The sequence below is a fragment of the Accipiter gentilis genome, chromosome 19, assembly GCF_929443795.1.
Source record: "Accipiter gentilis chromosome 19, bAccGen1.1, whole genome shotgun sequence".
NCBI classification, from domain to species: domain Eukaryota; kingdom Metazoa; phylum Chordata; class Aves; order Accipitriformes; family Accipitridae; genus Astur; species Astur gentilis.
In genome coordinates, this window is record NC_064898.1 from 21,868,162 (window position 1) to 21,997,827 (window position 129,666).

The 129,666-nt window shown below is 39.0% G+C and overlaps 2 protein-coding genes and 1 long non-coding RNA gene across 16 annotated transcripts in view; 2 read left to right on the plus strand and 1 right to left on the minus strand.

The window, feature by feature from the left end:
- Positions 1-618, plus strand: part of LOC126048331 (uncharacterized) — a 3,123-nt gene extending 2,505 nt beyond the window's left edge. The window contains exon 3 of the long non-coding RNA XR_007508845.1: positions 1-618. This exon is cut by the window's left edge and continues 191 nt beyond it. This is a non-coding gene — a long non-coding RNA (uncharacterized LOC126048331).
- A 56-nt stretch (positions 619-674) lies between these two features.
- CCDC83 (coiled-coil domain containing 83) lies at positions 675-22,924 on the plus strand. 6 transcript variants are annotated; one of them, XM_049822867.1, is made up of 13 exons: positions 675-998; positions 1,606-1,689; positions 3,734-3,856; positions 5,067-5,181; positions 8,056-8,140; positions 10,052-10,220; positions 10,939-11,106; positions 13,881-13,972; positions 15,026-15,094; positions 17,656-17,777; positions 18,822-18,907; positions 20,393-20,577; positions 22,418-22,924. In XM_049822867.1, exons 4-13 carry the CDS (start codon positions 5,099-5,101, stop codon positions 22,601-22,603), a joined length of 1,245 nt encoding a protein of 414 aa, XP_049678824.1. In that variant the 5' UTR covers positions 675-998; positions 1,606-1,689; positions 3,734-3,856; positions 5,067-5,098; the 3' UTR covers positions 22,604-22,924. The 6 variants fall into 6 exon arrangements, with proteins under 6 accessions (XP_049678824.1, XP_049678826.1, XP_049678825.1 ...); XM_049822869.1 differs by lacking the exons at positions 675-998; positions 1,606-1,689; positions 3,734-3,856 and adding an exon at positions 2,254-2,290; XM_049822868.1 differs by lacking the exons at positions 675-998; positions 1,606-1,689; positions 3,734-3,856 and adding an exon at positions 2,295-2,387.
- A 5,775-nt stretch (positions 22,925-28,699) lies between these two features.
- Positions 28,700-98,083, minus strand: PICALM (phosphatidylinositol binding clathrin assembly protein). Of its 9 annotated transcripts, XM_049822857.1 has the most exons (24): positions 97,737-98,083; positions 69,445-69,587; positions 67,129-67,204; positions 65,747-65,849; positions 63,690-63,783; positions 63,052-63,163; positions 61,574-61,680; positions 60,327-60,368; positions 59,516-59,601; positions 58,163-58,286; positions 57,694-57,830; positions 55,217-55,317; positions 50,105-50,254; positions 48,513-48,617; positions 48,085-48,165; positions 45,347-45,454; positions 44,279-44,410; positions 44,159-44,189; positions 43,222-43,321; positions 41,696-41,719; positions 39,595-39,654; positions 37,277-37,381; positions 30,950-31,052; positions 28,700-30,036 (listed from the first exon to the last, which is right to left on the minus strand). In XM_049822857.1, exons 1-23 carry the CDS (start codon positions 97,864-97,866, stop codon positions 30,960-30,962), a joined length of 2,244 nt encoding a protein of 747 aa, XP_049678814.1. In that variant the 5' UTR covers positions 97,867-98,083; the 3' UTR covers positions 28,700-30,036; positions 30,950-30,959. The 9 variants fall into 9 exon arrangements, 8 of the variants coding, with proteins under 8 accessions (XP_049678814.1, XP_049678817.1, XP_049678815.1 ...); XM_049822860.1 differs by lacking the exon at positions 48,513-48,617; XM_049822858.1 differs by lacking the exon at positions 41,696-41,719.
- Positions 98,084-129,666: the final 31,583 nt, after the last annotated feature.

Below are 129,666 nucleotides of genomic sequence, written 5' to 3' on the forward strand. Positions count from 1 at the left end.
CTGGCTGGTGACTTTGACCACATCATCCCTTGCTTTGCATCCTTCAGTTGGCTCCTGGGCCCCAAGGGTTTTTTCTTCCTTTAAAACAATCTGCACTTTTAGGTTATGCAATAAAAGGCTTTTCTCCACGTACCCAAGGGAAGGCAGAGGAACAATGGCGGGTGGAGGAGCCTGAGAAATACCCTGCCTGGCTGCTCCCAAGCCCACCACAGGAGCTATCAGCCCACCAAAGGTCCATCTTCACACACATGAAGGAGCACAGAGGCACAAGGGCAGGTGGGGGAGCCCCAATAACCCCTTCTGAGACACAGCCCCTTCCAGGGCTGTCCTGGGGGAGCCTCAGTACCTTACACACTGGGGGGATCACTCCCTGTGGGGGTGAGACACATTATGGGATGCAAGGGAAGAGGATTTTCAGATTACACAAGACCTCCTGTGGGATATTCAGGGGATGAGCCAAAGATGGGGAAAAAGGAGCGATAAAGGTGGTTTGGAAAGGGACAAGCGTGAGAAAATGAGCGGATAAGGGGATAAAAGGGGCCAGTCGTGTATAAATGGGGCTGGTTGGTGTGCTTGTCTGCCCATGCCCTGTGCCTGCTGAGCATCGTCTGTCCTGTCTTCTATTAAACTCAACTTCTAACTTTTTTTTTTTTTTTTTTTTTCAGGGCTGGGGTGTGGGGTGGAGGTGAGTGGCTCTCTATTCTGCAAGCATGTGTGTGTATGGGGGTACTGCTGACCTCCTAGCTGGGTCGTGTCACATGGGAGAGGCAAATCCTCTGCCATCTTACCAACATAAGGCGTTTCTTTACATCTTTAAAAAGTAAGTCTTAAAAAGCATATATTGTATGTATTGGTTCCTGATGACCATTAAAAGGCAAATGTCGCACCCATTATCAAGGGCAAGAAGAAGGATCCAGGGAACTGCAGAGCAGTCAGCCTAATCTCAGGCTCCAGGAAGATTATGGAGCAGATCTTCCTGGCACCTGTGTTCAAGCTTGGTAAGAGAGGGTCAAAGAAGAGTTGAAAGCACTGCCTTATCCTGGCAACACTGTTAACCTGCAAAATAGGGACTCAAACTTATCATATTTTCTCTTTCTGGATCTAAGACAAGAGTTTCTAAAAGATGTAAGTATTGTCTACCCACGCAAATAGAAAAAGGCAAAGGTTGCCCACCGTCAGGTTTAAGCACTGTTACTTTTTGACATAGTGGTATTTAAATACATCCAAGTTAAAGATCTTGCGCTACAGAGTACAAAGTTGAAGGCTGTGTTTATCTTTGCCAGCTGACTTAAGATGCTGTTCTTTCTTTTTCCTTGCCTTCTATTCAGTGCCTGGCTTATGCGTCAGCTGGCTACTGTGTCCTAATAGTATCACTCAATCCACAATATAGGAGAAGGAAATTAGAAGTCACTAGTTTTTAATGATTTGGGGTCTTTTGTTTGGTTTTTTTTCTCTTTCTTATCTGAACAGATATGTGGGGCCACTGAATGAGCATAAATAGCATCATCCTACTGTCTTCAGTATCCATGCATTGCAAATTATGATCTCTGCCTATGTGGCTAAAATTGTTTTGTCCTTGCTTTAATGAATATGCCTTAATTACAGAGACTGCTGTAGTATGTCAAACGGGACTTGTGATAGGATAACATAAGCTCCCACAGGACTGGCCAAAAACTCTGAAATAAGAAGGTAAATGTGAATTTCACCCAAGAATGAGGACAAAAGCATTTAATATAGTGATTCACAATTTATTTATGTGGTAGAGTATGGCTCCCAGGGTTACGTGGCTCATGTGGAACAACAGCTACCACTGCCAGGCTTGGAAATGCTTTTTCTTGAAGACAGCTGCAACTTTACTTCACAGTTTTAAGGCTGCCGCCGTAGGTATCCATTTGGGCGAAACTCTGGCCAGCCCCTGGCCTTCGCCACACGGAAATCCCTCTCAGGACTTAAATTCCCCCTTCGCTTCCCCCATTTCGAGGTGGGCTGCCAGTACAGGAACCACGAAGCAAACACACCGACACCGCACCTGACTCTTCCCACAGCAGAGGCTCGGGAGCGTGTCGCCTCATCCTTCCCCCCCCCAGCGATGGCGTCCTCACCCCCGGCCTGCGGGGCGCTCCCCCCCGCTGAGGCACGGCGCGGCGCTTTTGGCGGGCTTTTCCCCGGCGGCAGGCGCCGCCAGAGGGCGCCGCTGCCCCTCGGAACGCGCCGAGGAGCGGGGCGGGGCGGGGCGGGGGCTCCCCTCGCCTTGGCGACCGGCGGCGTCGCGATGGCGCCGGGGTGGGCGGTAGGTCCTGACTGACCGTGTGTGGGTGCAGCGGGAATACGGCTGGGGGGGGGCGTCGTGGTGGCCGTTTCGGCCTTGGGGAGGCAGGTGTGCTGAGGTAATTATCGAGGGGGACGGAGGGAGCGGAGGATACTGATAATGCAGCCGCTTGAGGCACAGGGGTGACGGTGTGAGTGCAAGCGCTGGTGAGGGGGGTGGAGGTCGTGTGAGGGGTGAGCCGCCATAACAGGGCGGCCGCCTGGAAAGTCACAGCAGCGGGGATCTGCTTCCTTCTGCCGAGGATGTAACGGCAGAGCAATAATGGGGCTCTGTCAAGAGTTAAGCCTCGCAATGTATTTGTTTGGGAGAAGAAACAGTTCTTGCCCTCTGCAAATGTTTTCCTGCTGGTTTAAAGTCTGCAGTCAATTCTTAGTCCACCTAAATATGTTCCCTTCTCTCTCATGTGCGTGTATTTTCTATAGTTTGCAAAATCCAGCAAATCTGTTATTATAGTATGGGGGGGTGGGTGGGGTGGGTTACCTTGTTGTACAACTTGGAGTCTTTATAACACTGGAGCTCACCTGGGGCTGGAGTTCCAAAAAAAACCAACCCAAAACCCTTTCAAAGTACTGTTGCTCAAAACGTTTCAGTCTGTATCCAGTTTTAAGCAGGGGATTTCATTATCCATTTAGTGGAAGGGACAGAAATAATTTAAAAAAAAAAAAAAAAAAAAGTTAGGGATTGCTGCAGTGATCTTCCACTTCTGAAGAAAACCAGTAAAATAAATGCTCAAATGAAAGTGGAATCAATACCAGTCCAGTTAATTCTGCACTGAAGAAGGATGACAGATTCTTTTTTATACTTATAAAATGTATCCTGCACTTGTGCATTCAGGCTGGAAATTTCAAAAGGGGTCTAGGGGAGCTGAGTACCTAACTTCCTGTCTCGGTGAGATTTTTTTTTCTTAATTCACTTGGACTTTTTAAAAAAGCTTAATTTTACAACAGTCATGTGTTTAGGATTTTTAAAAGTTTCATGAAAAATATTATATCAATAAACAGAAGCTTAACTTGAATTGGTATCTGCAAAGGTTTTGTGTGAATATTAAGGACAATATGGCTTCAGACTCAAGTGGATGCTCAGATACAAAAGTTGTGGGTTTTTTTTTCTTGGGTAATAAATGTCAGTAAGGTTTACTGCAGTCATGTGGTGATACTGTGACACAGGCATGATTGTACGGAAGTTCCACAATAGAAATATTTTACTAATGTGTGAAAAACATTAAAGCTTTGATATGGGACATTTCGGAGGGAAGTTCAAGATATTTCTGGTGAAATTCAGAATTTTCCAGGTTTCTGTGAATGGAATTAGCTGTATCTGCAACATAAATAATCAAGTGTTGCAAAGACTGTAACTTACAGCTCTAGACAATTGTCCCTATGAGTGTGAATTTGTCTCCAGCAGCAGAACAGACAAAATCTTCATGAGCAGATTTCCAACAGAGTGGGAGTAAAATTCTTCTACATAAAACATTATGAAAAAGATATTCCAAGGTCTAAGGAGCTGTGCGGGGACATAAACTCCAAGGTGTGTTTACACTTTCTTTCACTTACCTTGCAGAGCTGCCACACAGTGAGCATTTCTTTTACACGCCTTTCTGCAATATACAGCACACTGCTTGCCCTCAGCACCCTCATATTTCATCAGCAGGCATCAGCTCCTCCTCTAGGGCAGAAGGTTATTTTGTATACAGAAAGCTGACATTGCCTTGCTTCAGGGTATGGTGAATGGAGCGAGAAAGCATGCGCCGTATGGATTAGAGTGCATCTGTCAATAGTTGGTTTAACTTCATTCCCTTGGTTTTACATTGATTTGCCAGGCTTGTATGCGGCTTTCTGCTGATTTTTTTTTTTTTTTTTCTGTTTCCTTGTGCTCATTTTAATAGGAAAAGTATCCAGCCTGTCATATTTAGTCACAGAACAAATTGTTATCAGTTTTAGGTACTAGAATGATAATTGTTAGAATTCAGAAAAGCAGTATAATATGAAAGCAGGTTACATAAAATGTTTCTACTCATTTGGTAATAAAACCTTCTATGTTACATGAACTGATGTGGTTTTGGCATTTGATTATGTGACTGCTAAAAATGAGGAATCTTCTTAAGTGCCCTTTTCTTGTGACTTTTTTATTTTATATAATATATGCTACCAGTTCTGTTACAGAACTATTCATTGTCAGTTGAATTCTGAGGTTGGCAGTTGTGACAACGTGCCCAGGGAATACTGCTGACATGCATATCTGCTCAGAGAGTGGTTTTGTTCCAGCTCCGACAATGAAAACTGATATCAGAGTTGCAGTGAAAGGGAAATATTCATAGTGCTAGGAGAACAGAAGGAGAGGGAAAGAGATGCATATTAACAAGTGGACTGGATAAAACAAGCCTGATAAAGAAACAGAGGCAAAGGACTGGAAAAGGAACAACTGCTTGTTTGATTTGCAAGAATGTAAAACAGCCCGCAGCAAGGGATGCAGTAACTAGTGATAGAGGCCACTGTTCACAAATGTATCTTTAATCAGGACAACACTTCAGGATGTCCCAAAAACACTGGCCTAAGTGGGCAGGATTATTGTTGTCAAAAAACCAACTTTTTTTTTTTTTTTTTTTTTTTTTTTTTTTTCTTTCAGAACTGTTAGGAACTTGTCACAAGTGACAAAGGTGAGTGAACATATGACATCTTGTAAATAATTTATTTCTCTTTTTTTTTCTTCTTTTCTGCTTGCCCTTTCCTCCCTTTAGATCTAAGATCTAGCACAAGTACAACAAAAAGCATGGAAGAGAAGAAAGAGGAGAAACCAGAAGAGCAACTTACAGAACCTGAATCAGCTTTCCCAGAAGCCTTACTAGAATTTCAGTAGGTTTAATATATTTAACTTCTCACTCATACAGAATATGTGAATGGATAAAGCAGATAACAAAGACAACTTATCCAATTCAGAGCCTGAGCTGATTGACTGTGGCAGTTGTGTACTGTTCTGTTGTGTTCTTTTGGGTTTTCAAGGCTATTTCGGAAATATACACTTTTAAAGCTATACCTGTAAGAAAGCATTTAAGTGTGTCAGAAATAATTTTAAGCTGTTGGGTTATAACTTGGGAAAAAGAGTTTTATTAAAAACAAGAACCCCTCCTTTTTTGTCTGCTAGTAGCAAGCTTTTGATCAGCATACTCTCAAGTTGCAGGATCACATTTGACTGTATTTTTTAGGATTCCTTGGTGTTCACAGAGGTATATGGTCAACTAGCCAGAACCCCAAGATCTACTGTTTGCTCCCTCGGCGCAGCTAAGAGCAGAGCACAAAAGAAAGCGTTTTATTTTGAAAATAACAGAAGGATAACTTAAAGGTCTCTTAAAATCAAGCAGAGAAAAATAAGAGCCAAGAGGGGAATATCTGAAGTAGTTACAAAATAGTAAATTTTATTTGATCTCCAGTCTCTTGAGTAGATGATTAAAAGGAAAAAAATAAAGCTCTGTAACTTATCAAAGAGGCAGAAATTGAAGGGGAGAAACCACAACAGCATCCAATATTCAACAATTATCAGCATTTAGGGAGCAAGGAGTAGTGCCTTGGTGTAGAAATGAAAAGCAGGTAAGCAAACTGAAGAGCAACCACATGTATTTCTAGTGACATCTATAGGAATTTACAGGGTTTATGTGGGATTTTCTATTTCATTTTACAAAGAACAGAGTACAAGTTTCCATAGTGAAACAGACCAGATTTAGCTGAATCATATCACAAATAAATACCATCCAAAAAGTCAACAGATCAACCCATCTATTTTGCTAAGAAATAAGCAAACTCTATTACTAGGCTGAGAAAAATACCGCACCACTTTCAGATAAAATTATTGTAATACATATTCAAATATCCAAGCAAATGACTCATTTGTCTGAAGAATCTTCCACTGAAATGGATGCTGTACTGGATATTTAGTTTCTACAGCAACAGTAGGGGAAAAAGGGAAGAAAAGTCTTTATCTTTCTCCTTCTCTCCACTCTTTCCCTCTTGCTCTCTCTTTCCCTCTCTGTCTTCATCTCTGTAATCTATAACTTCTCTGTACCACTTGATTGAACAAAGCAGCATAATCATACAAGTGACTATCTGTCACATTCCACTTTAGGATTTATCAAGTGTGTAGTATTTATTTAACATCCATTCCTGCTTTTTCTTCTGTATGTTGAAGAATGATTACTGTTCATAGCAAGTGTGTTATTTTGCATTTTTCTGTACAGTTTTCTGTTTCAGGGTTGGTTACGAACAACCGTCCTGTGAATTACTTGCCCTAGTAACATCCTATAGATGACTGACAAAACTGTCATCATATTGAGTGTTGTTTCTAGATGATTAAATCATTCTAGATGAAACCTATACAGAGTTGAGAAACATAGTATCAAAGGAACCATCAGTCTCCCTGTTTTGTACTTTTAATCTGGCAAATACCATGGAAAAACAAAGAGGAAAGTTCAAATATGTAGCAGACAAAAGAGTAAATTCTACTCATATACATTTTTGACATTAACAAAGTGATGGATATAGACTGCCACTTCATGGAAAATCTTAAAGTAGCAGAAATTAAGATCAGCAGCAGTATTCAAAATACAGAAATGGTTTAAAATGGCAGGTAATTTAGGAGGTCACAATGTGTGGCCAAGCTACCATACCCCCATATCTCTGTTCTAGTCTCTCTAACTAATATCCTTGTACTTAATGGAAAACCTGAAGAATACTTTGGAGTACACTGACACCAGAGAATGCAAATCTAGTAACCTGCAATTTCTATGATTGAGTGATCCAAACTTAGCCAGGAAAAAATTATCTTCTTTTAAAACAACTTAATGCAATAGGGAGGGGCAAAAAAACCCCCAAACAAAACCCCACAACTCCAAAACAAAACCTCAAGGAACAATAGCTGTTCAAACAGTAAAAGATATTGTAATAATTGTAATACTTGCCTCTACTGTGCTATATGATGAATGAATTCCAGGAGCAGAGGGAAAGATTACAGAGAATTTTGCAAATAGGCAGCATTTGCAAACCAATGTTTCTCATTCCTGAAGAGAGAACACCAGAAAAAAAAATACTGATTTTACAGCTATGGCAAAGAGGATGACAAGTAGTCTATGAAAATTGTGAAAGCAGTGAGCTAGTTCTTTGACAAAAATGTGTAAATGTACTCAGAGGATACTACTCGGGCTGCAGTCCCCATTCCCTTAGCACTTCTTAAAGGCTAACGAGTTCTTGGTGTACAAATGCAGTTAATGGAACTCAACAAACCACATTTTCAGAAGAATTGAATCCCATTTAATTTTCCAGTTTGGGATTTATCTGACCTATGTCTGAGTGTGTTGCCTAAGCTTCCTCTATAGTGAGTGGTGAGTAATATTTCTGGAGCACAAATAATCTTGTCCTAAAAGAGACCTCTGCAACAGGTCAGCTAAACCACATCCAGAAAGAATAAACCAGCTTAATCCTCTCTAGTGGTTACAAAGGAACAGTTTAATCAGGGAGTCTGTTTTCTCAGTAGGAGTATGAGATCCAAACTAAAACAAAGGTCCAGATGTATAAGGGAAATAATTTTTTTATGTGTAGTAAGCGGACAGTGGTATCTACCAAAATCAGCCAGGCATATGATATGAAAACAAACATTTCAGTAGTATTTACATCTAATCTAGGTTAAATAGCATTCCTCTCCTGTTTTTGTAAGAATGTCTCTTTACTCTTTCTCAACAGAATTGAGACAAAAGAAGCAGCAATTGATCGGGTTTTGTTGGATCTGAAAAAAGTGGAAAAAAAGAACAAAGAATATAATGAAAGAGTGAGTGACCATGCATCCTTCTCCCAACACATTTTATGTGTGATATTTTAACTCTCAGATTCAATTTTATTCTTTTAATCCTTAAGCTACTTTCACTAAAACTAGTCATTGAAGTGAATTCCTTACGGTCAATGAAACTAGAGTTAGTGAGTCGCTTTATGTGCTAAAAGTTTAAGTGTTATCTGAATTAAATGTGACATAAAGCATAAATGTCCTAAATAAAACTGTGCAAAAAAAGGAGCTGCAGGAGTAGAACATTGCAGAATAGGACACAGCAGTAAGGTGAAGTGAGTTCAGTGAAGGTGTTTTTCAGTGCACAGGAGATCCTTAGTAACTGCCTAAGTATTTAATCTCACTCTGCAGCAAACATAGGACAGCAAGCCCCCTTTCAGTAGGTAACTTTACCACAGTACATTCAGATACACCTTTCTAAACAATCTTGCAAATATTCCTCAATATTTCAGTGCACAAAGAATAAACGGTATTAACTTCATTTTTGTTAGTAGTAGTGAGTAGATTAGCAGATCTAACCAAGTATTGAGACTTGCCGACCACCTTCGATTCGCTTCTGAGGTAATGGAATTGCACAGGTTTCTGTGAGAGTTTAGTTATTCTTGCAAACTTAGTTACAGTGAAAACTGACCAAAGAAAAAAGAGCATCACACAATTGTCTAGGTGCAGTTTTTAGCACTGCTTGGTGAAGACTCACCTTCTTGTGGATTAAGAGTTGTGTTGGGTTATTTTTAGAACAAGGTTATGTAACTACTGATCACACCTAAGTGACACTTTAAAGAACCGTATATATGAACTGTATATAAAGAACCGTAAAATGGCATCTCATGACTGAGAGCAGTGAACTTTGAAAGTGGATATATATAGTCGACTAATGAAATGAATTCAAATTGCTCAAAACCCTATTGAACTGGATCATGTTTAGCTTTCCTTGGTGTTCCTTTCAGTCTTGAAGCCTGGATGGTGTTTCATTTGTGGCCTTAACTATCAATGGAAGTGGCATTTGGCTCTTCTCTTTGCAGACATCTGAAGTCTTATGGTTATTCCCCCAATTTGCTGCTAGTTCATGGTCACTCAAGGACTCCTTCATATTTTGGACTGTGCAAGGTACTTCAGGGCATACTTGAAGTGCTATTTGTTTAATTTACCCATGTTTTGACAGTTCTTTGAACTCCATTCTTTGTTTCCCACTTAATGTTTCTGAGTGGTTTAGAGTTAATCCTTCTAGAAGCAGGGAATGTTTGAGACTTTCTCTACTGCATAGTTTCTGTTACAGTTTGGCTGGTATGGTTATTTGCTACTTTATGGTATCCTTTGGGAGCAAATTACATGAAATTTCACACAAAAAAGATACACAATTAGTAATTTCAGATATTTTGAGTGTCACTTGAAAGGGTCATGGCAAGGGGATATAATCACAGTTGTGGAGTCAGTAGGTATAACTAATTCCAGCTCTGACAAAACTCTCTACTGTGGTTATATGCAAGTGAATTGATTGTCTGACAACATTTCTACATAAAGGTGGTACATTGTCAGGAAAAATGTTGATGTCAAGAACTCCTACAAATAAATATTGTTATTAAATTGACCTGCAAGGGAGTTTCTTTCCAGGCAATGGAGGACTATTCATTCATTCACTGCTGTCATTCAAATGACAGCAGTCATTTGTCTCCCATTTTCTTGTAATGGTCTTGAAGTTACTGAGAAACTTCTGAGACTTGCGAACTCTCCCTTCCACTCCATCCTTTTCAAATATGAAGAATAGCTGTTTAACTAGTGTTTTTGTGGTGCATCCTGGCACTAGGTCATATTTTACTTTTCTTCACTACTTAAGTTTGTAACTTCGAAAACTAGTTTGAAAATGTTTTAATACATGCCTTATCTTCTGTTCTTTCATAGAATGACCTTCTGAAGGAAGAACAGCAGGCACATATCAGGCGCATACTAAGACAAATAGAAGAAGAGGAGAAAGAACAAGATGAGAAGGAGGTTGTAACTAGGGATGATGTGGAAGAATCACTGAAAGCAATATGGCAGTATGCTAAGGACAAAGAACAACTGCTGAAAGGTATGTTGTGATTCATGGAAGTGTGGTTTGCAGTTTACACAGTTGGGATTGAGTACTTTTTTTTCATTTTAAATAGAGATTAAACTTCTTTGTTCCATCAAAAGCGTAATACTTTTATTCCCCAAAATTAAGCTAAGCCTAGTATGAGGTTGTGGAAGGCTTATAAGTAAACCTGTTAATTGAGTTAAAATTCATTAGATGTGGGTCTTTAATATACAGGGTCTCTTTCTATAAGACTCTGTTTTGTTCCTTCCAAGTGATATGTATTACTGTGCAAGTACAAAGGCTTCATATTTTCTGTTAAGTTGAACTTCATGAAAGCCCTATGCACTGGCTCCACTGGAAGATTAAAAAAAAAATTACTGATGGCAGCAAAAATGCCCAGTTTTATTGTTGAAAGTTCTGGCTGCCATCCCTGAGGTTCTCCATGGGAGACACATGTCTTTGGTTAGAACATTTCAACTTCCTGACAACATTTCAACTGTTGTCTCTCCTTGGCAGAATAAGGTCAAGCTGTTTTCAGCAATGATGGTGGTGGCCCTTGACACTATGTGGGGCACCATGTTGTAACGTATTGTAGTGTAGAAGAATCACCCTTCTTTCTCCAATCCTAGTTAAAATGCCTTTATTAAAGTATTCAATGAAGCTGTAAGAATTATGAACTATCAGTTCAAGAAATTGGTAATGAATTTGTTTTCTGATGTTCTTACTTTAATAGATCTGCACTCCCAGATTGAAGAAACTGACAAAAGACTTTCAGTAAAGCGGGATGAGAGGGATTATTGGTTGGAGTACAAAAATGTAGGAAGTAAAGTACAGGCCAACAAGATTATGAATCTGGAAAAAAACATCAAGGAAGTCAAAGATGACCTTCACAGGGCTACAGGTCAGCTTACAGCTAGTGTAATGCAAGTCTTACAAGCTCATTCTGTATTACTTCTGGAAACTAATAAAATTATAAATTTTGTTTGATATCAAGTAACTTATATCAACTTTTCCAAGATGGTGCACCTAAACTAGGCTGCATGATCCCATAAAATTGAAGAACTTGCTCTCTCTGTGAAAGTCCCTTTATTAAAGGAATTGATAAAGTTACAGAAATTATGAACACTTAAAGAAACTGATAAGCTTGTGTTCTGATTGCTTTCTTGTAAAATACAGGCAACCCATTTAAAAAAAAATGTTACTGTGAAGGACAGTGGTTTTCTAAAAATAAATCTTCATATATTTAGGTCACCTACACACAAGACTCCATTAGCAGTCACACTTGAAAATGTTGACTCTGCTGTTGTTGCTTCTCATCATATTACAAACACTTCACATGTTGAAAATTCCTTTGACAGGAAAGTAGTATGAGCTCATTATTGGAACAGTCTTTTGAACTGAGCATACTGGTTCAAATGCAGAACTAGAGGGAGCTGTTTAGCCAGTGGTCTGAACTTTGCTTCCTAGTTGCATAGTCTCGTGTATGAGGTACTGCAAAATTGCCAGTACAGACATAGATAAATACTGGGAACTGGAACTGACACAACAGGGGAATTAATTTGAGAGCTTATGTATTCTGGCACTGAGTGCTTTACAAAGATTTCTTTACTACTGCATTATTTTAAAATCATTTGAATACTTTGCTGTTACATAACCCATGCTCCTAATGGGAGAAGGGTGTCCTGGTTTTCTTCCTTTATGTCCCTCTCAGTATGCATGACCACAGCCAAGCAGCTGGTAGTAACAGGCAGTGACATTGCTCTAAGGGTCTCTGTATATTCTGTGCCAACCATTACCAGGCATCAACTACCGTGGATAAGAGCCAGCTAGCTATCTTTTTCTCTCTTGAAACATATTTTATCACAATTAAGATCTGAACTGTGTTTTTTTACGTTGCCAGTTGGCTTGTCAGATATCCATCTCTGTATTCAGGAGAGGTTGATATTTTTCATTATGCATTTTCCATGTTCTTAATCAATTCAAAATTTTGTTATACAGCTACTGAAATATGAAATGAAAAAGAGAATGGGCTTTTATATAGAATGCCAGAATGAGCCAGTAGGAACATTCAGTTTGACCTCCTGCATGTCACAGGGTACAGAGCTAAAAATTTGCAGTCAAACGGAAGTGTATTTATAGAAAGACTGTTACAGAGGTACATATAGCAGTTGCCTAATTAACATACTGCAAAATGATGCTGCCAGTACTGGATGCTAGCATATCTTTTACTCAACTTTCTAAAATCAAACTTACAAAGTGTCTGGGGAGTACAGTCTTCTAGCCTACCAAAAAAAAATTAAAAAAAAAATCTAACAAGCTTCCAGAGTGATGCGGCAGCAAATTGAGCTTGTTCACTCCTCAAGTGTGTAAAAGGTTAGGGAATAAGCATAGGTAAAGAGGTTTTTGTCTCTGTAGGTAACACTGAAGGGCTTGACGCTGGCATAGTTCATGTGGTGTGGAGATGACATTTTAAACAAAATTGCTGGAGTGGAGAGGAAGCAAGAGAGTGCCATACACGAGGTGTAGGGGAAAGTGTTGCAGTGAGAGAGTTAGGGAAAATAACCTCCTTAGAAACAGTAAATATGTCTGAACAGTTCTTCCTTTTCTTCATTCTCCCAGTACAACTCAGGTTGTTTAGGTGTCTGAAAGAATGAAAAGATGAATTAATTACAGTCTGTAAGTACTTCCATTTCATTCTACCAAGTCTAGATGGTGGATTGATTAAGGCAGGCCAGCTTCCACAGTGTTAAATTAAGAACTCATGCACAACTAATGCACCTTTCATATTTGACTGCCTTTGACTCCCCAGTGGGTCCATGACCAGATACTCATTTACAGCCAGATCAGCAATAGGCTGTCTGCAACTTGAGTGCAGAGCTAAGCTGAATTTCACGCCTCTGGAACAAGTATGAAGCGCCTTCATTCAAAGAAAATTACTACAATCTAATTCATTCCTTCAAAAGGAGAAAATACCAGGTGGCAGTGGACTACTTAGAATGGCACAAAAACAACTGAGGGGAAGGATGAAATAATTAAGTAGCAAGTGACTAGAACTTGAAGCCAAACAAATTATTTTCGACATAAGACAAACTTCTTAAATAATGACCACAAGTAATGATGAAAGCAAATCATTGAGGCAATCGTCACATTCTCCATTTTGTCCTGTTGTCAAATTAGAACCCCCTGGAAAGCTTAGGTAAGTCAGAAAACTTATTAGGCTCTGTATAATAACTGTCTGAAAAAAATACTATGGGCATAAGATGATCCAATATGCTTCTATATCTAAAAAAATAAGTTTTCTAAGCAAATCTCTTGCATGACTCCAGGAGCTCTGCTATTGATAGAGGCAAATTTAATGTTAAGATACCAACATTTTAGCAGAGAATTGCTCAGCTCACTGCTCAGTTAGCAGTGAGTTGCTCAGCTGTTGTTGTTGCCAACAGAAATGTGTAAGCCACTACAGATTTCTAGTTTTGTAGTTAACACTACTGTCCTTTGGATTTATGAGGACAATTTCTATGGAGAAGGATGTTTGAATCCTTTTCTGTGGAACATCTATGCATGTGACGCTGGCTGATAAGTTCCAGTTTAGGAACAACATGCCAATTATCTATTTGTTGTCGGAAGAAATTGATGTCAAATAATGATTTCTGATTTTCTTCTTTTGTTTTGAAGAATATTATACAAATGCTTTGAAAGCAGTGAAAGAAGAAAATGACAGACTGGTTGAGAAGCACGTGAAGTTAAGTAAGGAACAGGCCCCTGAGGTATTCCTTCTGTTTTTTTAAAAGTCCTAACTGCATTGTAGTTAGAATTCATGTACTCTGCTTTAATAATTATTTTAACTTGAATTAAGACTTGGATCTTTTCTAATAAATTGAAAGTAAAATAAACTGTAAATCTTACTGTACATTGCATTGGTTATTGTTATACACACACATACTTTTGGTTTTTTACATCAGACTAACAATGAGTAGATGTGAGGGTATTTTACAAATTATGTATGGGAAACTGGGGTACCATGCACTGATATGACTTGTTCAAGAACATGTCACTTTTGCTGTGACCTTGATTTTGACATTTGCATAGACTTCAAAAAACAATAACACACTAAGAGATTGTCTTCATGGAAATATACATCATTTGGGGGGAGGGGGAAAGTCGTTTTGTACTTGTAAAGTACATTTTTAAAATGCCAAAATAGTGCAGTCTACAGTAAGTTTTAGGCTTATTGATACATAGATTTTTTGTTGTTTTTTTTTTTGTTTTTTTTTTTTTTGTTATCTCTGCCAGCTTTTGCAAACGATTTACAAAGTATTTATGGTGACAGCTTCTTACCCTCCCACTTGTTCCTTTCTACTTACTGACATCAATAATTAAATTGTAGCCTTGGCTCATTAGCACAGACCTCTACATGTTTAAGTCACTTGTCATAGATCAGTAAGTACTGCCTCATTTGTAATTTTGCTTGGATTTTTTAATAGCTAAAGGTTTGATTTTTCTGAAAACAGGAAGATTTGAGCAGTAGTGAGAACATAGCAGAACTTGATAGGCAAAAAGGAAATGTCTTATTTTAATATGTGAAATTATAAAATATTGCTAAATTGTTTGACATGTAAACTGCACTAGGCAGGATGATGGAGAAGAAACAGCTGGCCTTGTGGACTAAATCCCCTTGTAATCCCTTGGGATGCTACAGTCTGTTGTGTGGATATTTCTTAATTATTTCCTGCTAAACAGCAGAAGGTTGTTCTTTATAGTATGCAGCACTGTCAAAGTCCTGCTTTAAGATGAGATGATCTTAAATTATGTTTTCTCAGAATGCTGTAAAATACTTAGACAAAAACTGTCGCAGAGAAATTGAAGAGAATGAATGGCTAAAAGAAGAGGTAAGAGGATCACTTGCTTACAGTTTATCATGGTAGTTCAGGTTTGAAATACCATGGCCTGCAGTCATAACTGTTTCCAGTGAAGGGCCTCTGAAGATTTTCATAGGAAAAGGAGAGCAATTTTCCTGTAATTAATCTGTAATCCTGAGTAGCAAACAGTGTATGTGATGAATAAAGGTAAAAGGTCAACGTCTGCTTTCACAAATGAAGGACCTTTTTTCCTGGCCAAGCAGTTATATGGAGGACTACAACATTCCATACAATTAAGTATTTACATCTATGGAGATTGGGATACTATACAGTGTAAAGGCTCAACCATGTAAGTATCTGAAAAGTGTAGTTTTGAATTGCATTAAAGTTCTAGTGCTGCCATATTGAAAGAAAATGGGTGTGGGTGTTTGAAACATTTTTGGAGAAAGGGCTTGAGACAGCTTTGAATGGGAGATAATAAAGAAACCCTGGAGATTAGTACACTGAAGAGAGGAAAATTAAAATCATATTTAGTTGTAATTGATTACTTGATAGCTTTTATACTGTCCTATAATGGCAATTTAGAGCTTTATATTAGATAGTTGTAACTTTTCTTGTCAAGTAAAGACTTTTTTGTGAGCCAAATTTGGAAACTGATTTTTCCAGGGTGAAAGTTTGATTGTGTTTGTTCCAATCAATACAGGTTCTTTGTTGCGATCAAATCTAAGGAAGAGATTGGAGGGAGGAAATACCCTTCCCCACCTTTACAACCTCACAGTTTAGAACTGAGCAAAACTTTTGGGGAAATTAATACATGAACTTACTATTTTTCAGTGCCACATCAACAAACCTGGCAGAGGTTTCTCCGTTTTACCTACTATTCTAAGATACTTGCCAGTATGCATGGACATGGTTTAGTGGGCATGGTTAATGGTTGGACCTGATGATCCTGAAGGTCTTTTCCAACCTAAATGATTCTATGATATGGCTTTCCTTCTTCCCCTTAATGAGCTCTGAGCCTACATCTTTAACTTTCCAGGGAGGGTGTCCAAACCACAGCTTCTGAGGCAATGAGGTAGGGGTCAATATAAAACAATTAATGTTTTAATCTGTATAAACAAACAGGAGCTCAAATCTATACATCCTATCACTGAATGAGTATGAATTCCTTTCCCATCTCCCTGTCTCATTGAACACTTAGTAATTTTACACACACGAGGCTGTGTCAACAAGGGAGATCCGCTTTGGAGTACACTTATGTCCTGACAGGCCCTCACCTTGGAGTTGAGGGATTTGGGTTTCTTTCCTCTCAACTAGACATTTCCTATGTTATGAATTAGTTTCCTATGTTATGAATTAGTGCTTTGAATTACTGTGGAAAACAAAATTATCACTAACTTCTCCAGTCCTGTGAATTCACCCATTCATTCTCTCTGCTTTTCTTCTACAGATGAAATATTTTCTTTCAGGCTAATGTTTATATGTAGCTGACAGACTCTTCCAGTATTTTTTTGGGGGTGGGGGAGATAAACCAAAAATTTCAGGTTTGTCCAAGTTCAAAATTTATCACTTTTTCAGTTTGACCACTGAACTTAAAAATTACTTACCAAAACAGCCCTAAACTAGTTACCTCCAAATCTGAACAGGTTTGGAGACTTCATTCACATTTTTCCACAGTTACTGTGTCACACCAAGATGGTGCAAAGCTGCATCACCTCACTGTGCCAAGCCACATCCTGTTACTGGTTAATGTCCTGTCATTTTCACCTTTTTTTAATCCCTGGGAGAAATGGGAACTAGTTTTTAAGTGCAAATTTGGATGATTACAGCTGGGTTAATTTGGCTCTGGTGAGAACAGATGCATTTAGACCACTAGATACTGCTTTTAAACATGTGCCTATGGCTAAGATTTCTGGGAAGGTATCCATCCCATAGTATATTCCACTTCCCAGTGAAGGGGTAAGAACTTGTTTGTACTTCAGGAAAAGTGAGAGGCATTGTGTGAGCTGAATAACCGGTATCATTTGGTTAATATAACTTCATGGTTATATGGGGCAATTACCAGTCCAAAAGAAAGTAAAATCACAACATTTAACCAATGTCGTGGCTAATTTGGATTAAAAACTTCACTAATTCTGGGTAAGAATGTTTTGTGTATAGGCAGGAATTAGAAAAGCAATGCTTGCTGAACAAGAGACTTCTACAAAGAAGGTTTTTCTCTCTCAAAGCTCTGATGTGATAGCAAAAAAGAAAAATCCAGAGCTTCTGTCTACAGGACCCGTTTGGCTACATGAGAAGGTTTTGCCATCAGGGCTGCATAGTCCAAATGTGTGTCTGTGATTGACAGAGTTGTGCCAGTAAAGGGTTCTAAAAAAGGTGCGAAAGAACTAGAGAGGCCTTCCCTTTGTCTGAAATAAAAAAAGTGTCAGTGTTTCTCCACCTAGTGCATAGTCTTGCTGATAACAGCTGCATTCTTTCTAGGTATGTGCTATTAAGATAGTTACTATGAAAGGTTTCCAAAATGGATGGGTATAGTCTTTCTAAGATGATGGGGATTTTTTGTTTGTTTGTTTGTTTTTAATTGTCAAAAGGTTAAGATGTACCAAAAGGAAATAAGTGATTTGAAAGCCTCTATTCAGCTCCTGGAAGAAGAAAATATTGGTTTAGTGACAAAACTGATTGATGGCAAACTTCAGAATCTGAGAGTACCCAGGTAAAATGATGCCTTTACAGACTCAGAAATAATGTAATTTTTTTTTTACAAAGATATTGCCTTCTCCTGCCTCTAGACCTATTTGGTCTCTCCCACAATAAAGCCAAGGTAGTTTCCTCGTTGAGGAGAGGCAGGATTTCACTGAGTATATGTGGGACTTCTATCTCTGAAGGATGACAGTGATATTGTAACCTCCTAAATACCAAAATTCAGGGAAGAAACTGGGTTCTTTAATAATCTTGTAAGACCTAGTGACACTTTCTTTTAGTGGGGATACCACTGGGGCTTGGAAATAGTTTCTTTCTGTTGTAATTGTCTCAGGCCCAGCTTCTCAGACCAAGTGCTGAGTAATAGATTTTTCCTTTACTGTTGGCAAAATGTTTAAGGATGTGAAGATTAATATGCAAATATATGGGGTTTTGCAATCTCAAGTGAAACAGATGACCTGGTACTGAGTAAGGAAGAGGCCTTGGGATAGGTCTGTCTGTAGAGGTGTCTGTAGTATTAGTTTCTTTTATATATGGAAATTATTTAACTTGTTCCCTAGAGAAAGATTAATTTAGCTGCAAAATGTCAACACTAATGGTATCAAAAGCACAATGTAACAATGGGAATGATCCATCTTCATTTTCCAGTCCCAGCTCAGTGATTTCAGCCATATTGCATAAAAAAAGTTCCAAGTCTCAAGTACTGACCATTTTTCTCTCCTCTCCAAACTTTTGGACTGCTTTTAAGTGAGGGCTGCCAGCTGTGGTTTGAATCTTGGACTGACTGGAGACTGTAACATTTGTTTTCTTTTAGTCTCATGGACATAGTTGAACTTAGGCACTAAGAATAAAAAAAGAGCAGCTTATTAGCCACTAAGCTACCTGGCTGCCTCCATTGCATTCTTAAACCATTGCGCTATTCTGCATTTGTGTTTAAGCAGCAAATGGCTTTCAGAAAGGGTGCCCTCCCCCTCACCCCAAAACATTGCACAGGACAATTTAGAGAGAAAATTCAGACCTCTAATATGAGTTTCACTTTATCTTTTTAATTTCATAGGCATTTGTTTCTAACCCAGGCAGCTGGCTTGCAAGATGAATTTCCTAAGGATGAAATGAAAGAAGTAGAGCATAGAGAGTATGCAGGTAATGCACGTGCCAGGAGCTTATAAGAACTGATAAGTTATTGAACATTTACATACTTTCTATTTCTTAAGTTTTTCGTCAAACTGCCTGTTTGACATGGTGAACCCTTAATTTCCCACTTAATTGCAGCCACCACAGCAATGATAGCCTGTAGTTTGTCTTACAAAGACAAACCCACACTCTACCTGTAATACAGTTTTAAAATTGAAATTGGTGTTTAGATTGTTGAATGTAATTACTCATATAGAGCTAGTCTGGAATGTGGTTAACAGGATCGGCCATCTTTTATGAAGATATGATTCATATCTTAATCAGATCCTTACAGATTCATATCATCATAACTTCATTATATCTTGTCCCTGAGAGGACACTCTTGAACTCTAAAGCGGCTTTCACTTGAAGTGTACGTGCACTTTACAGTCATTCAGCTCACAAAGATACACCAGAATTAAATTCTAAATAAATCCCTAGCAAGAGCAGATGAAACTACATGGAGCTTAGCCAGAACTGAAAATCTTGGTAAGCAGTACTGAATTTGGGGCTGAATCTCCATCAATTCTGGTAGGTGTGCCCAGGAAAAGGATATACCATTAGGACTGTATGAGGGTGCTTATCCATTCGGGGTGGTTTGTATGGATTCCTTAGTATCAGTTTTATGTACTCACTTTGTGTGAGTAGAAGAAAGAGGGGAAAAAAAGGACAAAACTAAATTGAAGAGGTTAGTTCCAAAAATTGAAGCCATACAGTTATGAATACGTGAACAAGTCTGTTGAAAGTTCTGATCAGTTCCAGCCATAGGTAGGCCTTTCTGGAACCATCAGGCTTCAGCAAATATGTTGACTAAGGCTTCTGAATTAGAAATATGTTTACTTTGAACAGTTCAGCTCTATTACCTTTGCTAGACCTTTACAATAGTTACTGGGAGGAGTAGGTTTTGTTCCAATAAGCTCGGGTCAAGTCACTGTCCCAGGCAAAAATGTAACTTGGCAGTCCATGTCCAGAATTGTCTATCATCCTGGGAGTCAACTGCAAATGTGAGCTCTTCAGGGGACTTATAAGTGGACTAGCTGTGTTTCAGCAACTTGTGTACATGTACATATACACACATTGATATAGAAAAGGTTTTTACCTGGTTTTGCTATCTTTCCTGATTTTTTAACTATTCATGCCATATAGGATTTAAGTTGAACTGATAAAAGTTAGGGTTTTTCCCTGCCCAGTTCCACAGACTCATTACTTCTAACTTCCAGTCAATTTCAGTCCCTGACCTTGATCAGAAATTGTAAACAGAAATAAACAGAAAAATCAGTGAGCAAAATCAACATTTGGCTCAGATTGCCAATTAAAAATCTTACCAAGCTGTTCATTACGTCACACTAGCCAAGCCACATTAAAGATTGCAGGCAATACTCATACCGAATACTAATTCTGATCTTAATAAAGCTTAACATTTACATACACATCATTGTTCATCTCTTTAAAAAGCGAAAGCAGATGGAGATGAAAGCCTCAGGAGTGCCACAGTCCCCTGTCAGAAAAACAAGACCTTTGCAAAGATTCAGTCTAAAACAGAGAATAAGAAGCCTCAAGACAGTGATGAGGAGCTGCAGGAAAAGTCTTTCACTCCAGCTCTTGATAGCTTGTTGTATGAAGATGAAAAAGATTTCCAGGTATGAGTTAAAGTAATTGAGTCTTTCACTGACACAAACATATTTCAGTGTGGAGCATGAACTACTGCCAGGAGCGTGCTATTCCCAGTGGTGTTATGGCAGAAAAAACTCCAGTGTCTTTTACCTAGTGTACAATTCAGATGCTTAATCGTATGCATCTGGAGATGGTGAGGACACTCCCTGTCCTTCAGATGCTGGACCAAAAGACCATAGGTTCGGTCATACAGGTCAGCCCACGTAGATGTTTTGGATGTCTTAGTGCATCTCTGATAGCACGAGATACATTGTTTTAGCAATTGAAAGGTGTCTGAGGAATCAGCATAAATGAGTGTCAAATTGTTCCTAGAAAGAATTCTGAATGTCACCAGGTGACAGTTTTCTGTGGTATTGCACAGATTCTTGTTTGCTTGCATGCTGGTCCTTTTAGAACTTATGTTGCATAGTAGCATTAAAGGATCAACAAGTCATTTAATCCTTCAAAGGAAAGCCAGGATGAGTGTCTTCCTGGGTGCAAAATACAGGGGATGAGAAAATGAAAAGGTGCAGGTTATGTGTAAACAGGCAGAGTTTGTGTGGTTCTTGAAAGAGGTGGTGGCACCTGCTTCAGGAGATCTTCGGTCCTAGGTTGCAAAAAGATATTTCCTGGGTGTCTTTGATACTACACTTTAGAGTTAGGAAAACTTAAATACATTTCTAAATAATTACTCTCAGAAAATATATTACTCTACATCATCGATTCCTACTGGAAGTTAAAGATGATGTACATGTGGTGCAGACTGCAGGGCTTGCTGTGTAAAGATAGTTCGCCATAACATTTCTTTACTCTTGAATATTGTATTCAAACTTGCTCAATAATGAGTTTTTAAAAAAAACTTAAAATCCCCCCAAAACCCCAACAACAAGTCTTTTTCTAGAAATTTGGCATTAGTTTGATTAATACCCTGCAACTTGTGTTCAGAGAAATCATCCTGTTGCCTTGATCAGACTAAGTTAAGGAGTGGCTCTGTCCTGAAGAGTCATTACAGAGAAAAGCTGAACATTTAACACAAAAAAAAAAATCTGTCAGGGTGTTTGTTTCCTTGCAGTTGTTGCCCTGGGAGAGGAATACTAGCTTCTGTTCTTTCTTCCTGCTGTTAGCACTGCAGAGCCCACCCTACTGAGGGCCATAGGTGCTGCTGATGTTCTTATACTTTGTAACAACAAAGGTATAATTGCGAACAGTGGACCTGCATTGGCAACTGTTATGAAAGCATTTATTAAATAGAGGTGATTCAAGAGCTTGCACTGTAGGATTTCTTCTTCCCTCTCCCTGGCTTTGGCTGTATGGTCCGGTTTCTGCCCTTAGGGAACCTGTAGTGCACATAGGCCTTTTCTGTAGCTGATTCACTCGCTAACCCAGCAGAAAAGCTTGCCTTTTTTTCTCTTCCTGAATTAGTTTTCTGTTGGGTTAGTCAACCAAATTGACTCAGAGGCTTGGAGAAGGCCAGAGCCAGCACAGGCATGGTAGAAGCACATGGCTGGACTTGGAGGTCTCTCTTTTGGCAGTAGTAAGCTGTTGGATTAGCTTAATTCTCACAGAACTGAACTTGGTAGCAGAATTTGGTTTGCAGAGAAAGTGTTATTGGTAAAAACACACAGGAAAAGAAGAGGGCAGCAGGGCTGCAGCCTCCTAAGATGAGCTAGCTTGTAAACCAAGCCCATTAACACTGACATTACCAAACATAGCAACCCCAGGGCAGCATCTTTACAGTTGCTTTTAAAAGGAAAGTTGCTGGGTTTTTTTTTAAGAATGGCTGCTTCTTGATGTAATTGCAGAATAAAAATATACTTTCTTCTCAAGGAATACTTAAAACTGGGTCCTCTGGAGACAAAGCTGATGTGTGTGGTTGGAAGAACGATGCCTATTCATGAAGAACCAGAAGGAATGCCAAGCAGGAGCCACAAAGAAGATGGTATTATTGGTAAATCAGAGGGGCACATCACGGCTCAGATGATCAAGGCCTTATGTAAAGAAAAGGTTGGTTAAAAATAGACAAACTGTGCTGTTAACATAGAAATGTAACATTCTTATCTCATTAAATATCTGCTTTGTTCTTCAAGGAGTGTGTGGCACTGGGCTTTGTGGAAACTATTTTTGAGTGCCCTAATCATGATTTACACATGTAAGTTTAGGGAGAGGTATGTCTGTGTGCAGATGGCTAATTGAAAGGTTGCTTTACTTACCACTGTAAGAACTCTTATGCACTTTTTAGACTCCCCAATCCAATTAGCTGCACATATATCTAATAAAGGGTATGAGTTAATATTTAGTTTTTGTGGTACCCACTTGCAGTCTGTCAAATGTGGAATTCCCTCTTGATCAGACACTGAATGGGTAAATGCAGGCTGCAATAAAATGTAGACTTGTTAAAAAATACTTAATATTCTACTAAAGCAGAATCTAATTTATCCAAGCATAATCCAAGTATTGCTAGAAATTGAATGTTTGAATGCATTTTATTTGTCTCCATAAAACACTTAATTAAATATATTGAAATAACCAAAAATTGATTGAAAAGAAAAACCAAAACCAGAGCATAAAAATCATCAAAGTCTTAATTATTTTTTTTAATTTTTTTTTTTAATTGGCCAAATATGTTGTGTAACCCTGTACCTTTGGTTTGTGGCTACTCTCTATGAACGTGTGCATTGATTCAGTGGGGGTTTTTTTCCACTCTCATTGCACATCCTGGACACCTTATCAGAAGTACACAATGCAGTTACTTCCCACGGGCGCAAGTAGGCTTCTGACCTATGCATTTCCTATTTAGAAACTTGTAAAAGCATTGAATAATCTGATTTAAACCCTTGATGCGTTAATCAGCTGTTTGGAATAAAGCTTTTTAAAAAGATTAAACATTTTAAACAACCCGTATCTATACAGTGTCTAATCCTATCCCATACTTCAGTGCAAATATTTTTCATTTTTCAAGTGAACTTAGATATTCCTGCCCAGCAGCTGTCTCCTTGAGTTGCAGGCGAGTCAAACTGTTTGTTCTCTGGGCTCCACTGACTACAGCGCCTCAGAAACTGGGCTCGCAAGCAGACATGTAAAGATAGGAGCCTTAATCTCAGACTGAGTCTCACTTACATTGCCATGTAGTAAACAATTAAATGAGTTTGGATGTGTCCCTGCTGTAACCCAACTGAGTTACCACAAAGAATGAGGTGACTCCTCGTCCTCAAATGTCGAGGGAATGGGGATCCGTACTTGTGAGGTGGTAACGTTTTCAGCACAACAAAAGCCTCCTTTCGGCTACACTGGCTTTCTTTGAGTGAAGTGCAAGCCCCATGAAATGGTTTACTTGAAAGAGAGATTAGTTCTGCACAGTGATTAGTTTAGCTTTTTATTTAGTTGCAGAATTAGAATGTGGCTTATGCTGAACAGCTTTTCAGTCAAAGAAAGGCCTCTCCTTTCCACCGCTCCCCAAAGGGCATTTACATTTCCTGGTGATGTAAATGTAAAGCCCAGCTCTAGGCTTCTCTCTGCTTATGCCCATAATGCATACCACCATGTGTAGGACATATGGCAAGACAACATAAACTTGTACCTTGGAAAAAAAAAAACTTCGCCTCTTCAAGTCACTCTTTAGCCTTTTACCATAAATGCCTGTGTGGGTGAGAGGGAGTTAAAAAGAAATCTGAAACATGCTAATTAGGGTACAAGCCACGGGCAGCCTGCACAAGCCAGAAGCAACAGCCTGTAGCAAAACATATTTAGGGAAGTGTCCCAAATCCCCTTGATTTCTATAGGATTAGCATTAAGGCCAGTGTGAGGCTTTTACATGGAGAAAGCTAGGTCTTCAGCAAATGAGGCATCTGGATTTGATAATTTTGTTACTGGCAAAACCTCTCAGAAATGAGCAACATGTTGTAAAACAGAGGGCTGATCAGTCCACTTTCTGGCACTACAGCCAATGCTTCCAACTCCTACTTAAATAATGGGAGTCAGGGTTCACTACTCCAGTTGGGACAAAACTTATAGGAGCCACCTTTAAATTCCCAGCATTATGAAATACCTCTTCTTTACCGTGTTTCTGTTCTGCAAGACAAATATAGGGCACTAGTTAGGCTACAAGATACAGGAATGTGTCCATGCATCCCCACAACTATAATCCAAGTGTAGCCTTGGTTGAGCTGGAGTTATGTATTGAACTGGCACACAACTCCAAGAAACTTGCAGTTTCAACAGGAAAAAAAACCAAACACCTTACACGTGTTCACTGGAAATTCAAAGTTAAAGAAATATGAGCATCATCCAAGTTGCATGTAAGTGTGTGGTAATAAAAGCCATTTTAATAGAACTGAAGTCCATGAGCTGGAACTGAGAAACATCAATCCATCAAATGCCTGAAAAACACAGTGCAGCGGGGTGTACTGCTAGCCCCTATCCACTCAAGTGATTAAAGGAGCTGCCTACCTCAGCACACTGCTGGTTTGAACCCTCTCTGAGCAATTTCCCTATAGAGTCAAGCAACTGGATTATATTGCTTTATAGTCTGGCGGTGCAAGTATGATCACTCCCCAGCCTGAGCTGTGGGGAATGTAGGTTACTTTACTTTTGGTCTGGTTTTTGAGAGGTGTGCAGCCTCTGATGCAGCTAGGTTATATAACAAGGCAATCTTTCCACAGGCTCAGACCTGCATGTTTTGGGGAAACGAGGGTAGGAGACTTGTTCTGCAGCATTTGTTCTTGTTTGGCTGCTTTCTGACAGAGGAGTTATTAAACGCTCTGCTTCTGTGGGCGAAAAGGAGTTTGCCAGAATAAGGTCAAGGCAGAAGCTAATGGACTGAAAAGTTACACTATAGTGACAAGCAAGGAACAGAGAATCTAATAGTATTAGTGTCTTAAGCCACTGATGTTTTGCAGCTGGATATTCCTCTGAAAAAGACTTTCCCTTGGATTTTGAGCCCACTCTAAAAAGTAAGGATGTTTCTTTGTAATACTACACTTCAGAGCTCATGTTCTGCAGACTACCACAAACACTACGTTGTTTTAGGATATGACATGGTAAAAACATGCCAACAACTGTTTCTGTATGTGGCCCATAGAACATCTCCACTGCGCCATGGAAAACTGAGATTTGACACAGTGCTGGATCTTTTCCTCACTTTCAGTGATTCAAGTACAGCAAGAGGCTAAAACTGTATCAAATAATGCTTTTCTAGAAAAACAATACTTGTGCAGTTGCTGTAGCTGGCATGGGGAAGTTCAGCAGTTAGTTACCACCACGAATGAAGCAGAGATCCATGCTATGAAAACAAACCCCAGCCCCCAGCTCTCCTCGTATACCACAGCTGCTGGATAGCCAGAGCAACACGCTTGCATCCAACACATTTCCAGTACCATTACCAGCTCACACAACAGAACTTTTTAAGGACATTGGCTGGTTGTTCTGAGGCTTTTTGATCTTTGCCTCAGGAAATTTCATCAGCAGAGAAGGAACAAAAGAAATGTGTTTTACTCGACTCGTAGACCGATATGTTATCTTGGGCAAGTCATCTCCCACTAGTGAAATGGATATAGTATTTACTCAAGCCTTCAGATACCGAAGGGTGCCAGGTGCGTGGCAGCAATGTTACACCTTCAGAGGAACCCGCTCAGGGTTCTTTCCTCCCCACTCATTCTCCTGATCTAGTCAGGACTAGTAGGTACTGATTGGCCAAGTCCCTTCATTCTCCAGTTTGAACGTGAAGAACTTCAGTAACTCACAGATTGTTCTTATTGGGCAAATTCAGCAAAATATGTCAAGACTATTTCTGCTCTCTCCGCTGCAGTGTGAGCGAGCTGCAAAGGTCGAGTCAAAACATCGCCAGTAGGCTAAGGAGAAAGCTCTAATTTAGTTTACATATATGCTCCAATTAACATTGCTTTTTCTTCTGTATTCAGCACATTTCTTCAGTACCCCTCACATTATCTTGTCAATCTTCTGCTCCCATCAGCATCTCCTACCTTTCCCAGTGGTTTTGGCACCTAATTCTCATTCTTCTGCCACAATCTTTATCTCAATTATGTCATGGCTTTCAAGTTGCAATTCATTTATATCGCTACAAAATTTATACCAGGCTCTGAAAACAGACACTTTTTGTCTAATAAAAGATGCAGGGTTTCACCCTGTCCCTTCTTGCTGAAGGGCTGTTTGGCAGCTGGGAGAGTCTGTGACTTATTCCAGTAACTGGTTGAATGGACCATCTGATGTCACGTAAAGTCATGCAAAGACAGTTTTTAAACATCTCCTGTGGTACCGTCAGTGTCAATTTACTGCACAGAACAATTCAGTTTGTGACTTTGAAACAAAGAACAGAAGCCACAAAAGAATTTAGATTTGTCTTCAGATGAAGATTCTACATTTGGGCTTTTAGAAAACACCTGAAGTTACTAGCTGTTCAGGTTCTTGTACTGGCAATAGAAATTGTCTCCAGAGGTAAATCCAGTTGTTTTAATTACATAATTTAGTGAATTAAAAAAAAAAAATCAAAAATATTGTGATGATTCTAACACACTGGTTTCCTTCACAAAGCTCTAAAAGGAACTACGTCCCTCTAACAAAGCACTACAGCCTCCACTGCTTGCTAAGAGCAGGCAGCTTTCTTAGACAGTTTGCTTTTCTAGATTAAATAAATAGCCTTTGAACTTTATTATGAAGAGAACCAGGTTTTCATAACCCCACCCATTATTGAAAATGGCCAGTAATTGAAAGGAAACATGTCTATCAGCTATGCTTTTAAAATTAAGCTACAACTGAGTGTTATTCCAGCAAACATGCTTATTAGGAAAAAAGTAAATGGGAAAATAATCCTCAGGAAAATTCTCAAGCCAGTTTGTCTCTGAAGAGTAAAGCAAAAGCAAGGTTTATTAGCAAGGCCTCCAACAAGAAAGTTTAGCCTGCACAGCAGCTGTGTTAAAGAACACAGAGCAACTACGAGTGAGCAGTGAAGGGTTGAAGGGTAACAGATGAATTCATCATCCCTGCAAAAGAGGTGGTTGTGTTTGTTTAGGGATTTTTGACACCTGCATGATTTGCAACCTCCAGTCCACAGCCCCACAAAGGGGGTCCAAGGGATCAAAAAGATGCAAAAACTAAGCAAACAGATCTATCCTCAGTCAATAGTCTCAAAACAGAGATTGAAACCACTGTTCAGAGAGCATCACAGGCCTAAAAAGACAATGAGGTTGGTGTCTGTTTTTATCATAATCAGGACACTGGGCAATGGAGGAGGAGGAAGGTCTACCTTTACCTTTCACACAAGCTCTGGACTGTGTTTCAGAACAATCTGTAACCTGGCTAGTTACCAATTCAGCTAACAGGACACAAACATGCACCTTTTTTCCAGCTGACCCCCAAATCAGGCAATTTGTGGTTTTGATACTCTGAGTGCCAAGGAAAAACTAAAAGGAAGTTGTTCGCTGGTGGTACAGTCCCACGCTGAAGGCCTCAGTCATAGGAAGGTAAAGATTTAAGCAAACTGTATATGAAACTCCCCAGATCTGGGCATGAGCATTATATACAAGTAACAGGTTCAGGGTTTTTTTTTATTCATGCTTTTAGAAAGAAATTTTAAATCTATTGATTTTATGATGTACAACCTTTGGGACAAGCCTCAGATAGTTGAGAAGAGGAAAGCTCCACTTGTGTCCAATCTCCCTGTGATGAAAACTAGTGCCTAATTGCAGACGACGGTCTCAGCAAACTGTTCAAAGCTTCTCCGGCATTATGTTCTGCTGGAAGGTTAGGGAAGATACCTAAATAACTTGGGGGGGGGGCATATTTATGCTTCTTGCTCAGTTATAAACAGTATAAGTTTATTGCCATGAATATTTTGAAAAACTAGAAGATCATGAAATATCACATTAAGTAAGGAATCCATCATTATAGCAGAACTAAGGCCGTCTACTACAGCACCAGCAGGAAGATGTTGTATAGATCACGTCATTCACAGATTCAGTGCTGCACTTCCTGTAATACAATATGCACGTATGAAATACATTTGGTATTTTATTAAGTAAACAAAGCAATTATCAGTGCACATTTTAAGCAGCAAAAAGAAAAGAAGCACCTCAGACTTTCATACCGTAACAAAAGTTCTGTGGAAGCTGCATTTTATTTGAAAATCCACCCATTTTTGCTAACATACATTTTAATATTTTAAACAAAAATAGAATCTGCAGAGACAATGCAGCAAGTATGCTTAATTCATGTACAGAATTGCTTTCATATCATTGACTATCCTTCTGAAGGCCCCACTCCACCCAAAAGTTATGATGTATTTACACAGAGCACCGATCAACAGTGCTACTTTAATTCTTCGTTAACTAAATACCCACTAGACATATGTAAGGAAGCTACTTCCCCTTTTTTACTTTGAAAGGTACAGGATCATAAACATGGCACTAGCCAAATGAAAAGGCTTTCCCCACCCAACACACACCACCTCAGTTTTTTTTACAGGAAAGAAGGAAAGTCTTAAAGTGAAAGCAATTCCTCACATTCATTTTGGAAAGGCCTTATAATGTCAAATGTAAAAATAATGACATGCCAAGCACAAAGCAATAAAGTTCCTTCCCAATGCACTAATGCTGAATTAAAAATGTAGTGCTTCTTCTAGTCAGTTAACTGTTCCCTTGCAAAATCCTAGGCACAGAATTGACTATAAGGATTAATGCATTTTACAGCTCTTCCCTAATTCCCATATATACTGAGAATTCATTAGATTCAGACCTTTAAAATATTTAGTGCTCTGTATGTCAGCTGAAAAGCATTCTGAATCAGATTCATTCTTTGTGGATAAAAATCAGACATACTGTATACATCCATACTCATTTTTATAAGGAGGTTTTTTGATACAATATTAATGTTAAATTGATAATCATAAATAAATACAAACAATAATACATAAGGAATGTCTACTGCAAACTGAATATATAATTTTTAAAAAAAGTTAATTTCCATTACTGCTGTGCCTACATTTGTGAGGACTGAAGAAAAGGTAACTGCAGAATTAAGAGTTAGGATTTGACCCTCCCCTGCCCAAAGTCGTGTTTCGAGTTACGGTAAAGGACACACCTCCATTCCAGACAGCATTTCCAAACACCAATCTCAATTTCCAGAATAAAGGCTTCTCTTCATATGTTACCAATTATGGATATTATTAGAAGCTGAAAGTATTGACGTGTTAGTCACCAGGACAAAAAGTAGATCTTAGTCTTGATTCATGGCAATTCTTGGCTTTGTATTGTATATTGATGTTTTCTTACGGAGTTGTCCCAGGTTCCTTCATTGGTCTTCATCATTTCACTGCATCACTTAATGGAAGAGGAGAGTTTGAGAGACTGAAGTTCATTTTTTCCTGGAAGTGGGGGTTTACATCTTTTTGGAAACGTTCCGTTCTCTTCCATCTAACACAGTTACATAAACTGAATCTGGAAAGATTAAAAACCCTTATGTTAACATCCAACAGAAAAAGGACTTCACTAAAAACCTGTGAGCAAACTACCCCAAGATCTGAAGTTTTGAACAGAAATAAAAATTTTACCAGGGCCAGAAAACAACCAAAACCCATCAGGATGTTTTTCCAACTACACCAGCCTTTGGAACATCTCTTTCCAGTAAGCTGGCTTATCCAACAATAAAAAGACCCTACTTATCCATGCAATATTGTCACCAGTGGCAGCGTAACACAGATCAACATCATTATGAAGAAAACTCACGGCCATTTTTCATGCTGAACCAGAGGAGGCGCACAAAGAAAAGCAGATGCTGTGTGCAATAAAGCCTACTCTTTCTTTACGCTAGGCATTCTTGAATTTTTTCATGTTTTCACTCATTTTAGTATTCAATTCCCACCTGCCCCCGATTGATGAAAAAGAACAGAATTCCAGTGCACATCTGTACCAAAATTTAACCCTCGCACACATGAAACGAGTACCTCCTTCTGCATAAAGTGAACTCTTTGGTCAAGCAATCTGGTGAAGTGCACCAGCAGTCAGGTGTTTGCTGCTAACCAGGAACCCTGAACATTTTCCTGATGAAACGGTAAATACCAGGTAGTACCAGTTCCTTCTCCCTAACTGCAGCAAGTACCACGTGTGCTGGCTCTTGCAGTTCAGAGGGGAACTATCAAACTTTATTTCAAAAGGGCTTGATCCGGCCTTTAAACCGCTGCAGTTAAGTATACCGAGTTTCCAGGTCACTTCCACAATGCTTCCAACTCAACATGACTTGTTTTTATTTTCTTCAGAAACAGTTCTAGTCATGTTAATAAAACTTGCATTAGAACTTTAACTTTGTTCTATATCACAAAAACCAGCATCTCCCCAGAATAATGGACAATACCTAAGTTGTTCTACAAGAAATCCTGGAGAGAGAGCTCTGCAAAGGGATCCTTTCCTGAGGCTCTGTGAGGACTCTGACTGGAAGGGCTGGATGCTGCAGACAGCTAGTAGGAAAGACGACAGAGAAAGGGAAAGAAAAAGAAAAAAAGGTCTCAGAATGACAGAATATGAAAGCTGAACGTGTAATGAAAGGACAAGGGGAGGTTAAGAGGCAAACTTGGCAGAAATCAACTATTAAAACAAGGTGTTTGGTCATATGGAAAACGGAAAGCCTCTTCAATGGTTGGAGTAATGCAGAAACAAGCCGGACATGACCCTCCAGAAAGGAAACTTCAACTGGCATTTGCCAAGTGAGCAGATAACCTCACGCTTTCACAGCGGCTTTCTTCAAAAGATGATACAAAACATGAAGCCTGACACTCCCGTGAAGCAGGTTAGCGCTCTCCCCGCTTTACTGGCAAAACTACGTACTGGCAGGGAGAGACGGGACTGGGGGTCTGGCCAGAGCATGGCAGCTTGCCAGGTGCCTTCTCCAGAAGAAACAGCTCTCAGCATCTTTTCCTCTCAAAACAGCATGTGTATAAAACGAAGCTGGAGAGCAGACAACAGGTAATTGTCACGCTGGGGCCTAAAAGGAGAACATGGGATACATTCTGGGGCTAGAAAAAAAATACAGTATATGAGAGTTTGTTAACTACTGCCATTTTAGGTGAGAACTGAAGACTGAGACCAGTAGTCTATACTATCTATACTAACAAAAATCACGTCCTATTGCCATGTATTTAAAGCACCACACGACAAATCCAGCCATATAATGCACATAATTTACAAGTAGCTAATATTGGCATTCCAGCTGCTGCTGCTGGAAGGCACCAATAATCTGCAGGCTGTAATTGCAGGATTATCTGCTGTTGGTTGATTTTATTATTTTTTTTTTAGCTGTTTTCCTTCTTTGTTAGTGCTTTCCCAGTTATAAATGGTGCTTTATTAAATTCTATTTGCCTTCCCTCCTCATAGAACTTGCATATTTTTGCAGTTACAAGTAAAAGTGAGCTTTCTCCATTTCAGGTTCCATCACTTTTAACAATTTACTCGTAATTGAGGCACTAATCGCCACTGCATATTTGCACTTCATATCCATTGCAAAAAAAATGTATGAAGACGTATTTCCTTTGGAAATACCGAATGCCTGCCAACCTATGCATGACAGGGAACATGCTTATGGGAACTGCTTGCAGAAGTGCCCAGAGTGTAAATATTGCCATTGCAAATTTAAGTTTTTCACATTAATGTCTATCTCGGAAACCACATGAGGAGAAGGAGTTCTTTCAGGATAAGTCCCCTCTGTCTGGCTTGGAATCTTTATCTCCCTCCCCAAACCCCACCCCCAATGGGGCACTCGAATCCAGTCCCCATAAACAGATTATGGGAGAGTCATGAGACAGAATGGGAAGTGCTTGAGAAGCAGTTTCAGGATGTCAGAAGTTCCCCTTTTAAACTCGGTTCTTCCCTTTGGAAAGCCGTAGCTCAACACACCCCAGCACTCTCCAGGATTTGAGCCAGACTAATGATCAAGTCCAACAGTCATAACTTCAGCAAGGCACGCCTGCTGCGACTTGATTTCATGAGACATTCTTCCTCTTCATGGTCAAATGGCTTGAAGTCGCATATTAAAAGTCCTGTGAAATTGAGTTGGCAAATCTCCAACTGATATCAAGTCCAAAGTAATGTCCCAGTTTGAAAGCAGTGTGGAAGACTGGTAGGTTTAGAGCTCTGTCATTTGTGCAACATCAGCGTATAACCAGAAACAGAGGCGAAATTTCAGAAGGCCTGTTCAGGTTAAATACTGGGAAAAAAACTTGATGCTGCTGCTTCCTAGATGCCCCAGCCAAATTCAGACAAGACACAGTACCTTACAGTAAATACATATTTTAATGAGATTCCTCTAATTATTAAAAAGGAGGCCTAAAAAAAAAAAAATGTGGAAAGTACAGTTTGGCAGTTTCCTACATTGCATCTACCCAGAATACTGCTTATAAATATACCTGAAAACCAGAACCTACCGTAGCAGTTTCTAAGGAGAAGCATTTAAAACAACAGCGCTGGCCATCAGTTTCTCTAGTGCTAATGATGTCTAGAACTGTGCATTTAGCCTCCTTACTGCCCAGTGCTTGCGTGATCTGAAATGCAGTGTACTGTGCTGGATCAGACCCAAGGCTCAGTCTCACCTCCAACAGCAGCTGTCACTTCTTACTGCTTCCAACAAAGGCAAAAACTCCCCAGAGTCACAGTAACACAGAAGAACCCATCTGTAAGCGAGTGCTGTGCCGATTCCCATCCTTAGCTTAATACTGATTTCTCATTAAACAAGTCTGTCAGGCTGGTTTAGCATATATTTTAGGATTAATATGCCAAAAGGAACACCTGTAAAGTCTACTTTCTGGCATAAGTCTGTCCTGAACTTCATACCCTGTTCTTCCATTTTCAAAAAAAGAAAACCAAGCCAAAAATCAAAACTAAACCACAATCAAAAAAACCCCCCAAAAACCAACTTACTCATTTGCACATTTACCTATTCTTTACCATCACCAGGCGATCCCTCCTACTACTTCTTCTGTACAATTCAGTGAAGTTAACAACTGCACTGTTACAATTCACACAGATGCTAGCAGTAGGCTGAGTAATTTCTTTATTCTATTTTAAATCATAAAATTTTCACTACCCAGCTGCTTCCCCTCCTAAGGCTATGTCATTTTTGGGGTAATCAGACTAGAATACGTAACACTTAAAAGGCACACCACTGATTTGTCAGTATTGTACCATTTTGTATTAGCCAACACGATAACATTTTTGGTGGTGGTGAACATTCAAGCACTGCTGTTGTGCATTACAACACTCAGGTCTTACAATGGGTAGTTATATTCCAGTTAACTGTGCATCATTTGGATCTGGCTTGTCTGAAATTTTCTGCATTTGCTGTACTGCATCACGTCTGCCATCACCCTGGCTGCTCTTTAACCTTGTCTGGACCATCGATTCAGCCTGTCCCTTCCTCATACACACACACATCCTCCTACCCACCGGGTAAAATTTAATCACACAACTCCAACCACTCTCACTGTTCTGGGTAGCACGATATAATATTTTGCAGTGAGGAAAGCCTGCTATTTTTATCATGATGAAAACTATTACTCTCTTTCTCAAGGAAGAAATACTGACCATAATGCAAGGTAAGCATTTTCCAACAAAAGCACACACTAGTTTCTTTTAAAACTACATGTACCTTCTACACCTAGAAAAGAAGCAAGTGTTCTAGTCTCATTCTCAATTGTTTCAAATTATTTTGCCCTTAAAAAACCCAACAAACTACCCTTGCTTTTGATAGCAATTAGAAATAAAGTTGCATGCATGTAAACAGAACACTTGAAACAGAAGCAAAACAGGTATGTCTGGAGGTAGGAAAAGTATATTTAAGACAAATCCTTACGAGTATCAAGTTAGGAACACCAGTTTAAACTATAAAGAAACTGGACAACATTGGGATGCCTGTTTTACCAGTCAGTGTGCAAAGTAGGAGGAGTTCCCACCACACTACAACTTGGCAATATAATTTTTCAGCAACAACTTCATATCTCTCATTATGCTTTTAAGTACCTTCAAATTTCTTTAACTGCAGACAGCAACCAAGATCTATCAGCAGACTAGAGGTAAGTGATAGAATTTAGTGCTTTAAACATAAATATGAAAAACAACTTAGTTTTTGGCAGTGATGACATCATGGACAAAACCTGTATCAGAGTAATGGTGTTTAGAGTGATCCACGTGGGCTGTAGGCAGTTTGAATTGTGTGCCTTTCAGGTAACCCTTATTCATTCTTTAAGATTTGTTAACTTACCACAAGAACACACATTTTTATTCCTTTTCCTCTTTCTATTTCTGGCACAACAGGAGTATTAACTAAACCTAAACAGAGAGCTCTCAGAAGCACCTCAAGACTAAGCATACAGTAAATTTAGTGTAATAATACCGTAATTCCCCTCTGTGGCTACACGGTAGTAAATGCCATCTCTGCCGTACACAGGGAAGCAGCTCTCACATGCAGCTTTTGTGTCATTTAAGTCGCTTTATTGATGCCAGACTTCTGAAAATTCAACGCCTGCAAGCAATGCAGACTGTGTGTCTTGGGGAAAATCCTTCCTGGTCACACAGCAAATGCCAGTTCAAAGGGTGTGTTTTCTTTCAAATTAATTCTCACAGGAGCCAAACATGTCAGATAAGCACAATAAATACAGCTCTACACACCTCACTTGTGACTAATTCTGCTTTCTCCTGTTATGACAGCCAGCTGGGATTCAACCTAGACCAAGCCCTGCAATGTCAAACAAAGCAGAAAGGCTCGCCTAGCCATTCAGACCTACCTACCTGTTTATAACTGAATTAGGCAGGTAGGCAGATTTATTTATTTTTTTTTAAAGGGACATTTCAAAATCGATGTTTTGGTAATTGCAGAAAAAACTTTTTATCCTTGGGAATCCTTTAACTTGTTCTCTATTTAAGAAGCGTCATAAACACATTTTTTCCCCCCCTTGAAATAGCATAAAACCCATGTGCAAGATACCGTATCACTTGTCTTAAGTGACAGTGAATGCGCAAAGCAGCTCTCAGAAGTCCAGGAGAAAGTCAACTGAAAACTGCATTTCTAGCTAAAGAAATCTAACAGCACCTCTTTCAGATAAAGCCTTTAAAACAATAATTTAAAAGATCTATCCACAAGGCTCTATTTTAAGGAAGACAATGGACATACTGCCCACTGGCAGCACACAGCATAGCCTCTCCTGTTAAAGGATCAGATTCAAGCACTGGAAAAGGTTGGAGGGTCTTTTCCCTCTCAACCTACTGCTGAATTCTTTTCTCTCCACACTCTAGTCCCAAACCCAAACACATACACCAACGTATACCTAAGTGAAGTTATACATGCATGTTTTTAAACAAGTCACCTGCAAAGACAAAGCTCTTTATAGTAAGATCAAGACACAGTCCCGATATTTGACATGTTTCTAATAGAGCCATGATGTACAATGTCAACTCTGACAAAGACACATTTGACTAGTAAGTAAAAATACGATGTTAATGCTGGGGTTCCAATCTGCCAACTAAACTTGGCTCTGCCTCTGACTACAGTTTACAAACGCAGTCTTAACGATCTCAATATTTTCTGAAAGTAGTATGAAGGCGTTCAACGTTGTCCATCCCCCCTCCTTCCCATTGTTTTTTAATGTTTTTCCTACTGCAAAAAACCACCCTTATCTTCAGATGGCTATTGGGTTAAAAAAGTGAGTTCACATAGGAACGTCTCAGTGACAGAAGTCTGCAAAACAAACAATAAAAGGTTCATATTTAACTCCAGTATTGATAAGGTCAGGTCTTAATGTTCATCAGAGTAACCCTTCAGCACACTTATTCCAGTACGTTAGGTAATGAACACAATATATCACAAGAAGCAGAAAAGCAGGCAATTTAAGGAACACTCCATTTAACGTAACACTTTACTTAACAGTGAAAGGCCAGATAGACTTGTATAGCTCTTATGTTCACTATGCTGTAAATACTGCCTTCTGCAAAAACACGGAGGAATACAAAGACCTTTGGAGAATACAATGGCTAAAACTAGATGAAGGTGCCATGTGCCTCCCACTGAGTGGTCAGTGCTAACAACCAGGTGTTGGGTTGAAGTTTCACCAGGTTTGACACCATATTCTTTTCAAACCCATCTATAACATTCAGAGACTTAAAAGGTTACATATACCCTGTTTGTCCCCTGCAAAATGCTATATAAGCATGCAGCTTACACTTAAAAAAAAGAAAAGTTTACAGCTACTGCCAGCCTTGGTGACTTTATAATCTAATACTGTTAAGTGTAACAGGGCAAAGAACAGTGCCACATCCACTTAGGAAAAAGCTGTAATAGGGCAATCTCACAAAGCCACACTCGGAGATAAAGCAGCAGACAACGTGAACTTTGGGAAAGAAGCCCCTCTTCAGCAAACAGCACAGACATTAGCTGTTCTTATCCTTTCACTGAAGTGTTGAGAATCATCTCAGACACATTCCCAGAAAAAACCAATGCCTTAAAACACTATCCTCTTTGCTTCTGTAAAACAAACTTGATGCTGCCAACCTGGATATAAGAAGCTATGAAGCAATCCTTACATGAACTACTGCACTTGTGCAACACATTTGTCCAACACAAGAAAATATTAAAATACTTTTAAAGAAACTGACCCAGCTGTGATTTGTTCCCAACACCAATGATTTTTAATATACACACCTGTGCTCCCGGTACAGGGCCAAAAGGGTTTGGTGGTCTCATGACTGGCTGACTGTATATTAAAGTTGGCTGTGTCATTACTGGTATGCCTCCCATCTGTGATGGCTAAAAAAATCCAGACAACATCAAATCACATATAGCATTAATACATTGCAAGTATTTAAGGAGAGAAAAGAAAATGGCAAATGGGTGAAAAGTCTTGGTCTTATTTGATAAATGCAGTCATACAAGGTCTTTCTGCAATACTGTGCAAATAAAGGTTACTACAAAGGAATATTAGAGTCTTTTCAAGGAATACTCTCAATAACAACTGAGCCCATTTAATCTCTTGCTGCAAAGATGTGAAACACTAAAATACTTGTTTAAGCACAAGCATTTGTGCTGGTCCTCTTGCTTCCAAAACTGAGGTCTGACAACACTTCCCTGTCTGCCTTTGAAAGCACAAGCACAAAGTTTTACAGATATCAACGCAGAGCTGACAGAGTTCAATAAAAATTGAAAACAGAGGACTGTACGTACAGCTAATGTTAAGTCATTATGCAATCAAAGTCTAAAGTGTTACTGACACTCTGGCCGAGCCAAATTAAGAGTTTAACATATATTAATGGTCTTAGAAGCCAGGTTTTATTTGCTTTACATAGATGCCCACTCTGGCGCTAATTTTGGCACTCCTCTCAGGCTTGCGTTGATACCCAGCAGCAGCCCCACTAAAGCAATCCCCACTCCCAGCAGCTTTTCCTTGACTAATCCTGGTACTCCTCCTATCGTGCCAACCAGCTGTTTGGACAATCCCACGGTGAAGCCATTCAAGAAACTGACCCTGATAAAAACACCCTACAAAAAAGTTAGTTAAAAACAACTGCTGGCACAACGAAGGCACAGGGACCAGCAGCCAGGGAGTGCAAAGGAACTAACGAAACTGCCCGTCCCAGTACGCCCTCACCAAGGGAAAAGCCTGCTACTAGACTGCCGCTTAGAAATGGCCACGCTCAGAGCTATCGTACCTACTACTGCTTTTAGGAAAAATGAAACGCAAGGGTTGTAAAATGGGTCAACATTTCAGAGATTCCTAGCAGGCAATGTTCTGAGTAAAGTCTGAATGAGCCAGGAGAGTTTTCAGGATGTTATAAAGCCTGCTGGTCCTCCTGTAATGGCCCATCTCACCCACCCGCTCAGACGTTGCACGTTTTTGAACAAGTAACAGCAACTCAGGATAACAGAGCTGTGGCTCCTATTAATTCCAGTTTCCGTTTCACATTGGCATTTAAACCCCATAACGAAAGTTGCTTTACGAAACATGCAAGATTACTTTCTTTACACTAAATATGTTACCTTCTCCAGCTGCTGAGTCAAAATAACTAAGAAAACGCTTCCAGTACCATCAGTGCAAAGTTGTGTGGATCGAGTTTGAATCAACACTAACGGTAGTTTAACTGTGACTTTGCACAAGAACATACTACAGGAGTTCGTGGATGGGTAATGGGGAACATGATGCTCTCCCAAAACACCCTCAAGAACACAGCTGGCCCCTTTTGCAGTTCACTTACGGAGCATATAGCAGTTACAAATCATTAATCTAATTTGATTATATGATGAAACATTTAGCCTTTTTACTCTACTAATCTGTGAGCCATTTAGCAGAATAACTGTTCTAAGGAAGGTCTCTCCCCTTTTATTCACCCAGCAAAGCTGCGCTACATCAAAACCATACTAATAAAGAGTTGAGGTGTATCATTACAGAAATATTTTAAATTTGAGATAAGAAGAAAAATTTGAACAACTTCTCAGAGCAACAAGCGGCAAGGTCAGGTTTATGTTGAAATTCTTCGGGGACTGGTGTGTCCCCAAGAGATTTGATTCGCAAGCAACACCTCAACACACAGCAGTGTCACAAACTTGCAGTTTTGTGACATTGATCATTACAGATACCTTTTGCTGAGGTTGGGAGCAAGTATTTAAGGAAGGTTTCACTTCACCGATAAAACATGCCTGTTGTCAATGTAACTATCTATACTCACATGATACACTTATTTTGATGGTACACTTATTTCTATGCCAATAAAGCCCACCGAGAATAGTGTCTTGATTTTAAAAAGTTTATGAAAAACTAAGTTATGTAGGAAAGGGCGGACAATTTCAGACAAAAACCACTGAAATTGTTCAGAAAACAGGACTTAATGATTCGGTGAAGAATAAACCAATAGGAGCTGAAATTCAGTCTTCAGTAAAATAGTTCAGAAAGATGACTACTACCAAACTATAAGCAATCAAATGATACACAGCATCTGAATTCTTAGTGTTGCAGGAGTTCCACTCACCATCCCGTAGCCCATCATTCCTGTTGGCGTTGTGGCAGGATATGCCATTACAGGTGGTGCCTGGTGTGAAAAACAGTGGTGAACTGAGAGGAGAAGAGATCAGCTGCGTACTGGTAAGGCATTGCTTTCTAAGGGTCAACTGCAGCACTTAGCTTACTATGAATATAGCACAGAATAAATAGGGTTTGCAGTCTCGTGTTAAGAGTGTATCCAATTATTTCAGATGGAAAACAATACCTAAGCTAAAGTTTCTAGGCGATCTTCTAGGAAAATCTACAGTTACATAGTTGCTTTTCACCTATTAGGATTCTGGCTGACTAAACTAAACTGCAAGCTACCGTTCTCTCAGCATCCTCTTTAAAGAACACAGTATGAGACAGACAAGTTTGAGAGAGAAAATTCAGGAAGCAGAAGCATTTTTTTAATCCCATGAAGTATATACCTATATTTCAATATCAGAAGTAATGGTGCAGAAGGAGTCTTAAGAAAGAATTTTAAAGACTGAAAGACCAAATTACCATTGCTTCTGCCGACATTACAGGAATTCTCTTCTCTTTAGCCAGGATGTACACGTTATGGGGATTCTCCTATCATGCTTCAGTATAAATTCGACTCTAACATGAATATCCAACTTGCATTCCCTCTCACTCACCCACTTAGTACAGTGAATTTGAACAGGTTAAAAGTCCTCTTAGTATTTTGCACATATGTTTATATTACCCTTAACCTAAGTTAACTTTTATGAAGTTACAGTCAGATTGCCGTCAACAAAACCTAGGGTGAAGCTACATTTTGTAAACAACTTGGCAACGTATAGGCAGAAAAACAGCTGATAACTCTTAGAAAGAAAAATATATTAAAGACAGTTCTTCATATCCCAACCATATTCTTTGCTCTACAGTTTCATTATCCAGTTTCTAAATCAGTATTAACTCTTACAAGGACAAAAAAAGGTTTTTTTCCAGACTACAAATTGGTGTTTACAAATAATGAGACAACTTGCTGTCTGTCCACTCCACCTCCTGTTAGTCTCTCCTTTAACAAAAACCAGTCTAATTTTCATGCTGTCGCTGAGGGGATTACTGACAAGACAAAGACCATATGCATTTCTTGGTACACAGAGATTATTCATACAGAAAAGAGGAAAGTGACAAAATATTAATAATACTGGATTAATTAAAGCAGATAAATTGTAATATCATGAATAGGACATCAGCAAAGCTGCTTCTGAATTCAGTTCTAAGGTATCAGCTGCCTTTTCATAGTAGCCAGTATCGCTGGCATTTCAATCGCCATCAGAGCAGATTTCCCCGATCGAGAATTACCTGGACTGTGTACTATCCATATACTTCACACAGCTGGCAAAGCTATCCTGAAAATCACTACTTTTTTGTTTTGCTTGCGTATCCACACATATAAACATGCTGACTAAATTTATTTTTGAGTGCTCAAGTATGGACCTACCATCCTTTAGTTACAGAGTTACCCTGCAATAAAAACAGAATACAGGGAAAGACCAATATCACTGTTGACATAAAGAAAAAAATACTTTGAAATGAAAGACGGCATTCCTCAGACAGCAAGCACAGGTTATTGCTTGCCCTTTGTAAACTGTCAGCATGGATTTTCTTTTTTTATATGAGCATTAACGACATATTGGTCTCTCCCCACTAAAAAAAAAACATTAAAAAAAAATAAAAAAAAATCAAGATCTACCATAAACGTGGATAAAGTGCCAAGTATAACAGAAGCCCGTGAGGTTTCATGCAGTTATTCAAACACAAACATTTTTATCTTCATTCAAAATTCACCAAGTGCATTGAAGGCAGCACAGACACACACCCCAGCTCTCTGGCAGCGAATGGTACAGTTTAAAGCAAGGAAAAATAATCTTGGTATTTCCCATGCCATCATTCGAGTCAAGAGCCTGCAGACCACCTATGAAGTTCGTGTATGCTAGGAAAAGCTCAATTTTTGGCACACCAAAGATTTTAAAATGAGAAATGTGTAAATAGCAAGAAGGTTATGAGATTCTGCAACAGCAGTGGTTAATATCAGCATGCCAGTCGATTGCAAAAAGGCTGTGGGTTGTTTCACTTACGTATTGTGGAAAATGCATGCCATTCTGTATTTCCCAGGGAGAACAATTACATAATGCAATAACACTGGATTAGAAGCAAATACTTACACAACAGAATATACACAGATAGCATTTTAGTTCACAAATACATTAAATGTTTACCCCAACACATTCTTGTAATTCAAGTCATTTACTGAGACAACATACACCTGTGATACTGTCATTGTTATTAGGTTTGTAATTGTTTTGCATAGTCCATTTATTTGGTATATGCCTTTTTTCCAAAGACAAGAAAGCCTTATTTTCAAAGGCATATTGATTTAGCAAGCAGCAGCAACTCCACAATAAATAGACCAGCAGAGGAAAACAAACTTTTTTCCCCCCAGATTATTTCAATTTCAAGATTTTTTATGTTAATAGAACAGTTTCACAGGAAAAGAAGTGTCTCAACAGTATCTCTAAATAATAATAGCTGTTAAATGTAATGACTTATCACAAGAAGATGTATAAACAAGACATGAGTTATTGAACAGATTCAAGCACACAAGTAAACTGAAACCACCAGTCCCTAAAGCAGGTGAGTCGTTACGGTTTCTTCAACATCTACGCACCCTCCAGTAAGGTCCACAAACGTTTCTCCCTCCACAATTGCAGTGAGTTGATAAGGGACACCCAGTAGGGAAGAGGTGGTAGATCCAGAGAGACAAGCTCTCTCTTTCCAAATCCACAACGCTGCATTATTACACTGTGGATTCAACCTCCCCCAGTCAATTACAGTCAGATGCAATAAATCTGGGGCGATTTGTTACCTGTTCTGTCCACATACAGTTCTCCAGATCATTGGTGAAAGGGTGAGTAGGATTCACATGCAAAGATGTTCTGTTAGCATTGTGAAAACTACTCTTGTAAACTCTTAGCCCTCGCTCTACATGCTACCCCCAAATCCTTGCTAATACTACCTGCCACAATAGACACTACGAAGCTGATCACCAAAATTGACATGCGTTAAAAACAATTGCACACATTGGGGCAGGAAAGCAGTAGTTACGTACATTAAGAAAGCTATAGCCCACGTCACTGGACAGACACCTCTACAAGTATCAAGAGGATTAATCTCTCAGCCCGTTCTCACCCCCCGAGCAGGCTGAGCTGTAATGTTATACGTACTGGACATATCAGTGCACCTGAAGAACATACTTTTCACACTTTTACTTTTCTAGACTGCAAAGTCCCCACCCCCACCCCCCCGAATTCAGTTTTATGTCAGTTGAATGAAACACAAAGGCTGCTATCTTGCCATAAGAGAGGCTGGTCAAACACTACTGAAGTTTATGCTAAACCTGCACATGTCACATCACCAACTATTCACTAGAACCGCACAGCTAAGAAAAAGAAATCCAATCAGTACACATCTCAAACTGACCACTTCTTCAATTTTCTACTACCCTTTTACCACAACTATAGATTACTTTCAAATTTCTCTGTTATACATCAGCCTGCATCTCAGTTGCAGGGAACTCACTATTTTAAAATGAGTATTTGCTTACCAACGTTGGAGCATTCCACGCAGTTGTAGGTGCAATCTTGGGTTGCCAGTTGGAACCACCTGTTAGTTTCTTTTCACCTGGCTGAGTCCAGTTTACATCACTTCAAACAAATTTTTTTAAGAATTGTTAGAAAACATTGGATTTTTCTCACAAAACTCCCTCAGGTAAACACTGTTTCTCTTGGAAGTGCAGCTTCTTTTGTTAGTGAAGCAGCTCATTTAGCAAAGGAGTTGATAAAAGGTGTCATGAGAGCTTGTTTTGGCTAGGAAGAGTAAGGTAATATGTTCAACATGAGGCACCTCAGCTTTATCTAATCTCAGTCAAGTTCCCCAGTACCACTAAGGTAGTCTAGCTGACTTTCCTTGGGTCAAGATAATTTAGTTAGGAGCAACTGCATACTAGATTTCTGAATGATTTCAGAGTTGGCACAGATGGTCCCGATAAGCCTGAAATTTGCTAAACACACTCTTAACTTTGCTGCTAGAGCAGATGTTCACTATTCCAGAATACGCCCTGCTTCAAAATTCACTTGTCTGAAGGTCAACCACAGGTCAGAGGTTGTAGTTTCACAATCTTTAATATAGCTCTGCACACACTCAGATCGCACAAAGTATTTCATTTGTAAGGTGTGCCAAGTTTACCTACAACTACAAAGAAGCATTTTGATGAACTATTTTCCTAAACATATACAAGCCTGAAAGGAATCAGCGACAGGACACCTTGCCTGCTGTTTTCACTGTCACTACCACTCAGTCTACAGTCACCTTCCAACAGCTCTCAACAATTCACTGTACCTTGTATGAGAAACAAAGTACAATCCCAAACGTGCTCTGAAGGTTAACATTATGTTGTTATGCACAGGTTTGAACCTGCACTTGCATAAAATTTTACTATCAAGAAAAAACAAAATGTTCCACTTTTGACTAAGCATACTCACTTTTTAGTAGTTCCATTTCCAATGCCCAAATCTGTTACAAAGTAGAAAAAGATACTATTGAAATTCTATTCATTTAAAAGAATGAAATAAGTATATGTATGTTAGTGGTTCAATACTTACTGCCTACAAGATTGGCTAAAGATGAATCCAGATCATCTGACACTAATTTGTTAGGTGGTACTTTGGCAACTGGAAGACTCTGGTTTTGAGAGGCCACTGTTGGTTTTAGGAGACCACCTAGTTCATCAAACCCTTGGAATAACAAACATAAAAGAAGTGATTTGAATCACAGGCCTCCCGTGAATGTCATGACATTCAATTAAAGACAGCAAGTTCAACACAATGGCTAAAATAAAAAGTTTAAACTAGTGATGCTACACTATACAAGACGGATAAAACTTCTTACGCTTCTAAATAAAGGAGGTATTTACTACAGAAGGGAGATTTCACTTTACTAGTTTAACCTACGTGACATCAATTTGACATGGAACGGATTCACAATGACTGCAAAGCAACCAAAACGTAAAACAAAATACAGATTAAATATGTAAAGTATTTCAATCTTATAAAAACACATATGTATTTGCTTTTAGCGGACCACTGGTTTGCCCAAAAAGAATCCAATGTCAAGAGTCCAATGTCAAAAGCCCAGAAAGTATTTACTTTCCAGATGCTCAAAAGAGCAGAATGAGTACTAACTACAACTACAATCCAAATTAGCTGTGTATATTTTGATAATTTATCAGTTTCTGAAATAATCTTAATATCAAAGGAGTAACATGTAGGCAAAGAAGTGCCAAGAATGTGTCACACAGACATATAAAATTAAGATGCAACTTTACCTCTTCCAGCCACACTCTACAAATACAGACTTAATTTCACTTGACATCATGTAAAAATGAATGCTGTTCACTGTATGAAATTTTAATGCACAAAATATTTAAGCAGAGGAAATCAATGTAAACTCTTCAGCAGGGTCCACATAGAAATAGTATGTAAGGAAAAATTATTTGATTAATAAAGAAAAACTGGATGAAGAATGCTGCTATTGACCTTTTAAAGTCAGCTTTGCTTTCTTCAGCTGGAACACTGTCACAGACGTGTAAGTAAATACAGATTAAGAGATTTATATCTCAAGAATAAAAAAAGTTAAAGAACATATGTCATCTATTTTAGTAAGTGTCTTACCACCAGAATCTAGGACAACACTAGAAGATTTGTTTCCAAACACAGACTCAAAGTCAACATTAAGGCCAGCTGATGGCTGTGGTTGAGCAACAGGAGATGGAGTGAACCCTGTGGGGAAAAAGAAAGAAGTGGAATGTTTTTATACAGCATTTCCCTTGAATCCACCTTTTTTATGCAAGACAAATCAAATAAATATGTAGATTATTTAAGTACCACAGAAAGACTAGGAATACCTCAAAGGTCCAGATTACACCCCGACACCAAGAAGCACGTACAGAGAGAGCTGGCAGCCGTTTACTGAAGAGTAACTAAAGTTACTCCCCCCCAAAAATGGTTTTGTCCCAAAAACTGGACAGACAGGCCATAAAAGACACTCCTCCTCCCCCAGTTGCTGAATCTCTGGACTAACTTTTCACATCTTCCTTATTCTTTTACCAAATACTTGCAAAAAAAAATTATTCAGCAACTAATCACCATGCTTCTCCAGGAAAAGAAGCTGTCTGGGTACAGCATCTGTTTCAAGATTACCTGCCTGAAGATTATTCCCTCTGTATTTTGTGTTAGCTGAGCAGTTCTCTTAGATACAAGTGGAGTAAGATCCAAACCATCTCAAGGTGTCTGATTAGTAATGCCTTTGATTAGACACTCTCAATACCAGTAATTTCTATACCACTTTATTATTTCTGGACACACATTTTGCAGGTGACCATGTTTTGCTGGTAAGTTTCCAGTAATTATGGCAAGATACAGGGAGTTAAAGCCAAGTTTCAACTCCTATTCCTGTCTGAACTTACTCCATTTGCCCCCTATGTATCTGTAAAGCAGTGTTCTCCAAATACACAAGTTTTTTCAATACTGTGATAATTTATTGCAGTACAAAGCATTGCGTATAATGTTCAGCAGTATTAAGTTGATAGTTCAGTAATATGGAAATGAATACTAATTTGTTTCCAAAATTGTGGGTTTTAATGTTATATATGATCACACACACAAGCGTGCATGTATATCATCTTGATATTCAGGCAATTACTTAAGTAATTATTACTTTATATGAGAAGCACCATAAAAATGCAATGCCATCTTGAAAACTAGCTCTTCGGAATTCTAACAGAAATGTTGATGATATGGAGAAATAAAAGAAAAGGATCACAAATAGTTCAGTGGTAAAACTTCGCAGTGAGCAGAAATAACTGACCAAGAATACTTCTTGGACTTCCTTTAGCTTGCTATGACAGCACCTCATGTCAATCTTACTGTTTTCCTGAAATAAGTCACATTTCACTTAAATTAACAACTACAGGATGCTATCCTTGAACATAAACTTCACAGAAATTTGGATTACTTGTTCTTCCTATTTGTCTTAAAGTTGTGTTACACAACTCATAACTCAAATGCATCCATCTCTAAGGATTCAAACAATGTACTTTTCATTAAAAACAAATCAAAGAAAACAGCATACAGCAAAACATGGGAAGCAGTAATGTGGGAAAAGATAGGGAGTAAACAAACAACAAACCAAAATGAGTATCTTTATGACAAGTATACCGTCAAGTTGTAACAAGCCATTTCAGAGACTCTGAACTGCAGATAGGAATTCCTTTGATGGGATGTCCTGCAACTCTTAAAACCGTGCCTGTACCAATAGAAAACTTACAATAGCTCATAGTTTTCTTTAGAAAATGGCCTTAACTGAAACAAGCCGAGTTTCCTGCTCTCACATTTTAGGAAGTTTCAAGCTATATGAAGCTAATGAGATGAGACTAGCTAGAAGACACAACAATACATAGGACTTCTTTGAATCAGCCTCTGAAAAAGATCAAATCCTACTCCTGGTATCAGCCACCAGCCCAAGGCATTTTGTCTAACATGGATGTTTTGAAAGGTGCAAAGGTCAGTATTTTTAATGGAGTTCCTTTGAGGGAATAAACCAACAAGACTTGACAGAAACTAATCATCCTGCTTTTTGGATATAGAACAAAGGGAACAGAGTCTTCCATAGTATTTAACCTTTCTTTAAATGACTCTAGCTAATTTCTATTCAAAGACACTAAACCAAAACGTGACTTTGTGGTGCTTTTAAGAATTAACTCTTCGACAAACCACTTATCGAAGGTATTCCTAAACCTTGCATAGCAACGGTGTCTAACACTCCCTTTCCAATCTGGTTTAGATGGATTATCATGTCACAACCCACAGCCCGTCTAGCAACTGTCAGGATGGTATTCCAGAACCAGCATCAGTCCTGGGTTACTATACAGACATTACCCAGCTGCACAAATGATTAGACAGTCATTTAATGCAGTGGATACCTCTTTCTCACGTTCTCTTGCAAAGCTTTGTACTAGTTTAGTGCACTGTTTAAGAGTAATATATCAACAAAAATGCCATAAGCAGCAAGAACATCCCAATCCCGTTATCTTAAAAGGTATCAGGGAGGGCAAGATGAGAAGACACTTGTAACATGCAAGTCTTTTGTGTGGTATGTAGCAACATATAAACTACAAGAGATCCTGAAATGGGGAGATACTCATTTCACGTTTAGGATAAATAAGCCTTAGTTTAGCACAAACTGGAAAAAATACATACCATTTGTGACAACACACCTAGCACAAGCACATGAATAAAAGTTGGAGCCACTCTAATAATGCACTTCTGTAGCCAATAGCATACCTACTAGTCTAGGCACACAACACATTCATATTTCTGTGTTTGTGACAAGGCTGTATCCCATTACCTACCTCCAAATAGACCAGCTACAGAAGAAGGCTCATTGCGGAAATGAGAAGCATTAGGGTAAGCTTGAGGACCACAAAAAGAATCTGATAAGGCATATCACACAAGAGAGAAAGCCAGGAAGGGAGAAGAGGAAGAGTTACAGAAAGAGAACCAAGATATACTGTTTATCTGCTATTCAAAAATTTAATTTCAGGTCAGTCTATAAATTCACATATACTCTAATAACATAGAACCAATGGAATGGAATCAATACACATCAGACATACACTAAGAAACAAGTTCACATTATCTATAACACAAAAGGGGAAAGCACGGTTTCAAAGTTACAGCTATATTAGGATATATACTTTTCTTCTTTTTTCAAGCAAATGCCATGTTTTACACCCTTGGAAGAAATGAGTGTAAGAGCATCAAGGCATTTTTCTTATACCTGAAGTATAAGGATACACCCCAATAGTGGATTCATATTTGGTTGCCACAAAGGGATATTTGGTTGCCACAAAGGGATTTAGTTCAGTAAACGGATTGTAATGATCTAAAGAACCAGAAAGAGTTATTTTAAAATCCACATTCACATTATTGTAGCACCTAGTTTGTGCTACAGCTAAAACTGCATTTATATTTCACATATCAATCTGTCAGGAGGTCACACTTTGGTTCTAGATATATCTTTAGAGAATGAGACATTGGAAGGGAATGCAATTTATCAATGCCATCCATCTAGAGCGACTTCAGGGCTCTCGAGTGATGAATACTACACAAACCAGCACCTGCCACAAAACCCCACCAGGCTCCTTGTTCACAGCCCTGCACTGCCACAACTTTTTGTATGAGTGCAGAACAAATTATACAGAGCAAACAGATCTGATTGAATAATAACCCTACTAAAAAAAAAAAGCTATATTTCAAATGATCATTCTACATTCACGTGAACCATACAAATTTTATTGGAGACGAGGGAAAGACCGATCAAAAGCACAGGCCAGATTATTACGCAGTAGTACCAGCTTATTGTATTCGTATACTACTGCCTCAGCCAACTAATCCTCCCTGGGAACCAGTTCACAGCAAGAGTTCTTGTGCTTGAAGATCTTGCTTTCTCTTTCCACTAACCAAAGACAAGCTAGGAAACTAGTTAGCTAAGGTGACAAAGCATAGGTGGTATGAGTATCTCTAAAGAGACACCTTTGGTTTATCTCTGTTAACAAGCATCAGAGATATCAAAGTTCCCCCTGTTATGAGAGTCTGGATTCTTCCGTGATTAACTCTAGTGGGGTTCAACCTGCAAAAAGAAAGCCCTGTTGGTGCAGCACGATTGTCTTTAAACCTGGCTTTGCTTATGAACAGAACTGGCATGTAATGAATTGATCTTTACTCTATGAAAGCTAACTTAATTCTTCATATTGAAAAGTAATCGAATTACTATGTAGCTGTACCAACAGAAATGTTAGGATTTCTAATATGACAGCCATACTAAATCACCTCCAAAGTAAGATTTCAACAGGTTTAAAAAGATGAGTCATTAGTTTATTGCCTCGTAGGTAAACAGTTTGAGTAGATCATGCACCAGAATGTGCATGGCTTTAACCAGTTTTGTTAATGCCAACATGACTGGGGGAAAAACACCCACTACCAAAAAAATTAGATTAAGTTCCTATGTTTAAAAAGAATGTTCCAGCCTGAGGAACAGAGTAGCAACATTTTCTCTTCATTCTCAGGCATATGTAGTATTTTACCTTAAAAATCCTAAGCATAAAAGACTTTGTATAAAACCACACTCAAACAACTGCTTTAACTATAACTAAGTTCCTTTACATCAGGTAGAATTGCATCTAGGTAGCCAAGCAAGGATTTTAACATCATTTTCATGGCACAATTACCAAATCAAGTTCTAACATAGCACAAATTCAGCCCCAAATGACCATCTTTTAGTTTCTGAAAGGCCCCACAAATATACTTTAGAAACTGAAATAATGTTAAAGTTTTTAGGAAATAGGAAATTAGTTTAAAATGGTACTTTACCAACAAACATTTCATGTGTGGGTGTCCTACTGGTGAAAGTAGATACATCAGAAGACACAGACAGATGAGCAGCATCGTTAGTTTTTGTAAGGAAAGGGTTTAGGTTTGGAATGGCATCATCAACACTATCAACAGTAGCAGAAAAAGGATCTGTTCAATTCCAGAGAGCAAGAGAAAGAAGAAAAGGGAGATGAATTTAGTTACATGCTGCTTCCTAGGTACAGGAGAGTAAGAGTTAAGAAGAGTCCAGGAAGTATTAGTTTTCTCCTGACATCTCTAAACTTGGGATGACCTAGCTAACTGTTTAGTTTTCAAATTGTCCAGAATTATCTGCTGTCTACTCAAGAAAAATACTACAGATACTAGCTATGCATTTACTTTTCTTTTTTTTTTTTTTTAATATTAATACCATCTTGGTCTTATAAAGTGTGCTTCTTCCACAGTATGTTTTATATTGAAAATTAGTATGTTATTCCTTTTAAAGACAATCACTTTTTGCTTCTCAGTCATGTCCTGACACTTGCAACAAATTCTCTGGAGTGGAGACTGCCTCTTAGCAGAACAGAACCCCAGGTGCTAAATGAGGATTTAATGTAACACCATCCTGAGGATAGCTTTAAAAACCCAGACAAACAAAAACAATGGAGCTGTACTTTTCCTTCTTCAAACTGTGTTTATGGATTTTTTTTGTTACTGGGTATCATGAAATTTGAGAGCTATGAATAGTCCAACGTAGTATACAGGACAAAAGCACTTTCCTTACTATGTGGGGCATCAGGAGCAACAAGCTTGTTGCAGATATCCCATCAGCTGCAAGCAAGCAAAAACCTGCTCTGCTTTGAGGGACAACAGCCAGTGAGCAGCCGCGAGGAAAAATGTTCATTATTAAAAAAACTGTTGGACCGTACTGGGGAATGAAGGAAACATGGATCTACGGAAGTCACCTCCTGAGGCATATAGGAGAGTTTCGAGGTTTCCTGAGGATGGATACAATTGCCAAGCTAAAATACTCCTGTACTCCAAGATCCAACAGATAAACAGGATAGGAAAGGCAGGTACAATACTTGCTGAGAGAAGGACCTGTGGGTTAGCTGTCTGGCTTCAAAGCACACAAATCCTTGATGGAAAACTCAAGAACTCACTAGTGAGATCAGCAAGAGTTGCACCTAGCCCTATTTATTTTATCACAGTGCCTAGAACTGCAACTTACTGTTCTAGGCAAAACCACTACAGAGAAATGTCTGAATAGTAATTATAGGAGAGGTTTCTTGAGTACTTCAGTTTCTGGCTGCCTTTTTTTTTTTTTTTTTTTTTTTTTATTTAAAAAAAACCTGGTTAGATTACAGATTTATCCACAACTCTTGTAAATAGTACCATGATGTGTGCAGCAGCTTCAAAATGTAAGCTATTTTCTCTTCCTGAATCTGACCTCCTGATTCTTAGCTATAAATGCCACACAGCTTGATAACATGTGGATTTCAGTCACATGCAAGTCCTAAAGAAAATGAAATTTTAAAGCCATAACCACATTATTCTTTGCGGGCTTAATACACGCTTTGATTTCCTGCAAGCTCAAGATACCTTATTCGGTAAGACCCGACTTCTCTCCCAAGTTGACCGGCTACGTTGCAAGAATGAGTGAAGTACTTGAAAAAGCCTTTTTTCTAAATAATTGAGTCAGCAAAAAGACAGTGTCAAACACTGAATGAAGGATAAGCAGAGCTAGCTAATAAAATATTTGCCATATGTAACAGCAATACAAAACTTTGTATTATATATGGTTTTGATAGTAATACTAACACCTAATGTACTTGTGGACATGCCAATCAATCAGTCACCTGAAAGCAAGTCCTTGCTTTCAGGTACTGCTTAAAACTGTTGCCTGCTTTGAATGATATTCTAGAAGCTGTAGAACACATCTGACAATATAACAGGTCAGATTATCATTTAATCAGCCCCTGCTTGCTTTTTCTGTTGCTGCTTCACATTCTTCTGATTCTATTGGTTCTCCTTGTATTCGGAAAAAACCCAAACATGGAGGTCAAACTCATTATTTCCACACTGATACATCTGTATTGCTTCTGAAGTTTAGGTACAAATAGATAGCTGGCAAATATACCAGACACAGCTGGAATGATCTCTGAACAATCCCAATAAACAGCTCAGATAAAACAATATGAGAGAAGCTGAAAAAAAGGACAAAACGTTTTTAATCGTATTTGTTTGAAACTACTGTCCACTGGAATTATTTTACACATGCACTCAGTAGGAAAATTACTACATACTATTTTCTGTTCCCGAATCCCAAGGTTGTATATGGAGTTTAACGTGTTTGGACTAGTAAAACAATGCAATACAACTTCAGATTATCAAGACTTTCTCAGAAATGTAATCTGTTCTCACACTCCTCGCTCGTCTGCCTCATTCTAATTCTAGCCAGCATGTTCAATTTTGTCCGAGTTTCAAAACTTGCCAATGCAGGTGACAAAGGTAACTGAAAATTAATTGCATTTGTGTATATCTTCGCACATTCAGATTTTAAAAATTGCTGTCTCACCTGATAGCAACACCTCAATGCTTCTAAAGCCCAAAACAGCTTTTAAAGCTGAACACACATGGCATCTCTTTGTGTCAATGGAATCACTCTGCACCTTCAGGCTATCATTAGGCATTAATGGTTCAGGTGCATTTAAAAGAGTAATCTGAATTTTGCAAACTTTTATTTTACCTGAGAGAATAATGACAAAGGTTTTTCAGTAGCATCTCTTACAGCTTGAAAACATGCAATTACAGAACCCATTCTCCGGGAGACTTTAACCTCGTTAGGTTTAACATCTTTGGAAGTAGTAGCCCAAATACAATACCTTTGTAATAATTAATCTTTTTATTACACACCTAAGAGCTGCTGCATAAAATTTTTAACTGTAACAGATTTTAGTCCATTGCAACTTGTAGCTGGATCGATATTCTTCTCAAAGTCACCACATACACCAAATACAAACATCATCATGTCAGAAAATTACCTAAGGGAGGGATGCCGTGCAGTGGTTAGAGCACAGGACTGGAAATAGTTCAGGTTCCATTCTTGGCTCTTGCCACTGGCTTGCCGTATGACTTCAGACAAGTCAGTTAATTGCTCAGATTTCCCCATCTGTAAAATGTGGAAAGCACTTCTTATCTACCTCACCTATGTGAAGTGAGTGTTCATGTCTGTAAAGCTGAAGAGATTTTTTTTTTTTTTTTTGATGAAAGGTAACAAAAAAAATGGTGATCCTAGAATTTTAGCCTAAAATTTTAGCAGACAACCCAAAAATCTTTGCAGTTAATTAAAACTTAAAAGTATTTAGAAATGTGTCAATAGTAAGCGGATATATCAGTGACTATTACTGAAGACTCTTACCAGGACTAACACAACATTGAACAAACACAGACTTTCAGGCTCAATTTTCAGGTTAATAAAGAAATACTAGACTGTGATGTGACCTTTGAGAGGAAGATAATTCCCCTTTTATCTCTCACCCATGAAACAAATAGGACAAGCTGAAACAGAACATATTTTCCAGAAAGCAAACAAGATGAGCCAAAACATTTTTTTCCATTTCTAAACTCTAAGCCTATTAAACATTGAAATTCATATGCATAACTCAAAACACTCCTCACTGCATCTTTCTCAACAGATGCTCTGCTCAGCAAAACTGAAGGACTAGTAAACTACTTTTATTTATTTTTGAAGCTACCACACATATTAGTATTGCTTCCATCACTCAAAATTGTGTGTTATTTCCCTACAGAAAAAATGTGAGAAGTCACACAAAACGCGAAGTACACAGCAAAAAGTACATAGGAAAGTAGAACACGTACACCGCTTATTATGAAGGTATATTAGATAACTGGAAAGGTGTTCAGGAAAAGCTATAGCTTGTAAAAAGAAAGTGAAGTAAAATTTCAGAAGAGGGTTATTCTGATGCCTACAAAATTTTCTGAAGCAGCAATTCCCAATTTTTCACATTCTAAAAGAAAGCATTTTTGCAAGCATCTGATTTATAAAAAACAAAAAAATAATCTGGAAATAGCCACATAGTTCAGGAGTTTACTATTTTATTAAATATTTAGAAAAGTATATCTTTAAAAAGCCTTGTTATATACGTAGAAAAGTAAAAAGAAACATCTTTATAAGAGATTTGTATTCCTCCACCAATATAACTAAGGGGGTAGCAGACAATGTGTTACCTATATCGGAAGTATCCTGGAACACTGCAAAGCAGCAAAGAGAAAAATGGCTTTGAGTAAATGACTAAATGCTCTAACACTCAAACTAATCTTGAAGTAACATTCATGACTTTCTAAAACGCTCTTGATTGCCTCCTTGGTTTAAGGACTTGCCTATATAAATAAGATAATTTAACATCTCATTCACTCCATCCTAGCAAGCAGGCAGAATGATAACATGGGTGTTCTGAATGAAATTTAAGGATGGAAGAGTTCCTTACAAATTTTGTCTCTTTAAGTGAAGAGATCCAATCACAGCTTTTTGGTAATTTGCCTTTGTAGTTAAATGAAATACAGCAGAGAATTTGTCAAGCGGTGCCTCATTTTGCTTTCAGTAACTAACTCTGGCTTTTCTTGCCTTCTATGCATAGTTGTCACAACTGCCTCCTTTCAGGCCTCATCTAAGTTCTGCTGTATTATCATCTGCAAATTTAACAGTAGACAAGATTTAAAATGTGTATTAAAAACATTCCATATTCAAGTTCCTAGTCTGCAACATGGACTGTGGCAGACATCTTCACAGAACTGACTTCTCACAGCTGCGTTTCTGTAGCTTGCTAGGCGACTCTTGAAGACAGCAGGTAAGGGGCTGACAGAGCCAGTCAACAATTAAAGTACCCTTGCTACGAAGAACTCTTGTATCAAAATTCTTTGTAATCACCACATGCTGCTACGTTATTTCAATCCATACCCAGGTTTGACTTTTTCTGCTCCCTTCATCCACTTGTAGCTTGTCTTTGCAAGATCTCTGTCTTTGAAGAAGAAACAGCCACAGACTAGGGGAAACGTTTACAGGAACATGGCCATAGCAATTAGAACCTCGATCCCATTCAGAATTCTTACCTCCCCAGGTACTTCCTACTTGTGGAGCAGCAGATATAGGATGTACAGACGGATGAAAAGTTGGCTGCAAATCAAGCAGATCATTTGGCAGCTTTGAAGTGCTACAAAGATAAATTAATACAACTGTTTGAACTACATCAGGGTTTTCAGTACAAGGCAAATGCTAGCGACTGTCAACGGTAAGGAAAACTTTGTTACAGAATGGTTGTTACAAAACGGATAATTTAAGCCAAAATCAGAAAGTCTAGTGAACTTCACATTTTCAGTTCTGTAGAAGTGTTAATTTAGCAAGCTAAGTTCTATGTTATGCCAAGTGACTTTTGTCAAAGCTAAGACAGAAAGACAACCAGACTTCTCGTCTTCCTCACAGTCCAACACCAGGGCTAGAGCATGTTATGTTCTGCAGCCTTCAGCAGCATTTGAAATAACCTCACGAAAGCCCTAGATTATGACAAAAGCAGATTGACAGAATGAACTCTAATGGGCTGCAGCACCAAAACATTACATCTAAATTGCACAACTCTTATCTTTCCACTATCAACCACTGCTGAGAAACTGGCTTACATCTATGGGCTATTACAGAACTTTGGGGAAAGCAAAGTATAAGCTGCCTTGAAACACCTGATCACACATCAATCATGTGAATGAAAACTCATTTAAATGCACATTTTAGACTATTCAAAACCAAACTGACACCCAAGAACATCACATGGAAATGAAGAGTGAAGTCTTAAATACAACTGCTGCAATAATTTCAAGAGTCAAACAGGAACAGTAAAATTAATCCTCTTGCAGAGAGTTAGTTTTATACTTTAAATTAGTCGGGGGGTGGGGGGGGGTGGGGAATGTAAGGAACACGGGTGTTCACCCAGAACTTTTTACAACACAAAATGAACCAAAATTCGCACATATGGCTGCTACGGATGGAAGCCAAGTCACGGTGGCATCCAAGCATCTTTTGAAATTAGACTGGCACAAGAGTTTAAAGGCTAGTAGCGGCATCCTAGATCTCTGTATATTCTCTTGCTGATCCAATCACTTGTATCATTCAGTTCTTACTATTTCATTCAACAGTGACTGAAATCACATTTTGCCACTACTGCTCCTATTAAAAAGCTGCACGGTCTGGCACAGCCCTGTAATATGAGCAGCAGAACCAAGATAATTTTCAAGATAAAGCTTGTTCAACTTAATTATTGGGATTAATCAGACACATTGCATGTAATAGCAAGCAACTGAACTTATGACCCAACATATCCCCTTCATGGCAGCTCCTGCTGTAAAATCTGTTCTTTGCTCATAGCAGTTGTACTGCCAGCAACTGAATTTAAACGTGAAGACAAACCAGCATTTGGCTTTTTAGAAGAAAACGCTCTTGTCTCCACTATGTAGCATTTCTGGCTGTCTGAAAAAGCTTTATCAGATGTTTCTATGTTTCAGACCTCTTAAGAAGCAAGATCAGATATTCAAGTTACTAGTTCAAAGCATACAGCCATTTCAAATATTTTGGCCTCTAAAAAGCAATTTAAAAGAAAATCTTTTGTCAAGGAAGTCTTTCAGTTACTAACACTGACAGATTTTCTAGCTCCTTACATGCGATTCAGCTATTTTCCACCATATTTGGTGTCAAATAATTTCCTAGAATACCTTTCTAATGGGGAAAGAAGGCTGTCAAAGTGATGACTACTTTAAAAGAACAGTAGATTCTTACGTGAGCTCTAACAGAACAACTAAGTAATCCTTTATGTTTAGGATCACACTCAAAGCAAAAATATGCCTTCAGAGAACTATTTCCTTCTGTAATGATAAAAGCATGTACCTTCTGCTACTTCTTGATTTGACTGCTATTTACAGAATGAAGATCACACACTTACTCATACCAACAGTTCCTGCTACTCAAAGATCAGGATTAGCGTGCAGTGAGTACTCTTGCGCTATCTGTACAAGTCCTTGCAGACAGAGATGCTCCAGATACAACTCAAGGCTGCAAAACCTGCCTCTCTTCTTTCAAACCCTGTTTCAGGCTTTCCTTCTTCTGAAAATCTAGCAAGAACATTTGTTACCACTCTACTTTTAAAGATCTAGAAATGCAACATTAAATTCAATATTATCTTTATGACCTCCCAAACTAAATTTTTATTTGACTTTTCCCAACTTGTAAGGTTCTTCGGGGACAAAGCATGTCTGTTTTACAGTTCCAACTGTCTGGCTCACCAGCTAAGAACAGCTACAAGGGCTGTCAGCAGTTGGTTCGTATCAGAAAATATTCTGCAAACGGACGATGAAAACAAACATTTTATGTTATTTATGGCAATAGGTTATTTTCCCATTAACTTTACCCAAAATATAATTTCTTATTACATCACTAATGTAGTCTACACCCAACCAACCTTCTGCTATGTACACTCTGCAGTAGAAATTTAGAGGAAACCCTACCTGCAGTGCATCTCACAATGAAGCAATACCATTAAGCATACCTGTTTGAAGAGCTAGGGGTAGAAAAAATATCAATGGCTGGTGTAGTCATTATGCTTCCTGCTGCTGTTGACACAGGAGAAGCTGCAGTTGTTAAAGAGGTATGAGGTTTCTTTGCAAGTTCTTTTAGACGTTGCTCCTGTTGGGAAAGTGAGGTGGCATAAGAAATCCTGAAACAACATATATGACTTTGGAGGTAAGTAAAGCAGAACTAAAGAATTCTTTTTATTTAGTCCACACACTAGTGTCAGCTACTTACAAGAGTAAGTGGTGCCACAAATCCTTCAGAAATTATTTTAACAAGTTGTACAGTGTATATATATTTATATAAGATTCTATGTCCAGTGCTTTGCCAACCGTACATGTTCAGTATTAATAGCTCTTTCTTCCCTTTGCTTCTTTAAGAATCCTAATAAGCTATCAACAAGAACATAGAAAAAGTATTTGCTATTAAAAATTCTGTATGCTTACCTTTAAAGCTTTTAAGCGAGCCTGTTCTTCCTCTAATGCAGCTTGTTTTTCCCTTTCATCAACTTTTGTGAGGGACAGGCCAGTGCTTGCAAGGGAAGAGACTGCATTGGAAAGGGTGGTAGCCCTAAAGTAATTGGACAGGAGAAAGCTGGCTCTTAATAGGTGACGTGGTATGATCATCTAAAGAACACTTTGCTTGTATCCACCCAGCCTCCTTCTGAACTCTTTATAACATCGGTTATATCTTACACTGTACAATAGGAAGTGATAAGTTTAAATAAGATGCACCATATGAACTGCAAAATGAAGATGCCTAGAAATCGTGCTATCTGCTCTTACACACTGGATTTTGGATTTTCCCCCTTAAATGTTTCCCCTCCAAACTGCATCACAGAATTCATGTTTGAAGCCTTTGCTCTTCTTCTGTTTGCCTAAGATGGCATTATTTGTAGATACACGGGAATATCTGACAATCTGGGCTCCAGTTCAAATTGTTGCTAATTTAACAGGTTTAGTTAAGAAAATATCAATGCAACTAGTACATCCCAGAGGAAAAGTTTGCAATTTATCATCATGTTTAAGTGTGCAAAAACATTTAAAATAAATACTTAATTTTTAAAACAAACTAATCGTACAAAAGAAAGAAAATATTCTAAAAAGCAGCTAACAAAATAGTGCTAAGCCCTAATATTGTCACTACGATAAAAAAAGAACATATAAAATGTTACTGCCTTATTTTTTGAACATGCAATAAAGAAATACTATTTAATTTTGCAAGCCCTCCCCCCAGAGGACTTGAGCCTAGAGGACTTCTCTAGATTGCACTTTGTGTTTTAGAAAGCACTCAAAATCAGTGAATGCCTTTTACCATATACATTATGGCTTTAATCCCCAACTTTAAAAAGTCATTCTTAATGTAAGGACTTCTGGAAGCATTTCCTTGTTTTTGACAAAAAAGGGATTAAAGTTGAGATTTAAGAGTCTAAGGACATTAAATAAATGTTGCATACCTTACAGAAGTCTAATTATTAACATAAAATGAATATTTGCAGGCAGTAAATGAAAAAAATTAGCTTCTTTTCAGAAGTTCAAGATTAGATGTTAAAAGTATAACTACTGCATGAGGGATTCTACAGCAAGTGCTTGCAGCTCCTTGCTCCTTAAAGTCTAGTTCTGTTGACCTGGATAAACTGTCTTAAGTACTCAGCAAAAGGTATGATAACTTGCTATTCTATCATTGCTAATACAGTGTCTTCAACATAGCCTACACAAACCTTAGTTTATAACAAAATTGAAAATAATGTACTTCACATTCAATTTAACAATTGCTTAAAAGGACAAGGGCATAAGCACCTGCTTGCAGCTGTGGAATCTTTGATTTTCTTCCCTTCTAGAGAAGCTAAATGTTGCTCCAAAGCATCAAGAAGGCTACTCGGTGCCTGCAAAAAAAAACAAAACAAAAAAAACCAAACCAAACCATTCAGGAACAGATTTGAAGAATCTAAGGTGAAGCAAATCAGTAGTTAGAAGACTTTCAGAGAATGCAACTGTTGGGCAACTAGTACAATGGCTCAGAATACTTATACCACATCTTGGCATCTTGTACATATTTAATTACTTAAAATATCAGGTGATGTACTCTCCTCCACTACATCACTTTGTCATAATGACTCACCAGTAAGTACTGAAATACATCAAGGAAGCTAGCAAGGCAGACAATTGGAAGCAGTCAGTATTTCAAGAGACACTGAGAAGGAAATTGTACCTAAAGTCATTTCTATGTGCACGCTCTGCAAGCCTTCACAATTATTTAAATGGGCATACGGCCAAAAGCAAGCTTGCTAAGAACCACAGCTTCATAATGTCATGTAAAAGTTTCATTATGTGAACTCACAGATATAAATTGCATCTTCAAGCATGATAGAAATAAGGTCATCTTAAAACTCAATTAGAGTATGACAGAAATGTTCTCTAATATTTTAGAGTAGGATCACTGCATATAAAAGCCAGGCTCTGACAGAGGTTGGACTTAATCACAAACTTGGAAATAACTTGGTGACAATGTACGCAAGAAAGCATAAGTGAATGCCATAATGCCAAGTTTTTCTCATTATGCAACCCCAAAACAGGCATGTAGTGGCAAACACATAATAGGTTTATCTACCTGTGAGAGATCTGGTATGTCTCCTCTGTCAATTCCAACTTGCTGTAATAAAACAAACGAGCTTTAGAACCTGTTTGTTTTTGTTAAAGGCAGAGATGCTCAAAAAGTAAACAACATTAAGATGAAGTCATGTAAAAAGCACAGACCTGTCCATATACATTTTAAATCTCCACAATCTGAACTCCAAAATGATTGGTTATAATAAATTCTTCTGCTAAACATATACACATTTGAAGTAGGCATGTTAGAGAGATTTTAACAGATACAACCTTAGAAATAAAACAGAGTAAGAATCAAGTGTTTCAGAATTTTAAGGCTAGAGAAGTTTGCCTATCCCACAATTTATGCAGTAATTTCTCAGACCTACTGATATAGAGCATATATTTTCTAAAACAAAGCACCTTCAAAGTTTGTAAAGAAGCCGTTTTCTAAAATGCAGATCAAACTGAAGATGTTCTGCAGCAGTATATATATTGTTACAATAGAAAGATTAATACTCTCAACTTCAGTTGATAGTGTTATGAACTGAAGACAGCTGAAGGCAGTATCTCTGACAGAGATATTCTGTCAGGACAGACAGTGAGCCAAGCTTTACGGCTTAATTTTTTGTTAAGAAAGATATGAATAATGAAGGAAAGCAAAACAAGAACAGAAGCACACATCTCAACTGAGGAATTCCATAATACTAGGACATCAATTCAGCAATGCTTCAGAAACAAGAAGGCAACAGACTGCATTTTAAAAAAATACAAACAAAACGTTTTGCAAAGTAACTGCTTTTTCCTCTACAAACACACCTAAAGCCAAGACATATTTAAAAAAATAATCACATGTTCATCTACTTGTCTCAATTTCTTATTTGTGAAGCCATTATTTCATCTAAAACTTATGGCAGAATTGTGGGTTTCATACTAGAATACAGCTAGAACCATAGAAAGCTGCAGATGACCATGAAGCTACTTTATTAGTTTAAAGCAAGGTTCTTCTTCAAAGAAAGCTCACAATTATTATGTAACCAAGGAAATTTTAAAATGCGTGTTTATACACCCTCCTTAAGTAAAAGATAAACCAATAAGTATTCTGTAGTCAGGTTTTTCAATACAGTCCTCAAATGAACGAATTGGGGTAGAGACTGACAAGATGATCCTGCAGTTAAGCTGCAAGGAAAAAGTATCTGCTTTGTGAGAAAATAAGCACTTTATAAGCTGTTTCAAATAAAGGGCAAAGTTTGGCTGACTCAAGTTTACCTCTGCAACTTTAAGGAACTCCGAGATCCGTGTCATTCTAGTGAGGAACTTCTTATATATATCAAGGCCTTCTTTGCACTGGTTCTTTTTCATATCAAAGTATTTTTCTATGAACAGTAAGAATACTTGCATTAAATAAGAAATGAAGCATTCTGCAAAGGATACACAAAGCAAAAGCATATAAAACAAGACAAACAGAAACTGCCTGCAGAGTTGTTTTGTTAACTAAAGAAGTCACTATGCCTAACTTACACTAAATGACAAAAGCTCTGTGGAACATGACCTAATGATCACACGCATGCAATTACACCTTACCTTGCAGGTACTAGAGCTCACAAAAGCATAACCACCCTGAAGAGGATGATCAAGTTTAAAAAAAGGTCACCCAAAGAAATGTAAATTAATCCTCTGGGCAGGGGAAGGGGGGAGCAATTTTACAATCTGGCAGTTAAACATCCGCTCTATTCCAGTGGCCAAATATCAGGCAAGATTTTGATGTTCTCTGCCAGACTGATGCCTCTTGTTACGGTGTGGTCTGCAGTGAGGTACAACTGATTACAAAACATTGGTGCTGAAAGCGAGAGGGTCCCACCCTCCTTGAAATAGCACTTTCAAGGCCTGTTTCTATATTAAGTTTCACTCAAACCATGAGTGAAAGCAACTGCATGCTAGTTCATCTTACTGAGGGAAAGAAGTAGACAGGGGTTTCAGACTGGAAGCATGACTGTCCTTTACTGACTAATTCTGGATTTTGCTTTCCATTTTGCAAGCATTGGGTAGTAACAGCAATCAGGTAGCTTGAGCCAATCACAGAATACAACCAAATCAAGCAAATCAACAGATTACTTTCAATTTAATTATTTTCCAAATTTAGGCTCCCCTGCATCTCCAGTGTGTGCAAGCAAAAGGGCCTGAACCTGGAATTTGTAATTCCCCTTAAAATACAAGATATGCTTTAGAAACATAAGCCAACCAATCATTAAAATCAAGCAATATTAAAGTTTCAATAGCTGAGCAATCCCAGATACTGTGACTGCAAATTTGTAACTGACCATAACTTTCACCACTTAAAAAGAAACAAAACCTGATCTTGCTTCTTAAATAAAAAATAATAATAATAATAAAGAAAAACAGTATCATGATTCAGGTTTGCCACACCGTTCAATGAGACAACACCACCACCACCCCCCCAAACACCATAAAAAACCCACAAAGCAGTCCAAGAAAAAAAAAATTAAGTGAAGAAAATCTTGAATGGGCTTTACTTTCAGAAATTTACCTATCCCTGTATACAATGCAATGGAAAATGCAATTGGACAGAAAAACCTTGGAAATAAATCTGAGTTGGAAATAAAAGTAATATTTTGGTGTTTTTTACAGTAGGACTATTTCAACTTCTCAAAAAAGAGCAGCTCTTCATGATTGTTTACTGAGCTCCCTCCCCAAAGTTTAACATTGCAGAAGGCAGTTATATTTACCCAAGAGGTTAATAATCCCTTCGTTATATGCCGCAAAGAGTCTAATGGCATCTTTGAAGAGGAGCATGAAGGCAGCATTAATTACACCATTTGTAAGTTCATTGCTATTGACCTAGGAAAATCAGAAAACAAAGTTAATTTAACTGAATTGATCCCTTATTGGAAAACTCCTAATTGAACTCCAGTACTCTGTCCGAAGGCATGCCTTCCAATCATCTCACTGGCTATTAGTGGCAAGTAGCAGCATAGCAAATCAACGCAGGATCTCTCAGCACAGAATTAAATCAAATCGTTTTGGCAGACATTTTTGTTAACTCACGTTAATGCTAAATAATATAGCTAGAAGACAGAGGGCAGAAACAATCAACTTTTAAATGAACAATTCTTGTTTGCACACAGTCTACACAATAAACAACACTAATTTAGCACAAAGCATTCTCTCCAGTAAGCACCATATTTCTTTTTTTCTGATTTTTTGGGGGTATACCAATCAACGAAACAATTTGTGCTCTTTAAGCTGTGCAGATAACATGGAACCAAGTTCAAGACCTTTAATCTTGACCTATTTTACAGGCTTGTGCATGTTTGTACAACAAAGTCAATAGTATGTTAAGACACGCACATGCTGCTAAACTTACATTGAAGTCAAGAAGTGCATCCATTTGATTTTGTATAATTGGTACAGTTTTTAGGAGTTTTTCTGTGCTCATTGTTCTCATCACTCCATCAGCCCTGTTATGCAAAACAAAAGAAAATTCTTCACCTGAATTTTGAAAGCAATTGTTAATGAGAAACATAACACAGAAAATAAAACAGGCCATGAGAGAAAACATTTAAATCATTGCCATTCAAAGCAGGCATTTTCGTGTTTAGGAATGCTGTCTAGCCAATACAACTGTAATAACTGCAGTGTACAAAAGCAACAACTTTTTTCTAGCCAAAATATGAATCCAAGATGAATTTTTATTTAGAGGAAATGAAGCTGATAGTGCTCAGGAACATAGCAGAGCTATGATGCATCAGGTAACCAAAAAAATGCTCTGAAGGTTATTTCTGAAGCAAATTTTTACCTATGCTTTTTCCAATTACCTGATCATTATTTTGTGTCAGTTCAGATGATTTTCTTTTCAACTAAAAGCAGTAAGAAAGAATAAACAAATGTAGCAATATGTGTTCAAGCTTTTTCAGAAAGATTAGAGAGATTACATGACACCTCCTTTTAATAGCTGACTACCAATATTTTGTTGTTTATTAGTTGTCCAGATTGAATAGAGTAAGACCAAAAATATCCAAGAAAAACCAAGAAAACAACAGATGAAGAGATTAAATCATCTCAGTGACAAGAAACAACTGCTTTCTGTAAGACAAATCAGACAGCCTTGCAGTTCATCAGCATGCACACAGCAAACCAAATGTTTCCAGCAAGTGCAAATCTCACAGTGCATCTGCACAGAAAAGGCTGTGGCTGTTCTCCAGGCTGGAAGGCAACGGGGAACACACTGCTTCCAGCTTTCTGCTCTTTCCACTCATGCTGTATGCTCCCTGCTAACAGCAAACAGCAACTGCAATAAACTTAATGTGGCAGGGCATGGGTGCAGAGTCCCTGAGAAAAATTGAGGTGTGAAAAAGGTAGATTGCTGCCACCAGAGCAGTTATTCCTGCTGGCTCACAGAAGGACCTCCAGGCATGTGCTGTGGCCTAAATAATTCACCTCACTGGGCCTAAAACACCTGATTATAGAACAACTGCCTCTCTCTCTAGTGTACCTGCAGCCACCTGACCACACACACATCTTATACATGGAAAAGGCTAAGTATTCCGTGTTGTTGGGACTCCAATCATCTCTAAAGGCAGAAAGAGCAAAAGGAGCCCAAGCATTCCCCTTTTACTTTACCATCACATTTCAAAACAAAATGGACTGTACAGTATTAGCAAGGAGGTATAAGGGATCTGGACAGTGTCCTCAGGCCAATTTCAAATGCCTTTGTAATACTAATGCAAGGTATCATTAGACAGCCCACTACTGCAGGTAACTCATTAACTGTTTTAAGTTGAGATTTTTGTGGGTTAAGAATTAAGTTTTTAGCATAAATATAAATTATCCTGTGTATGGATGATAAAAGATGCCCAAACATAAAACTAAAATTACATTTTTAAACTTTAAAAAGCACTGCATACACAGTTGATGGACAAAGATGGAAAGATTTCAACCATGACCAGTACATGCTCTCCAGCCTTCCCGATGGAAGAGATCTCCAGCTTAATTCCATCGTCCACTATAACGTGCAATTTACCCAACTACTGGTGCTCTGCACTGTGTTATTTTATATGTAAACAGGCACCTACTCTCAAACAACTGATTTCTCTTAAAGAAGCTTTCCCACTTTGCAGGGGAAATTTTAATTCCTGTAGACAAACTCAGAATAGCATCTACTACTTTGATGCATACCATTTTTCAGTTCTTTGTATTGAACTGTTAATGTTTAAAGAAGTAAAATCACAACAACTGAAGCAAAATATTTTTGCAATATACATAACTGGGCACTTGAGCCTTTCTGTGTCATGGGAGATACTCAACTGAGAAAAGCAGACATTACTGTCTGTACTAAGCTGGAACCAACATTGGTATTTTCCACTTGAATTGCAGGACATAAGACAAAACCTCAAGATAAGAGAAGCAAAATACAGTCCTTACCCTCTTTTTACTTTTGTGAAGTCAAAAGCCACTTGTCTATAGGAAACTGCCTTTTCATTCAGATATCTACTATACCGTCTGATAAATGTTGACATGTCATAACCTAAAAAACAAGTTTCAGATGCTTATTACTTACCTAGTCAATTAAAGATCAAGAACCTTACTCTAAATAAAGCGCAAGATACTAACACAAGACAGCTTCATTACATTTTGGCCTGATTTTGTATAGTTAATCTGTTACAAAACAAACCATGTATGTCATCGTATTCACCATGTAAATCAAACAGACAATACTGCAAATATCTAGAAGACCTGAACTACATAGAAGTTTACACTTAACTTCCTAAGGAAATTACTTCCAAAAGCAAACAAAGTATTTTTATGCACATTCTCTCATACGATGTAAGTTACTATCAAAAAAATTACATGATGCATTCGCAAAGATGCAAACGTCAATTCCAGAACACATTCTCCCATTTAAAACTGACTAGAGAAAAAAAGGCATTGAAGGAAACATTAAGACATGACAGAAATTTTCCTATGTTAAAGACAGTGGCAATAGGAAATATTTTTATAACTGTCAGTCTAAGGACACAGAATAAGAAAAAGATCTGTTCAGAATCTATCCTGAGACCATGGAAGTTAAGACTCAATAAAATGAAGTAATTTGGTAGACCCTTCATTATCACTGAGAAGGTTTCTGTCCCCAGGCAACCACTCTGTGTGCCTGGTGTAGTACACTTGTGGCGAAAATTAGAAGTAGCTATATAAAAAGTAATGCAGAAAGGAAGAAACCACCTCAGGAGGAAAAATAAATAAATAAATAAATAAATAAAGATAACAGCTACATGTATGATCAGAACTGCAGTGAACAGCAGCATAACAGTTTGGAAGGGTGTTTCAGCTGAAAAATCTGAACCAGAGAAAAACGTATTTGCCCATAGAATTAGTTTCAAAGATGGACAGAATGGTCTTAGAACAATTTCCCAAAAAGTTATTTATTTTTTTAGGCACAGTTCTTGTCTCACTGATATGCTGTATCTGATGTACATATGATGTATTTTTTGAAATTTAACTTACTAGTCAAAATATACCTCTCCAAATGGAGAAACCTCTTCAGAATTAGAAGGAATACCAAGTCAGATCTGTTTAGCTAAGAAAGCTAGATGCATGTATAAATAAGGCTTTCCTAAAAGATGCAACAAATTCCTCCAGCAGACAGCTTCTGCCATGCCACAATAGCATTTTAAATTAAATTAAGAAATGCAGTCTGGGGTAAAACAGAAAAATTACTTCTTAACTTACATAGTCCATTAGCGTTACCAAGTTGTATTTACAATCCCCCAGCACAGTACTAACTTTTAATGAAAAAGACACCTTACCTTGCAATCCACTTTTGTCTAGGAAATTGCTCAAATTAAACAATGTGTTTCTGGACGCCAGATACTGGATAAAACGCTAGAAAGGAAAAATTTAAATGCTTTTACTATATTACCAATGAGCTGGAACTGAGGTAACAGTACTAGAAACTCCTTTAATTCAGCTTATGAAATTCAGTTTTTATGCTTTAGGACTGATTTCAAATCTGGAAACTATTACAAAAACTCAGCTAAATTTTCAAATGAAGCTAGTTACTATTATTTATGTAAAAATCTGTGAACAAAGTCAAAGTCACGTAGATATTGCATAAAAGCCTCTGACTGAAAGACTCTTGTTTATTTTAAGCCAAAATATGGAACTGTAAACTCCTGAAAAAAAATCACTGCCAATACATTTTCATTTTACATGCTCACAATCGTTTCACTAACTTCAATTTTATAACAGTTGATTTCATTTTACCAATTAGGCAAGGCATCTTTGCTCATCATACAATTTTAATAGTACTTAGCATAAATATGAAAATAAGGTGATATAAAGATTAGTTTGCTTATAAATCAAATGTTAAATAAACATAAGAATCCCTATAAAACGTTAACACAGTATCACACTTAGTACATGTCATTAGTTACACATAATTCTGAATTATGTTTCAGAAAAATGAATGATGCTATTTTCATTTTGTAAAGACATTTCAGATCACTGGCACCACATCTTATTTAGTAAGAAAAATAATTTTGTCTTATGAAGCCCTGTATAGAGAGCTGCTACAAAAATATACCAATCTTTCATTTGTAATAACATTTTGACAGAGGAAAAAATAGTTCTGATTAGTGTAACATGTACTACCAAATATTTTTCATTAGCATAAATACATAGGTTACATAGAAAAAACACTGGAGAAGGGTAAAAGCACTCAGTACCTAGCTATAAATGAATTAAACAAAAGCTGGAGGACCAAATGCTTTTCAGTCTTACAAAGGGATTTACAGATTCTCTATAAACTTCTAGACATTTTCATAAGCACTCACTTTCCATGTTCATTGTTGAAGTAGTACTTCTAGCTGTGAAAAGTTTCATCTTGAGCAGTAATCTTACCCTCATTACTTCTGTAACACATTTGGCAAGCAAAACGTTTGGCAGTTTTATTCTTAAATGGAGAGTATTTCAGAAAGTGGTCCCATGAAATACCTTTAATTACTGTGAAGCGTATTGGTATCAGTTTAAAATTTATATGACTTAAAGTGCAAGCACAGCAAAAGTGTATAGACCCTGTTTTGGAAAGTGTCAATTATCCCAGTGATAATGCTTAAAGTCAACATGAGAAGTTTGCCCTCTTGTGGCTTACTTAGCTTCAAAGTATAGATTTTCACCAAGACCAGAAATACTCCATAGGTGAACCGCAAGAGAAAAACCAGTATCTATGTATTTTTTTAAAACTCAAAACCCTTCACAACACAGCCAGTCAGCCAGAGGAAGCAGTTACATGACCTATAAGAACTCTGAATGCAACCTGAAATGAAAAGTTTTGGTCCTCTCCACAAAATCCTACTTGTAATTTTCTAAAGCTTAATTCCAAATTTCATATTTCTAAAGCTTAATTCCAAAGTTCATATAGCTTACATTACACTGACTGTTTGCAGTAAAAAGGAATGTTTACAAACACTTTCTAAGAGAGCCTTAAAGTATAGTTTGTTTTTTTAAAAAATGCAGAAAATTCAAGCTGCTGCTATGCTTGGCATCTTGAAAATATAAGGCCCCGAAGGAATTCAAGTTGTGGAACAAAAGCTGCTTATTCCTTTTTGTTTAAATTGGGGTTTTGTTTAATTGTTCTACAGTATTTGGTGTTACTTAGATGCTCATACTCAAAGCCAGCTCACAGGCACACATTTGCCTTCACTGCAAAAGTTTAAGGGGTGATGGTGGAAATCTGCTCAGAATCGAGTTGTCTGGGGGAAAAGACCATCTGAATTAGCTAGAGCATGAACCAAAAAATGCTTCTATCTTCAGCTTTCAGAATTCCATTCAAGATAATTTCTGTTGGTTTTGTTTGGTTTGTTTCTTATTATTAGAATAACACCACAGAAAGAGGTACCTCCAGCATTCAGGACACTGACTTCTGATTCTAGAATTACCAACTTTAAAGTAGAAACAAACTAAGTAGACAAACATATAATGAGACCTGTGTTCATGCAGAGTCAAGACAGAAAAAGGTAAAAATACAGATATTCTTACAAAGATAATTAGTAGAAGCATTTAGCTGACATTTATAGGAATGAAGTGCTGTAACTGTTCTCAGATGTATCATTTTTTTGTATTACCTCATTTCCATACACCATTAGATGATGGGTTGTGATGAGAGATTTGAAGACCACTACCCAGCTACTGTTGGTAGTTCTTTCAAACAAACTGTCTGCCAGTTGTGGGATGTTCACATTCATCTCATTTGTGCACTGGATTAAATCTGCAATACAGAAATTTTTATTATTATGAGTTCTGTGAAGGAAAATTAATAACATACCCAAAAAAATCAGTACACTCATTTTATATAGTAATATTTTCTATGAAAATTGAGGGGCTTTCCAGTAAAATAAATTATTTCTTGAAAAGCACCATGGCACTAGTCTAGCACTTGAAAAGCACTAGTCTACCAGAACCTCGTAATACAAAATCCACTCTGCTCGCTGCCAAGATTCCTGGTCCTCAATTGCTTTTGCAGTTGCCTTAGAAGGTCCTGGAACACAAATATTATAATGATTTACACCATCTCTGACTAACAACTCCCAGCTTTCAAACATCTAAAGCATTAATAGCAAAGTAATTCTTACATGCTACCATTTAATCAAGTTTTACTGGAAAATCATGCCTAGAATTAATTGTAAATCTCAGATTTCTGGCCTCTTTATGGACCAGTAAACCCTTCTAGACATCGGTTCGATGTGAGTAATAAAAGATTAAAATACTGCTTAGTCTTGATACAATGCAATCAACACCTTCAAAAGGGCACAGGAAACGTGAAGTGAAAAAATGAGCCCCTAGCTACAGAAGCTGACAGACGAATTTAGTTACAACAAAGCAGGTTGTTAACGGAAAAGATGGTTAGCAGGTTGGCTAGCTAAAACAAAGCTATCCAATTTTTGCTTAACCTGGACTTCCAGTAGACAAGATCTAGTGACTCTTCAAATAGTTGTTAGAAAAAGTTACCCTATCTTTCTTCTAGATTTGCTACTGTCACAACCGTATAACCACAAGGAGCCATGCTTATAATACAACCAATATAATAAAATGTAATAATCCAGTAACTTATTTCCAAGTGGCAACGAAGGAAGAGATGACTTAAGATCGTGATGCTACAGTGATAAATACAATAGAAGCAACTATATTAACATCCAAATGCGATGTAACACAGCTTGCTAGCATTCAATCTGAAGCTTAAACTTAATGCAACACAGTACTGATGACATTTTACTACTATTACCACCCCAAAAATAAAACAGCAGTTTTCACTCAAACTGCCAGCCCTGCCAAAGGCCATAGCTCAATAAGGATGAAGGCTTGAGTAAGCCCTATGCCTGCCTGTCTGTGGGCTACTAGAGTTTTAACTGGAAACATCCGTTTAATCTGAAGGGAAATGTTTAACCTTTGAAGACAGTTTTATACCTTGCTATGAACAATCATTCACCAAGGACTCCTAAAAGACAGGACCCTCCTTCAGCCCCAGCAGCAGGTAAGCATGGCTACCACAAACTCAGAACTAGTATGGTCAGAACTGAAAAAGCTGCTATTTACAAGTTTAATTATTAAAGGAAGCAAGCAGGAAATGATTTGCACATTCAAAACGTAATGAGATGGAGAGATTAGCCATTCCTTTATCTACAAGTAAAACTGTGATGACTTGATGACTACAGGCATTCATGACCTCATTTTTAAGTCACGGTTATCTATTATTGGATGATGATTTGGGGCTGTTAAGACAATGCTAGGATATTACTCAGCAAGAGACATGCTCTGAACTGGATCATTAAAACCAAGCCCTGCAGCTTCTTGATCTTCAGGTCTTCCCACCTAAGTAATAACACAAGCAGTTTTGTGCAAGGCTATCTGGCAGGTACGCACATTAAACACAAAGGTATATGCATAACAGGATGTCAAGTCATACATTTTGGTATAAGAGGTGCAAATGCATATTAGAAAGCGAGAACTTCTGTTCTTAGATGCAACATTTACCAACTAGTCAACAGTAACAAAGAAAGAGGTGCCACTTGAAAATCCACCATCTAAAATTACTAAAAAAACCTATTGCTATTCTAGATGATATTTTGTGCTGGAAGAAATGTTTTCTGAAACGCCATTGGACTTCCAAATCATGTTTTGGTATCTCTTGCAGTGTGCAAAAGAAAACAGGCTCTGTAACCCAGCAGAAAATCATCCCTCACAGAACTGATGAGTGTTTATGCGAAAAGCATACGAATGAACTTGGGGGAAGGCGGGGGGAGAGGGCAGGCACGTTAGGAAGGAGAACTAGTAGTAGCCAACTGGGAGAGAACACAGGCAAGACAGAAGTAACACTGGCAAGTCTAGCCTTGAATGAAAGGAATTAAATTTGTAAATGCAAACAAGGGAAAGAGTCACTGCGATACCACAGTTACTACAAACTAAGTTTAGCAAAACATGAAGTTTCTTTCTCCGCAAAATGCAGGTTGAACAACAGAGATGCTTAATAATCTGGTATGTCCTGATACCCCAAAGTGCCTACATCATATACATTTCAGAAAAGTTACATCTGTCTAAAAGCTTCTTTGAAAGTATTTGCATGGACAATGCTAATTAGATAAAGAAATATTCGCACAGTTAAATCCAAATTAGATCAGCAATTTTTGTGCTAACCATAGCATAAGAAGCATAGTACAGACGCAGCAGAAGAGAAGACAGTACCCTGCATCCCACACTGCTGCACTGCCTGTTCAGAAAGACTGTCATATATAGTGTTCTTGCTTTTTTATCCTATTCCCACAGACACCCTTCATTAAGTGAGAGGAACAAACAAATATATAATTATTTTCACATCCTACACTTTACACAACTCGTCTCACACCCACCTATGAAAATACTAGCTACGTATTTTGAAACATAAATGCCCAAAGCAACATATCTCAAGACTGCTCATTACTGGGTATGGTATGAGCAATACCACAGGCAGGTATATAACCAAAGGGCATGGCACTAAGGGTAATAGCTTTAACCTTAGAAAAAAACAAAACCCAACCAAGCAAAAACCGAAATCAAGCAAAAAAGGATAACCCTTGGTAAAAGTGTGATGACTGTTTCATCTTCCATCTTGTCATAGGAGAGAAGGAGGAGGATTGAATGCTTACTACCCCCATCAAAACTACAGAAAGTAAAGTCACTCTCTTTATTGACCTGTTGCATTAATGCCCACAACACCTCATAGCTGAAAAGGAACTCCTAGGAAGTACAAACCACCTAAAAGCTGCTAAAACTTCCACAGCATAAGACACATGGCATACAGATATTAAATAATAAACATTGATCATTGTTTCAAAGGTGGCAGCAGTTAACAAGAATTTTAAGTTAAGCTTGCAGCTGGCTGGGACAGTTGTATGAGGGAAGCTTAGACAGCAATGAACGCAGAGTCATATCCACAGGGATAGCTGGAGACAGCCCAGAAAAAGGCCATCAGAATGGCCAGGGCTTAGAGTACATGATGCACAAGAAGCAGTTGAAGGAGGTGGGTTTATTCCATCTGTAAAATGGAAGGCTAAAGGCAAGGAGGGGGAATTCACACGCTACCTTCACAGTCAGATGTTTCTTGGAGGCTCACAGCAGAAGGATGAGAGGCAGCAGTCATGCTGCAACAAGGGAAATTCTTATCAGATCAAGAAATTAAAAATCTTCACAGTGAAAGTGATCAGGCACTAGAGCCCATAAGCAATCAGACCTTTTAAATTTTGACATGGTTTAAGCAGGGAGTTTATTAGAGGACCTTCTGAGGTCCCTTCCAACCTAAAGTAATCTACAATTTTAAGTACAGTCTATGGAAAGAGAATGAGAAAATGGAGACAGGCAAAAACAAACAAGTGACTTACGAAGTAAAGTTAAAGTCCAAAAGAATAGTCCAACAGGAGTATAATTGTGAAGATTTCAAAACCTTAGACGTATTTAAGTGATTGATAAGACTTTTGTTTTGACAATCTCCATTTACCTACCTACACTAAAATCATACACCAAATTTCAGCAGGGATGTCAAAACTAGACTTTCCTAAAAACCAGTACTAGTTTGTTTTTAAATAGGGTTTAGTTTCTTCTACTTTTGTTATAACAGTTTAAATTTTTACCACTAAATGACTTTCACATAACCCAGTTCTGTTTGAGTTTATGGCATTTTTCCAACAAAGCAAAGATTTTGCAAACAAAGGTCTGGGCTACAGACGTTTCAGTAACATTGAAGATTTGCAACTGCACCTCTACAAAAGCAACTGTATTGCCTAACCCTGTTGAAGTTCACTAGTACAAAACATGCAATAAAATACTGCATGATACTCTGGGTAAGAAAAAGAATGTTACTTGCACTCCCAACGAAGATAACTACAATCTTTACAACTGTTCAGCCTTCATTACAGGAAAGAATCAAACAATTCATTGCTTTACACACTTGATAGTTACAGGTAGAGAGAATTACAAAGGCAGAAAGAACAGTAAAAGTACAGCAAGACTGAAGATTCATATCCAAGAAATGAGCAGCGATCATCTACACAAAGCAGCTACTACAAGGCTATGATGTTCATTTGAAGTACAGCATCTAATCCACACTAGGCATGTAGATGTGGATTAGCCAACCCATGGTAAGTGATTATATGATTCTTAACCCAGAGCAAACATGAGGCAGTCAGGCTAGATGGCAATACATCAAAGGCATCTGCCACAAATTATCCTGGAGAACACGTGTGCTTTCAACATGTGCCTGTGACCCGACTCCTCGTGCAGAAGAACCTCATTCTACACTAAGCAGCCTCCTAAGACAAAGCTATGAAAAACTAGTTTATTTCCCCACAAAAAGATCCATCAGGCAAGATGAACATGTTTTTATGAATTTCTTTCCAGAATCTTACCCATATTAATTCGCAGTAAGACTATAAAAGTTTGGTGTGAAAATAGGCTTCACTAACTCAGACTGTATCATTTGCAGTAACCTGAATGTAAGCCAGAATTATGTACTTCGTGTACTGATTATTTCCAATGGTTTAGCTATACCTCTCATTTTGAACGACGTTTCTATCTGTAAGTATCAACCTAAAAACATTTACAAGAACCAGATCTTGCAGGCCAGAAAGCGTGCCCAAACCTCTAGTTACTCCAAAATAAGTCAAACAACTGTGACAGATTCCCATCTTGCTAACGATTGCTTTTTCATCTATTATACCAAAGATGCTATCTAGAGCGAGCACATAAGAGGTTATATTTTCCAACATGCTGACAGTTGTTTCTTTTTATAATGCGAGAGACAGTATCCATCCAGTAAGCAGACAATTGAAATATTGATCATTCAACATTAGTAGGCACATACAGTGCCAAGAGTTAAATACATTACGTTCTTCAGTAAACCAAAAAACCAACAACAACAAAACCAAAACCATAAAGGGAGAGTAAGGTAAATTACATCCTAGTTAGTTAATTCTTTACTTACACATTCTGTCAGATACAGATGAAATTCAAATGAAATCAACCCCTCATACAATAAGGTTTGGCCAAACACCAAAAAGCCTGAAAATGCTGAACTGCTTTGCCCAGTAAGTCACCCACCCATTCTCTACATCTCATTGAATCTGAATTCATGTTTGATAAAACGACTAAAAAGGTAAGACAATTCTGGTGCAAGATTAGGCAGTTGAGCTTGCCCGGGACAAACTGCTGCAAAATAAGGTTTTTTAAACACTTATGTGGAAATTACTTGGGAATAGAAATTATTCTAGATTACATACTGCCTTCGTAAATTGGGAAGCTACAGCAGAATGAGTGATCCATGGAACAGCATCTCCAAGTAACAGTTGCAATGAAGGAGCTCATTACCCCAGTGCAGATGAAAAAAATTAATGAAAATACGGCAATATATGTTGCTTCCAGATTGGCTAAATTTAGTCTAAAACAGGACCAAAAAAATTTTCAGAATAAGAGCACTTTGCTCTTGATTCACACGTTTGTGCATATTGCAGTTTTATGAAGTTGACTGGAAAACGATTAGGAAACAAGTACCGCAATCCTGGGAAACAGCTCATATACAATTTTTAGACTAACTACAACTAGAAAATAAAATAAGTCACAGGCCCTGCCAGAAACTCAAGAAGTTTGCTTTGTAAGAATTAGCCCAATTTATTTATTTTTAAAAAGATATTAAAAAACAGAGCTCAAAAAGAAGAGCTCCACAAGACAAGCAGACCACTTTACGACCACTCCTGTTTAAACTTTCCAGTTTTCACACTGAAGCTATCTACTATGTGAGTGGCTTTGCTCGGATGGCATGTTTTCTTTTGATCCCTGCTAAAGGTACTACTGTAACAAAAACTTAGTGTCCCCCAAAACAGCTTCTTATAGGAATCAGGCCTGTGTTTGACATTCACCCCACGGTCACAGAAATTAGTGTCACAAACGCAGGACTGCACCTTAGTGCAAGATTCAATATGGAAATGGCCATCTGAACAACAGAAGTGGCAAAATTTTCCTTAATGTTTATTTTAACTTCAGAGACTAACGAACACTAGAAGTACAAGGCATGATTAAAGACAGGCATGTATACCTTTACCACATTAAACAAATGTATGATTTCTCCCAAGCCAACATAAAATCAACATAAAAAAGACACTACGGATGATTAATCAAGTAAACCATATGTTAACAGCCTGAGCTTACCTATTCAGAATATGCACATGCTTAGCCAGGTTCAACAGGAGTCTCCAATTTATTCTGTGATCTTCCACAAACACACATTTACACAGCTATGCCTAATAACAAGTCCTATATATGAATAGTTCTTTGATCTATTTTTTTTAAGATTATTAAAATACCACCCTATTAAATTAAGCAAACAGCTGATTTCTTTGTATCATTACCTTTGGGCAGATCTGCATGTTACATATCTCTGCCCTACCACAAGGTATTGTCAAAGCTTAAAGGTCATTCTGAATAGACTACATGCTTTTCAGATAGCATATACGGCTTTATTTCAGATAAACTCAATGCCCAGACAAGGAAAAATACTATGATAAAAGGGATGCATATTTAATCACACACAAATTAAAATTTGAAACAGGAAAAATTCTTAATACCCTACTCTTCCAGAATAATCATAATCTAAATACTCTAAAATACAAACTACCAGAAGTTCAGCATGCCAGGAGCATAAGTGAAGTTACCCAACAAACTCCATGAAGCTGTCAGAAAGCTCTCATTTGCTTTAACATTTCATCTTTTCTTAACAGGATTAAAGCCAAAAATCATTATTAGAATTTAAATACATATTGATGGATCCAAAGTGTAAACCAAATATGCATCAGATCAAGTTTACCTAATTGGTAAATTTATAACCGAAGCCAAAACACATTGCAAAGCCATTTCTTTCTTAAATATAAAAGGAAACATAGAACATTTATTCAATGAGTTGAGTAATTATTCTTATGAAATTATGTCCACACAGAGGAGTTCAATGGAACACAATCCATTTAGCACATGGATTAGCTTTCAAACTGAGGAGATAACATGCTAGTGGCTGACATTCTACGTGCATGAGAGAACACTTGTTGCTAATCATTAATGGTGGAATATGGGACACTTTCTACACTTAAAATAATTCTACTGAAGAGTGTGCATTTGCTTACAAACAATCTTTTCCCCTTTCACCTATGGCCATACATGGCCATAGTACATAGATTTTAATGCAGTGCTTGAGATTCTAAAAGCTATTGATACAGGATCATTTTTTCCTCTAGAGGAGCAGTTTCTCCAAAAGACAGAACATTCAAAGCTGAAACACTTTCATTTCATTACACTTTTGAAAATCACATACAGTGGTGAAAATTCCGGTGTCTCCACTTAACCCAACAGCTGAAGCAAAAAAACCCACCACACCATATAGCTGTCTGCTCTGCCAAGGCTCAAGTTCAGTTCCCTTCTCTAGCTGTACAGATTTCAATTCATACCTTACAACACCCAAGTTACACCACTTTCCACTATGTTAGGCTCATTTTCTTATGTTAATACTTCTCACTCTAGAGAAATATTTGATCACTGGAACAGAGCAACAAACGTGAGGTGTTCCCTCATTTGGTAAGCAATCTTAACGGAAACAGAAATGCTGACTATAAACATCTGTTGCACAGTTCCACAGGTGAGGCATTACCAAGGGGTGGATGAGAATGTCAGCAGGGACAGGACCGTTTCCCACATGATGACACAGTGTAGCAGCACCTAACACTGTCAACTGTCTTTAGGAATTAGGTGAAAAATTTCAAAGATCAGAAGTCAGCAAATCTGCACCAAATTGGTTAACGATCTGAAGTAATCATGATTATGCCGATAAGAAGTTTGCCACTAGACAAAAAATTCCCTCCTTTGGTTTTGTGTTAGGAATACATTTACAGCAAGCACTAGTGGAGGTGTAAAGTTTAATTTACTATATCTAAAGAAATTTTACGGGTTTGGGATTACTTCCCCCCACCCCCCAAAACAGCTAACAAGATCTATGAACCCATGTTGACTTTAAATAGACCCGTCACAGGTTCTGGCAAGGCACACATGCCTGCCACATCTTCCCTTTCCAGGAGGACATGGAAAAGCATTACGCAATAGGGAAAATAGGTGTTATTGAGGAAAAAAACAAACAAACAAACAGACATTCCGGTTAAGTTAATGGAACATTTGACAGCAAATCTCGAACGCAGCAGAAACTGAATTGCAGCTGCAAGTTTTCCATGGTCAGTTTTTACTCTGTCATTTGCTGAACTAAGAATTTCTTTTTAGCCTGGCTGGTTTGTGTGAAGTTTAACATTAAAGATTAGAATTACCTAATCTCTCTATATTAGATCTTTTTCTGGTTGCATTATTTTCTTCAAATTTCCACAACAGATCATCTTCCTACCTTGAATAGGAGGCAAGTCAAGATAGTCCCTTGTTTTCAAACATCCAACATAAAGTATCAAGGAGAAGAGTTTTTCAACTGGCTGCTGATGACAAGTATTTTGGATTATGGGAGTTATTTTTTCCACTCACCTTGACAAGTTGATTATGAAGGTAACAAGCACTTATGACATTTCTTATTCTAATTTTATCCAGTTTCAAAAAAAACCCCAAAACTTGAAATTACTTCACAAATACTTACCAGTTTTATTTGAAAAGTTTATGAACTCTAGCAAAACCTCTTGAAAACACCTACATTTAAACACTAGAGAATTTAGCTGTGCCATGCATGAAAGCATCTTGGACACTTATAAAAAACACAAGAAATCAGAAATACTAAAATAAGAACAAAACACAGAAATTGGCTGTAAAATCAAGTATTAAAATCTACTTCTACAGATTAACAGTTCTCATGACAGTGAACCCTAACACATTCAAATCTGATTCATTCCACATTCCAATTGACTTTTTAAACCAAAATAACTTAATGTATGCATATGGTAAATTTCTAAATATTTTCCCACCTCTTCCATAGGTGATGACCTTATTCAAACATAGAAAATAGGATTAGAAAGCCCCTGGATGTAAATAAGTAATTTTAACTAAAGAACCAAACAATCTGTCTAAAAACTATAATCAAAGTAGTTTTGAACATGAATTCAAACATGCAAAATTGTCAATTTTTAAAAATTTATTTCTTCCTCAGATATGTTTGGTAACCGCAAATGAAGCCTGTGCCAAAACAAAGAAACCCCAAATGGCATACTTAAGTGATTAAGCTAGAAAAAGTGAATGATGTTAAATTTCAGTTTGAGGCAGTAAATATCATTTAATCTGATGGAAGAATATTATGTAACCAGCATGTATTTGAAAACTGAGTGATACTTAAATGTTTTCACAATTACCAGAAAATACCTACATTTGCAGTTTAAAACAAAACATGCCATAAACAGTATTTGTTCTAAATTTAGTTTTGTTTCTCTTCTGAATAAACCCACTTGTACCAAACTGCTTTACTAGAAGGAGTTTTCTACAGCAAAATTCCCAGTGGCTTCACCCAAGTTGCCTTGAGTGGAGGACAAGGAAATCTGGACCACACATTTGTTATAATTAACAATAAAAATTCCAGCTGAAAATTCTTCCTCTGTATATAACGTTATTCTAAGAGCTAGATACATTTACTCAGGAAATAATTTATGGAAGAGTTAAAGAAATCTGAGAAGACCCACTCTGTTCAGAGCTTTCCATGTTTAAAAAGGAATGTGATTTAATCTTATTTATATTAGATAAGCAGGATAAAAAAGGCAGAAAGCAGGTTTAATATAATGTAGAATAACTTGTTCTACAGCCAACAGTTTATATTTTCATTTCATCAAGTTGCATCATGTCTTTTCTTCGAATTCAAATAAGACTATCATGTTCTCTTTCCTACCTAAAACTGCAATTTCTAATTGCAATTCTTAGAAACTACTTTAAATCTCCAACAGTAACCCTGTGAACTCAGCAGTATTGCCTCAGGTACCTCTAACTGTCTAGATTTACTCTTACAGCAACTCTTTGACTAACCTTTACTTCTTACGTTTGAGAACTGTAAAAAATTATTACAATACTTTCAGTGAAAAATACAGGTAAAAATGGGTTCAGCTGGGCAACCGCTTCAACGAAAACTTCTCTGAGTAACTATCAAAACTGATCAGCAAACAGAGCATCAATAAATGAAACAGTAAAAGAAGTTAAAAATAAGGGAAGCATAACTCAAACTGATAGGTAGTCACATTGACAAACAACTTGGTTTGGTTTTTTTGTTGTTTGTTTGGGTTTTTTTTTTAATTTTTCATCTTAATTCCCACATAAAGGTAGGTGCCAAATTACCATTTTGAGTCATGATTCATAATGATTATTCAAAGTCTTCCCTAGTTACAAATACTGCAGAAATGACAAGTCTGGCTAAGCTACCTTTACAATATCAATTTCTCAAGACATAGCAGAACATTGCTTTCCAAATAATTTCTTAAACTTGCCGAGTACCCCCATCATGCTTTAAAGTCTAACATTAAAATACCGCTTAATTTTGTCTCAACAGCTCCAGCCACATACTGTAAATACAATACTCTAACTTCAACTACATTTGTCTCATTAATCCAGAAACAGTTACAGGCACAATTACACAAGTGTTAACTGTACAATGATGGCACATAAAGAAGTTAGAGCAGTTTAGAAACTGAATATACCAACACCACAATCCTTCCTCTTATCTGCTCATCTAATCAGATACATTTCTCCTTGGAAAAAAATGACAATTTTAAGCTGTTCCGTTCACCCTGCAAGCATCACCATGTTACGCTTCCAGCCAAGAGAAGTTGCTGGTATTCTGTTAAGCTCAATTTAAGAAAATAACCTGAATTACCAGATCATCATAGCAGAATGAATAAAATAAGTTATACATACTTAGGATCACTGAGTTATAGAATAATTCTGCATAAAAGCCATTAACACAATGTAAAAACACTGTTGTCTGTAATCTACTTCCTTAATGATATATTTTTCTTTCGATGTTTCCTAACTTTCCAGTCATCTTAATTCAGCTGATTTCCTCTGGATTCTCTACAGTTTCACTAATATTTTTTGGGGTTCTGTTTGTTTGGGTTTTTTTAAATATAGTGCCCCAAGCTGGATACTGAAGCTCCTCCGCACCAAATATAATGGAAACAACTTTGTCCCATAATACAATCTTCTATAGACATATGGAAGGACGCCCATCTTTCCTGCAGCCTCACATTGGTGGTTTATAATGAAAATGAAATGAGCCAAAGCCTCTTGTAGTGCTGCCACACTTCCAGATAATTCTTTTATATACTCAACTTTGACACCTTCCTTACCCATTTAGAACTTTGCACTTAAAAGCATTCATGGAGTACTACTCCAATTTATCAGCGTAACTTTGTCTTCTAATCTTGGTCTGAAGAGCAGCTGCAAACTTTCCCAGCACAATGCTATTCTCTGTTAACACATGGTATATTCCAGCATAACGGTTATTAATAAAAAAGCATCATTAGAACCAGATATGGACACATTCTCCGCTTTAAGTATCCTCCAATTTGATGGCAAAGTGATGCAAGCAGCCTATATTGAAGCAGTTCTCCCATGCACTAGTTAGTTTGAGAGTCATGCAGAAAAAACACACCAAAAAAACATGTTTGTTACCTGCACCCATCAAGATCAGTTGTTGTAATGGGAGAGAACTATCTTTGTTAAAATCTTAAAATATTAATCGATACAAAGCATCTAAAAGACGTTATCTTTCTAAAGACTAATTTTCCAGGTCCTCTCTCTCCCTACAATTCCTTTTTGTCTGCTGTTCTTCAGTATTCACATTTTCTTAGAGACAGACGCCAAAAATTTAAGTAATTATTTAAGCTAGAATCAGAAATTTCATTTCAGAAGATCTTTACCAGGTCCTGCCAATTTGTATTCAACTAACAAAAGTAAATATTCCTTAGCATAGTTTTCTGGAGGAAAGAAAAAAAAAAAAAGCATTCCTTTCCTCTAGTAAAGAGTAACTGTACTAAATACCTGGTCACAATTATCTCTTGCGAAGCTTAAAGAAAAAAGGCCTGTTGATGTTTGAGCCATCTCAGTATCATTTTCTCTCCTGTTAGACAGGCATGTTTTTAAGTTAATTATTATGATAGTAAAGGTTATGGATCTCTGGAGTGGACACAGCATACTGGCAAAAAAATTCTTTAGATGAATGACCATCAGTGATTCCAAATCTTTCTGCAAAAGAAGTGTTTTGACACAGTGAACTACGTCTCCACTAGGGATTTTTGCTGGTATTGTTGTTTTTTTTTCATCACAGCTTTCTTAGTATGTTATTTTAAAGAATGAGTTATAAGCTCTTTTCAGTACAAAAATAGACATTTTTATTACGAATCCACCACACAGAGACAGTTTTTTAAGCACACGTACATAGTGATGTTGTTTATATATGGCAAAGTCATGCGCAATGAATACAAGCTAAAATGTCCAAAGAAAAGGAGTCACAGCCTATATTGGGCACAAAATGTGAACAGCCATTCCCAACTAATGCTCATACTAGCGGAGGTTTCTGTTAGCACAGCCTACACCAAATAATCCATGGCTTATTAGAACTGTTTTGGCTGAGGATGTGAAAGCCTGACTTCAAATCTTTTCATACTTCGAAGCGATAACATTGCTCTCCTTCTACGTACCATGGAAGCAGTTTGAAAGACCTCTCAAAAATTATAATCTCCCACATGTATTGAAACATGTATGCCAAGTTTAACAAGTTTAAACTAGGGGGAGATCTACCAGCATGAATGATCCAGGTCACAAAGATAAAAAAATTTTCTGCCAAACACCGCTGTCAAACTTTTTTCCCTGCACACCATGTATGCATACATTGTTTGTAAATTTCAAAAAGTTTGTGAACTTCTAATTGCCTGTATTTCATATAAAAAAGAGATGTATGTATAAGATTACTTGTAAGATTTTTTTCCCGCTCAAATTTAAATAAGACTTCTTATGACAGGTTTTCAGATATTCAAGTATTTTTTTTCTGATAAAGCATTATCCTTGCAGAGTTCCAAATTTTATCAATATTGCATTACTCTTAAGAAAAGACTTAAAGTTCTTCCTCTAAACAAGATGACAAATCAACTACTGCTTCAGCACCCTAAGGCTGAGAAATACGCAAGACATGCTAAAACTACTGAATGCTTTTGCTCTACTTTCAATTCCTACAACTACCTTTTAAAAGCATTTTATCACAAAATCTAGTCCAAAATAAGTATTAGCTCCCACATATAAACTAGCACATTATTCCCACTGAAAAGTATCTGTAAACTTAGAATCTTGATCCTATCTTTACAAACATGCTTAATAATGAGCCTATGAATCATATTCTAAAAGTGATTCTTGATTACAAGATGAAAAATGCCTGTATCGGCCAACTAACATGACAATTCTTGCATAAGCAGTACATTCAATCTGAGTATTTAACTCATTGGCCTATTTAAACCAGGGAGAAACAAATATTCTTTTTCACTGATCATGTGCTAGCTTCAATGCATTCATGAATAAAGTTATGAATAGTTATTTGTTCAACATTAAGTCAGTATTTTCAGAGTGCATAACTGCAAACACTTGAGGATGCATCCACTTTTTTAGGTTCTGACGAGGCAGAAAGCAGGTACATACCTTAAGGGTTCTGTATAAGCAGCGCTGTTAGAGAATACATTAGGACAGGTGGCTGGGCAGGCTTTGATTTTGAATGACAGCCATCTGATTCAATATTGAAATAAATATTTAAGTTTAATATAGTAGAGTATAATATTAATTACTATATTAAATATTATAATAAATATTTAAGTATCCAATATAATATTTATAGTGTGGACAGTCATACACGTGGATGGATGGAAGCACAACGAACTGCATCAGCTGGAACATTTCTATTTTGATGAAGACTAATTACTTTGAAAATTGTATAGCTTTAACACTACTTTTATCTCCTACTACAAACATGAAGCCATTTTATACAAACAGTCTGCATACATGCAAGTTTATCCTTTGATTTTACCTTAAGGCGCATAGAGAAGGCTCCTAACATGGTTTATAGGTACCTGAGAGAGATCAGTATGTGATGCCAAAGGTATTAAACCTCAGGTTGCCTCACCACCACGTACACATTGAATATGTTAGCATGCTGTTCTCTATCTTTCTCTCCGACATGAATAGTGCCCAAGCCATCTGCCTTTGCATACTGTAAATTGTTGGTTATAGCACGCACTTACAGCCCTTTCCTTCTGCTCCAAAGGAACTTAGTCTGCAAATACTCCGTAGCTATTATACCTCCATACAATAAAAAGAAGTTGTGCTAATAGACATGTGTTGAAAACAAGATTTGTGAAACACGTGTAAAGGCTGCTGTTGCATTGCCAACAGCATGCAACCAATCCTTGCAGATTGCTCTGGAATACCTCCTAGACTCATGCAAAGTACTAACGTAAATGCCCTTACCTAGCAGCTTGCACATTATTGTCGCCCAGCCTACTGGAACAGAGAAGCCATTTTGTCAACAGCAGACACTGCAGAACAAAAAATCCTCAATGAGCACAACTCTACAGTTGTTTTGCAGCAAGATGACTTTTATTTTTTCAAAAAGGTTGGCCTTTAACATAACTATGGTTCACTTCAGTATCTAACCCTCCTCAATTCTGCAAAGAACTCCTGATCTCAATTTGTGGGATTAAGTCACACAGTCGTCGATGCCACCATTTGTAATATAGCTAAATGGCCTGTCTTCAAAGCTTCCAGTCCCAGAGCTCACCTGGTCCATATGGGATTCAGATCAAACCTGTTAAAAAGTATACCCAAAGGCAGCCAAAGTATCTATGCCGCCTTCCACCATATGTGACTTCCTTAATCCTGCATTACAGAAAAACAGAGACAACACACCTGACATCATGAACAGCACATTTTGTCAGTAAACACTTCTAGCACATTTTCTAAATATATGTATCTTCTGAATATACAAAGTATTCACACAAGTGTAATTTAGGCGTTTCTTAGATGTTTGCAGCAAATGTGTGCCATCACTCTATAGCATAGTGAAACCACCATCAAGCGTTAGCACAAGCCTGACCTCCTGCCACCACATCTCACTAAACAGATTTTCAAACCAAAAAGTTCTCCTGCTCTTTGTTATTTTAGAACTAATCGCACACATGTAATTGACATTTTTTCCCTTTGAACAGCACCATTTGGTGCATCTTTTAGAATAAAGTGATGTGGAAGACTGTGTGAACATGTCACCAGAAGAGTCAGGAGGTAACCTATTTGTGAAGAGGTTATTCTCTCCCATTTTGAAAGAAGACTTGGGAAATTAGATTTCCTTCTAAACAGAATCTAATTCAGAGTGAGAACAGCACATTTTTCCTGAATCTGTTTGGGAGCTGTCAGGAAACATGTATTTGATTTAAAGGAGTTATGCCTCTGTATTTGCCTACCTCCATCAGTGCTGAAACTGCAGATGAAGATGTGTATATCCACCTCCATACAGCAAAGCTTTCTGGTCAGACTATGACCTTCTTGACATCGCAGGTTTTCCAGTTTCTAGAAGGCACTCATGCCAAAACACATCTTCTACTATGCAGCCTCCCAGACTGTGTAATGCCTGCAGCACACTAAGTGTACTGGTGTCCTCAGCAAACCAGAAATTATATAGGACAATAAATTCAATGTAATTGTAAAAATATTTAAATGCGTCGTAGGATATATTCCTTGGCAGATACCATCCTCTACAGCTTCACCTACAGTAAAGGGCTGCCCAGTTAATTACTGGGGGGGGGGGGATAAAATATTACAGACACATAGTTTTATGGAAATAATGCCTTCTTTTGTCACAGCTTCATGCTAGTTTGTTGTATAAAATAAGCTGTACTGTCAAGAGATTCTAGCATTTATTAGATTCAAGGGATGAATAAACTTTACACACATCACGCTATAATCCAGCTATGCCATATTTCCTATTTTGTGTGGAAAATCTGCATATCTTACTTTTTTGTTGATCTCTCAGGAAGTAACTACAGCAGTGCCCTGTCAGATCATTGCTTACTGTTTTAGCTGACTAAACAGAGCTTAACAGGTCTTAACGAAAATTGTAGTTCTGATTTAAGAGCTTATAAACCATGACATAAGTAGTAGTCCAACAAAAGTGGAAAAAGGGGAAAAGTGGGGAAAATAAGGCAAAAATTAAGAAAGTCACACTGCTAGTAAGCAACAAAACAAAATACAGATTTCCTGAGGGAGTTTTGCTGAGGAATACTTTTTTTTTCCTGCAGTTTCTATAAAAGAAGCTGGTCAACCCCAAAATAATAACCCTCAAGATTTTACCATAAGAATTCTTTCTCCACTGACAATGCAGGGGCAACAAAAACACTTGCCCAAAGCTTCCTGCAAAACTTTCCTTACTAAATCTCGGTTAACAGAGCAAGGAGGAAAGCAATTTAAATTATTTGCCTATTAAATCATACAGTGCATTTTCTTAAAGAGAAAAAAAATTCTTGACAAATTATCTGAATGTGCAAAGCAGCTAATCCTCAAACTTCAAATATTTATCATTCAATGAAAATCAAACACCGACCTTCTACAAAGTGACTGGCAGAAAAATCACACAGCACAGGTTTACACAGTTGGGTACTTGGGCTAGTATCTCAGAGATCAAACAGGCTAAGTTTTGTACTCCCTGATGTTATACAAAACAGTTTGAATACACAGTTTTGCAGAATGTGTCTGAGATTTATCTTTCTCTATGCTGAAAAACTGAAAGAAAAATAGTCGGCTTTGTAACAAAGCATGGGGACTGAGATGATAGCATAAAGTCTGAAATTAATTCTAGACATAAAATTGTGAAATTGTGTTGCTTTCTTTCCATTGCTCTTTCCCCTAAATCACACAAGTGACTTCTTTATGTGAAAGGCAATCTACATATAAGCCATCTCTATATGGCTTCTGTCTACTCCTAAGTGGGACTAATCTTCATTTTTCCCAGCAGGAACAGGAGAAAGAAGCATAGCAAGAAAACATGAAGCTGCTCCTTCCATGCTTCTTCCACCAAAAATATATTTGGTGACATGCAAAATTCTAGTAATTTTGGTTAAGTGTCACTACTTTCTAAATTAACACTTTTTTTTTTTAAGCAACTAAAATTCAAGATACCTGGATCAAGAATACTTCTTGCAGCCATTTTAATGCAAGCTCCATCAATTCCATACCACCTATTTCACATTTTGCACTTTCAAAGTAGGTGAACTCATTAAAGGAGATTTATCACTGACAGCCACTTTCACACCTTTTCTTTTGGCCAATACAGGATCAGATTTTGACGTAAACTGAATAAAACAGAGCACCTGTGCTCAAAGAAAAAAAAAATTCACCTGTCCCCCATCAACACTAAGGTATCATCACAAAACTGTTTCAACTGACACTCATGTACTGTAAGTGTGCAGCTCTCCCATGAAGGAAGGCAGTCAAGGAAAGGAACAGCTAAAATCCTCCATGCTATTAATAGAAATGTTGGAAATGCCTGCCTAATTTAGCTTTTACTTCCTTCTTCAATTCAGAATAACATCTCCCATGAGATATTTGGAGCTCCCTGAGCAAACAAAACTCATCCTGGCTCACCCCAAGTACAGCTTCAACACACATTTGAATAGCACCCTTTTACAGGGGCACAATAGCTAAAGGTTCAAAACCATCCTTTACAGTCCATGTTAAAGCTGCTCAGACTCAAAGTTTTAAAATATACTGCGAGACAGGTTAGGGTGAAGCAGGAATGGTCTTCACTGAGCATGAAGAGGGAGAACAAAGTTTTATTTTCCAGCACCATATAATAAGCTTTACTGATTTTCAGTAGATAAAGCAAAGGACCTTACAAAGGGGAACCCACCTGCTTGCAACAATGCTGTTATGTCTGAGTTCCATAAATCCAGATCAGCTCCTCCCCTCATCCCCCAGTTTTAGACATCATTCATGAGCACTTTATTAGTGACCATGTGGTTATCAAGTTTCACAAAGTTTTAGAGCAAACCCTTAAGTTTGAAACTGGACTGGTAAGGGAAATTGTACACAGAAAGAACTCCATATCCCACAGCTTTCAGACAGGAATTTCTGTATTTACCATGCACAAAGAAATGTCCCTATCACAAACAGCCTCTAAGATAAACTAAAGCCAAGAACAGAAGTAAATAACATCTGCCTTTTGGTCCTCAGTAAAAGGAAAGATTACTTCAACCAGATTCTATCTTTAAAATAAAATTGTTTCATGAAGAAAAGCTCTAACAATGCAAAATATAGTTATTCCATTTGCTTCCAAGTAAGATTTGTTCACTGGTTAAAACCTCAGAGAGCTAAAAAGAATATGGAGCTATAGCAAAACTAGGTGTTATAACATCCTGTGTCAGCCCTACTACATACCAAGAGGCTGACCACATTCCTGTCTGCGGAGGCTCCTCATTAACAGTTTAAAATAAGGACAAAAGTATCTCCTCTAATGCACTGTATTTTACTTACAGATAATTAAATCTGAAGAAAGTCTCCTCACAAAATAACTGTGTGTAAACAAAAAGCAAAAACCAACAAAACAGAACAGAAAATCAGTCCCTGGAAATGTAAGAGCTTCAAATTCGTAACAATGCAATTCCAAACATCAGAGGTTGAACCTAACTGTGCTGTTCCCCAGTATTTGAGAACTAACACAAAAGCTTCTCTAGATTTCTATCCACTCACATGCCAAATTCAGCACTGAAACAAACTTCAGATATTCCGTATTTTTAATGGAAAGTAATTTGCTAGGAAATTTACTTAGTTTATTTTTTAGCTTTAATTACATTTGATAGGTTTAATAGTGCTACTGTCGTGGCAATGTATTCCAACAGAACAGATCTGGAAGAAAGTTTGAGATGGCTCTCTATTAACTATCAAGAACTTAAAAATAAAAGTCTGTATCCAGACCATCATTTCCCACAGAGTAGTGTACTAGTCCCTGTGTTTCTAACTGTTTATAGCCAGGAGTTGTGCATCTTGAGCTTCTCCATCAGACAGCTAATCAAATGCAGCAACTTACTATGCATTTCATATCCTTGTTGTAAATAAGTACAGCCCAGGACTGCAAAAGTGTTCATATTTGGTTTCCATTAACTTTTCTTTCATTCCTATGATTAAAATCCACTTCACATTTAATTTTCATACTCTAAATTTTATTCTGCAATGCTGTACTGTGACATTCGTGACTGAAATGCAAGCACTCCAGGGAGAAATAGCTCTTATTGAATTTAACACAGGTTATTAATATATTACAGAAATTTTTATTAAAAGGGTAATAAATTCAAATTCAGTAATTTGAATAAAACCCAGCTAATTAGAGCATGTCTATATCAATGAAAGCAGTGATATGGACTGTCACCCTGAGAATTAATTCTGAATTAAAATCTACCTAAGGATTACAGTGTATTTCTAAATAATAAACAAACTTGGTTGTCAAGAGGAAAAAAATGAACACAAGGACATTGTTCAGAAAGGCATTTTTTCCTGTTTATCTGTAACTGTGATTTGAACAGTACTAGCTATAGCTCATGATGAATAAGAAGTAATTTAACAGCAAGTAAAACACCTGAATTTCACCCCTAAAACTTACAAACTGACACAATCACTTATGTAAATATTAAACTTAAGTACCCCTTGTAAGACAGAAAAGGATGACGGCATTTCATGAGTAAGCTAGACTCTATGAAACTAGCTTTACAACAATACAGAAATGAAGAATTGCTTTGTGAACTACAGCTGTTAGGTAGCTGCTGTACATAATGAAGTAAATATTCCTAGCAGACTGATTTTGAAATGGAAGTTATTTTTAATCTTTTCATAACAATGTATTTGCTGAATTATGAACGCCAATGGGCTCTGGCAAACAGAAAAAGGGACAGAATTAAATCTAATCGAATTACACCACCATTCTCAGTATGGTGGTATAACCGTCACAGTAGTTTAAACAACTTTTAACATTTCACATCAAAAATGAGGTCAGGTCAAGAATACAGAGTTGTGGATCAGAAAAATTCATAAAGTTTCAAATGGGTTGCAATGATGGCTGCAACTATGATGGCAATACTGGGGACGGGGAAAGAGGAAGGGAATAAATCAAATTCAAGTGTGGCCCGATTTCCAATTAATTATCAACCTATTTGTCACCAAAACCAGAGATACCAGCCAAAAAGACCAAGTGCAACTGCAAACAAATGTAGGTAAAATGCTGATGGATTTCTGAACACATGGGGAGAAGGGGGGAAGTGGGACACAACACTACATAACAAAATCAAACCCAAAACAAAAAGCACACACCTGAAAAGCAGGAGACAGGTACAGAAACACTGCCATATCACATTACAGCTCATTATCCATCCCAGAAGAATCCAAACATTGCCAACAGCAAAGCAAGTTACAAGCAGCCCGTAAGAACACCAAAGAACATGAAGACACCTACTTCTATCTTTTGATAGCCAAGAAACCCAATCTTCTGATTTGGCAGATAAAGCAACAAATCACAGAGCTGCTCTGAATGGATTTACTGCCAGATTAAAGGCATAGAAAAAACTAAAAAAAAATAAAATCCCCAATATTTAAAACATGTTCACTTCTGTTTGTAACCTGAGTTTAGTTGAAAACTTTGTATGTTATCCATTCTGGGTCTTGAAATCCACTTTGCTATTGTAACTTTAGAAACTTATGCCACACAGCTGAATACCAGTGAGTTGGTTTTGTATGTTGGGGTTTTTTTGAACAAAACTAATTGAGGAATGATATGAATTTCATTATCAACTTATCCAACAGCATTAAAAAAAATAATATCAGCTTTTACAAGCTATTAATGTGGAAAAACTTTTTTTACACACTAAATATTTGACTAGGAAACAGCGTTATTAAGGATTCATAATGTGTGCTTTAAATTGTATTAAATTAACTATTAAAAATTGACAAAGGTTACAAACAATAGAGATACTCTTGATGTCACAGTACACAGCTGGCAACTGGATTAGCTGAGCTACATGCTACTGCAAGTACCATATTTAGAGTAAATATGCGAAATACCAGAGCAGTTTTAACCCATGCAAATTTATCACTTCCTACATAAGCAAAAGAAACACTGCTGCTAGAATGGCACTGCTGCTAGAGCATACGGATGTTGTGACTGAAGGACTGCTTGCTTGGCAGGAAGCAATAAAGAACATTAAGTGAAGATTTCAAAAGTTTCTTTTCAGGAGAAAGGGAGAAAGAAAGGGTTGATGTGGAGAGCTCTTCTTCAGTAAATTAGTGTAGGTCTGAAGGCAATTATACAGGAGAGCTCAGAATGAGTATAAAAACCACCTTTTGTATTTTTTATTTTATAGACCATGTATATGTCACAACATGAATAAAATAAAACCACAGGATTTCCCTTCATGCCAACACCATTCATTCCAGTAAATTTTCTTATGCTTCTTGCTAGGAATTGACACTCCCAAGCTAAATTTTGGTGTAGATCTTGTTATTTTACACCCTCTGTTTTGAGGTAAAACTTAGAAAAATCCTAATTGACTCATGTTTAATATTTCAAGTGATCCAGATAAGCATTACTTAAATAAAGCTCCTTTACAAAATAGCACAGGAGATGTTTAGTCACAATCGGAAAATCCAGCGTATTTGTTAAGTCTTTATGAAACGCTTAACTTCATTAAGTTATTTTCACACAGTTAAATACAGCTTAGTTCCCTAATTTCTCAAATCTCAATACCCGATTTGTCACATATTACTCATAACTTGGATTCACCATCAGTAGACTTGAGAGTACTGCAATTTTGAGGTTTAGAAACTACTGGCTAATAGATAAAGCTGTGATGTAAAACTAGGGGTGAAATACAAAGTACAACAGTGTTTCTACCTCCTTTGAGTTTAGAAGGATACATAGTTAATAAAAATTCGTATCCTGCCTGCTCACAATCACATTTCACAATGGAGAAAACTGCTAGAAGAGCAAGAAAATATCAAACCCAACAATTTTGTATCAACATCAGCTTCTTTCCTTTCCAGCTTGATTGCAGCTTTTTGGCCAGTTATTTCTTGTTTACTTCTAATCCAGTGCAGACATAATCAGTAATAAAATCTCTCTCCTACCTAAGCTTCTGCAAGATAACATTCAGCTCCAAATTACAAATACTTCTAGCATTAAGACTTCAACCAGCAGGAAATCGAAATGGTTAAACTCACATACTGATGGACAAAAAACCCAGTTGTTTGACACAAACCAAAGTTTTTATTGCTTCAGTAGAAGAGTTTGCTAAGATACCCAGAACTAAGAACACATACTCAAGATTATTGCTTTAGACTTGTGTTATGAACTATTTGGAAGTGTTTAATAATTGTCCCACTACAAGACCTCAAGATTTTATAAACAAGTCATTTACAATACTTACCTGATTTCTTCTAACATGCTTGAGGAACAGCTTCTGCACGTTTTACAGAAAATAAGAGGGTGCATACCTGACTGGTAGTAGACCAGTGGGATATTTTTAAAGTAGTAATTGATGTTTGAGAATTAATGAGTGAAAAGATTTTAAAGATACTGAGAGACTTAAATTTAAGAAGGCTGTTAAAAAAACTAAGCTTTCAAATACAAAAGGTTATCTCTGCTTCAGAAAATGTGTTGTATTTTCCAGGGAGAGCAAGATGTCCGTAACATTTTATAAGTGAACTTTCCCAGTGTTCTACCATCATCAGTAGTTCACAGATCATGGACTTTACATAAGGCAACATACACAAAGCAAAAAAGGGAAGCTTTAAATTTCATGTCGGATAAGCCACATATTTTGTACTATTATGCAAACTAGTATTACCTTGTGAGCCAGGTCACTAGGAACAGCTTAAAACTTTCACATCTACAGATCAAAAACTGATTTTAGGATTAGGAACTGAAGACTGAAATAGATCATTAGGTCACAGGCTGAACTGCAAAAGAATGCCTCTTCCAAGCATCACTTTTTAAAGATATAAGAGATGGTTGCACCATTAAAAAAAAAAAAAATAAAATTAAAAAGTCATGACTAGAGCTATAGCCCAAAGTTACATGACACCTGAATAACCACAGCTGATGGGAAACAATGGCAGTACGAAGACACACAGTAAGCTGATTGCAGGTGTCCTACAGCTTCTCCTCCTTAGTTCCTGCCTCTTACTTCATCCAAAGTAGAATACTGCTTCAGGCTAAGTAAAATAAAACAACAGCTGCAGAACTAAATGGCTATTCTTTCTGCAAATGAGCAGCTGTGGTAGAAAATTGGCCCTCTGGCAGTCCAGAGGAGTATGATAGTTCTCGTACTCTACTAAAAGGCACAAACAAATATTCCAAAGGAATTCCAGTTAAAAAGTTAGGAAAAGTTGGCTAAGGAAGAAATGATAAAGCAATTGTGGAAGAACTCGGAGAGAAAAAAGAATGCTTCAAAAGAAAGTTGTAATAATGCAATTATCTGTATTTGAACAATTACAGTTACACAGAACAGTTCTAAGCAAAAATAACAATGGATTGCCTCCAGAAATGTAAGTCAACTATAAAATGGGAAGCAAAGCCACAAGAAACTTCAGGTAATCCTGCCAAAACCAGAAAGAAAATATGAATTTGGTGAAGTCCTGCAATACCATAAAAGGAACATGAATAATCTATTTCTACTGGAGAACACAGTGGTGTCTACAGACACCAGGAGTTAACTCACCACACATCACTGAAACAACCCACTTACACTTCAGTATGTAAAGGCAAGCAAGCACTTAAAACACTTTACTACAAATCTCTTCTGAGATACAAGGAACAGCAATGATCCTTGTCCCCCAGTTCTGCAAGATACCCTCTGCAAACCGTCTCATTTGGAAATAGCTGTTCCCAGCACAGACATAAAGCAAGTCTTTGGCCGGACTTTTATTTGTACTGGTAGTAGCCTCTAGACAAAACCAAAACAACTGACACTAGGGACATGGGAAATAAGTTCCCAACAAGCTCAATTAAGTTTACTTTCACTTACATAGCTTCTCACAAACAACTACACAACACAGGGCAGGGTGCTGGTTTAGTGTCTTCCTTGAAAATACAGATTTTTCTTCACAACAAGTAGTCAAGGAAGTTACACTCTGGCATAACTATAGAGAGATTTCCTGTTAAGAATGGATAATTACAGCATTGCAACTTCCTTCCAAGCCATCCATCCACATTCTCCTTTAAAGAGCGCTACTCCATTAGCTACAAGCAGATAGGGTTACTATGCCATATTCATTCAAGAACCCAACCCTAAATGTGTTTCACATCAAAGCTGTTTTAACTACACTCCACAACATGCATATGTACACAAACTTTTTTACGCTACTGATATCACTGCTACAGCAGTTTCACTGCAGCGACCTAGTGAACTTCCTACTTGGCATTAACTATGTATCTTCTGGTTTTCCCAATATGAATTATCCACCATACACACATATGCAAGCACACACACTCCCCCCGCCCTGTGTTAGAATCATGTAAAAAAAAAAAAAAAAAAAGAGCGAAACCTGGCAACAAGTGTTCCAACACCTTTACATCCAAACAACCTAAAGTACTTGGTCTCAGCATCACTATACAGTACTGAACACAGCAACCAAAAGCTAAACACTAAAGAACAGGTTGTATAAATCTCAGCGTACAAATTAAACCCACAAACCCGTTTTGAGCTATCACTGCTCAGAGAGGTGTGAAAACTAGGACAAAGTCCTAGTGAAACTAGGTTTTCTGTAAAAGAAATTTCACGAACTATGCTTTGAGGGTTTCAAGACTATTAAACCTGCCTGATTACTGTAAAACAAGTAATCCATCGTTACAAAAGCAGCACCTAGATTACAAAACAGAGAATCCTTATCCCAGCTGTAAGACTGGACCTCCAAAACAGGAGAAAAAACACATCCTCAGTGCAAGTATATGACTAAGATGATTGTTGCTACCTATCACAAGCCATGCCCACTTGTAAATTAGAACTGTAATTCTTTCTCCCTCAAACCAAACATGCAACTAAGCTTTGTAACAGGAGAGAAAGAACATTCTTTGGAGTAGATTATATTTTTATCATTATGGGTTAAGAATGCCTTTTTACATTCTTCGATTATTAAGGTAACAGTCACAGAGGGAATATACAAGCCTAGGAAGGGAAGCACTTCAGTTTTGGAACTCCATAGACAGTCAAGAACAAGATAAAGAAGGGTAGGAATAATCATGTGCATGGATACTTATATTGGATTTTCCCCCATTTGTATGAGTTAACGTGAGACTGAGCTACTTAAATGTGTTCATGATGGCTCAAGCTTAATAAAGAAAGAATTTCAGAAACAGTACAGTCAGAGATACTGAGATCTGTACAAGCGATACAAATACCACATTAACAAGAATGTATGTCATGGTCACAGAAAATGCGACAAAACTCAAGACTTTATTCCAGGACAGTATTTAAAAACTCAGCTTATCAACTCGTCCAGGACACTACCTTTAACAAAGTAAGTTTTAACTGTCATTATCACAATAAAGACTTATTAGAAAAATATTTAAGAAGCATGCCACCTAAGAAGACTGGTATATTAATTGTCATTTACAGCGAGATGTCAGTTCACAGGACCTACCTGGTCGTTAAACTGTTTGTTGGAAAAGGCAATAGATGTGCAAGTAACTCAGAGGTGGGGCTCGAGTCGCAGCTTGTGCAAAAAGCATTCATTTTTAAACATACAACTATAAATGGTATGAACAAAGAAAATTTTCAAAATATGAAACTGTGTGTCATTTCCTGATGCCAGGAACACAGACTCCTAACAAACATATTACAGGCAGCATACAAAACTTATCTACCCATGATCTATTTTAATCACCAAAAAAAAAAAAAGGCACTAGTAGTAAAACTAATTAAAAAACCAAGTTCGCTTTGCTCTGATAAAAGAATTATCTGAGAAAGAGGCAGGAACTGGGACTTTTGACAGACTAGAGTAGACAAGGGAAATACAGAAATGGTCTCCTCATCCAGCAATTACCAGATAGCTTTCTAAGGAAGTTCAAGCACCCTCCTACAGCAGCATCCTATAGGTCTCCATCAGGATGTCCCCTAGCAACCATGCTAGGGACACCACCCTTGTATACACGCCAGTCTGAACAGCAATTGTCTGGTCACTTTGATGTTCTTTTTCATAAAGCTTATACCATTAAATAATTCAGCTACTAACTGAAACTGTACTTTTAGCACTGTTTCAGGATAAACCTGACAAATTTGGGGTTTTTTTTCCAGAAAGTGTCCCTTCTGTTCTGTGAAATCCAGTAACATCACGACTTCAGACATAAGCCATATGACAAGGTGTTTTCTCTACCTGAGACTCAGTTACTTAAAGCCCAAAGATTTCCTCAGCCTTCTGACACCCTGGGCTGACCAAAAATAACAAAGCCACTCAGTTACTACTCAGTCTTCAGGCAAAAGATGAAATGGATGAGACAATACCAGAAAGAAACCGAGGCAGCTGTTCTGAGGCTACCCTAAAAAATTGATCACATCCCTCTCGGGTACTCACAGAACAAGAATTTATTAAACCTTTAATTCAGACATGTTTTGGTGGAAAGAAGAAATAACTACAGTACAATTAATCCTAGTACTATCACCTGGTCTTCTCATTTGGACATAAAGCGACTCAGAAGGCGCAAATTCAAGACACATGAAGACCCAACCTTCTCCTCACAGATGTGGGTGGGAGGAAAGGAGAAAGCACACATACAGAAGGCATAGCCATGCAACTCTCTCCAGTGTCTTTCATCACATATTGGGGGAAGTGGAAGGGGGTGGGGGTCTGTGGAGAGAAGGGTCTTTAAAAGGCCTAGAATAAATAGATGCAAGATAATCAGGTGTTCAAGCCAAGAACATCCTCAGTCTTGTGACCTTACAGCTTAGTGGGAGACACACTAATAGGAACTTCGGTGCTCATCATTCTCTTCATAATCACCTGGATGGAACTGAGTTGATAGAAAACCTTTTAAGCCTTCCCACCTTGGATCTATTTTTAATAGAAGCTGAAAAAAGGCCAGACTCTGTATGGGATGTTAAGCTCAGGTACTGAAGGTCTGAAGAAGTCTGGGCTCTTAGGCCCATCTTCCCAAGTGAAGGAGACATACTAAAAAGGTAAGATTAGGAACAACACCCTTACTGAGAGAGATTAGCCCCTCAAGAACTCATTTCACACATTATTCTACGTGGAAGAGTCACCAGAATGACGGAGAAGCAATTATTTTTTTTTTCTAGTAGACTATTTGGGAAAGAATTAAGGTAATTGACCAGCTATTCCTTCTTAAAACTCCTGCACCTCCTCTACAGAACGGGGGAGTGCTGCCGTAGCAGAACACAAATGAAATCAATTAGTAAGGAAATTACAGCCCACTCCTCTGCTTGGCCTTCGTGGTCCTCTCTCCCTCCAAAGAAGAGGTATGGGGCAAGTCCTGTCCTTCAGGAGCTCGCACCCTCCAGGGCCCTGTGCATATGGAAGAGCTAGTAAGGCCCCTTCTGGAGAGCAGATACACCGAACAGCCTCTCCCAAGCTCTCCATCGCCACGTCCCCGATCCTACGCCCCCCCCCACCCCCTCCATGAGGACGTCCTATGCTGAAACACACAGAGCTCCTCCGCCTGACGAGGCTTCACGTCCCTGCGAGGCCGGTGGGAAAGCAAGCAGCCCCCACAGCGGGCACCCCGCTCCACAGGACCCCGGGAGAGGGGGGGAGCCCGGCGGGACGTGCGGGGAGAGCCCTCCGTCCGCCATCCCTCCCCGGTACTCACAGTCCAGGTGTTTTTTCTTGGGGCCCATGACCTCGTGGGTCGTGGCCTTGCAGACGGTTTTCGAGACCGCCGAGCCGGTCACGCTGTGCTGCGCCGCCGTGATGCGGTCGGTGAGGCTTTGGCCGGACATGGCGGGTTGCTGGCGGCGCTGGAACCGAGAGCGGCTCCGCTCCTTCCTCAGGGGCCGGGACGGGAGGACTAGCCGGGGGACGGAGCTGCACGGACTCCTCACCCCGCCGTGCCGCAGGCGGCCCCCGCTCCGCCCTCAGGGACGGACCTGTCACCCGAGCAGGGACCCCTCCTCCTCCTCCTCCTCCTCCCGCCCCCCCTCCCCCAGCCGCCGTCCCCTCCCCCCTGCGCGCCTTCCGCTCGGCCGGGGACAGGGGGACACACACTGGGCGCCGCAAGGAAAATGGCGGCGGCGGAGCTCCTCCTCGGATCCAGCCGGGCCGCCCCGCATCACGTGACCCCCGGCGCCCCGCCCACGTGACACGCTCCCCGCGGGAAGCTCCGCGGTGCAACAAGGCGGCGAGCTGCGGGGGGGGGGGGGGGGGGAACGTCACGTGGTGCCGCGCGCGAGCCCCCGCGTGGGTGTGGCGGGCCGGGGTGGAGGGGAGGGGAGGGGAGGGGGGGGTGTCGGTGAGAGGTCGGTCTCCTCAGGGGAGGAGGGCAGGCACGGCCCGCCAAAACCTGAGGGATATGAGGGATATCCCTTCCCCGTGGGCAGGCGGCGGTGGGTGGGCGAGTGGGCGAGTGAGTGGGGAGGGCCGGTGGGCCCCTGTTTGGGTTCAGCGGGGCGGGTCAAGGCGCTGTGTAAAAAAACTCGTGCAGCAAGTGGGGTGTCTTCCCCACACACACCCCCCGACCCCCGAAGGAATTTTTTTTGTATTTCTCAGCTTGGAGAGTTTTGTGGGAACTCCTTCAGTGTCGCCTTTAGGCAATGTGAAGCGTAAAGGAAGAGTCCGGTCAGGGGCATCGAGGAGTTTGGAGCCGCGGGGTTGCTGTGATCTTTGCTTCTCCTCAGACTTACTTTTATTTGGAAGCTTGCCAAAAATTTCCCGAACGTACATCGCAGCAAGCATAAAAATAAATGGTGGTTTTCAGGTCTTTAGTGATTAGCCTCCCACTGTTCTGCTACTCAGCTAAATGCTTCTCAGGGCTCTTGGACTTAGTCGGTGGCTCTGTCCTTGGCTTCTTAGGATTTTGTACGAAACAGTTTCTGTTCATAAAAGTTAGCTAACTGTCCCTTAACATGCCCTCTGTAAGCCTGGTACCCATACGACCCAGACGCAGTGGCAGACAACGAGGAACAGCTCCTGGAGTCGTTACCTCCCACCCTGCATTGCCAAAGTGCAGTCACAGCCTCCCAGCTATCTGCAACTTTCATTACTTGTTACAACAGGGCTCTTCTCCTCCTTCACAAACGCACGGCAGTGCATAATACAGCGAAACCACAGGATTCCAGCAGACAAATGTTCTTCCTCTCCCAGAAGTGCCTTCTGAGAAGTTGTCTTGGAACTGTCCCTCATCCATGAAGCCACTGAAATATTTATTAGGCAACTTCAACAGAAGCAGTATACAAATGGTACTCGGCTCTGTCTGCTTGACAGGATATATAAGTAGGATTATCTGTTTATAATGCGTAAGGAAAATCGGTGTTAGAGGAAGGACATCTGGTGAAAGCTGAACCCAAATAATGCCATTGCTGCATGTAGAAGGAGCGCTTGCACATGTAGAACTTGCTTCCTTCGTAATGCCAGGCTCTTTGAAGATACTGTCATGTTTGTATTTCTTGGCTCCTTCTGAACTGCTTCTGGAGTCCCAAACATCCATGCTGGGGAAATAAATCACTGATGTATACAGCAGCGGACTCTGAGATAAGACAGCTTTAGCACAAAGCTTTGCACCGTGAAAACACTGAGACTGCTATAGGCTATTGATACAGCAACACATATTGCTGTGAATACATCATCTTTTTGTATTGATTCCAAATTATACTGTAAATCAGAGATATATAATTTTGACACTGCTGGTATTTTTTATGCTAACTTCAGCTAGGACCAGGATTTCAACACCCCACTTCAAGTTGCTATTTGGAGAAGTTCCATGGAGTTGCCTAAGTAATTTAGGCTCCCTCAGTTCTTCTCTGATTATGCCCATCACTTTCTCCAGGAACAGTGAAACTATCCAAACAGGGGAAGGTTGTGACTCTAGAAGTCACTGAGACCAGATTTGGACAAAATATCTCATTCCTAAGGGGACAAAAAGTGGCCTTGGTCTTAGAGGTCCAAAACCAAAAATAAATTTAGCCTTTTTACAGCTCTTCCTACGCACAGAAGCCTCACGGTTTTACCCACAGTTAAAAATTCTGCTCGTTATTTTTGTTCATAAGCAGAAATGGGAGAGAGAAGTGATGGGAAAACATATTTTTTTTAATTGTTTGTCGCTTTTTAATTGCTTGGGAGCCACTTGATACCATTACTGTGAGGAGCTTGAAGCGCTGTGATAGATAATATCTGAGCACCTCCCAAAGATTTGGAAGTTGAAATCAAAATATTATCTCTTTTCCTTTCCAACCTGAAGAAAACAAGTTTGATTAGTTTATAACTCATTTGTTGTTTGTGTGCCTGGGTGTGCTTGAGAATGAAAGGAGAAAGGAGTACATATCTGAAGAGAAACTAATACAAAGATAGGAGTCCTATATTTAGCGAACTGGCAAACCTAAACAACATTCTTTTCCCTTGTGAAAAGTTATTCCAGAGTCTGGATCCTGCTTCTGCAAAAATGCTGTATCTTGCATTCACAAGCTTCCAAAAGTGTCGGTGTTTCACCGGCATCCAGCTCTCCTGGAAGGACAGACAAGCTGACAGGGCTGTTTCTCCCCATCTGTACTGTATAGTGCCGAAAACCTTGTCTCGGCATGACCGCTGTAATTTATTCTGTGTATCACTTTCTTGCAACAGTGTCATTTCTACTCTTGTGTGGTGCCTGTCCCACTGTAATGCCTGCAATCTGACTGGGTGCTTTAGTGTTCACAGTGCTGCTGGCATCCATGCCCTTCCTCCATGCTTCATACTACTGCAAATGATTAGAAAAGCTGTGGGTTGGGGGGCACCATTAATCAGATGTAGCTTCAGATTTAAAACAGGTGTTTTGGCTGAATTTCAGGTCTATTAGAAATTAGGCCTTCTGGGGCACAAAACTGGTGGGGCACAAAGCTGAGCACACACTAATAAACTGTGGCAGGCTCATTACCAAGGATTTGAGGGCATGTCTGGAAATAGCAACAAAAAAACCCAGCAACCATAATCTGGGAAGTGAAGGGGGCTGATGAAGAAAAGTTGCAGAGAGGCAAAAAATTCAAAATAGAGCTGGGCCAATGGAACTGCTGAAGGGAATGGTAAGAGGGACAGTGACGGGGCAAGGAGCAATGGGCAGAAAAACCAGAGGCAGTGAAGCCACCTGAATAAGGTTGGGAAACGCTCTTTCACTGTTCTATAAATGATTTGGCAACATGTTACAATCCAGATGTTTCCTGTGACCCATTTCAAGGATCACCATAGTTTCATTTGCTGTTAAGGGTTATAGTATTTTCCCCAGCTTTAAAGGAAAGGTGGATTTGATGTCACCCCCCGGAATTTAGCATCTGTTTGAGTTAGAGACATGTAGAATAGACTGTAGGAAACAGAAAACACCAGCTCTTTGGCTTCCCCAGTGTAGCTAGCTATGACATATGCCTGTGTCCACAGCCTCTTAGGAATATATGGTTCATTTCTCGTGCACCTCTGGCAATGTAGAACTCTAGAGCAGCTGCATGGCTAAAACCAGGCTGCTGACTGATTGTATACAGTGATCTAAGGTTATTGATGCACTTCTGAGCAGCCTAATTTTGCCCAGCCTAGTAGAACTCTGCCCATTTAACTGCAGTATAATAATTTCAAAACCATTTTCAAAGAGTTTGGCAAAGATTAACCCAATGTTGCTTTTCTATAAAAGACATTTAGAGTCATACTCCAGCTTGACTACAATAAGAATTCAATATAATTTGCATCACCATAGCAACTTCATCAAATAATTTTATGGACAATAATTAATTTGTTCTTGTAACACCTCTAAGAAGATAAACTGGGACATAGAAAAGTTATGGTCAGAGTAACACTTGTTAGTGGCACAGTGAAATAAAGTAGCCCAGGAGTGTGGTTTTCATTACTCATTCATGCTACCGACGCGATCAGGCAGCCAGCAGAGGTATGCAAAGTGGCCAGATTACAGGGCAGGGGAGGAGGCGGCATGACCATTGAGGACTGCTGGAATATTGCGAAATAGCCGCAACACACGAGGGAGTTGGGATACTTTTTTAATTGATACCCCTTTCCACTACTCCAGATGTGCTTGTTTACACCTCCAACATTCCTCTTGCCCACATGTAACATGATGACCTGCCAGATTTTACTTTTGCTTCTCTTATATCCAATTTATATGAAATTATGTTTCTGATCCTTCAAACTTTGAGTACTCAGCTCCTTCCTTTCCTAATGATCATTATTCCATGCTCAGTTCATTCCTGCCTCAAATACACCACCCTCTTCCATCTAAATACCCACCTTGAGCCTATCCAGAATGTTCCTGTTGAAATCACCTATTGCTCTGCATTCCTCTCACGGCACTTGCTTTTCTTCTAGCTCCTCACTGTCCTCACATCTTGTCCAAATCTTGTCTTTGCAGACAAAGCCAACTTCCTCAAGTCCACGTTGAATCAGACATCTCTTTTTTAATTCTCTTTCCTCTTTCTGGGAATGGTGACAGCTTTGACGTTTCTTTTGTTCCTCTCACATTTCCTCTTTTGTGCCTCTCTATGTAAGACCAATATGCAACATCCTTCCTCATACATAGTATTCTGAGCTCTGCAGCTTGTGTCACCTTCTCATGCAGCTCCAGTTAACTAGTAGTTGGTGTCCCTTGCTGTTCGGTCCCCCGAAAGGAAGCTGCCTTTGTCAAGGAAGAAAGCAGCTGCCTGAGAGCTAACATAAATTTGACATGAGAAAAGCAGGTAGGAAGGGAGAAAAGTGAGTCAGTACCGTTTCACAGGAGGGGAGCAATCAGAACTAATTTTACTGCATTCACTTAGGAGTAGGATATCTGGGTAGGAGCTCCCGTGCCATATGAGAAGATCTAAGTAGAGGTGGAAAACAAATGTGATGCTTCTGAATTCTGTTGTGTGTTATAACACCTTTCTCTTCTTGCCCTGACATGAAACTTGCACGTTGCAAAATTGATCGTGTCATTAATGCTATAAGCAAATGCCTTCAAAACCAGGATTGCTACCTGACCGACAAATGCATGTAACAAATGTCTTTTCGTGTGTGAGTTAGAAAGGAAACAAGCTCCCTCGCATTTTGTTCGCACTTTCCAGTGGATGTGTCAAACACTGACACCTCTGAAGAGTGAGAGGTACGCTGTCCCCTGTGTCTGCCGTGCATTCCCCGTCAGCAAGCATTCCTAATGCACTCCCGCTGCTCTTTCCTAAGGACTTTTTTTTACACATCCTTCCTCAGCAGTGGGCATTCTCACGGTTACTCACTCAGATGCTTCAAGGGGAAAAACAAACCTTGCAACACAGCCTTACCAGCACGATAAGTGCACCAATGCACTTCCCTAACATTTCTGGAGACCATCTTTCATGCAGGAAAAACAAGTGGCCCGGTCCCAGCTAGTGATACTGTCTCCATCCCTTCCCCCTAGTTTCATCTCGAAAACCTAGGGCCTTGCTGCCAAATACTTCTCCCCATCATTCTAGGCTGGCAGTGTTCATGAGACTTGGCAGGAGATAGCATTTGATAAGAATCCTTCTCTGGGCACTTCTGAGAGGGCACTGTCATTCATTTCACTTCCCTGCCAGTTCACAAGCACCAAGCCAGCAGGGTGAGTGCAGGAGGAACTGCATTCCTTTTGGGTTCCTGTAGCTCAGAAGCGGCTCCTATAATTTTTGTCAGTCGCCTTTGAGCCAAAAGCAAGCATAACACACTTCAGCCCCAAAGGAGTATTTTTCAGGAAAGTTATAAGCAAACAAAAATTCAGGGTACGAATGGAACAGCCACTTCAACCTGCTGCCAAGCTATAATTGGTACTTATGCTCACACTCTTGCACACACATACGTGCAGCAGAGCTTAATAGATTCCCTCATTAATGTTGAAGCTCATGTGCTCATGCTCTGTGTCTGGGAAAGCTTTACACCCACATGAATTTTGATGTGGAGCTGAAACAAAAATGTTGATGCTGGCAATGCCAACTATAGAGAGTAAATAGCTGGGTCCAGTCCTGCCAATGCTGACTTGAATGGGGCTTCTTACCCAAAAGAAAACCTATGTGTGAAAGTATTCTCACGACCGGGTCTGTGCAGCAAAATTAAATCCTGGTTCCCTTCCTCAAATGAATAAATCCATTTATGCCAATGAGGTGGTTTCAAGGCTTGTATAGGTAGGTCTCACTCCCTGGTCTTAGGTGAGATCTGAATGTTGCCCACTGGAGTGAGTCAGGCTATCAGTGTTTGGCTCTGTGCTTCAGGGGTCAGTGACTGCATTTACACGTGGGCAGACTTCCTGCTGGTTAAATCAAACTGTTGCACTGAAAAGGATGTTAACTAAATGCCTCCCAACTTTCTGATGGTGTATAAGCTATTCTGAATCTTAAAATCAATAGAGGATTTGTCCTAATTCGTTCCAGTACACACAAGTACATAAATGAAAGTGCTTTCCATTCACTGAAATGGAGGAAATGCATAAAAAAAGAACTGGGTATTTAAAATTGCTTTGTTTTTCAGGATCTGAGAAGCAAAGAATTACAAGAAATATTGGAGTGACCGTTATCACCTTCTCTGTCACCCCCTGTTTCCTAGTTTTATTTCTTAGAGCTCAAAAAGCAATACTTTCTGAGTAGCAGTGGTGCAGGCTTGCCTCGATAATGTGCTTCAGCCACGACCCCTCTCTAGAAGTGATTGGATTATATGTTCTGCTTGTTTCCTCCACTGAGGCCAGGGACAGATGCAGGCCAGATGTGAATGGCAGAGACACAGCGCTCCCTTCACAACCATATGTCAGGCACCCACCTTCCCACCAGCTCGTCGGCCCCGGGGAGATCCCACAGTGGAGGGCCAAATGCAGGAGAATACACACTCACAGTTCTGCCTCAGGTTGTGCCTTCTCTACGACTCCCCACCGCTTGCAGATGGGGTTGAGGTGCCAGAGAGAGGATGAGGTGATATGCTGGGAACGAGCGAATCGCCAGCACTACAGAAGTGGAGTGGGAAAGGGGCTACAATAAGGCTAAAATTTCCTTTGTAGCCTCCTGGTAAATCCATATCGGTTTAAAGCTACAAGCGAATCTGGCAACAAACTTCTCTGACTTCAGATCAGAAGACGCCTACTGTGTTGGAAGCTGTGTGATGTGGACCTTTCCACTGGCAACTGGCAGCAGGCCAACAAACTTGCTTTCCACGGATCACAAAATCACCAGAATTTTTACTCGTCATTTTTATCTGAATGCAGGAGTGAAGAGTGGTAGATGATCTGCATCTCATTTCTAATGCATCCACCTATCCAGTTCTTCTCTTTGGACCACTTCTGTGTGCTTTCACTAATCAGTTAAGCCCTCCCTTGCCTTTTCATACAGTGTCCCTTTTCATTGGAAAGCCAGACATATTGGCAGTGCTTGCTACTGGAGGAATAAAGCAGGAATAATGATCCAAAAGAAAGGATTATAGTCTCTCAGATTGCACTGGGATATTCTCAAGTCAAACACTAACCCTGCATGTGTTGGTATTCACTTTTAACATTCTCCAAGAGCCTGTTTGTTGCTAAAGACTTTGTGCATTGGAACAGCAGCTGAAACCTAGGAAGACCTACAAAAGTAAGATGCTGATGAACATTCCGTGCACCTGTGGGTTTTAGCCCTCACAACCTACAAAACAGCAAAAGATAAAGAGCAAAAATGAGTATCAGATGCATTGAACTGATTCGGATTACATAACCCAGTTGGAGGAAATAGGAGAAGGTAAGTAGTTTGTGCAACAGCTTGTTGACCTGCAAGATCAGATGCCTAAAAGAACATTTAACTAAGAACAGCTGCAACGAAAACAGTAGTGTAGGCAGGTAAAACCACAGATCAAATACTTTGCAGGTCCACATTTCAGCACTTGCAGCGTGCTTTCAGATGCCAAATTCTGTTCCTATTGAATCTATGGCAAAATGCCCACCGACTTCAAACAGAATAGGTTTTGTCCCTGTAAGCTAAGAGTATGGCCAGCAATATCAATGCAGTATAGAAATGAATTGTGTAGGTGAGGAGGAGGGAGTTGGTACTGCAAATTTAGTGCCTGCCTGACCTGAACACTTTTATTTTCAAATTAACAAAACTCTTTTACTCTTGGGACATTATATCAATCACTTTTTTTAGGTCCATAATATTTTAAAGTCTGTTGGCTGGAGTGCTTAATAGTTATAAATATTATTTAGTAAATATTTTTAAAATGATTAAACAAAGTGTTCAGAAACATTAGATACATTCTTTTCAAAACAGAACTTTTTGGTATTGTAGAAAGTTTTGTTCAGCAAAGCTCTTTAAACCTTGGTATTGCTATTCTCTTTCTTTTACCTTCTCCTCTGTTCCATGACATTCTGTTTACTGAAGTTATCCAAATCTATATTCTTAAGCCTTATCCTGAAAGTAGATTTGATAAATCTTTGTAATTGTTTGACATCTCTCAATATTATGGCATGTATCTGAGCGTGGGTCTGTGCATGGATGTGAAAATGAATAGCAGAAAACAAACTACTGAACTTTTTGTGCAATTAACTAATTTTGCATCAAAACAAGTAAAATTGCCAGCAGTGCATCTGTAGTATTTTAAAATCAGATAAAAATAGGATTGCTGTATTCTTTAATTAGCATAGCTGAAAGTTAGCCAAATCAGCTTCGGACACAGCAGGAGACGTACAGTTTGTCCTGATTTTGTGGGGAATGAAAAAATGTAATACTTGGCACATGAACTAACTATGCTAACCGAAAATGTTATTAAAGCATATTCAACTAAATCAAATATGGTGGTTTACCAGATATTAGTCCACATACTTTAACAGAACAGAAGAGCACAGTTTTAAATTTGTGGACTACTGAAAGAAACAATCTAGAGAAAGTGATTATCAGTGACATAAAGATTTTGAGGAAAACTACTTACATATTGAAATGTAAATCTCCTTTTGCCAAACCCTGGCATTCTTACTGACACAGAGTAACGTTATCCCCTATGAATAGGTTTGTTTACTTGGGAATCCAGTCTTTTATCGCAAATGAAATTGCAAGGTGTTTCAACTTGAGTGAATATTTTCAAATGTTAAGATGTTAAAGGCCACCACTTTTTAATTTCTGTGTGCCCAGTTGCATAAGATGGGTTTCAGTGAGGTTAGAGGTATTATATTAACGTGGGATAAATTGTTTATTAAACAGCAACAAACATTAACTGAGTGAACATCTTATTAGTGCTTACAACATCTAGCTTAGATGTAGTGCCTGCCTGTGCATGATGGAACTGCAGCGTCTTACTAAGCAGATACTTTCTTTTGCAAATTTAAGGGCAAAATTCTGTCATTCTCAAACACGCATCCTTAAGCAAAGATACTCTCAAGAGTCATGGAAAACTTCCAAAAAGTCCAATAAGAAAGCCACTGATGAAATCAGATGCGGGCTTCAAACCAGTCCTGATAGAAAAAGGTAAAAATGATTCTTCCTGAAGCAGTGAGGACTGAATCCAGAGAAGTTTCTTGAGGAGGGGCATTGCAACCCTCCCTGCAAAGTTTTACTGCTCTAAATTGCAATTTGAACTCCTGCCAGTAAGGTTATGAAGGATGTTCAATAAAATAGTGCATGTGGCAGCTGCTCTCACCGTTCACTTCTCTGTAGGCAACCCAACTCAGTTTGGGAGCAACACTGTCCCCTATACTAGAGGGCTATATGTAGACAGCTGCCAAATTTCCATTTACTGACCTTTTCTGTCTCTAGAAATGCTTACTATTATTTTTTCAAGAACTTAATTATGAAGATTGCCTTACTCCCAGATGTGACATTTCACAGCTTTAGAAGAAACAGTTACCTGAAGAACTCTTCAAAATTATATCACAGAACATGTCTCTTGGAGTTTCTCTAATCCGGATCATTTTGTTTCCTAGAAAGGACAGCTCATCGTTTCATAGGACTGACTTTCCCCTGCACAGATGGTTTGCCTGTTAAAAAAACCTATCCTTCAGAAACCACAATAGAACATGAGCACTGTTAGGCAATAGTTCCCAAATTTGGGCTTCTGACCCTTCATGAGGTTGTAGCAGCCCTGAGTGAGGTTGTAGTTATAGCCAAAATTAAATCGTTTTGATAGTTCTGGGGCTGTGAGCCAGATTGAAGGGGAACTTGCAATCAGAAAAGGAGCTACTCAAAAGCCAACTGGACCACATCTTACTCTTGTACCAGCTTCCATCTTTTTGAGACTTTGATGATTATACCCATCAGACTGTCTATAAGAAGTATCTGATAGTGACAGTGAGTGAAGATTATTATAGCCCATCCGTTTTACCGACAATGAGCACCAAGACAGGAGGCACAAAGACAAGACAGGCCCTGAAGACTAGAGGATGAGGTAGAAATCTTGCCTTTCCTCAAGTCAGAGCCACCGATTCACTTTGCAGCACACTCCACAGATCTGTAACCTCTTTAGGTGAGAAGCATTTGTTGGGCATCCTTCCTCAAAGATCCTCAGATCTCTTTTCTACCCCAACCCCCATATCCCATTGGTGGGAGGAGGTAGGATGGCTCAGTCACCCCACAAGCTCTGTGTCACTTCTCACTGATACGTACTCTCAAGAAAAGCATAATGCATCCAGGTTCTTTTGTGAACAAAGGGATGTGTGGGAGCATTTGTTGCCTTAGAGACTTGCTAAACATCTCATGGGTAGCTGGAGCATAACTGAAAACAAAAACTTAATTCCAGTGCTCTTGCAAAAACTTCTGGCCAGCGCTGTCTCTTAGAAAAACAGACTGGAGAAATGTAAACATGTGTTTGGCCAGTAAAGGAGTCGTTATATAAATGTTAATTATGAAGAGGATTTCCCATGTACAGGGCTTTTGACACAACTTTGATCCCATGCAAGACACAAGTCTCAGGAATCACATGCTCTGCCTTAGAACTGTGCTGACATTTCTCTGAGCCCTAAGAAGCTGCGAGGTCATTTGCTGTAGCACAGGAACAGAAAAAACTTTGATGATTGAAACTGAAGCTTGCACAGCATCATGCTGAAGCAACCTACTATTTAATTAAAAAGTACCATTGGTCAGAACATGTAAGTATCTAGCTGTGATAGCTGGGTGGCCCATGCATGACAAAACACAGGAAAAAAATTTCTAATGACCCTCCCAAACTCTCTCATTCCCCATAATCTAGCTGAAACCAGCCATAAAATCCATGTATCTCATCCGCTCAGTCAGCTATTATCTTCTCCCCCAGTTTAAAGGCCTGCCTTTGGTCTCCCCTCGCCTCCTGCATCTTCCCAGAGGTCTTTATTTTTCTTTGCAAGGCCGATACAATTCAGGCTACACCTACAGAGCACGCTATAGCAGCCTACTGAGCAGGTAGGTGTAGTAATGAGATGGATTGCTGAGCTAGAATACCTGCAGTATGTACTGCAACCCAGCTAGTTCATTCACTGTATGGAGTAAATGTACCCTTAGGTCTCCTCTGTCTCCCTCCTGACATTTCTTCCATCTTGTCCTTGCTTCCTATGCCCTTCTCCTCCTTCCCTCTCTCCCCTTACCTTCCTCCCCAAACTGTTTGCCCCTTGGCCTTCTGCCCCCAATCCTGATCTACACTCTGCTGCTGTCCTCTTGGGACTCACTTTTTTAAGTAGGTTGCATTGAAAGCTGCTTTTCCTTTAATGAACAGCAAACAAGATAGCTAGTAAAAAATAATTAAATAAAAGCCATACATTTGGTGTAACATGGGTATGGAGTCACTACGTTTTTGCTGTTACGGGTGTGAGATTCTTCTCTTTGCTTTCAGCGTTTTGAGCTGTAAGGATCTGACTTTCACGCTTTTTTCCTCTACAGCCAGGAGAGATTCAAGTTAAACTGACCTTTCCAAAGGGATGCTGAGATTCTTACATGGGTAACATGACTCCAGGCTCCCACAAAGATCACAAGAACTGGGGACAACCTTAGGCTTTCTTTGCTGTGAATAGTGCCATTTAGTGAAGGGAATGACTCACCGTGTCCAGAGTGAAGCCTGTCCTCGGACCATTGGTGTGAAGGCACCAGGGGACTAGTTTAATAATCAGCCTGTTGGCATTGCTGGTGGCTTGAGCAGACACTGTGACACTCCTCTCCTCCTCCCTCTGTGGCCATTCCTTCCTCACATGCTGCCCTTGTGCATGCAGCATTTGTGCTGCTGGGTGATGAATCCAACCAGGGAACTTATCCGACCAAAAAATATTGCTGGCCCTTTTTTGCAGAGTTACTTTTTCAGTTGGATCAGAGTTTCCTGATCCAATTTGTGGTGTGGCTCCAAAGTGTGTCAGCACAGAGTAACGGCAATGAGAGGTGGGAACATGCAGGCAAGAGTGGGAGTTCAGGGATATGAAAATTGTGCAAGTGGTCTTTGGCAGTCCAGTGGCTGAATATTGAACCACGCTTTGGGACTGAAACCTTCTGTCTGCCTTGCCTGTTAAACTGTTATTGCATGTGGTGCTCTATAAATAATGTCTTTTGAAACTATTGCAAGGCTATTTTAAAAGAGAAATACAGTTACTGAATTTCCACTGTGATTTATCTTCCAGCCCTCCTCCCTTCCCAGTCCCCTGCAGCTGATCATCTCATTTATGTATTTAACAAATGCGAAACAGAATACTCCACTGCTTTTCTCCCCATTCTTAAATAAAATGGTGAGAATTCAGCCGTTCAAAATGACTAAGCAAGGCAATAGGACTTCTGCTTAGGAAGAAAGACAGAGATCTTCATTTGAGGCTTTAGAGGGTTCCAAATAGCGAGAAAGAGTTGAAGCATTTAAAACCCAGAATTCTTAAGCGACCTTTTAATTGAATGAGAGTTTTATATATCAGAATTTCTGCCCATATCCAAGGGGATGTATAGGAATTCTGTACTGGCATTGGAGATAGTTTGTAGGTAAATGTACTCTTTGACTGAGTTAAGATATTAATGTTGAAAATAGCATTTTTATTCCAAGCAATAAAATGTGAGTTACAGTTCTGAGGATGACAGAATTTGAAGTATATTTATTTGCAGCAAAAATCTGCCTCTGAAGGAGGAAATAATGGTTTGTTGATAATATTGATTCTGAAATAAAGAAACTCAATGGTGTCAGAGGGCCAGCTTTTCCAAGAAAACGATTCTGTGAGTGCCATCGGTACCCACAGAGCAGGTGATAAATTATGCATCCTTGATCTATGGCTTCTAGACACATTACCTTTTCTTCTAGTGATGTAATAACAAGCTCCAAAAGGGAGTCAAAGCCTCAGCTGTATTTAATATTGACTCACAAGCTTTTGTCACAGGCAAGCATGATTTCCTGATGTCTTTGACACCCAGGAAAGAAGGATGACCAAGAAACTTATAAATCTCAAAGTCCTGTTTTAGACATAACAGAGCGAAGGAGAGAAAATTATGACAACGTAGCATTTACATGGTCAAAGTACTACAGTTGTAATAACAGCCCCAATACCCTTGTAAAGCTAAGGAGTAAACACTATTATCTCCATACAGAAGCTTGCCAAAGGTGATATGCCCTGGAATTTATTTTAAGTAAGACTGAACTCTTCAGTTCCTCTCTGGAAACTAATAAAGAGTTGCAAAGCAAGCCTGTAGCAGAAGTAAGAATAGATCCTGGGACTTGCTGGGTTTCAAGCCCATGCCACCTCACAACCGTCAAAATTTCCTGTACAAGACGTAGCTGGAAGCTATATCAAAAGCTGGGGTTTATTGTGCTGTTGCTGCAGAGGGGACCAGTTGTCTGGAATTTTGTTCCTGCAAATTGTCCTTCATTTGGCATGTCCCTGAAAAGAAGTAATCCTTGTTTCCACTTCTGATGATAAACCACAAGTTAAAACAAGCAGGATTTTTCTTGAATGCCAACCAGCTATTATTATACAATTCATTATCAGATCAAAGCAAACATGACCTTAGCCCTCGGACAGTGCATCATAGCACCATACCTTTCACATGGAAAGGAGGAGGAAGGGGGAGGAGAATACATATCCTGCTTTGCTCTCCAGATGTGACTGCAGGTATTTTAAAACATAATTACGGTACCGGCTAAGCTCTTTGGCTTTCAGACTGATTGGGCGTCTCGCCTCCTCAGTCTATTTCTGGGTGCTGTAAATATTGCCGTTCATGTAGCAGGAAAGCAACTGAGCCACAGCCTTGCTGGCTAATGACTCAAAAATGTGAGGACAGATAGAAGCCATACCTATTTCTGAAGTCACTTGCTCAGCAAATCAGTACAAATCTATGTAGCCTTTATACCTTAGCAGTAGTCCTCACTGGATAAAGGCGAGGGATCATGTTGTGACAGGTGTCCTTCCCTCAACCTGCCCCTTTCTGTGCGTTACAAGAAGCAGACAGACCAGTGCCCAAACTTGCCACCTGTAGGAAGCCTTTGCCAAGAACAGAGGTTACTTTGCCAAGCTGTTAGCTCTGCTGTTGACATTTATAATTCTTTGCATTTTACGTTAAACCCCAGCTTCTGGAATTGAGCGGTTACAGGAGAAATTCAACTTCTGTTTATTTCTTTGGAAGGTTTCTAGTGTTCAGAGTTGCAAAGAAAGGACTTACAAATCCAGGGCTCAGAAGTTAGAAGGAAGGGGAACCCCTCTCCACAATTGCTACCTATAGGAAATGTAGAGTTTTTTAAGCAAATTTCATGGTAATGAAATCTGAGTCATGATGTTTTAAGATCTGGGCTGCTGATAGTGCCTCTTTTAATGTCCTTTGCATAGTCCCACAGACTCATTCACATCTGGTTGTAGACCAAGTGCAGGGTTTGTGCTGTGTAATAGCAGTACAACAGGTTTCCTGATACTTGCTTACACCTCAAAAGTCATGTCGGGTAGGCACTGCTTGCACCTCTACAACTAGTCATTTTCCTTCTGAGCAAAGGAAGAGCTTTAGGCCTAGGTGGATGGCATTTCCCATAGGTGGTGGCTTTTCCTCGCTTTCCTCAATACAATGGTTTCATCAGCATTAAGAGTGAGCTCAGTATACAGCGCTGCTGTTCTTAAAATGGCTCTTTCTGTAAGGCTTCAGCTCAGCATCACTTGGGCTCTGAAGGTGATCCCTTTTTCACATGCTGCTCACACTTTTTCATTATAACATTTTGAGCAATTACAGAATACAGACTAATTGATCCCTCACAACACCCCTCAGAGGTGTGCAAATGTGTTTTATTATCCTTCTTTTACTATAGGGAAAGCAAGACATGGAGATTAAAGGTGATATTCTCTCATTTGTTTCCATTCTTGGAAAAGAGCCAAATTTATTAAAATTTGGCTGAAGGTGGAGGAGGAAAGTCAGGATGTGGGGGCAGGTCTGGGGCAAACTCCTGCTGTTCCTTGGAGCCTGTTAAAAGAGCTCCGTCATAACCTTTGGAGGTCAGGTCTCTGTGAGGTCCTGGGCATGACAAAGGGAGGTAAGAGGGAGTTTTGTGATGGTATAAATTTTCCATCAGTCTGAGTTGAAGGTTGCAGTTTGTCACTGCAGAGACAGGAGGCAGCCAGTAAGTGACAAAGGGTAAAAGGAGCCTGTATTTAGAGGGGCAGCGAGGTGGCCGAAAGAAGTGACAGGGCTTCTTGCAAAGTTCACTGAACTGAAGTGGACCTTGAGAGGAGGAGCTGCTGGTAAAGGAACGGGGACCAAACACTGCGAACAGCAGGACGGTGGAAGGTTTGCTGTGACACCAGCGAGCCCTCCCTGCTCTTGCTGCAGCAAAATGTTCCTGGCTCACAGAGGGAAAGGCCAATCCATTAGGAAAGAAAAAATTACACTGATTAAATCAAGCAGAATTTGGAATGCATTTGCAAAGACCGTAACTCCCAGTGATCAAGATATGTAATCTAAGCACAGGGGGCCAAAACAGGGCCTCTAACTTAATCAGAAGACTATAGCCTAGTGGGTGAATGTCATAGTGATACGTATCTTCCCCTCACCCTTAGGACAAGGCATTCCTTGGGGGAGCTGGATAGGATTCCCCGAGAGAATTATGAATTCTATGTAAGATGAAGCAACTCCTGTACTTAAAAATCATCCGAATGAGTCTCCAAAACAGCTGGTGCCTGGCAAAAAAATCTGTGTTCTTGCACTTAAGTTTATGCCACAAACTGGTCTTCCTCCATCCAGCCATCTATCTCAGTAATGACTCCAGTTTCCGGAAAAGGAAGGAGATGCCTCTATCCATCATCTGCTTAACACTCAGTTCACCTACCGCTGTCATTCCAGAGGAGCAGAGAGAAATATGTGGTTCCTCTGAACTCTGCAATTCTGTAATTTGGTTTGGGGTTTAGAAAACAGGGTGATAGATGTCTTCTAAATGTCACGGATAAGACAGATAGGTGTTCCCTCCTTAACCTCCCATTTTCTTTTAAAGTCTCCCTGCCTGTTTATTGTCTCTTCTTGTTTCTTGTGTTCATTGTGGACTTGAGAGCTAAGGCCTGCTGGGTTTACAGCACTGGCAGCCCTGTGGCCACGATCCCTGACTTCTCCGCGCTACCAAAACTGTACTGGTAACAGTGCCAAGCTCTGTAGAAAACACATGCAAAGAAAGTCCAGTCACCATTTGTGTATCTCTGTGCCTTCACTTCCTATATCCAGGGGAATCATTAGCCAAGATGTTCTGTCCTGAGAGTGAGATTTCTTCTACTCTTCATGTTTTCTTGTTCACTGATCCTAGTTAGCCTCGTATCCAGTCTTCTGGTTTATATTCCGTTCTAATCCCTTTGATCAAAATGGACATAAAAAGGAAAATTCCCATTCAAGCAGAGAATTTTTTTACGATAAGGGTGGTGAGGGACTGGAAGAGGTTGCCCAGAGAGGTTGTGGCTGCCCCATCCCTGGCAGTGTTCAAGGCCAGGTTGGATGGGGCTTGGAGCAACCTGGTCTAGTGGAAGGTGACCCTGCCTGTGGCAGGGGGGTTGGAACCAAATGATCTTTAAGGTCCCTTCCAACCCAAACCATTCTATGATTCTATGGTCCTATGACACAAATATGTTCAGAGAGCAGCTCAAGATGTTTCTTAACTTACGTATTTTTTGCAAGGTGAGGCCTAACACACATTTAGATCAAGTTTGCCAGGCTGCGTTCCCTCTTTTTGCTCCCCCAGAATTTCTTCCTGAGGCTGCACTTTTTTCCTTACCTTTTTATTTATACTTGCCCCAACTAAGACCCCACCACGTTGTGGGAGCTCCTCACCCACCTCCTTCTGGCCTTGGCCAAGTCAGCCTGTTGTGTTAACAAACAGAAGGATTAAGCTTGACTGATCCCCAAGACTGTGAGGCTTGTTTTCGTTCGTTTCTGAGGGAGGGCTTTGAAGTTGTTTAAGAGTTGGGCTAATTCCTGTCCCTAAAACACAGAGACAAAAGGGACGGTGGCCAAACTGTTAAATGAAGAGCCATCTCCTTTTGTTTGTTCCATACCTTGCCTCTTCTAGCTTCACCTGATGGCCCCATGCTCTCGCAGTGGAAGAGACAGTGGAGAGCTTGGCTGTTCAGTGTCACATAGGAACTGTAGGAAGGCTTCGAGGAGCTCTCAGCCTTTGTGTGATTTAGGCTGGATATTCAGCGTAGAACAGTTCTCTTGCTGACAGCACAACAGTATGAAGCTTTTGTGGGATGCGGGAAGAGAGATAAAGACAATGCTCAAATAAAAGCCAGAGGTGGGGGTGACATGAAGACATTTTCTTCATCTTTGCACTCCATTTTCAGCTTCGTCCTTCTTCTCTCCTCCACCTCTCTCCCCACTAAGGCCAGACTCTCTGTCTAGTGCAGTGGGATGCTCCTGCTGCCACAGATGGAATGGCAGTGATATAGTGATAGCGGAGTTTCAAACTCCTTACACAACTCTGCATCACATGCTTTCTCTGCAGATTTAAATGCACAGCTCTTAAACCAAGCTACAGACTGTCCTCACGTCCCTTACACATACATGCATGTGTGCCCTCTTTTTCTAAGTCAGATTTACCAGCACATTGTTGCTACCTTGTGCTGTTTATATCGCATTGGGCATCCCAGTAGATTTGTGGCTGCTGTGCATCACTGGAATAGGGCAGCCAACATGCACTGGGGCACCCGTGCACTTGAGAGAGACAGAACTTACTTTTTTAGGTTTACTTTATGGTATTATTTGTATGTGTAGTGCTCCATATGAAAGAGCTACCTATTTGCAATGGGCCAGTCTTATGCCATCTAAACAGCTGTTTAAACAAAAGCTCCCCAGTCTAAAAAACACTTAATTCTGGCGGCTATTACATTTGATATCCACCTTCAGTCACTGTTGGAAACCTATTGCTTTTACAGTGACTGCTAATGACTGATGAGGTGCCCAAGATGAGCTATTGCCCGGGTCATATAACCCCCACACCGCTACTGATCTTGTTAACATAAGGTATTGGCAAGTGCAGTTGAATGTGCTGCCTTGAGATCTCCAAGATGCGGCTTTTAACAGATGCTAATCCTGAGCTACCAAAAAACCCATAGGTACAGGAAAGGCAGATCATGTTCTGCAAATCGTACACTGGGATCTAGCCAAGTACAAAAGAAACTAAACAAAAGCCACAGCCAGGCCTTTGAAAGTAAACCTGTGTGAAATATTTGCTTCTCTTAAAAATGCTCCAAATGCTTTTTTTTGTGTCAATCTTCCTGAAAAATCATTTGCCCCTGTGGCCTTTTTTTCCCCAAGTTTGGACACAAAATGCACACTCTGGATGGCTGCCAAAATAGTGAGGTAGCTTCTCTTAGGTCGCTTAAAGAGGACATCTGAGCATTTTTGGTTGGATTTTGTCACACAGCGAGAGGAATATAAGATTTTTCTGCTTCCCTAGCGGTACAGCCTCTTGCAATACTTCAAGCAAACTGTTTTCATTGCTTTTCTCAGAAGGGGCTGCATTATGAGATAGCCAGAAAAGTAAAGCCAAGCTGGTTATCTCACACAGCTTGCAACATTATTAAGAAGCTGGTTCCCTTGTGGCTAACATTGTCCAAAGATACTGATGATCTGAATGCACTAACATCTTTAATATCCAAGTGGCCTCCCTGAAATACCTCAGAAAGGCTGTTTTTGGAAAAACTGTGCTCCTGAGCTGTGAGATTGAGCCCTTTTCAGTTGTCACAATGCAAATGGGTAGTACAAAACATCATAGACGCTTCTGAAAATCTTGGCAAAGTTACTCTTTGCCCTTATAGTTGCTATATATATTTTTTAAAAGACCCTGCAAAGGTGTATTACTAGAATCCACTTGCATTAATCCTGCACCCTCCTCAGACCTATCTTACTCAGATATGAATTTAAACAAGCAAATAAAAGCCCATTTAATATAGAACGTGGGAGTACTTCAGCAGAATTATCAGTGCTGGCTTTAGCCTATTTTCTGAGGTAGGCATGAGTAGTATCTTCTCCCATTAACTTCCTAGCTCCTCAGTAAAACACTACAGAAACACAAGATTCTTCTCTGTTGCTAATTTGAACAGGAAACATTTAGTGCCGGTGAATAAGTATTTCCCATATGCAAATTTGCTTATTTGCTGCCCCTAACTTCTTGTTAAGGGAAGGGGTCATTTATTTTGCTTAGAGCTTTCCCTGGGAGCTATTCAAATTAACGAGATGCTAAAAGTGCTTTACTGAGGAGGGTCTTTAATTTCCTCAGCTGGTACAACTGGAAAATCCACGTTTATTTATTCTGTGCTCAGAAACTACTGGGACAGAGACATATATTTGCTATGTAAAATATATTGTTAGTTTCTCAGCATGTATCATCATGCTGGGTCAGAGTTAAGAAGGTTAATGAAATGTTTAAAGTGAATTTTCACATAGCATTTTTTTAGTGCTGTAATGGATAAACCACAAAGCCAAGAGCATGTTTATGTAGGGTATCTAATCAGTTGCTTTCATCCTATATAATGCATAGGGGCTATTTCAAGGTGTTCTTACACCACTTGGACAAGATTATGCTCTTTATAAATACTCTTTTAAAGGCAAATTTGAAATTTGCTTGTAAGGTTGTATTGCTGGAACAATGAGCAGTAGAGTTGATGTCTCTCTGAGTTTGCTTTAATTTATGCTAGAGGCCAGACTGGCTGTAGTTTCTCTTGGGGTTGAGATTTTTAGAGGAGGCACACCTGTGTCACCCCTGTCAGTCCAAAAATCAGTGGAGCTCAAGGGGTCTGAGTCCATCACATATAACAAAGACAGTATTTCTGGCTAGCTTCCCTGGTCCAAGACATCCAGACCAAGGCATTATGTAATGATGATTTTGTCTCCTTGTATTTCTTTGCAGAACTCCTCGAGCAATGGAATTTCTTGAATGTCGTCAAAAGAAGTCAAACCCAGATGTGGACCGTTCCTGCTTGAGATGTCAGAAGTGAAAACAGTTTTCTGTAGCTTCCCATGTGGGAGCAAGAGAAGGATTAAAAACTAAAAGTCATTTGAACACCATGAAATTACCCCCAAATGGAGCAGTGGATATGTTCACAAGGCCTTTTTGCAAATAAACAAATAAAAATGTCACCACTTTCACACAGCGAGGCTTGAAAGGAACATGCCAAGATCAAATAGCAGCTGTACCCGCTGGAGCTGGAACTGAAACAATCTGATCCACTTCGTTTGCTACTTAACAAACAAGAAGCCTGATTGATAAAAATGCTTTTAAGCTTTTCTAGCTCTGTGGTAGATACAAAATCGCTCCGAAGTGGCTTTACAGGAGCAGGCTGTACTGGCAGAGCATGGCAACTGTTTGACTTTTTCTAAGCAGTGGGTTTGGCATCTACTGAACAGATCATAGAATCATAGAATCTTAGAATCATAGAATGGGTTGGGTTGGAAAGGACCTTTAAAGATCATCCAGTTCAACCCCTCGGCAATGAGCAGGGACATCTTCAACCAGATCAGGTTGCTCAGAGCTCCATCCAGCCCAACCTTGAATGTTTCCAGGGATGGGGCATCGACCACCAATCTGGGCAACCTGGGCCAGTGTTTCACCACTCTCATTGTAAAAATTTTTTCCTTATATCTAGTCTGAATCTCCCCTCTTTTAGTTTAAAACCATTACCCCTTGTCCTATTGCTACAGGCCCTATTAAGAAGTCTGTCCCCATCTTTCTTATAAGCCCCCTTTAAGCCTAAAGGCTGCTATAAGGTCTCCCCGGAGCCTTCTCTTCTCCAGGCTGAACAACCCCAACTCTCTCAGTCTTTCCTCACAGGAGAGGTGCTCCAGCCCCCTGATCATTTTTGTGTCCCTCCTCTGGAGTTGCTCCAACAGGTCCATGTCTTTCCTGTGCTGAGGACCCCAGAGCTGGACGCAGAACTGCAGGTGGGGTCTCACCAGAGCAGAGTACAGACATAAGGACCAGCACTGCAAGCCAAATACGTAGTCCGAAAAAACCTTGGGAGGCAAAATTTCTGTTTTATCTCCATCCTGCATTTAGAGGCAGAAGCTGCCATCTTCAGTGAACTTGTCATTAGCATGAATGAGAATGATATGGAGCAAGTGTCTGACTCCATTTCTGCCACTGTAAAACTAAAGTAATTCTCACTGTAGGGATGCTTTTCTGTGGGTGAGCGCTTCTGGCATTTGACTGTTTATTTAGTCGCTTCAGTAGAATCATTGATGTCAACAGCAGCCAAGCATGGCCCCAGTTGGCCAGTTATTAGATAAAGAGGACAAGATTACAGTTTCAGGGGAATGTGACACACACAGCACCACTGATCTTCTCACAGTGGTGCAGTGTAGGAAGATAAACTGCCCTGGTTTTAACAATATAAGAACCAGGCATCTGAGACAGAGATGGTTTCACTTGTGTATTTTTAAAGGCATCACAATCTTCTTGTCTGGGAATTTGTTTGATTGTTGTTTATCTTTTAAAAATCTGGAAATCAGCTTTCTCCTTTGTTTCAGCAGAGAATTTTTCAGCAGTTTCTGCTAAATAAATATAAGGCACGGGATCTTGAACAGGTATGTTTTTCTTTAGGGTATGTGCCAGAAATTGGAGTTAATGGGTAGCAACAGCAGAAATAAATGAAAATTCTATGCTTTAAACAGGGGACAAAATACTTTGTCCTGTAAAGATTAATTTTTTGGTTACTTTTTATAAGGCTCTTGCAAGTTCTCCAATCTCTTTTCCAGGATAAATGTAAAACAGACAGACAGAAACTCTTTTTATACCTTCTGCGATCATCATAAAGAAACAAAGAATGACATCAGCCTTAAAAATATCCAGGTGACCTAGATTATCAGCTGAGAAACATGTTGCTAGGGCCAAAAATTTGGCCAGCAAATTTGAAAATTCTGGTAATTTGTAATTGCAAATAACCCAGCCATGCTAGTCAGAGCACTCAATATTTTTTAACCTTATAACTGGATATGCACAATAGGTCAGTGTGTGCCTCAGCAAAACTGGACGACAGGAATCCACCAGCGTAAAAGGAGGAATGCGTTGCGCACGAAAGGGAAAAACCTGTTCAAGTAAACGGTTTCATTTGTATCTCGCAGCAAATTAGATTCCTTCAAAATCTCCTCAAGGGAGTGTGGCATCATGAAGCCTTTCATCGGGGCCCCAGACTGGGCTGTGCTTCAAACTTCTTCAGAAGAACAGAACAAACATCCTCCTTCCACTGAGCCGGATGTTTTCTGAAGGTGGAACAAGGTATCCACTGTAACTCAAAGGGAGGAAGGATCACATAACACCAGGCGTAAATGTGGAGTTACCAGTTTTCACAGGCTTTTTTATTATTATTATTACTTTTTTAAACCAGGAAGCTTTTCCACATCCCTGTTAGAGCTATGAAGTTCTTTGTGTTTCCTCTGCTTTGGATGTACTGACAGTCAAATTCCCGGCTCTCAAACGCAGTCATTATGTGCCGGGCTTCTTAGCAGAGAGAGTGGCTGGTAGAACATTTCACTCTCATAACAGCCCTATGACAAGTACAGAAAACGGTGTACGTGGAAAAATATTTATCAGGAAGCATTTTCTGTATTTTTAGGTTCTCCTTTAAAGCAATTTAGTGGCTGGAAAGCAAGGGAGAGGAGAGCAAGTTCCCTGCACACTGCCAGTAACTTCTCTGTAGACTTCAGCTTTGGAACCCGGTGCTGACCAGCTACATCTAAACTTGTTGGGAGTTGCCAGCAGTTCAGATCAGGGTTGAAGCACCTTTCTTATGGCACCGTGCAAGCAGTGGTTCCTGCATTTTTCTTCCCTTAACTCAATATGCCGTTGTTAGTCAATAGAGCAAAAGTTGTTTCTATGAGCTTCTTCCTACTTTTGATCACTCTCCAGAATTAAACAGATTTGTATTCCTGTTGTAGAGTTAGTTCTCCAGGATGATGGAACAAACCATGGAAAGGGTCTTTTTCTCCAGCAAACTGCCTAAGTTTCAAGAAGGATCCTTTGTGACATTTGGTCACTTTAAAATAGTTCACGTTCCTCTGGACTTTTCTGTTGTTGCTTTAATGGTTTTGCATGTTTTGCCCACATATGCAAAAATACTTAGATGGAGATGTTGTTTTAAGCAGTCTGGAAAATTAATTTTTTCATTCATGCCCAAGAGAGGAAAGGGCCTGATCAGCTCAAGGGATTAGTAAAAAGGGATCTGAAGTTTTTCACCTCCTGGTGACTCACTTCTAGACTGCAAGTAGTAATGATTTCAAGACTGGCCAGCAGCACACTGAAAAATGTTTCACACTTGCAGTCCCACTTCCCTACATGGGAATGTCTGTCACAAACCTCATGCTGCCTGGCATTCTCCGTGAGTTTGTGGGCATTTTCAAACTAATAGACTAAAAAATGAATGGTGGGGAGATGACCTACCACTTTACCTGTAGAGGGTATGTCTCAAAGACAGAAGAAAGTCATTCTATGGTCCTCTGTGATTGATTTATTATAGTGATAATGAAAGTGGTTTTCTCTTTTACACGGTCAGACTGTCCATCTGATAAGCTTATGTTTACAGAATAACGTGTCTTGGACATTGTTAAAAACAAGAATTGCATAAACAGCAGTAATGGAAGCTTTAACAGCTCTTCCATCCCACATGGTCCGGTCTTTTTCTGGAGGGACAACCTTTCAGAGAGAGAAGATAATTTCACTAATACACTGGTTGAATATTGGCTTCTCTGTTGAGATACTACTGTGTCCTCGAATGATGATAATGGTACCTATCTACTAGGAATGAGACACAATTCTCGTCGCAGAAGCTGTAAAAGATAATTCTGTTTTTTAAGTAAGTGCCTACACAGCACGGTGAATTACACTCGCGGAGGTAAGCACTTATCTCTTAAGCTATGATGAGTATCATAACTTGAAAATGTCCTTCTAGACCTAGATCATAACCTAGAGACACTGAAGTCAATATTAATCTTTCCATTGACATCAGTGGGTGTTAGACTAGAAGAAAATTGTGAAGTTCAGCACATTGACTTTGGAAGAGTAACTGGATGGAGCAGTAGATGGGTGAAAGGAAAGATGGGTGCCAGAATAATCGATAATAACTGAGATTATTAGCAGTCGGTTAAGAGCTTGAGTCATTTTTTCAGAAGATGATGATCAAGGTTCCTACATATGCACAAGACACAGGCTGCAGCAACAAAATGAAGCTCCAAAAAAATTAGAAGTGATGTCCTGAACCAAATTAGAGCAGTTTCCCAAGCAGTCCCAATCATTAGCTTGAAGTTCTTTGCGGAACTGGTATGAAAAGGAGAGAACAGACCAAGAAGCAGTGATAAAGAACAGACTCTTGGCTCAGCCAGCTTCAGAAGATAATCACAAGCTTTCTGGAAGCCAATTTAAGTGCCATGCCAGAGCACAGTCTAATTTCTCTGTTAAGCCCTTTGCCAGGAAATAAACTATTTCATTCAAGAGGTTATTGCATTAAGCAGAAATGACTAAGGCTGAGATTCTGAGATCCAGCTCAATGCTGAATGTCACCTCACTTGACAAGCCGACCTTAAATAACAAGAAAGGCATTCAAAAAGTGAGCTTTTAATTCAGTTATATATTTAGCTGGGCCTCTTGCTTACCTCCAGATATCTTGTTTCTTATCAGAATGAGTTTAAAGCTTCATGGAGCATAAGAGGGAGGAAGGCTGAGCTGCTGTGGTGCATGACTTTATTTACTGAGTAGGATCAAATGGGTGAGAAACTGGTGTTGCTGGACAGGAAATAGGATTCCCTTCTCTGCACAGAGCAATGCCCAAGTGTGGTAGTAAGCAGAATCTATTGAAAAATACCAAATGTATTCACAAATACTTTAATGAGTTTGTTTTACTCTGGTTTCTGCAATCAGAATTATTTGCAAATAGTTGGATGACAACCAGATATTTTTTTTCAGAAGAATGCCATTTCATTGTTCTGCTTTAAAAATTTCCGTCATTCAATTAGGGAGCTGAAACAATGTCTTGGACAAAAATGACATGTTCGGTGCAAAGCAAACAAAAAACAAACATAAGCCCAGTGGTTTTTTCCATTAAAATAGCTGTCTTTCTCCAGCTGGCTATCCCAGTATAAATCCTAATGCAAGCAAGGCACAGTGGTTTCTATCTCTGCAAACACAAGGAGAAATGCAGCTGGGGGGAGCAAAGCTGGGCTGGCCCAGGTACCTCCAAGTGAAGATCCCTTTTGCAGTGAAGACGAAGCCTTAAGCAATCGGCCACACAACATGAGTAATTCATAGTAAAGTATGCAAACAAATGATTCACAAATAAACCATAGCCTGAGAATTATTAATTGATGGACTCACTGGATTCTGACACATGCCACATTTTTAAAGATTTCCTAACCAAAAAAGGTATCCTATTTGTTGCGCATTTTACCCATAACTTTGGTGTGCCTAGAAAGAACTGCATTGCTCTGAATTTTGATTTTTTTTTAAATGGAAATTGTATTGAAAAACTTTCCTTTGAATGAAACATGAGGCCTTGACCACTTTTTTGTCATTATGACTATGGCACTTTTCACAGAAGTAGGGTGTTAACCTCTGAGACGTGGCTACAGTCCAACTCAGATGTTTTTCTTTCTTCCTGAATTTTCTCTGTAGTTTCAGTTGGATGACGTATTCCTCACTTCCCTTCCTTTGTGTAATCCTGGTGGCACAGAATGGGAAAGGCCGCTGTGTTTCCCACCACAGAGGACGCCTGCTACTGAAATGCCACCAGAGAGAGAGATCTGCACAAAGAGAACCACATTCATACTCTTCAATGCATCTAAGGGAAGCTGCATATCTAGGAGGCAGAGTTTGCCCACGGTTTATTAAGCATGCTGGTATCCTCCTTAGATAATAGCAGTGCAGAAATGGGGAGCGGTGTTATCCTGGGGATTGTTAGTTGTCCGTTCTTCATCCAGAAAACAAGGGTTCTTTTGGTCAAGCCTAGAAAGTGACAGAGAGGACCACGATTAGCTGATGAGCTATTAAACTCCAAATTAAAAAGAAAAAAAGGCAATTCTGCAGCATAATAAAAACTCCAGAGAAACAGACAGCTTACAGATGGTCCATCTTTATGATACATAAAAGAAACCTCAAAGAATTAAAAAGGAGTCCTCTCTGGTGTCTACTCCTCTTTTTTATATTAAGCCTGGTGCTTATGCCTGAGTATGAAAATCTTTAACACCTTTTCTCTGCCACGATGTCTTGTCAGTAAGTGGTGCCTTTTGCAAGCAAAGACATATTTCTCACATTTCCCCCCAGTACTGTTCTAAGGTGGAAGACTACTTCTCTTTTTTATAGGCAGGAATCTGAGATATGGGCAAGTTAAAGGCCTTTCCAAAAGGTCTCTGAAAGGTCTGGGCTGGTATTTCTCCACGGTACCACAATCTCCCTCCTAACACAGCTACATATCTGGGCCTGGAACGAGCTTTGTTGATATTTTGGCAGCCCTCAACTTAGAAGTAAAAGACGAAGCACTCAGGATACTTTTCAGAGCCTAAGAAGGCATTCAATAAAACCAGGACAAAGTCAGCCTTGATATTGCTAATATTTCATAGAAAATCCACCTTATCCCAAGATCTTATTTTTATAACCTTTCAGGATTTCTTTGTATACTATAAAGAGAGACACAGCCATAATTCCTTGTGGATAACTTCTAAATCTGCTTCAAAGCCGTAGCGGGGCAATACCCCAGGATCTAAGTGCTTCAAACTTTTGAACAACCCAGATCTGACATTTGCGGCTTAGGCCCATCTCTGCTCTGAAGGTTAGAAAGCTACTCCCATTCCACCGGTGTGATTTTAATTTTAAAAGCAGTTCTCCTGGCAGTCTGCTCTGCCTTCAGCCGATTACGTAAAGTAAACTATTGACATATGCAGACCAGTTGAGGCCATTTTCTCCGTTAAATTCAAACCTTGTTTTAAAAGTGCAGTTTTAACATGTTGTTCTTTCTGAAATATTCCACAATATGTGCTTTCACGTTTGGTTATATAACATTACATTCTTTTACAATAATAAAGCTGAGTGTATTTTGGAATTGTTCACAGACTGAAGCAGTTTAGCAAATGGGACACATCCAGATGTGAAAACGTTCTGTGGCTTGGCTAGACATGTTACTAAACCTTTGACTCAGACGTCCAAATGATGCTCAGGATGAATTTAGATTTCCTTTCTGAAAGGGACCTAGCGCTTTCCTAGTATGCACAGGAGGAACCAGGGGTTCCTATTTCTGATGCTGGGCTTCTGCAGTTTAACACAGTTTAGCATAAATTTAACCGAATGTTAATTCAGTAAGATGTTAGAAGTGCTCCTGAGCTTCATTTAGGTACTTACATAATCTGCTAATGGCCTTGATACAGGAGAATACATCATTAAATAATAATGCTGTATCGAATCCAATGTCTTCAAGCTTCAGACAAGGGGCAGAGATGACTGGAAGGAAAACCCTGCTTGGTAGTTTTTCATGTATGGGCAAATTGCTATGACTTTTCCAAATTCGTAGATGGGTATTAAAACGTGAGCAACAAGGGAATCTGCTATTCTAACAGAATAAATAAAATCATTTGTAAGTACCTGGAGTTTTTCTGTTTCGAGAAGTTCAAGAAGGGATGCGATGTAGGCAGGGCTGCTGCTATACAGCACCCTTTGGGTGCAGATGGGCAGCCAGTGTGCTGCGACAGCAGACTTTGCCAGGGGACACCTCTTTCCTGAGGCCATTTTCATAACTCGGTGGAACAGAAGGCAACTCAGGCCAAAGCTGTGGTCTGCATCTCCAAACAGACATTTGAGAGTACTTACAAAGCTCTGCCAAGGGTGTGACATCATCGACGTGAGTCTTGGCGCAAGGGATCTCTTGCCCACTTACCGTCCGTTGTCTCCTTCTGCATTATCACGTGTTGCCATCCCCGCCGCAGACGCATGACCTGCACATTCGATTGCTGCAGCGTACTGCTTCACCCTGGCTCTGCGCTGTCGTCTGCACAAATTTAGGCTTATGACCTTACAGGATAGATCCCACAGGACTTATATATAAATTGGTCCTGCATCGTCTCCGCCCAGGGAGAAATTTGGTGGACTTCAGGAATTTCATTACAGCCTCCGCATGCCACCCTTTGCTCTGGCCCTTCACCGTATCAGTGACGCTTGATTTGTCTACAGCCTGGGGAAGCTAGAGGACTAAAAGGTCTCCACTAGGATCAAATAATCAGCTTCGGTTGGCTAATTCCAATCACAGATTCTGGTCTGAATCAGTCAGGACCTGCCCCGTTAACTCAACAGCATTTCCGCTGGTATGAAACAATGGGTCCATGTCAACAGTGTGCTGCTCTGGTTTTACATCACCTTGAAATCAAAGCAGTCATCATGTCATCAGCCTGCAGAAACACAGTGGTGAGTTCACCCACCATAGTTATTTAAAATCTGGTTTTTTCTTTTTTTTTTTTTTTTTTACCCCTGAGCTGACTTTGATGGAAAACTCTGGGCTGACTGCCTTTGAGTTTTCTATTTTATGTTGTTTGTTGTTCTGCTTCCTGGTTATTATTGATATCCCATCATTATCCAAATACTTTCTAACCACAGGAATTAGTGCAGCTACAAATTCTCTTTTTCTTATTTCTCCCCTTTGCTTGTAATTTATGAATCTTTATTTACTTCTAGAGGCCAAGAGTCACAAAGTGTTTTCATCCTCTCCCTGCATATAGGCACAATACAGTGATTTACCATGTAACCAAAGACTTTAGATTTATTATTTCACAGCATTTATTGTTTTATTTATCCACACAATACTTATTTATCTATTCAAAGGATTCATCCTGGCACAATTCAGTTTATTGCAGTGGTGAGATTCTAATTCAAATGTTGAGATTTGGCTTTCTTTATCAAAGTTACTATTTTAAAAACATGCCTATCTCCAAATGCCCTTCATTCACAGCTGCGAGATATCTGGGTGGGAAATAAGAGAGAACTTAAAATTGTATGCCAGATCTGCTTTATTTGCAGATGTGCCATGTACACAGAATGGCCACCTGTCCTTGCCAGCAGTAAAAGAGATGTATATTAATGTCTGCACTCAGCTTTGCAACAACGAAAGCATTCTTTTCAAGGAAAAAACTCTGGACTTTTCATGCACTTATATGGTATTTTGTAGCCCCAGTACTTCAGAGCCAAAGGAAATGTACATGTCCAAGAGAGTTTGCTGGATACACAGACAGTATTCTTGGAACTGGGCTTAACTGTAATCATCAGGGAAATCACTTTGTTGCTTTCCTTATGCTAGTATAGCCAGTGTGCAATGCAGTGTGAGCCTCCATCCAGAGCAGGAACTTCTCCTTTCTTTCTGAAAGCAACAATTTTATATGTGATAGATTGACAAGCAGCACATACACACAAAAACATCCAGACTTTTCTTCTCTTTGAACTTTATCTCTGGGAAGCCTCACACTCACGTGTATATTAATCTACCAGTTCTTTTCTGGAGACTTCCAGTTCTGCTCCAGATCTGCCTTGAGCGTTGAGAGTCATCTCACCTGACATTAGGCATCTGTAGCATAGATGTCTACAGCTAAACTAGGCATCCGAATTGCCTTTTGTAGTCAGCGGAGAGAAACAGGCATTTTCAGGGACCAAGGTTAGGGACCTTTTTATTCAGAGCTGGTTCGTGTCAGATATTTAGCCTGGATGAAATGGATTTTGCCCTAAAAAACACTTAATAGATCTTCACTGTCTATAAAGGGAGCTTGGGTGATTGATTGGCTCAGATGTACACATACATGTTATAGTGACGTCCGAGCCCTAACGTTCTGTTCAAAGTAAAATCTCACCCTGATTTGACATCTTCTGCGGATGCGTAGTGGGTTTATACTCCATCTAACTAAGGCAGACATTTCAGCCTTCGCTACCAAAACCTGTTTATCGCTTTCTCAGTCACCGTGTACTGTACCATGATCTTGCTTGTCAGTCAGACCCATATGCTGGGTATCAGTTTTGACTTCTTTGAGCTCTTTTGAATTTATTTAAATACAGGCTGTCTCAGTTGTTTAGGTTCCTCTAGGATAAAGCCTTTCCTATGCATCTCACAGGCAAAAATTCTGTGCAAGCTTTAGGTCTTTTTCATGAGCAAGCTGGAGAAATTGTCTACAATCAAACTGCATAAGAGTATGAAACTCATGATAACTTTACTCAAAACATGGATAACTCTAAATATGCAGTTATTCTGTACAATCCATATATTATATGCATAGCCACATCTATACTATTTTACTGGCTTCTCCTTCTGTGTTCATCAAACCTCAGCTGTATCTCTTCACCTTCCCTGAGGTCCACAACTTTTCCTTCCTATCTTTTCCTATCATCCATACTGAGAGAGTGGCTCCTGCTTCTGTCTCCTATTTGCCACGTTTTCAGAAAAAACTATTCCCATTGAATAACTATCAATCAGCCCCGTTCATTGTTCTCCTTCAGATTCCTCCTCGTAGCTCTCCTTGGCCCTGATGCCTAAAAAATACTTGGCAATACATGCTGTCTTGCTGACTAATGCAGTTGCGTCGTTTCCTCACTCTCCATATAGGTCTGTTGTCTTTTGTCGTGGATTTAGATTGTAAAGTTATTTGCCCATGTGTATACAGTGCTAAGCTCAACTGCTCCCGAGCCACCATAGTACAATGAGTAAATAATAACTGTCAGATAAACAAATTTTGAAAAATCAGGGGTAAATAACTTGTCACAAAAACTTCCCTGTGGAGATTTCCACTGTCCTCTTTCATAAACACTGCCACTGTGCTTCCTTTGTTATAAATTCTTCATTCTTCTGGTTTTGATTCTTTCATGCTTCTAGTTGAAAAACTTCAGCTAGGTTCTGCAGCCAACACGCTGTTGCAAGCATGCGCTTTTTTGGTAGAATTCTTTTATTGGTTTTGTGTCTGCAATTACCACATTTTAGGGAAAAAGATCACTACCTTTTTGAATATGCCCAAGGGAGGCAGAAAACTTCCAGGCTGCAGCAGGTTTCTACCATCTGTTGCTCAGACAGAAAGGGTTACACTTCAGCTGGGTATTGGTGAGACAAGGTTTATTGGCAATTTTTTTTATTAGACCAGCTGGTATAACCTGAAAAATTAGACAACTTTCCAGAATATAAGCCCTTCTTATGTCCCAAATATGTCTAAAATATAATGTATACAAAATAGTCTAACATATCTCATGCCACAGAA

Bases quoted from the DNA above. Each gene is read 5' to 3' on its own strand.
- CCDC83 (XM_049822867.1), top strand. From the start codon at position 5,099: ATGGAAGAGAAGAAAGAGGAGAAACCAGAAGAGCAACTTACAGAACCT. The intron at 13,973-15,025 runs GTATTCCTTCTG...ATGTTTTCTCAG, and splicing joins GTAAGGAACAGGCCCCTGAG to AATGCTGTAAAATACTTAGA. The intron at 18,908-20,392 runs GTAATGCACGTG...CTCTTTAAAAAG, and splicing joins AGAGCATAGAGAGTATGCAG to CGAAAGCAGATGGAGATGAA.
- PICALM (XM_049822857.1), bottom strand. From the start codon at position 97,866: ATGTCCGGCCAAAGCCTCACCGACCGCATCACGGCGGCGCAGCACAGC. The intron at 63,784-65,746 runs GTAAGGACTGTA...TTTGCATAACAG, and splicing joins TTCACAAAAGTAAAAAGAGG to GGCTGATGGAGTGATGAGAA. The intron at 60,369-61,573 runs GTAAACTTGAGT...GTTTTATTACAG, and splicing joins AGTTCCTTAAAGTTGCAGAG to CAAGTTGGAATTGACAGAGG.